Below are 144,179 nucleotides of genomic sequence, written 5' to 3' on the forward strand. Positions count from 1 at the left end.
TAAAAGATTCTAATTGGAAATGGCATCAACCAAAATTAAAAGAAACATTTTCGACAATTGCTACTACAAATACAAATAATAGAGGAAATTATTTTAATAAATATGAACCAAATTATTGGAATAGAGATTATTCAGAAAAGTTTAAGAAACCTTATATGAATCATTATAATAATATTTCATATTTATATGAAAATAAATATGCAGACAAGGTGAGTATTTTATTATAAAACAAAAATACTTAAAGTCGAATCTTACTATTGTGTATTAAACAAAGATTTTGCAATTGTGTAGAAGGGCAGTTTGTTATAATTTTGAATGTGATTCTAATGGCTTTTAAAATATAACTAAGCGTTAAGTAAGCGTTTTCTCTGTAAGTGTTGAAATTATTATACGAAGATATAAAAACAAAGCTGTGTTGATTTTGTCACGCTTTGTTAGAAATTAGCGTATATTGGTTAACTTTCATAAAAAAAAAAATATTTGAAACTGTGCCTTTGAAACCGAAAATGGTTTGTTAACCTATACTGTTTTTTCCCTGTGAAACTCCAACTGTTTATAACTTAAGCGAAAAAGGTAGTCGCAGCAAATAATTCATTCCTTTCCCAAATTTTGGAAATTATGAAACATTTTTTCGTTATTATTAATTATTGACTGCAAAAGGAACGCCAATGTAAGTGGCTCTCTTTCGGGAAATCTACATTCGTGCACAAAATATTATGGAAACTGCATTACACACACTGGTGTCGCAGATAGAAACCTTGCTCCAATATAAAGAATATATGTGGACAGCCTTTGTAGATATAGAGGGCACTTTCAACAATGTCGTCATGAGGGGTCGCACGAGCGACCAGATGTATTTCGGACTGAGGTGCTCTACTGAGCTTTTCGAGGAACTTACGCGGATTTCAACTAAATTCAATCGTACTCACATCCTGAAATTTCCTTGTATACTTCAATTAACTCTTGTTTCTCATTAATATAAAATATTCGCCAGTTTTCATGGACTGCCAATAAATTTTCAATCCAAATTTAAGAGTAAAAATTTTTTAAAAGGATAAAATTATTGGTTGGTTACATGAAATATTTAAGGCAATTTAATTATGGTATATGAAATTGAAAATAAATTAGAAATACAACTTTCATCAATCATTAATGTAACGTATAGTTGTAATGTTCGTTTTCTTTATAAAATATTACTTACTGAATGGTAAGTAATAAATTATTGAAGTAATTAAAAAAAACAATTTTTAAAGCTTTTCATTAATTGAAAGGGTGTATAACATGTATAGTAAATAATTCTGAAATAGTTAAGTTAAAATGCCATACCAATAAAGTGAAACATTAAATTAAGTAAGAAAATTTTTGGTCTATAAATTAATTCGTTTACAAAAATCTATAAATTTAATTCAATATCAGATATAAACGTTGAAAATTACAATTTGTCTGGGAAAACAATTTCAAAAGTAATGTTTTCGTTTAGATAACACAATAAATCATATAAGAAAATAAAACTCAATTACATACACGTACATATAATAATTTTTTAGAAAAAAAAATCGCCATTTCTCATTTTGATTTTCAATTTTTTTACTATTTTTTTATCAAATTTATTTTCATATTTTTTTTTTGCAGCATTATTTGGATCGATATAAAAATTATAAAAACCAATGGAATATCAATTCGAATAAAAGAAAATATAACAGAAATTATAATCATTACAACAACGATAATAATAGGCGACAAAATTGGTCATTATATGAAGAATCATTTAAAAATAATGAGAATACAATGACCTCTACATTCTCACCTTTAACAATACAAAAACGAGAAGTAAAATCATCAAAATTCTATTCATTTTCATCTATATTACAAAAATCAACATTTTTTTCAACATTGCTATCAAAAAAATCATCATCATCACTATTATTATTGAATCCAGTGCCAACACTATCACCATCATCATTACTATTATCGACAGTAGAAGAAACATCAAATACCACAGCAGCAACTAAAGTATCATCATTATCAAGATTATCAATAACATCGTCTAAACCAATATATAAAATTTCTGATTCTTTCGATGATGATGTTCCTACTACTATTGCTTCTAATATTAAACCATATTCTGAAGTTGAAGCAAACTTATATAATAAAAACAAAACCGAAATAAAACAAAATCAATATCAAAAATATAAAAACTTAAATAAAAATTGGTGGCAATGGTTGCTGTTAGTGAATGAACAATATAATGAAAAAAATAAAAATAATATTGTACAACAAGAGCATTATCAAACAAAAAAACTACAGTTAAAACAGCAGCTAAAAAAACAAAAAAAAATTCAACAAGAGAAACAAGAATTTAATCAAAAAATTATACGAAAATCACAATATAAAAATAGTAGACCACCTTCAGTTTTGTGGTCAAAATTTGACAATTTAAATAGTAGTAAAAGGAATAGAATCAACAAGGGTGAAATATATTTCTTTCCTTCTATAATACCGAATACAGAATTTCAGATTATAAACAATGCCTCCAATTTAATACAATCATCTCATACTAACTATTCAATTGATAATGATGATGATGATGATGATGTTTACAAAAACAATATTAAATTTAAAAATGATGATGTTAATACCATTTGTAATAGTATTGGTATTAATAATTCTTGTAACAGTAATAGTAATAGTAGTAGTAGTAGTAGTAGTAGTAGTAGCAGTAGCAATAAGAATAATAACGATGGTATTAGTAATAATATTGGTCTATCGGCAAATTTATATAAAAAAAGTCATAGTAGAAAGGATTTCAATACAAATAAAAATAATTATTATAAAAATCAAAATTCAACTAATATTGATTATCATAATATTAATATTGATAGCGATTATGATTATAATATTGATATTGATAATAATATTAATGATAACAATATAAATATAAATAAATATAAAAATGAAAATGTGCACAGTAATAACAAAAATTATAATAATAACAATAATAATTGGAACAAAGATTTTTATGAAAAAGAAATGAATGAGTATTATGACAATAACAAATACAACAACGAGTACGATGACGATGATTATTTCAATGAAATTTATAGGCCCACACCAAAACACCATACTGATTTGGTACAACATGAAAATTGGAAACATTATCGTGGACACAAAGATCGACGAGATATTTATAGCCATTTGGAAGGACTAAGCTCATTGTACGTATGTTCTTCTATATATATATATACATATAATTATACACAAATGTAAATATTTTGTAAATATACACACAAACACAAATAAATAAATACCTTAACGCTATTTTATGTTACTGTTGCAAACATATCTATATATACAATAAGTTTTGTGTAAACTAAGCAATATAAGAAAAAAAAATTATATTGAAAATAACAATATATGAAATCAAGGATAAAAATTAAGCAAAAAACCAAAATGAACAAAAACGGCAACAAAAAAGAAATTATTGTTTAGGGTTTTGCGGATATCATGTTATTCTTGTATGTCGTTGTCATACTAAAGTGTTTTTGTTGGTGTTCTTTTATTTTTTGTTTTATTTGTAGTTTTTTTTTTGTTTTGGGTTTTTTGTTATGAGTTTAAATGGTTATTCGATTTCGAATTTTAAAGGTTTGACTGAACTTTCTTTTTCTTTTTTTAAGGTAATAGATTTAATTTTATTTTTATTGTTTATTTTCTTATTCACTATTGAACATTTTGAAAATATTTCGTTTGAAGGATTTTATATTATTATCCTTGAAATAAACAAAAAAAAATATAATTTTTTTCTTTTATTACACCAAGAAGCTAATTTAGTACATTAAAGAAGTTAATTTAACAAAAATTTAGAGAACAGAGATTTTAAAACAGAATAATAGCAGCTATAATATTATTAAACGAATTATTTTAAATGCCCCTAAAAGTATGCAATTTTTTCATATTAATTAAAATCATTGTATTATAAAACAAACATTGCAAAAGAATTTATTTTAGGATTTTTTAAACTAAAATTTAGAATTTTCATAACAGTAATTTATAAAAATGTTAAAAATTTCAACATAAGCATAGCTGTCTGATTAAGTAATATACTCGTATTGTACAAACTAGAGTATATGGAGTTTCGTTAACACTATGCAGCGATTCATAAATGACAATGACTTCGTTTATAAATTCAAAAATTTTTTCTACGCATTTTCATTATTATAAAACTTAAATTTTTGTTCAATTAAGATGCTTTCTAATTAATTTATTGAAACATTTCAAATTTGAACTATAAAAATCCAGATTGAATTTAAGTAGTTTTTATTACTCAAAAGAACACATATCAGGTATTTTGAAAAATTTCAAAAAATTACTTTTACTTTTATGAGAAATATATTAATTTTAAAAAATTTATTACAAATATAAAAAAATTCTCTATTCAAACTGTTGATTTTAAAATCACTTCAATTGATTTTCTTTAAAAATTTAATAAGTAATTTTGGTAAAAAAAAAGTTTCTTTTTCAAAAATTTTCAATATTTCTTGAAACCATTTTACTTATAATTTAAGAAAACTTTTAATAGCAATTTCGTAATATTGAATAAATATTTATATTTCGTATACAGTAACAATGAAAACCCAAAATTTTTGGTCCATATGTCCGATTTATATATGTATATATATAGAAATCTATTAATATCAAAGATTTACAATCTATTTTAATTTGATACTCGTATAAGTTGAATAGTCTACATTTATTCTATAGTTTTACAATAAAATTGATCTTACTTTGCTAAAAAATTTAAAAATTTCTATGTTTTAAGTGATACTTTAAAAATTTCTTTAAGAATACTTAAATAAAAATTATAAAACAAAGCAAGAAAAAAAACTTTTTCTATCAACTTAAATTAAATTATACTTTCTTTAAAAAAAAAATGAAAAAAAAAAAGAATTTAATTTTTTATGGAAATAATTTTTAAAATTTGTTTTCTTTAACTTCAAAATTGCAAAAAGAAAATTTCTAAATTTGTATTGTCAAATACAATGATTTTTATTATTATATTTGGAATTGTTCACCAAGATAATATTTTCAAATACAATATTGAAGTTCTTCAACAAATATAAGCAAAAAAAAATTGAAAAATATTATAGATTTTAAAACGAAAATTTAGATGTCGTAATGCATTTTTATATTTGATTTTGTTTTCCATTTAACATTCACATATATTTAAAATTATATGTTGTATATAAAGGGTATAAATTGGTTAAAACTAGTCTTTACAAATCTAACATTTTTCATTAATTTTGTTTAAAATAAGATGAAAATCTGATGAAATTTTGATGTCTTAATCCCTATCATTTATACGTCCAACTCTCATCAAATAAAAATTCATTAACAAAATGTTTGCTTTTTGAACCCTACCTATAAAATTTTTATAAAAATTGAAAGGAAAATAATTAATGAAAGTTGAAATCAAGACCACAATAATAAAAAATTGAAAATAAGCAAGGGCAATCTGAAGAGATCGAAATTTCTCTTCTCAATTTCTAATAGTTTAAATATATCGAAGTTCTTTTCTGTATCACATACTTTTTCACTTGCACAAAGAGAATTGAATGGCTTTCATGTATTCTTGTAATATAAATACAATTCAAACATTAACACAATGGAAATTTCTTTATACGAGTACAACTCCAGAACAAATGGATAACGTAAATTAAAAGCAGCAAAATTAAAAAAAAATTTTTCTTCGAACTGAGCGAATCAGTAACCTACCGCTTAAATTAAACAACTACACGTTGTATTATATTAGTAATTCAGTAATGACAATTCAAACACATTTCAAAATGTTCGACAAAATAAAATTAAAATTCTAATTGGAAAAGTCACAAATAAAATGCTTAAATTTAACAAGTGACTGACAGAAGTGATTTAAAGAATAAGATGAATGAGATAAATATCAAATTTTCTCGTAAAATAATAAAATTCAATAATTTCTCTGATTTTCGGCTTCAGTTTTCAATAGAAATGCAATCTTATTGAAATTAAGTTCTGTAATCGGAAATTCTGTCCAATGTAATAAAAAAAACTCTGTATAGTGGGTTAGAATTAAATTCTAGTTAATATTTATACATATACATAAATATTTATTTTAACATGTTACAATTTCACTTATAATATACTTAAGATCTTTCCAACAGTTGCCTATGTTTCAACACATTTTTATTAAATCTATCTCTTATTATTCATGGACCGACAAATTTTTCAATTGAAAATCAAATTGAAAATTTTAAAAATTTTTATTTTTTTAAGTAAAAGCTACTTGGGTTCTCTTGTATTCAATAATTTATTATATTATATAAACCTTTAATAAAACAAATCTCAAACATTAAATCTTTCAGTTCACTATAATATTTTTTTTTTTTGTTGTTTTTCTTTTCCCCAAAAAACACATCATACATGTTAGTATGGTAGGATTTACAAAAAAAAAAAGAAAATTTTATTATCTGTTCAAATTCACTATATATACAATTTCTTCTTACTTCTGTTATTATTATTATTTTTTCTTACACTTTCCCTATTTCTAATTTCTCTCTATACTCATATAGTTATATAAAATTATTTTTTTCAGTGACTATAACTTGTTTCTCATCTTATTATTTTTTATTGTGTTATATTTTAAAAGTGCCTATATGTACCTTAAAAGATTTCTTGTATAGATGTCGTGTATATAGTGTAACTAGCATTTTGCCACCATTGTAAAAATATATACATATATATATATATTGTACATAAAATTATTTGATTCGCTACTATAGTTATAAATTTTCCTGTTTAACTTTCATAAAAAATTTATTCACTTACCTTGTTATTTAAGTTAAGAGCAAAATGAAATAATAAAAAAAGAAAAATACAAAGAAAAAACAGAAATTTATTTTGTTTTTGATCTTATTGTACTCTCTATGTCCTTTTAGGATTCCAATGAAATTATTGTTGTTACTTTTAGCCAAAAAATGTCATAATATTTATTTCTTACTTTGTTATTGTATTCTCATTGTTTTTATTATGATATTTATTTTTTTTTGTTTTTTTGCTTTTTAAGGCTTTCAATCTCCATGAAGTCATGCATCTTAAGGTCAATTTGTGAAGCTAAAAGATATCTATTGCCACCAGGATATTCATTGATACAGGATATATTAAGGATTTTATTCTCGTAAGTTTTTATTTTATTTTTGTTTTGTTTGTTTTTTTTCTCTCTCTCGCTTCTCTTTTTATTATTTTCTTATATTTTTGTTTAATTTTTTTCCCCCTTGGTTTTTTTATGGTTTTACTATAGAGAATGTTTAGTATGAGACACCGTGTTGTTTTTTTTATTGTTTTTTATTATTGTTGTGTTTTTTTTTTTAATTTTAGTATATAGATATCTTAAAAATAATAGCAAGAAGCAATGGTAGTCATGTTTGAGGCCGTTAGTTTGGAGTGTTACTTGTTTTTATTTTTCTTTTGTTTTGTTTTCTTTGTGTATTTTATTGTAAAGAAAAATATTTTGTCAAAACTTGTAAAATTTTATGATTTCACGTTTTTGTTTTACATTTGTTTCTTTTATTATTATTGTTATTTTTTTTTAATGTAATTTTCCTTGTTTGTACTTTTGTAGTGGTCTACCATTTTCATAAAACAAAAGTTCTAAATCAAAAAACTTTATATTTGAAGAAAACAAAAATTTTTTTCTCAAATTTCAAAGTTGTTTAGAAGATCTGAACCAAAATTATTGAAATTATTGCAAAGATTTATTTAATGCAAATATGTAGGATAAAATAAATTATCAAATATAAATTATTTTAAAATTCCATTAACAATTCGGAATTGGAACAAATTTTTGTGTGTGTCTTATAAACAATAAAACTAGTAAATTTTATAAAAGACATAATTATATTTAGATAATTTAGATCAGCCCGTTGGCAAAGTGCGGCCCATGGGCAACATCTGGCCTATTAAATTTTAAAATGCTACCCATTATTTTGCATGTTATTTGTCGAAACAAAATAATCAATAAAGTCAACTTTAAATGTCATTTCTTCTTTTAAGTAGGTAATGTAAGAAACTCGAAGCTCATAGTACATATATATTATATATATTGCCCATGACCGACAAAAATTTGCCGACAGTTGATCTAGATCAGGCATGGGGAACCTGCGGCCTTAAGGCCGCATGCGGCCTTTTAACTGTTTTTTAGTGGCCTTTGTCCTTAAAAAAATTTATTTCTTATATTTCTTAAAAATTAAAATTTTGCTGCCAAATTTTCGAAAACAAATCAAACATTTAGAAAAATAAACCGTGCACATTAACTTTCAAATTTGAAAACTAAAAATTGGAAAATTCAAAGCCATGAAATTTCTAACAACGTTTGAATTCAAAATTTACATACATATTTGTTTGAAAACAAACCCATATTAATATTTGAATCCTATGTCCGGGCTTCTTTCAGAATAATTGTATGCCATGCTAGTAAACTTTTTCAATAATTTTAAAAAAAATGCTTTCACACATTTGTTTGAGTTCAAAATTTATTTATTGTTTGAAAACAAACACATATTGATATTTGAATCCTATCAAAATCAAAAATTTAAAAGAAGCTCAAACTTAAAATTATTATAAAAAACAAAAAAAAAAATTATTCTCATTTTTTAAATTGTTTTATGTTATTTTTTATATTCTGACATAATTTTGTTTTCATCAACCTACACAAAGCAAAAATTTATAACCTTTGGACTTTTTTTAAACTTTGCGGCCTGATTGACTTTGCATTGACTAAAATTTGGCCTTATATAGAGAAAAGGTTCCCCATCCCTGATCTAGATACATCTAAATAATCTAGAAACAATATTTTTTATAAACAAGTTTAGAAAGTATAACAATTGATACAGTCACTAAGCTATTTAATCTGTTATCTATATTAAAAAATTTCCAACAAAATGCAATCTTTTGAGATTTATTCAATTTTTCAAAATCCAATTTAATTGTAAATTTTAATTTAAATTTATAAAATCTAACATTAGAAAAATAAAAGACTGCAGAACCATTTTAAAAATTACAAAACAACAGAAGAGAAGGTGTTAAAAGTAAAATTCATTACAAAGTATACAAGTCTCAAATTTCATAACATTATTTAAGTGGTTTACAACTTTTTTAATACTAGGTCATGTTAAAGAATCAAACTTACAGTTTCATAAACTTTAAGCAAACATTTTTCAAAATTAAACCCACAACATTCTTCATTTTTAACTAACAAAATTTATGCACAAAAGCATACTACATATATAAATTTCAATATTATTGAATATTTAACAAGAAAATTGTTAACATAAAAACTTTTTCAATCAAAAATTTTAATTGTATATGACATTAAAATGAATTTCATTTTAAAATTAATTCATACAAAATGTATGAATGCATTTTGTTATACTTAAGATTTTTATAATTTTTATACAGAAATTAAATTTAACACGAGTAATTAAATTCAATAAGCTTGAAGAAGAAAAAATTATATAATTTTCTAAATTGAAATTTTTGTAAATTAAATTCTTTTAGTTCTAAACGTTTTTCCTCTCATATTTTATTAAATAATTTTTTTTTCTAAAGAAAATTCTGAATACTTCAGTTTTATGAGTATATTTTTATTTTTTGTTTTTTTTTTATTTAGAATACCTACTAAAGATGAATTGGAGGATGATTACAGTAAAGCAATGAAAGCTGATGTATATGATTGTGAGTTAAAATTTATAAAGGCATGTCCGATTAGTTTTTTAGATATATTGATGCATCCAGATTTGGGATAATAATTTTTTCACTTCTAGTAAATATAAAACGTATATAAATATAAAAATCTTATATAAGATTATTTTTTCTTAACTTCCCTAAGGTTTTATTTAATATGAACAAAAAAAAAAAAATAAAAAACAAATTGTAGTTAGATTTTTTTTTTTCGTTTTAATTTTTTATTCTGCACGAATATTTAAAATAAATTATTTATTTACTTTTATGTGTTAAACAATAAAAAAACAATGTACATATATATATATAAATATATACAGGGTGTCCGAAATTCAGTAGTTCTTCAGAAGCAGAATGATAGAATGGGTCCAGAATAACAAAAACTATGAAATGAAATATTGCTTTTTAGGCTCTCTCTCTCCTGAATTATGAGATAACGGAGTTAATCTTTCTGAAAATCGTCCAATTTTTCATTTACCCAATTTTCAAATCAAAATTTATTAAAGTGCAAATTTAAAATTTTAAAGAATTTTTTCCAATAACCTATTGACTTTACATTAGGAGAAGTGACTTTTGGTATTCTGGCCCTCAATATTATGTGCCAGAAATCTCAGGAATAATGTGTCTGTCAAGTGAAAATTTGAGTCAAAATTGAAAAAATTTACCAAAATAAAGTATTAAAAAAAAGCATTTCTTAAATAACTAAAAATAAAATAAAATTATTCAACCTAGGTTTGCAGCAGCATCAAATCTCTGGTACCCTGCATATATATATATATATATACATATAAACATTTACATTATGTTTACTTAACTGTGTAGTTTTATTTGCTCCTTTTCCTCCTATTTTGTTTTTGCTTTTTGTTTTTTTCTTTTGCTGTGATTCTTATTTTTTATGATTATAGTTTCCTTTAATTTAAAACATTTTAATGGTACATAAAAATTAAGTATACATGGATCCTTGTTATACTACTCAATATATACATATAAAAAAAAAATAAATATAACAATAGAAATAAATTAATAAACATGTCCGATGTTTATTGTTATTTAAAAATAAGTATATATAAAATATATTTGAGAATATAAAATAAATAACAATTAAGATGTAATGACAATTTTAAGAATTAATTAGAAATTTTTTATATGTACATAATTATATAATAATATTTAAACATATTTTAAAACAATATGTTTTAATTTTTTAATAGGTTGAACATTCATACGAGATATGTGTGAAAATAATAATAAAAGTAGTACTCGTTAAACTTGTTTTAGTAATCATTAAAAAATAAATGCATTAAAAGAATGTGCGTCTAAATATAATACGTTTTCAGTTTCTTCATATTGGACCCAATATTAAGTATAAACAATCTAGTGTAAGAAACACATTTTAATCACAGTTCAAGTTGATTTCTATATGGATGTATGAATTTTAAAAGTTAGTTTGTAATTTTTGCTATAGTACAATAATAGTAGGCAAATTTTTATAACTACTTGGTTGTTATAGCAAAACAGCATCAAGACCACTTAAGCTTCGAGATTTGTATGTTCTAATTTTAATAAGCTGATTAGCAGTTCTCTGATATTGTAATGTTGTACAGCAGAATTTGTAATTAATTCGACGTTACTCTTTATTTCATTCGTTTGAATCTCATAGATGTGCATAATTTGAATTTGTGTTTTAAGAATATTGCCGTAAGTATTACTCCAAATTCTTATACTATAACTAATTTTGCTATGTAGAAAACTATGTAGTAAATAGTATGCTTGAGGCTATCTGGTACTCTGATAATTTTTCTTAAAACACTAGCAGTTCTACTAATTGTCTGTAAGTAAATTATTTATATGTAAATTCTAATTCAAATAGTCGTGTATTAAAAAAATAATTATGATACTTAGGTGTTTGGAACTGGTCTCCAATTTCAATTTTTGGTTATTGTATTTTATTGTAATGTTATATTTACTTTCAATAAGATGTAATTCGTTTTATCTTAACAGCTTGGTCCGAATAATTTTTTTATTTATTTTTAAAAATGGAAAATTAATGTATACTGACTGTGTACTTTTAACGATTTAAAAGGAAACTATACTGTAAAGTATTTAGCAATTTTAATATATCAAGATAGTATTACAAGAAATTCCATTTTCAAAACCGTTTTTATCTTTGTGTTTTATTTAATATTATAACCTAATTACATTTGTTATATAATTTCAAATTAGTAACATTATATTTTTATTATACAATCGCAAGCTTTATAAATAAATGGAAAATTTTTCTAATAAATTAAAATTAATGCATTTATAAAAGCAACTTGAACAATTGGCCCATTGTAGTCCAGCTCTTTTCGCTTCCAGGTAATCATCATCAATTGAACCATTTAATGGACTAAAATTAAAATACAAAATTATTTTTTTTTATAAAATAATTTTAATAATTTTAACAATCACAAAAATGTTAAAATTCAAGTTGATTTTTAATTCTTGAACAAGTTGAACCCTTTTAAATGTATTACTTAGAAAAATATAGGAACAAAGAAAGAAATTTTTTTATCAATTTACAAATACAAGCATATTACAAGAATATTCAAATCAATTGGACCGACAATCTGAAAAGAATACGAATAATTTAATTTCTCTGAAAGTTTCTTGCTAAACAAAAAATCTCATATAAAAGCTAATAATTTTCCCATTGATTTGATATAAAAATCACATATACATAACATAGGGTTAGTATCCTTGGAGTTATCAATAATAAATGAAAACTCATATATAACAATGTACGAGTAACAATTCAAAATAGGTTTCAGTTTTTGCGTTAAAATATTTTTTTTCCCTAATCTAATCAAATTGTTTTTGCATTTATACATGCAATTACGTTTAACTTGAATTTGTTTCCAGGTTAAATTTCAAAAATCAAATTTAATCAAATTTTAAAATATTTTCATACATATGTACATACATATTATAAACAAAAAATTTATTTTTTAATTACCTCAGTATTGTATTTAAAATTTGATAAATCATTGAATTTCCATGAATAGGTTCTCTAGCAATTTCACATATCAATTTTAATAAACAATTTTTACCATCATACCCCATTCTAAAAATATAAAAATAATATAGTTCACAATTAATAATTGGAAAAAAAAAATATAAATCAATTATTATTCAAGCTATTCAAAGTTAAAATTTATTTTTGAAATCGTATAAACCTTAATGTAATTAAGAAAAAATATTTACGTATAGCTAGGAAAAATTAAATTAAATCAAAATCAAATCATATAGAAAGCATACGCTTTGTTCATGACAACAAAAAAAATTTGAAAAAATTTTTACTAAATTTAAATTTTTTCTAGCTAAACAACTTGGAAATTTTCTCATTTTTTGTAAATATTTCAATTAACAAATATTTATACAAATTGTTATTTAGTTTGAGACAAACAGAACAATATTCAATTTAATTTACAGGACAATTTTTAATTTGTTATTGTGAAAAATAGAAATTTATTCATTTTCTTGGCGTTTCTAACCACAAAATAATACTTTCAAAAAATATACAAATAAATTTGTTTCATATTATATAAGTATTTTTTACAGATAACCATTATTTTGTAATAAAAAAATTGCATATGTTTAGGATCACTATTTATTTTATTATATAAATTATACTATTCGTATAACAAATAATACACAAAAATATATTTGTAAATAATAAGGAACCTTAAGAATTTCTAAAACTTTTACAGTATATAATTAGCCAATTTTTTTATTAGGTCAGTTTTTTGCTGTCTGAACAATTAAAGATCTTATCTATACACCAAATGGGGATCTCTATACAAAAGCTCCTATAACATAATTAGTCAATTTTAAAATAAACCTTAGATTAGAAATCCGAACTAGAATGACTGTGGTTTCCAAAATATATTGAAATCATCAGTATATAACGAAACGACTAATTATAATCTATTTAAATTTAGAGACACAGCAAGGAAAATGTATAAATTTAATATGACTATTAAGTATGTAATTAATTACTTACTTGTCCAATATAACTTCAATAATTTTATAAATATATTTTCGGCTTATATCATATGTTAAAGATCTTTTCTTCTTCTCTTCATTAGAATACCAAAATATTAATTTATATAATTGTACAATGTCAAATGATTGTGTTGGTAAACGATATTGCATTTGAAAATTCCACAACGAATTTAATTGTTGGTAAGGATTTTTATAACCAAAATCAATTGGTTGTGAAAAACCAAAAACCAGCTGATGGAAAAAAAAATATTTAAAATATAGGTTAAAACGTTATTACATATAACATATGTAGATATATATACAATTATCCAATATGTACGAGTATATATATGCATGTATGTATCTATATATATATGTATGTATAATAAACACATATTTCTTTATTGTAGCAATTAAATTGAACTATAAAATATTTAAATAATAAATTTATGTAAATATATATTTAATTTTTTTCTTAAATAAATAATGTTATACTATTTACAAATAATAATGAGGTAGCACGCCTTACATAGGATAATAGCCATTATACGGTATATATACGGTATATATATATATATATATATATATATTGACAATTACACAAGAAAAAACTGTATGCAAACATTTTATTTAATGGAAAATATAGTATTTTTAATATATGTGAAAATTTTGTGCAAAAACTTAGTATCAGTAAATCACACTAAACTAGTAGTTACTTATTATACAATACTTATAAATATTTATTAGTAAAACTCTATATTATATTAGTAAAATATTGTGTAATAATGTTTTGTTTATATTGGCCCATCTTATTGGTCATTTCTTATAAATTAAGGTTATATATGTATAATAATTTTTACTACGTATAACATTATAATTTATGAGACCACCTATATTCAACAAGTCTTATTATTATTCCTTAAAATTAAATTTTAATAGTCATGATTATAAATGTAGAAAAGTTATATGAATATCAAAGATTATATATATATATATTGTGTATGTAGTACATATAATGCCGATTTGAGAGGAAATATTTTTATAAATACACAAATAATTTTCAAGGTTCTCTTTATTAATATTTAATTTATTATATAAACTATATAGGGTAACATCGTTTTTTAATTATATACGCGATTTCAAATAAAAAATTTTATCTTTTTTATCTTTATGAATAATGGATGTGTTCATTTATGTGTATTGTAATTGTCTATGTAACATATTTATATATACGATTCAGCAAAACATATTTACGTTTATTTTTAACACTTTAAAAAAAAAAATTTGAAAAAAGAACTAATTATTACTCTCAAAAACCTAAAAATGCAATTTTTCGACTATTTATTTTAAGGAAATTTTAAACATTTTTCAAATTTTACAAACACAGAAAAGTTACAACTCTCTTCCTCTACATCGGCACAGCATAATTAAATATATAAAAGATAAAATTACTGTTATCTAAAACCCGTTCTAAATTAGTTGTAGTAGTCTGAAATTTTAGCAAACCTTATAGATATTATTAAATAGTTTATTTTCGTTAGAAGAAAATGTTTTTCCATCTTCACCTCCTCTTGAGGTATCACCGAAATTTTTAAAATTCTAATTTTCGGCTCCCTATATTTCTGAAACTAACGCAATTAACACTTGAATTCGGGCATTATATTACCATTTCTTTCATTGCCCCATCCTACATGTATGCAATTTTTTAAATATTTTGTTATATGAATGAAAATAATTTAAATACTTAATTTAATGTTAATTTCAGTATAGATTGTTTTTAAAGAAACGTTTTAACTTGTTGAAGAGAAAAGTGCTTCTTTATAAACCATTAGTTTGATCCAACATTATTACATATTTCAAATGATCAAATTGTGGCGAAATAATTGATTAAATAAAAAAATTTAGTTTAAATTCAACAAAGCTATCACATAAAATTATTTTTTATAGTTTAATTCGTTTATAAAAAAATATTTTTATTAAACCAAATAGGCTTCTCTTTATATACTAGTCGCTTATATAAAATAATACTTTGGTAATTGTTGAAAATTATTTCAAAGAAATGAGCAAAATTAAAACAATATTTGTATTTTCCTCATATCCATTCACTTGAATTTACTTGATAGCTGATAACATTGATGGCAGTCACAGTAGTTTTATGCTATTAAACTTGACTTCTTCTTGATAATAAAGCTACCCACAAGAATTTGAAATAAACAAAATATTTCATTACATTTCATTACATATGATTTAAAACCATATTAATATTTAAGATATTTAATTATATAGAAAAATTAGATTTAAAATCACAACTTAAGCTACAACTATTTAGCATGTATATAAAATATTTGCATATAATTTTTTATATATATATACACGTTATAATTCTTCAAATTTAAAAGTATATACATACATGTATGTATGTCTATTAATCAAAATGTAACACCACTGTTAGTTTATTCAATATTTTACCTTAAAACTATAGGATTGCCAGTTGAACTTAAAAAATCGCATTCAAAATCTATGGAATAATTGGAACTGATAAAGTTGGAGTCGAGGAGTGGAACTTATCAGGCTTGTCAACGGTTAGAATTCAAAGTTAAAAAATAAAACGAAATTACCGAAGAAGACTTCGAAACTAAAGTCATGTCGGAAATGAATTTATTATTTTAAATATATTGTTATACAGAATAGAGACTCGATTGACCGTTCAAAAAAAAAAAAACAAATTGCGTTATTTAAATATTTTCATCTGTGATAATTATTACAAATTCATACATACATACATACATATTTGTAACAATAATAATATTATGTATTATATTTCTTAAAAATTTATAAAAAAGCTATTTTACAATTATTTTTTTATTATTTACCATAATCTTATAATTAAAATAATTGTAAAATATTTTCTAATTGTGTCTTTCATTAGCCACAAAACATTATATGTATGTATACACATATTATATAATTATATGTTATTGATTCATAATAGTATTGTGGCATAACCAATAACAGTAAAATAATAGTACATATGTGCCTCATAGATTCAATAATATTTAAAATTCCAAATTTCTAAATTTAAAATATTTTTTGTTTTGTTTCATAGAATGTCAATTATATATGTACTTTACATTTTATATTATATACATACGTATACTTCTATATAGAACAATAATTTTGCAAAATTTTATTTTTTTTTTTTTAAATAAAATTTTCATATACATACCTTAATAGTACCGGCTGTATTAAAAATTAAAAATCTTTTTTTACGTAATTTTCTTTTCTTTTTAATTTTTTCCTTTTGATATTTTTGTAATATAAATTGATGTTCTTTATTTATTTCATTGTTAAATTTATTATTATTTATTGTCAACAATTGGAAAATCTCGAGGGTTTTTTTTAAAATATTATTATTATTATATAAAGGATAATATAATACAATAAAATTTCTATTTGAATATTTATAATAATTTTTCAGATTATTAAGTTGATATACTATTACTACTGGTACTACTACTGCTATTGAATTATTAAATTCATTTTTTATTGGTATACCACTATTATTGTTATTATTGTAATAATAATAACAGTAATAATTGTTAAAAATAACGTGACAAACATTCAAATTGTAACATAATGGTAATAATGTTGAATATATTAATTTTGATGAGAATGTTGTTGGTAATGATATTGATGATAATAATGGTTGCAACGATGGTTGCAATAATAATGATGATGATGATGTTGATAATGTTAATGTTGAAAATTTTAATGGCAAGGCCACTTTTGACGTCAATATAATAATTGCACATTTAATTGTGATTATTATAAGAACACAAACTTTTATGGTGTAACGCATAATTTCTTGTTTCAGTTTTTATTTTAAATATATTTTATTTTTATTTTTAATGTTTTTAATATTATTTATTAATATTATTTTATTTATATACATTTATTTATATGTTAAATTCAACTTGTATTTTTTTGGATATTGTGTTTTAATTTTTTTTATAAAAAGGCAAATATAAAAAAAATTGTTTACTTTTTTTTATATTTCTTTTTAATAATTAATATTATTTCTGTGCTCTTTTATTTGTTTTTAATTTTTAATGCTTTTATTTAAATTAAATAAACCGTTTATCATATTTAAAAAAGATTTGAACACTTTTGTGTTTCATAAAATTGCAATGGCACTTGTAATGCTTCGGTACAGTGTGCGAATTAAATTTCGAGTTAAAAATAAGCAATAGAACTTTTTTGTTTTATTTGTATAACAGTGTAAATTTTGCATTTTAATGCAATTATTTTCTGCATGTTTCGTACACACTTCATGCCTCAATAGGTAAAGTAAACATTGCATTGTATGTTTTCTACGAGAGCAAGCTATTAAGATGCAAATAATATTGTATAAATTATTCAGTGATAATAAATTAATAAAATAAAATGTCGCTTGACCTTTATTCATAGGTACTTATTTAATGTTTAAGTTGCACACATGATTTTATTTTTGAGGTTGGTTCTCTTGTAAATTTAATTTTAATTGATTTTTATTTTAAAAGGCTAAGGTAATCATTGTATACTTATAATTTTCGCATATTTCTTATATTTTCCATAATATCTGAGTGAAATATATTATTTTTGTACATTTTAGAATTAAAATAATTACTTACGAATGATTTCAGAACAGGCAGACATGAAATTCTTATTATAATTTTTAATTTTTAAAATAAATAAAAAACAATTCGATTTATTATATGCTAAAAACAAAAAAAAAAATAAAAACAAAAATATAAAAGATTAAATATAATTTATTTAAATTATTAATTTTTTTACTTTGACATTTTATTTAATATAAAATCAAAATAAAAATGAAATGTATCTGAATTTTCTTCCTCATTTATTCAACTTTAGGATATCAGAATACAAACGCGATGCTTCGCGGTATAATAAATTTCTAGATGATTTTGTAGACATTATTTTTTTAATCATAGTACGTAAATTTAAATGGTTTTTACCACGTTCCCGAAATGAATAAACTTAAAAATTTTAGAACGAAACGCTTCACCACATTTTGTATACGGTTACTTGTTAAAAATTTGTGTTCGAAATTAGCAAACCATTTCGAAGTATGAACTGATTACACTATTTTAAGCTGACATTGAATTGTGTTTCTGTTATATTCTCTGTAGAGGTAAGTAAAGTTCGTCCTTTGTTCTAAATTGTATAAATTTTTTATTGCCTTCTTTTGCAAAGTTTGAAGATTTCTCATGTCTTGTAGTAAACTTACTCCCCAGATCCGAAATAATATATTCAACTGAATCAACCTAAAATAAATAAATCTTTTTATCTTATTCTAGATTTCATATAACCTTCTGAATATCCCTATTATACTCTACACTTTTACATGATAATTCAACTGATGCAACTCCATTTACATGATGATTCCAATTTAAATCTTTGTCAATTAAAAGTCCCAAATAATTGTAATGGTGCTAATGAATTACACGGCTAATTCTAATATTATTGAATTTTATATGTAGTTTTTCTTTATCTTGTGTTCTTAATTAAATATCTATTAATTTTCGAAACATTAATAGTCAATTAGTCAATCTTCTTCAATATTTTCACATATTCTACATTAATCTTATTTTCTATATTAATATAATTTATGTCGCTATAAATTATCTCTAACTCATCCGCATACATATATGTTTGTTCATTTATATTCAATTATTCAAATTGACTATTTAGTTAACGATTTAAATAAAGAATAATGGTCATAGGGAGCTGCCTTATATCTCGCCGTATTTAACCAATTTTGTATTGCTCCTAGTTTTTTCTAGTTCAAAATGCAAATTACCGTAAAATTTCTCAATAGATCTAGTAAATCATTTAGAATATACATAAAAATAGTGCATATTCGAATATATCCGAAAATCACTATGGTCATAATTATAAATTTTTAATAAAATTTCTTCTACTTCTCACAATCGCTTCACGTAAAAGGGGAACAAACGAAATTATAAATTTATAATACACCGGGGTATTTGAACATCTCTTGTACTGCAGATATTATATATACGTATTTAATTGGAAATATGTAACCAAAAAATGTATAGTAATATTATTCACAAATATTGAAAATAAATAAAAATATATTCTTGTAGGATATTATATAGTATGTGAAATTGTGATGCATATATGTAAAAAATTTATGTACACAATTCTTTAAAACAATTAATTTTATAATAATATTTAACAGTTTAATATTTCATGTCACCTTTTCATAAAAATCGTTTTAACATTGTTTCCTCTTCTATAAGTTGATGAGTAAATTATATAGTAATAATTATATTAAAATCAGCTGAATATAATTATTTTAATTAATTTAATTTCCATTCTCCTATATTTTGTAATTTTTAATAATCTTAGTTTTTTAAAGAATTTAATTTAAACATAAAAAGCTTATATATAATTAAAACCAGAATATCCCAACCGAAATTAATAATATTCAGATTCTTGTATAGTATGTCTTTTAGCCTAGACTTAGAAATTTATTAAAAATCCAGTTAATTTGTAAATGTTAAAAGTCTCCAATGTGCTTTTGTTTGACTTGATTCAAAAATAAATTCATTTGCACCTATAAATTAAATAAAATCGAAAAACTTATGTAAATTGGATTATAAAAAGAAAAAATAAATTTTTATTTTCAAAACGAATTTTTTTTTTTATTTTCATTACTTTTATTCCATAAATTTAACCGTTGATATTAAATCTAAAATAGTTTTTTCACAATCCGGATATAATTTATCACAATTATTTCCGTTCAGACCATTTTTTTCAGCTTCCTCATAAATATATTTATAATCGCTTTCATCTTCCGCAAAACCATTATGAACTGAAGGACTGAAAACAAAATAAATTTAAAAATATAAATTTATTTTAAATAAAATACGATTTATTATTTAATTAAAGTCGAATAGATAGTCATTATAATACATTACAATAAAAATTTTCAAAAATATTTACAAAATCAGTATTAGATTTTAGCATAGTAATAAATATGATTACACATCTAGATACAAATAAATTATATAATTAAAAAAAAAAACAACAATTTGAAATCCACAATGTTAATTTTAATTTTTTAAATAGTTCTATTCTGTTTAAATTAAACATTGTATATGGAACCAATATTTAATTCGATATTAGATAAAATTTTATAATAAAATTTTTAAAATTAAATAGGAAAGTTTTAAGACATTTTGCTATAGAAGTATTTGGTAAAAGCACTGCCAACATAATGTATTTTTTTAGCAACCCATGTGTAGCACTCTTTTATGAAACATTAATTACATGCGAATACATTTGAACTGCAACACTTAGCTATATTTTCTTTAAATGCTTAAAAATAAATTGAATGAGATCAGCACAAAACCGACCACTAATTTAGCAGTGTGTATTTTGAAATACCTTTAAACACTTCTTTCCAATTATACGAAACTTGGTAAGCTTTTAATCAACATATCTAGGAAAATGTAAATTTCGCTCTGAGTTAAGCTTTAATCTGGGCCATCCGAATTCTCTGAATTGTTCACCAGTTGGCTTCAGCAACAACCAGAACTCAAATACCAACAATAGTTTATTTACGATTTTGTACTATGGTGTACTCCTACCGATAACTCGACATCTGAAATTTTATGCCATCACATAACCTCCCTTATTATATGCAATACGGTTTAGTAAAAATAGTGATCATAATAAAATTATTGTCTGAGAACTTTTCTAGCTTTATAGGTAAATTATTCAATAACATTAGTTTACATAATTATTATTTTCTCTTACAATTCTCTTAAAACTAATAAGAATTAATTAAATAATAATGATTTTAATATTACTTCCAATAAAATATACGCAACAATAAACAAGATTATGCTGGAAGCCAATATTATTACGAGTACACATTATAAAATTACCCTGTACCCTTAAATATGTGAAATCCCTGCCTGTCTATTTATGTCTATTTATTTTTCATATTATACTATAAATAATATTATTTTAAAATTTAATATAATTGTTGGAGAAGGTTAATAAATTCAAAAAATAAGTACCTAAATTATAATTTATGTTAAATTATAATTATTAAGAAAATATTACTAAAAAAATGAGAAATCTTCCTATAATTTTACTATAAAAGTACAAAAATATAATGGACTATTTAATAATTATGTTAAAATTATTAAAATATAATATATTCTCGTAAAATAACAACATAGAGCACAACATTTATGTAATTTTCTTTGTTTCTTCTACTATATTGCTAATACTCACAAAAATACAGACATAATAATTATGTATTTTGAATTGAGAACTAAACGTGAAATTTGAAAATATTGGTTCGTGTCCAAAATAAGAAATTAAAATTGCATTCAAATTTCATTCGACTAATTCATATTTATTGAAACTAAATTTTAAATTGATATTAAATCATTATTTGAAGGTTAACATACATCTAAGCTATATACTATTAAAAATTCGGATTAATAAATTTCATTGGCAAATGTTTTTTCTTTAAATTTATAATTTAGTCATACACACAGTTTGTAGGAAAATATAATTTACACCTTTTATAACCAGCATATAGTAAATAATTTTACACATACACAAAAATATTGTTACACACACACTATTTTCTAATAATAATAATAAAAAAATAAATAATAATGTTAATAAAAAAGCTTTTATATTCAAATATTAAATAAATAATTGTGATAATTTTAAAATATTTAATAATATAGCAAAAAAAAAATAATTTAAAATTAAAAATGACTAAGCATTTATACACCAATTTCTGTTATTTTTCTAATTTTGGAAAAAAATTTTATTATACACTTATTATCGGATTTTTGACTTAAAATTCAATAACGAAAAAAACTAAATTATTTTTCTATCTTTTTTTACATTTGATTTTAATTTATGATGTTAAAGAATCTATAAATCTGTACAAATCACCGAATTTAAATTATTAAAATAAAAATTTTAAGTTCGGCAATTTAATACAAACTTAAAAGATTCATACTATTTTTAAATTCTTAAAACAGTTATAATTTTAAAATTAAATATTTTCTTAATTAATTATTAATTACCTTAATATTAAACTTATAATTTCTTCAATAATATTTTCATTTTCAATATCATTATTATTAATATTATTTTTAAATGGATGTTTAGAATGTTCACAAATTGTTTTTAATAAACATGTTTCATCGAAACCAAAATCTTTTAAATATTCTTCTATAATACCATAAAATTCACCAGCTGTAAAATCACTTGGATGTATTTTATTAAAATTCGAAATTGAATCATCATCATTTTCTATTTTTGATTTCTTCAATTTAATCTCTTCTTTAATTAAATTACTTTGATTATTATTATTATAATTATTATTATATTGATTATAATTTAATAAATTATTTAATATTGTATCAGTATCATTATTATATGATGAATTATTATAATATGATTCGATAATATCTGATAATGAAGGCGATAATGTTTCAAATAATTTAATATTATTAAAATTTAAATGATTATTATTATTATCATTATATTCATAGCCATTATTAAGTAAAATAGAATTATTCTTAATATTATCATTATATAAAATTGTTCTCCTTTTACGTCGTACTCTTGGCCATATTGGTACATTATAGAATTCTTTTAAACTATATGGCATATTGTAATTCATTTGAACACCATAATCAAAAAATGATTTTCTTTTATGTGTTAATACTAATGGTATTGAACCAGCTGCTGTTACCTATATATCATATTTTAATTATTATTATAATATATTTATAATAATTAAATTAAAATATTTTTATAATTAATTATATAAAATATCAACCGAATATATAATATTGAAATTATTTTGATTTTTTAATAATTATAATATTATTTTCTACTTTCTCACCTGCAATACTGAGTGTCTCGGCCATAAAAGGCAATCAATTATGTTGGGTAAAATAAAAAATATTGTAATAAAAAATAATTTTTTTCTAGATATGCCCACCATGACGAAATAAATTTCTTTAAAATCATTTCAATAATTTTAATTTAATTTTTGTTTTTTTTTTGAAACTTTAAAATACTGAAAAACATTCAGTAATTTTACGCAATACTTAAAAAATAATTCAATTATACTAGTATATACCTGTATATAATTTATTATAGAAATTATTTAAATTTATAATTATTATTGTAATTTAAATAATATATATTAGTAAAATATATGTATGTTTGTATATGTATAAATTTGTTTAAAGTTATTTATGCACAAGAATAAATTATAAAGAAACTAAAATCTTAAAACTGTTAACTACTTATTAAGAGTATTACGATGACTGTTAGTTATGAATTTTAATTTTAAATCGATGACATAGATTCCTAATAGATTTTCTCTTTTTCTTTTTAATTTTATTTTTAGATTCTCTTAATAACTAGAGACGAAATATTATTAAGAAAATTTGAAAATTTTAAGAGTATGTGAACAAAGTTCAAAATAGCAATTCATATATAGAAAAATGGAATCAAGTTTTTATTCGTCAAGAAAATTATTATTGAAAAGTAACGAAAGCTATAATGTAGTAGTTTAATTAAATCTTTTATTTGCCATTTTAAATGGCAACTAATATTCTCAGCTGAAATAAATAGATCCGAAACTTAAAATCGCCATCATGCTTATATTAAATATTATGGTTATGTAACGAAGGAGTGGTCTTGAAAAACTATCCATTATTACCGATTCTTTAACAAAAATTATGAAAACGATAAGTCTCGGTAAGTCTGAATGATTTATTAAATCACATTTTCTAATATTCTGATTTATTTCAAACCCATTCAGATTCAGATGTCTAGTAAATTATAATTATATTACAATGTGAAATAATTTCATTTGTAATATTATAATTTCATTGATTCTGCTCTATTTAAGCCAATGATCAATTTAATTGCAATAAAATTTATTTAATTGTATAATAATGTCAGAAACTAGTACACTAACAATATAGTTCATTTGTTTACAATTATAGTATTTTAAGAAAATCTATCAAATTAATTTACACCAACTCTCAAAAGTGTTATACACTTTTTTTTTCACAAAAAAAAATAAAAAATAAGCATTCATTTTTGTTTGTACATTTATTCATAAGGTTTTTTTTTAAGGTGTTAATTAACAAAAATCAGTTCAGTAAGTTAGAAAATATTTACATCCAGAAATTTCTTATACACACACTACATCTTTTACGTATAAGTTTTAACACACATATACAAATAAAATTGAAAATCCATGAAAAAAAAAAATTTTTCAATGCAGAATGGAATTTAATACATTATTGTTAAAAAATATTTGTAAGTACATATTTAGGTACCTAATTGTATATATGTATGTGTGTATATTATAATTTAAAAATCATGTTTAAATAGCTTTTATCATAATTTTTCCATTTAATTTGAATCGTATGTATATTTTCTTGTTAAAATATTTATTTAATCATAGTTTAATTTTAAATTTATACTTGTTTTTATTAACTATGAAAATATTTCGAAAAAAAAAATTATTTTATTATTGATCTAATTTCAAATTATTATTAAATTATTTTATAAATAAAAAATTTATATAGGAAGTATAAGATTTTATTTAATTTAATATTTTGTATTTTGAAATTGAATGAGAATTTGTATATGGGCAAAAAAGCTTAACCCTTTCCACTCCGAGGCTGTTTTTGTTTTTATTCCACCAGCTCCACGCTAACAGATGAAACACAGAGATAAGTTGTTTACGACGCGAACATATAACGGTGCGACAACAACTAATTTTATTATGTAGTATCGATTAAATTTTTACATTTGACAGGTATTATACCATGTCGATTATCACTCCACAGTGGATAGTGGAATAAAATCAGTGTCGATTGACACTCGACATTGGAATGGAAAGGGTTAAAGGCATAATTTAACGCCAAAAATTTTTCATAGAAACACTGCTTTTCTTTGAAGATCGATTTAGAATCTGAATCCAATTTTCACACATATTTTCACTTACATTTAAATTGAAATCGGATACATTTTTTTTTTCTTAAATATAGGGAAAAATCACCATATACCGATATACACCACCAATATGGTTCAACAATAACCAAAAAAAATTTTTGTTATTTACACTTTAAGAATTTTTAATATTCCACTTAATCCTTATTACGTTCCAATGAAATTCAATAATTCCAATGAAATACGATATTATAAAGAAACTATATGTCTTACCTTAATACAAAATGCACAATTTCACTTAAAATATTCTCATTTAAATTATTTTTATGATAATCATCATTTTTCTTAAAATCATCTGCAGTATTACTAACATTAATATCATGTAAACTATTGACCAATGGATAACGAGATATTTCACAAATACTTTTTAATAAACAACTATCATGATAACCATATTGTAATAATAAATCCTCAAAATATGAATAAAATTTTCCAGCTGTAAAATCACCTGAATAAATCATATTATTCCTTTTTTTTCTATTTTTATTACTTTCAGTAATATTTTCATTATTATTTTCATCAGAATAACTACTATCATCATAATATTTAAGTTTATTATGAATATTTTTATTTATATCGATTAGGTTATTATTATTATTGCAACTAATATTTTTACTATTAAATGACGATGACAATAAAGTTGGAATTGTTGAATTTATTGTAGATTCTTCTGTTGAATTTGATCGTTCTATTAATTTTTCTTCATTATTAAAATGATTATCTATATTATGTTCGGGAATCTCATTAAAATTTTTAATTTCAGAATTATTAAATGCTTTTGGTAACAAATAACTATTATCAATTAATAAAGAACGTCTTTCAAATGGAAAACTTGGTATATTTGTTAATGACATAACATTAAATGGAAGATTATAACTCATTTGAAATCCCCAATTAATGAATATTTTCTGTTTAACTTCTATTGGAGCTGAAACGAAAAAAGCTACCTAATATTATATTTTATTTTATTCGTATATATTATAAAATTTTTAAAAGAGAAATATAGTAATTATTTTTATATACATATATAAGAAGTTGAAAGGAAAACTATCTTGAATTAAAATTTGAGCTCTTTATTTTATTACAAATTGAAAATAATTTATATATTCTGTCAAAATTGAATTATTATGGGTCACTTGGTGTCGAGGTAATGAACAAGAATTTTAAGATAATTTTTTTTAATTAAATTATTTTTTGAATCGTTTATTAACTTTGAGCTCAATTTATTTTTAAAACAAATTTTTTTGACTCAATCAAATTTAATCTTAAAAACCATAGATATAATCTTACAGTTACTTATATTTATATACTATTATACATGTATATGTATATAAATATTATAAAATTATAAAATATAATTTTTTATTATACTTACTTGAAATACAGAAAATTGTGGAAATATTAATAAACATTGAATATGATGCTTTAATAAAATAATATTGAAGGAAACAAAAGCTAATAACAAATTTATTTTTTTTATAAATTTATTCATCCTTTTTAATTCAGATTTCAATTTTTAAATAAATATATACGATGATGATGAGAAAATAATAATAATAATAAAATTTTTAAAAAATGTTAAAAATATTTTTATAAGAATAATAATATAGACTTATTTATGAAATGAACTAATTTGAATGAATCGTTTCTATATTAAATTAAAATTTGAAAAAATTTGTGAAAGTTGTTAATCCGTGTAAGGTACACAGCTAGAAATTAAATAAACGATATTTAATTATAATGTTATACATTTTAAAATTAATTAATTAAAACTACACGCGCTTTCTCTTAGAAAAGAAATTTTGTGATATTATAATTAGAACTATATATATGTGTATAACATTTATATATTATTATTGAAGAATAGAAATGGGTAATATACGATAAAATATGCATGCATTTGTATTCGTGCGGTGCTGCACGTAAAACTTTCATACAAGAATGGATTTATTGTCCATATCAAAAAATTCTATTCAATTAAGTCAACAAAACAAGGTTTTCAAAATCAAGAATGTTTTAAAATGGCACATTTTCTTTAAAAATTTAAAGTCTAGATTTTTATTTATACCCACAAATCGACGACATATTTGGAAAAAAACACACTTTTGAAAATTTGGAATAATTTCGAAAAGTTCCAAAATAAAACTTCACAACAATTTATTACAAATATATAGATTATAAATTTAAAAGCAGACACTTAATTTTCTAAAATATTCCAATATTTTCAATAATAAAAATAATCAATAATAAAAATTTTGCATAAATTTAGGATAAATCTTAAACTATACTGATTTTTCAAAAAATTCAACATTAGAATTAAGATTGAATATTAATAATTTAAATAGTTCATAAGAGAAGGTACATATCTCTTTTATTGAAGGGACTATTACTGTAACATATTTCCTACTATAGACAAATTTAATTGAGCTTTAAATTTGTGGGAAAAAGAGATCAATGTAGAAAAGAATATTTTCGTCTCGAGAGAGATCTTTAAAAACTCGGTTAAGAGAGACAAAAAATTTTGTGACAGTAAAATAAAATTTACAAGCAAACATTTGGAACTGATTCAAGTTGCCATTTAAAAAAATATTAACGAGACCTGATTCGAAATCATAATTAAATTATCTTTGAATTGGGCGCAGTACCTTACCTTTGGATTGTACAGAATATAAAGAAATATTGTTTCCGATAACATATACTTACTTAAAAAGATTTATTTCTGTAGAATTTTAAAGAATTACTGAAAAAATGCTAGTTAATTTCTTTATATAGACATAGAATATTTTTTAATACAAAACAAATAAATTCGAACGAGTTAAAGTAAAAATTTTTTTCCAAATACGATCATAAATTTTAATTACATTTACACAAATTTTTTTTTTTGAACTTATACTATTACAAAATATCTACATATTTATAAGATCCTATATAAATTCTATGTACATTCTTTTATATACAAAATAAGTTTTTACTGTAAATTTATAAATTTTGAAAAAAAAATTTTATAACAATATAGGCTCATAAACACTATTCCGACAATTAAAAAATATGTTTAAAAAATAAATTGTAGAATACAAAAACAAAAAAAGGAAAAACAAGCAAAAAAAAATTCCCAAATTTAAACTTGTACGGTAAATTATTACGGTTCTTAACGTCAAATTATTTTATCGTCAAACCTTTATGTTAAAAAATTGTCTGTATAAAAAAAAACAACAAAAACAAGACGAACAAAAACTCTAAGAGAAGATTTTTTCTTTTTTTTCTCTCTCTTCCTTTTTCTCCTTTATAAATTTAAATTTTCATTTCCGGGATTTCATTGTGTTTTTCTAAAAAATTTCAAAAAGCTTTTTGACTTTTTTTTTTCTGTTTATTTTAGTTTTTGTTTTAGAATTTTTTTTGTTTTGTTGGCCCCAAAGACCCAAAGTATGTTTAAAATTAACACATAATTTTTTTTTTCTCTTTTGTTTTTGGTTGATTTTGGATGCGAGAAGAGAGTCAACTTTCTTTTCTTATTCCTCTTATTTTATTTTTTTAGTCGTTAATTAAATTCATATAGAAAATCGTGTGAATGATAATATTTTTTATGTATGTATGCATGTGCGCAAGTTTATTTAATTCTAATACCGTTATTATTAAATTTTTAACACTTTTTAAATAATGTGGTTCAGTCATCAAACCCCAATACTGTTACAACACTATCATACTAAGAAGTAAAAATAATGATATTAGAACGTGGAGGTAAGTTGCTACATTTTGTACAAAAAGAATATTGTAAAATATGACGTGTAATTTAGCTTGTCTGTTTATCATGAATGTTATTTATGAAAAATTTTTTTTATTCTATATTTTAAATTGGATTGAAAAAAGGCACCAGGAACAAAGTTTATTCATAAACCTTGAGTTTTAATATTTGAATTCTGATTGTTACCGAAACTAACTACTTTTCAGAGAATTCGGATGGCACAAAGCGAAATTCTAATAAGAGCCAAATTTTTCTACATTTATTAGCTGTAAGCTTACTAGAGTCCTTCAAATTTGAATGGCATTTTAATAACCTGCTACATATCAGATTAAATCTAAGATTAAATGAAAATCTGATTAGAATCTGATGTGTAATCGAAATTTGGAATGAAATAAAATTTTGACGAAAAAAATAGAAAAATATTCCATTTCTGTCAGATTTTTAAAAATAACATTGCTGAAAATAAATTTTAAAGAAAGTTTTGCCACGGTCAGCTGATTTTGGTTTTTTTTTGGCATTTTTGTAAAAAATCTCACATTAAAATGAATCACATTAAAATGAATTTAAATAAATCGTATATTTAGCCTCATAAGTAACTGGCACCTAACAATTTTTACTAAACTAGGCAATAAACATTGCAGTCGTATATGTACTGACAACATCAGATTTGTTGCAGTGAGAGGAGTCCCATATACTACGTCATGAATATAACACTTGCTATGTTCCTTTAATCAGGTTCATAATGATATATCCAATTAAGATATCGCTTGAAAACCAAGAATTTTTTTACATTTCCAAATGTTTTGATTCTACAATAAATTATAGGTGAATATTTTAATTTCGGAAATCAATTTAAAAAATACTAATACATGTTTCCATTTTGCAAACTAATTTTTAAAATAATTCTGACAAATTTTTTTTTTCCTTTTCTAATTTCTTACTGAATTCTTATTGAATATTTTTCGTTTTTAGTTTTTGATACATACAAAATGACTGCTATAATAAAATATTTAATGGTGTTTATTGTGACCTAAATATTTTAGAATAAACTGGACAATTTTCAATTTTAATTTTTTTTTATTTCTTTTCTACTCTCCTCTTCTCTTTTATTCCCATATAAGATATAATCAATTTATCACTGCGTTTATAACTCTAAGAAATAGATGTGTGACGTGTATTATTTATGAATATATGTGCTGTTACGCCGCCATCTTGTTTTGCCGTTCAAAAAACATTTACTATTGCATTTGCATAATATACTTATATGCACAAAGTCGATTAACTCACGTATTCTTATCTACCACCCGTTTCAGTGGTGCTCGAAAACTTTTCCCGATTGCTTATTCATACGGGACCCAAATTTTTTCAAATTACTTAGAGCTTATTTTAGTTTGGTTCAATAGAATTATAACATGCAGACTACCATGGAATTCTGAAAATAATTCTCATATAAAATTAAGAAGTTAGTATGCAAATATTGGCGCCAATAAGTTTAAGTAAAATTAAGTAAAATTTAAAATAATTTAATCATAAATCCTAAAACCCATTCAAAATGTCCATATTCACACAAGCACTGTTTATGAATAATTACTTTTGTCTTCTTTTGATTGGAAACATACGAAGAGTTATACACAGTGTTGACATGGTCAACTCTATTTTTCTCGTTTAATATAGAACTGAAATATTTGTATATGTTTGTATGTATTTATATTAACAAAACGACGATAAACTTTAAATTCTTTTTTAATTGAATTTTCACGTTGCTTTTCCTTTTCTTTACAGTTATTATAAAAATTCACACATACATTTATACGTACACGTATTTTAAATATTGTGAATTCGTTTATAGTTATTTTCTGCTCTTTAACTGACTTTTTTGTTTTTAGTACTAAAAAAAACTACACAAAGGAAACATAAATTAATACAAAAAAAAAACTAAAAAAAAAAATAAATAGAGAAAAATTTTCTTAAACTGACAAAATATTCCCTGTATAGCTACATAAAAATAAAAAAGAAAAAAAAAAAATAAATTAAATTTCAAGGAAAAATGAAATTGCATTTTCAACTAAAATTTTACTGCATTACTATTTTTTTACAAATATTTCTTATAAAACCCAGTTTAGAATTAATCGATAATTTAAATTTTAATTCAACCGATACAATAAATTTAAATAATAATTTAAAATTTTTAAATAATAATTGTACAAAATTAAATTTAAAAAGAAATTTTCATAATGTCATTTTAAAAAGACGTAAACGTTTTTTAATTTTTCCACAAGATACCGCTTTTAAAGTAACTGTAGTATTATCAAATAATTTAATTAATAGAACACCAAGAGGTATGGCACTTTTTGTAGAATTTGATGCTTATTATCCAATGCCAGATACATTAGAAAAATTTTATCCAACAAAAGCATCAAAACATAATAATGTTGGTACAATTCATAATATGATTGATAAAGATCCAATTCCACCTGATATATCAAAAATACCAGATGATGATAATAAAACTGATAATGATAAATTAAAATCATCTGAATTACCATCTAATGAACTATTTAATTCAACAAATCATAATTATTATGATACACATCATGATGTTCATCATTATCACAATGAAATGGATATGAATTCAATGAATAATATGAATGGATTTAACAATATGAATTCAATGGACATGAGTTCTATGGACATGAACTCGAATTCTATGGATATGAATTCTATGGACATGAATTCGAATCCTATGGATATGAATTCTATGAATATGAATTCAATGATGGATATGAATTCTATGGATACAAATGGAAAAGATGTGAATGGTAATGGTATGATAAACCCCAATAATGATCACAAAATTCTCGATCATCATAATTTTTATAGTAACCCATGGAATGGTATGTTGAAAAGTCAATATTTTTTATATTATTTATATAATATTTTTAATAATTTTATATTATTATAATTATTGAAAATTATGTGTAAAATACTTAGGAAAAAAAATATTTAATTGTTTAATAATCTCTAGGGCATAATCGAGGTAAAATTAATTAAAATATAATGTTAATTATTGATATTGCGCATATAATAACTGAATTTTCCGTTAGGAAAGAAAAAAAAAATAATATTATGTCGAAAACACAAGTTTAAAAATAAAAGTTTAAAATTTTGGAAGAACAAGTACAAGAGAATAAACTAAATTCTATGAAACTACTTATGTACCTTATTTGGTTAATAAATAATGCATCTTCTTGTACACATGTTTATTGTATCTTTGAATGCTAAATAAAATTTAAAATCTAAAATTTAAACTAATAATCAGAAATTTAATATTTGAATTTCTAATATTCAATTTTCAATCAATTCAATAATTCACAAGAGCTGTAAAAGTAAAAGTAAAAATAGAAAAAATGCAAGGAGCTAAACCAGAAAATTTCGTTAAACTTGTTAAAAATGTAAAATATTAAAAAAAATTTTAATTTGAATCAATTCATAAAATAATATGAGGAATAAATATAGTAAATTTCTGATCATTCAGTTCTTACTTAGATCTAGAATATAAAGCGCGATCAATAAATAAATCTGCCATATCTGCAAAATTAGTATGTTCGATTATTCTTTACTTCAAAAAAGAGCATATTCGAAAATTGTAGCATTACTTAAGGTTTTCTGAATCAAATTTTAATTTTCTTTTTATAAATTCTGTAAAATTATTTTAAAACTAGAAAAAAGTAATTTAAAAAAAACGTAGAATGTTAAGAACTTCAAAAATCTGCAACAAGTAAACCGAGTATTAAATTGTTGCAGATTCGTAATTATACACAAAATTTATCTTTATTATTCAAGTTAGAATTTGAGTTCAAGTGCAAATCTTTTTAATTAATAATTTTCAAAGTTCCAATAAAAGAAATACAATTGAATGTTTTGGAACATTTAAACAAATTTAAGGGGCTCTTATCTTTAAAATCATAAATTAAAATTTATATAAAATTTACAATAATTTAATTCAGCTTTAAAAATAAAGTCGAAAAATTCTAATTCTAAAAATTTTGTATTTCTAATGTAATTAATTTAAATTTAAATATAAATTTAATTTTTTTATCTTATATATAAACAGAGTGTATACCCAAATATATAAATATCGAATTTATATTAAATTTCATATATATAGTTATAGACAATATGCTCATTTAAATAATAAATAATAATTAAGTATTTAAAAGAATTTATTTATAATCTCTCTGTATTTTAATTAGTTAATAACAAATTATAATATATAAGTATGTATATGTGCATATAACATTAACCTTAAACTGAATTCATTAAAAAATTATTAAAATAACAAAGCAATTCTATTAAATATGTATATATACACGTATATTTATACATATACTTTTATATAATTTTATTATTTACATATATTAAAATTATTTTATTTGACAAAAGAAAATACTTATTAAAGTATACAACTTTCTAACCATATGGTTTTTTTCTATTCACTTTTTGCATTAAAATAAAAATAAATTCTTAATTTCAAATGCATATATACATACATACATACTTAAATGCATATCCACAAACGTCCAAACATATATTCTTTAAAGCTTTTATTTTAAACTCACAATTACAAAAAAAATTGTAATAAATATATAAAAGAAACAAAAAAAAAATATTTTGTTCCCTTTGTATATAAAATATATTTTATTCCTTTTTTTTTTGTTTCTAGATCCATTTTCATTAACCAACTATAACAATTACTGGAATCCTTCAAATATACTAGAATCAGAAAAATTATATAAAACTCCACCACCAAATTGGATGGGTAATGATGATTATGAAAATAATAAAACATCAAATACTCCATCAGATTCACTAGAATCATTACAACCTCCACCATTATCAGATACATCATCATCATTATCAGCAGCTGATATGGATGATAGTTCATCTGATGATAGTAAAAATTTCAATAAAAATAATAGAAATTTTAAAAATTACAATAGAATTGCATTTATCAAGAAGAAAACTGATACATGGAAGAATTGGGTTAGAAAAATTAATATGTTATATTTTTTATTGTTATACATTTTGTTTTTTTGTATATTACATGTATAATATATGGGTAAAAAGGGATATGATATTTATAAAAATCAATTTTACAAAAATATTTTTTAGACTGATTATCGTAAATTTAGAAATTTTTAAATAACTTTAAAAACTACATACGGTAAAAAAAAAATTATTTGAACAATACAAATTTTTTTAAAAAATTTTTAATATTTGAAGCATCATTGGAATTTTTTTACTATACATACATGCATACATATATGTATTCAAATTATATAATGGTATACTCAACAATATTGTAAAAGAAATTAAAAAAAATAATAATAATGACCATAATCAACTAAAGTATTATGCTTTAAATTAGAATAATTCACTATTAAAGTAGTCATTATTTCTTTAAAAATTAAAGTAATTCAAAAATCAGAATCAGAAATATAGAGCATCCTTTTGAGTTACATAATTTCAAATTTATTATATGAAAAACTCATTATTAAGATATTTTCTTTCGTTAATGAACTATAAACTCAGGAAAGTACATATTGTATGTAATTCTCTATATAAATACATTATTGCTTATATCAAATCTTCCAGCATTATTCAAGTTACCATAAACACTTAAAATATTTACAAAAACCACATTTGACCACAAAAATTAACTTTGAATTAATTAAAATCAACGAAATAATCTCAAATATTATAAAATTTAATGAATAATATTATTTACATTTAATAAAAAATTTAAATAATTTTTGAAACGCTAGTCTAATCTGCTTCTTAATTGTAGTAAATATCGCAAAAATATAATTGAAATTTTATAGCTTCCTCAATAATTAATTTTTTTTTTCTTAAAGGACAAATACAACAACAACAATTATATACCAATGAAAACTTATAATCGGCAACAAAATTATTATTCAAATTTTAAAATTCGACAACCAATAAATCAATACAATAATAATTATGATTATAATAAATTTAAATATAAATTCCCATCGAATTGGAATTCATTAATTTCATCTAAATTCAAAAATTTTCGTATGAAGAGAAATGAAAATTTTAATAATGAAAAAGAGAGGCAATCAAAAAAAAATAATATGGAAAATATGCAATCATCAAAAAATAATAAAAATAAAAATTATCATACAAAAGAATGGTATTATCATCGTGGTCATAGAGAACGTCGTGCTATTTATGATGAAATTGAAAACTATGCATCAAAGTAAGTAACTCGTTTTTTTTTTGTTCTAATTTAAATTGAAATGCAATTTTATAAAAAAAAAAAATTAATTTTTTTTCAGTTTTGGTTTTGATAATATGAAATATTGCATTTTTAGAACAATATGCGAAGTTAGAAATTTTTTATTACCAAGAGGAATGTCCTTACTTCACGATATATTACGAATTGTATTCACGTAAGTATATTCGTTATATTATTGTGTTTTAAGTATGTAGGTGGAGTATAACAATTTCAATACAATATAAAAATTGTAAGGAATTGAAATATGGAGAAAATGAGAAAAATATTTGTTTAAAATTTGATGCCGACAATTATCGAAATATACGGTTTGAAAGAATTTACAAAATTGCTGCTTGTTAGAGCTTTATGGTGTTGAATCCCTCTAGCATTAGAGTTAAAGGTTGAACTCGCCTTTAATTTAAAAAAAAAATTTATTTCCGATTAGTTTTTTTCTGGGGTTGTAGCGTTTACAATTTTAAAATATCAGTATGAAACAATGCATTCTCCCTATAAATTTTTTGAAACTAATTAAAAATTAGATTAACTAAGAATTAGACTAACTAAGAATTTAGTTTAATAATATTTGAAGAAATAATACTAGTTTTATTTTCTTTTTCAGCTTACCACACAAAGAACATTGGTCTGATGATTATATTGATGAAGCTCGCTCAAATAAAACTGATTGTAAATCTACTTTTGAAACAAAATGTCCAATTAGTATTTTAGAAGTTTTATTATATTCTGATAGAAATAATTTAAAATATAATTTTGGTGTTGCATAAAACAAAAAGTTGGTTTTTTTACCTCTTTGCGAAAATATTTGTTTATATTTAGATGTATGTATGTATAATAGAGGTTTTTCATATGAAAGTGTTCGAGATTTGGATTGCATTTCCAAATCAATTGTATCGTAACCCAAATCCAAAGCGAGAAGACACATATTAACATAATATGATTGTATTTTATATTCAACATCAGAAACTCCAGAATTGATTCAAATAGCAATCTCTTCAACATTCACTCCAAAATCTAATTTAAATACAAAAATATTATGTAGAAAAACAAGCTTCATCACAATGTATTAATTTTACAAATGCAATTTTTTCTTAAATCTACAAATTTTTTGAATAACAAATAAAAAAAAATTTTGAACTATCTTATAATAAATTTTATTCTGGTAACAAAAGTTTTTAATCAAGTTATTGTCGTGAAAAACCTGTTTTTGTTTTTCTATTTAAAAATTTATACAAATATGTTATACGTTTTTTCAAATCATTCCATTTGGTTGGTCTAGCATATTTATACAAAGTATGTTGCATCATACGTCGTTTTCTCAATAAAACTTGATATTCATTTCCAGATACACCTCTTAGCCAAGATGGTACAGAATATAAAACTTTGGTTGGATGAAGCTTATCATTTCCTAAAATGTCTATGTAATCATTTTGCCCAAAATGTGCTCGCTTTTCTGTATACGGATTTTTTGGCTTGTATTCTGGCATTGGTAATTTTCGTCCATTATCTTTATGTGGTAGAAGACCTTCTTGAAGAATTTTGTCTTCATAACCATACCTTCTTATCAATGGACCTACAAAAACATTATATTTTTATTTAAAGTGCATAAAAAAGCCGTTAAAATACACACCTCTTGCAATTTTCTCTGCATGATATCTATATCGAACTGCTGTTACCAGAGGATTAAATGACGGTTTCAAAGAATTTAATAAAAATTTTGAACCTTTTAATAGTGACATTTTCTTATCCTATATGTTGATCCTTTTAATTGTGACACAAGTTATATAGAGAAATATTTTCCTGTAGCTCACAAAGTTTTCTACACAAGTTATATAGAGAAATATTTCCCTGTAGCTTTAGCAAAGTTTTCTATTTTCTTTTCTAAATCTTACATCTATCCTAAACCAACCCACAAACTAACGAGTAACAACTGTCAACAATCCTGTCAATTTGCTTTCTTTTTCTTTACAGCATAACTCACCATAGCATGCCAAGATGTGTAAGAGTTACCATTAATAAGTGCATAAAGTAAACCAGCTACTTTATTTCAAAAAAGTGAAAAATATACATTGATACTGATTTAGTATACTATTTTTTTATAAATTTTAATTACAGAAAATATGAGCACAGTTTTTCTTTAAAACCACAGCATTTTAAAGAACGGAATTGGAATTGACAAAAACAAAGTACAAAAAAACACTACAACCATTGTGACAGTGTATTGATGGTAAGCCTAACAGTAAATGACAACTGAAACACAACACATTTCCCCAATTTGTTCTTTTATTTATTTCTAATAAAAAGCTGTCATTACCTTAAATCAGCTGCTTTGTAAAAACATTAGTTGACTAGGCTCAAATCAAATGAAGTTATCTTTTAGGTTACATACTTGAATTCTGATGTTATTCTAAAAGAAAACATGTTTTTCCATTTAAGCTACATCAAAATTACTTTTTCATAACAAAAGTATTATTTTTTTTCACATTTGGAATAAAAAAGGCTAGCTTGCCTATTGCAATGGAAAATTTTGAAGTGTGGGAAGATCTAACAGGAATTGAAGCAGATCCACCGGAAAAGCGAGAAAAATGTGAGCATTGCAAGTATGATTCGTATATTAAAAAGCTTTTTTTTTTCAATATTCATTGCTGAATTTATTGTAGACGCCCAAAAATTGTTTGTTGGTGTTGTTCTTTACCATCACCGCCTTTGTCTCCAAAATCTCAAATAATAATTTTACAACATCCAGCAGAAGAAAAACGTTGCTTGAGAACATCTACAATGCTACAATTGGGTCTCATCGAAGGGAAATGCTTAATTTTCAAAGGGAAAAAGTTTCCCCAACCACCTTTATCACAGCATTTTGACGGCGACATTGAAAAATATCTTATTTCGCCTAAATCTTTGTTACTCTACCCTAGTAAATATTCAGTACCCTTAGAAGAAATAAATCCTGATGATGGACCATTTAATTTAATATTAATTGACGGAACATGGCCACAAGCGAAAGCAATTTATTCAAGTAGTCCACATTTGCACAAGATGAAGCAAGTAAAACTAATTTCTTGCGATATAAGTAGATACATAATAAGAACTCAACCTACCGAAGGTTGCCTCAGTACTCTTGAAACTGCTGCTGGTAGTTGAATTTGTTAAATTAACTTTTATTAAAATAATTTATGATTATGCGATATTTCAGAATCACTCTCAATCTTAGAAAGGGATAATATATATAAGGATAAATTGGTCGAACCTTTAAACAAATTATGCCAATATCAAATACAAAATGGAGCTGTGGAACATCAATCTAAAGAATTTCTTTTGAAAAATAATAAATATCCGAAACTAATTGGTAAACGATTAAATAAATTACTAAAAACGGCAGAGATTATTAGAAATGGAGACATGAATTCGAATGAGAATCCAAATTTTTATACAAATAAAAGTGATAACAAAATTTAAAAACGTGTGTTGATAATTCAATTAGCTATAAATGGTAAACGATCACTCACTCCAATTAAATTGCCAATATTCCAAAATTAACAAGAGAAAGTAAGATTTATTTCAGTTTTTTCATTTTAAATGAAATAAGAAAAACAAATAAAAAATTTTGTCATTTACTTTCAATTGATAAGTTTAAAATAAAGAATGTCAATTTTTTCTTAGATAATGGAAATTTCCCTGAAATTAAAAGATTTACATAAATAATATAGCTTAATCATACTTATATCTTTAACTCATATTTTTACATCAGAGCAATTTACAAAATTGTTACAGATATGAAAGCGTTACAAAGTTTATGAAGAAAGAAAATTGTATATTTTGTTATTTTGACATAAATAAAAATTTTACAAGAATCCAATAGTTTATAAACGAAGGTTGAATCACAAAATTTTACTTAAATAGAAAAATATCTAAAATAAAGCTAAGTCAAAGTAGTTCACATACAAAACACGACTTCGTATGCATTACTACATTTTTTGTAATACATGTGCTTTCTTAATAAGGCGATATTTATATATTATGCGGTAAGCATATCTATAGACGGTAGGCATATCTATGCGGTAGACTGGAATAGCCAGTTTCGCTGCACAAACTACCAAACTTTGTAGCTAAAATTTTAGATAAATATGTAAAGAAAAATTTTTAGATACAACCAAAGAATAACAATATGTAATTCAAAGATTTGGTCGTTTTCTTAAGTATATAACAAAAAACTATAAATCAACATATATCATATAACATGGCTAGAATAAAAAAATATATATATTATATGTATGTATATATATCTTAAGTGATAACTTTAAAAACAAATAGAATATTAATAGGAAGTATATAAAAAGAAAATCATCGTCCAAGGGACGATTTCCTTAAATATCAGTGATACTGATTGTGAACATTATTACTATTTGGATTTTCTAATTCTTCAAAATGTTTTCTTGCATTTCTAATGTTTACCAGTGTTGCTTCAGATGGCATATTTGCATCTGACATAACAACCATCACATAAGTGTTACTAGTAAATGTATCAATGAATGCCGCGAAAGCACTATTACGAACCTCCATTGATTGAAATTTTGCTCCTAATTTTGAACATGATAATTTAAACTGTTTTATAATGTTTGACACTTTTTCAAAACGATGGCTGTCACGATATTGTTTCGTTTGACAATGTGATATAACTAAAAACGTAGCTTTTTCAAATAATAAAACCTCATCAGCATCAATTATATTCGAAAAATAAGACAAAGAATGTTCTAGTACGCTAACATTTGGTATCAGCATAGTAACAATACATGACCAAGCCCTTCAAAAAAACTTTCTTTATCTTTTAACACACATTTTTAAAAATTATATCATTACCTGTATAATGTTTCATCCCATATACTTGTTCTAAAACAAGTACATTCCAAAGGTTTCGATAATCTAATTAAATCTTCTTCGCGCTCTTTAAAAATTACATCCCGTTGTTCTTCAGCAACCAAATCCATTTTATGAATTAAGCAAAATATTTTCGCTTTAGGAGAATTCTTAAATTGAAATCATATCGTTAGTAAAGCTTTTAACAAAATATTGTTTTAGAAATCTACGTAATTTAAAATAAACATTACATTTAAAATAGCTTCCAAACAAGACTGATAATAATGAACATCTTTATCCAATTCTCGACTTTCTACATCAAAAACATATATTAGTACCTCAACATTTCGAAAAATATTATCTCTCTGGGACGCAAAATATTGTTGCATGAAAGATTCCTGACCACCACAATCCCATAAATTTAAAACCAAATTTCCTAAAAATCTGACATGAGAATGTTCAACATCAACTGCAAGAAAATAAAATTTAGTATTTGGAAAAGTTCATAGCACAACTTGTGTTTTACTCGTAGCTCCTAATCGGGTAGTATCCCTAGCTATATAATTTGCAAAAATAATTGATCTCATACTGAAAATATAAAAATATTTTGTTATTTTGTTTTGAGCAATGTTAAACTATATTATAAATATGTATTAAACAATTATTTATCCTAAAATAAAATTAAAACGTTTTTACAAAATTTAATAAGGCGTAAAATTATCTCACCTAGTCTTTCCAGAACCACTTTTGCCCATTAGTAGTACCTAAAAATATTTATTATAAGAAAATTATTCAGCCATTTTAAAATACTAACTTACTTTTTTCTTCATTTTTCCAACTGATTTAGCAAATTCTTCTTATTTAACTTGTATTCAAAAAAACAGACAGACTTTATCTTCAAGATTATTTCTATAAAAATTATCAAAAGTTACATCTCAAATAATAAAAATAAATGATTTAATTCGCTGCGAATACAATGAATTCGCCCTTAAAAGTCAAATGCCAATAAGAAACGTCAACAATTATTGTAAAAAAAAAAGAAAAAAGGCTGAAATCACAATGTGAAGCAACAACGACGTTAACCTAGTGAAGGCGATAGAATTAACTAAATTATCAGAGAAGAAAAATTTTTCCATTTTGACAGAAAAGAAATAAAATGTTCTCTCTGTTTATACTTAAATATAAAATTATATTTAAAAAATAGCACAATGGAATAAAATCATAGCAAATACCTACTCCCATTTTAATGAATAGTTATTATTAAAACAAATACAGGTAACAAAAAATATAAGTTCGAGAGTAAGTAATCCGCTAATTATAATTTTGACCTCCCTCATTTTATTGATACTCTTATATTTTTGCTTCAATAAATCAGATATATGTATATCCACTATAAATTAAATTACATAGAACAAAAGGTTGTTTGTGGACCCTGAAACATAAAGTGTTCATTTATATTAAAATTGCAATTTTATAATGGAGTCAAGAGTAAAACCTAAAATAAATTTAATACTCATAAATTTGATATTTATACTAATTTCACAAACATACAAAAAAATATTAAATTTTACCGTTACAAATTTTCGTAACTCTTAGCACAGTTAGAATTGGTAGTAATAGTTTTAATATCCTTTAATAAATATTATTCTATAGCTAGTAATAGCTTTATTAGCTATAAAATACTTTGCAATAAGTTAGACGAAGTATAATATTAAGTAAATTGTAAAGTTAAGTATACTATCTGTTTGTCTGATTATAAATTACATATCTATAATACAATTAAAATACACAAAACTCACAGATTAATTTGTAAAGAAACTAATGAACTCTTCTATACGTCATTAGAACATTTACTTCATATACAAAACAATTATGTTTTAAATTTACTATGTATGTACATATGTATAAGTTTACACACTAGGTGTGTTCATAAATATATAATATAAGTATGTGTGTCTGTTTGCACCGGCTAAAAAAAAATAAAAACAAAAGAAGTTTGAAGAAAGCGATTGTTCCTAAAAGCGAAAAGAAATTTAAAAGAAAAAACCGAAATTTTTATTTACAAATCATTAGTTTTTTAGCAGACTTCGAAAAATTAAAAAAAACCTTTTAGTTTAATTTTATTCACACGTCTGTTCATATATAAGTTTCTTTATAAATTTTATGCTCTTTGAAATTGTAACATTAATAGGCTTTGATTAAATTAAATAAAATTATTATTTAATTTCCGCGAAAGTAGCTCAAGCCGTAGTCTATTTCCGCTAGACTGTAAAAGTTTTGCAAATTCTGGAACCTTTTTTTCATATACATACATTTTTTTACGGACTATAAAATATCATAAAGAATTGTATAAATTCCGTTATCTTGCCGAAAATCAAAAAATATAATTTCCTCCATTATTCTAGAGACGATATTGTTAGAGAGCTTAAACTCTCAATTTATAGCGATCAAAAAAATTCATATCAAAGTGAAATGTGTTGTTTTTAAAACCATTGATTTTGCGACAGAATGTTTATTAACTTTAGAAAGTAAATTATAAACATATTTACATATTATACCTCACCACAATATTGGCATAATAAATGTTTGTATCCACAAGAGTATATCGTACAAATTTATAACTTTTGCAATTATAAATACTCGCGCTGAACAAATAGTTGCATATGTTGTATGTGTATGTACTTTACATATATCGTTTATTTATTTGTTTTTATTTCTAAAAAATAAATTATGTTGTGAAATTCATAAGCTTCATTAAAAAAAAAAATATCGGAAAGCAAAATGCAAATCTCTTACAAATCACAAATCATAAATTTTTATCGTAAATATGTATACATAACTATAGCAACATAAAATACTTGCTATATGCAAATGCAATTTATATGTTAGTAAGTATATGGTATGTTAGTAAGTGCGTAGCTATGTTACATTATACAAAATAATTTTAATGTGTTTTTGCCAGCATATTATAACCTCTCTGATATCTGCACTAATTTCAATATTTTTTTTTATCGTATTAACGATCATGTGAAGAGAGGAAATCATTAAGAATTTCCCTCATTGTAATTGTTTTAATCAATTGTACGTTTAATAGCTAAAGAATGGTTTTTAATAATAAACGGTCAAAAAAAGCTTCTAAAAAAAACAAAAGTCTTTTATCTTCAAATTGCAGTTATCGTTCTTTTTTTAATAGTCGCGTTTATATTCTTTTTTTTTGCCTTCAAATTATAAAAGAAATCTCTCTTATCTCAAGAGTACAAAAAGCTAACCGGTTTATTAAATGTCGGTATATAGACTGCAAACAAAGTTATTAAAACGAAATAAAAACATATTTAATGTTTAATTTTTTTCTTTTAATCTTCAGTTCAGTTTTGAACGTAAGTAGAGAAACTTGGTTTTAAAAATTTATTAAACTGAGAAATATTTTACATACATATGTGATCTTAGTCAATTAGTATTATCGAATATAAATTTGTTACAAATCCAGTTGAATTAAATTTTTTCATAATAATGATTTTATTTTTTCTTGTACTTTTAACATTTTCGGCTATCAATGGACAAACACCATATGGCGAAAAACCGGTAAGTGTAAATTAAAAAAAAAAAAAGAAACAACGATTTAAAATGTTACAAAATTATATAACATTATTAAGGAAAAATAAAAAATAAAAAAGAGTTCAAAAAGGAATTTTGCTAGTTTGTAAATTATAGTGAACGTTGACAAAAGTAGTTATAATTATAGTGGCTTATAATTTACCTCACATGCATAGTATCGTATAATGTATATGTACACAATGCAGTGTTTACTGTCTAAGTATCAGACATAGGTATATAATAAATATTTAATAGACAAAAGACACAATGTCATTTAAAATTACAGGTATATGTAAAAATATTTTGCAAAAAATGCCAAGGTTTATTTTAAAAAATAAAACAACACTTTTTTTTCGCTTACATTTTCGTAACTGAAACAATGATATACGAGTATTATTAGTTTTTTATTATATATTCACATCAACTCTAATTTAAATGGTACTTTATATTAGTTTAAAAATTTAATATGGTGATACTGTGATTATAATTTTGTATAATGACTATTATAGAATTAAAATATTATTGCTAAAATAGAGTCATAAACACAATGCTGCAAAACAATAACTACGAAGACATTACTGCAAAAACCAAATGCGATGAATATGCAATAAAAGTGGATTTTCAATAATTTAATTCTTATAACTTTGGTCTTAATATAAATCTCGTTCGATATATCCAACTGCAAAATCTGCAAAAATGGCATATTCGAAATTGACAGTTGTAGTTAAAGTTCAATTTTTAAGTTTTTTCTTATTACTGCAAAAATATTGTAAATTATAAGAGAATATTTTAAAATTATTCTATAAAATCAAACCAGTTCGTATTATGATTTAAATGCGCTACTGTTTATTTTATATCGCTTTATATTGCGATATACTGCATTTACGAAAAGGCTTAATGTTTCTTCTCATCAATTGTCCTACATAATTATATAAAATATTTACAATATCAATTACAATTATATATAAAATTGTACTAAATGAAAACTTTATATCAAAATCAATATTTTACAATATATTTTGATTTAAATTTAATATAATAATTTGAGCAATTTATAAGAGATAAATTAATAAACACAATTAATGAATGTGCTATCACAAATTTTAATCGAAATTTCTTAATAACGTTAAATTAAAACGTATATTTTGATAATTATACACGTACATGCTGCTTTATCTATGATATTATATTATACATTTTATCACGTATATACATACATATATATGTAAAAGACTTATACGAGTAGATTACTGATAATCAACTTCTAAATCTTAATAAAAAAAATTTTGCAAAAATATTTTAAAAAATAATTTATTGAATTATAAAAAGTAACTAATATTCTTATTAAGTGTATAACAAATTTTGCATAATTGTAGAAATAAATTGTATATTAGCTGAATTGTATATCAATACAGTATAATAACTGAAATTTTCAAGTCACGGTAATTCAAAATTCGAATATGTATTTAAAGTGCAATGGCCCTATACACAAATACAAATTATTATGTAGCTCTATATACATAATATGTACTCGTATATTCAAAAATATCAAAAACACTCTTTGAATTATTAGACACAGTTGCAAAAACTCAAAGCTTTCTTTTACTACAATCTTACTATAAAGAAAAAAACTATTAAACGTTTTGAAAATATAAAATAATATATGTATGTATATATTGTTAATAATCATGTTCATTTAGTTGTAGTAAAATAGTTATTATATTAAAACTTTAATTATTTTATTTATAAATAACTCCTTTAATACCTACTTCCATATGCATTTCCACATATAATTATGTACTTCCATATTATTTACGTTTTTCCATATACATACTCGTACTAGTATGCTTACATATGTATGTATGTAAGAAATTAATTTTAATTGTTTTGACAATCTTTTGAATTAAGCCCATATGTTTATAATTATTGTTATCTTAATTAGTGCTAGACCGCTTGGACTTAGATAATAAAACAAAAAAAAAAATTTTTCTTTTAAAGAAAAGAGAAAATTTTACAATTAACCGTTATTCTAAGATATAAATTTGTATTAAAACTGTTACCAAAAATAAATTAAAAGTTTAAAAAAAATGTTTTAATTACAGTTGAAGATCACAGTTCTTTATGAAACACTATGCGGTGATAGTAGAGCATTTTTTAGAAATCAATTACCTGATGCATATCCAGCTCTTAAAAATTATATAGACATACAATTTGTTCCATTTGGAAAAGCAAACAGTTTTCATAATGGTGTTGATTATCAATTTGCTTGTCATTTTGGACCTGTAGAATGTTATGGAAATAAATTACAATCATGTATGATTAATACATTTGATCGAAATGCAGATATTCATTATGAGTTTACAAAATGTTATATGACTTCAAAATCACCTCGCAGTGAGGGAGAAGCCCATGATTTGGCATACGAGGTATGTAAAATGATTTTAAATTTTAATATACGAGATTAATAGATGAATTGCAATTGTTATATTTAATAGATTGAATAGAAGAATTTTTTTGCATAATTTATTTCATTTTTTTTTTATTTTTATATTTTAGTGTGCCAGGGCAATTGGTCTACCAAAAGAACGAATGGATAGTTGCATGAATTCTAGAGAAGGTATATTGTTGCAATTAAGAGACGAACAAGCTACAAAATCTTTGCAGAATCCTCTTCAATTTGTTCCAACAATCGTGTATGATGGTGTAAGTAAAAAACAGATATGGTTAATTTTTTTTTCAAGTTTTATGTTTTATTGTGATTATTTAGCAAGGATACAAACCTAGATAGTACGGTTTGTAATAGAAATACAAAATTTTTATAATTTTGCCTATATATTTTAGTAATTCAAGATTATAATTTATATTTTGATTTCAGGTATATGACAAAGCCTTACAGGATCAATCGCTCACGAATTTCAGGGGTGTTATTTGTCAATTATTACTTGCGAAAGGTGTCAATGATAATTTTATACAACGTATTTGCTAAAATAAACTCACTTGTTTTTGGTTGTAATATTTGGAAAATAAATACATAGTAAATTCAATAAATGCATCTATTCTTAAAAAAATTACATAACTTTTCGAAAATATGTGTGGATTTGCAAAAAAGACGCGAAAGATTTTGCAAAAATTTGCGAAGTTTATTGACGTTTATTTCCTGTTGTTTTTTTTCTTTTGTTGCCGTTTTTGTAGCATTGCACGTCTTAATACATAGACTGGATTATTAAAATCTTCTTAAAATACCAAAACTATATAATTCAAAATCCTTGATAACAAAGAAAAACCTATTTCAAAATTTTTATTCTCTGACACGACACTGATTTGAAATACGTCAATTTCAAATAAGTGTCAAAATCTGTTAAGCTCGCAACACTGTACTGAACTGAATGAAAATTAAGAATAAAAAGCTAATGTGATTTTTATTCTTAATTCTTAAAAAATTTTTTTTAAACAAAAAAAATGGTAAAATTTTTTAAGAACCTCGTAATGGCTAACTTTTATCTTTTAGAATACAGAAAATTAATTTGATACTTTATTACAGAGTTGCAGCAGCGACGAGAATGATTGTCGACGACGTCTGAATGTCAAAATGCCTTTGTCAAATTACTTTTTTTATTTATACTTTAATGAACTTAAGAAATTTTTGACTTTAAATAAATTAAAAAAAAAAATTGAATTTTGAAAAACCAAAAGTTCAAATAAAAAGTTTAAGATAATATTGGAATTTTGTCATAATATCTTTAACAAATAAATACCTGTACATTTTGCGTAAGAAAATAATTTTTCAACGTGGCTACTGCCATCTGTTGGTGAATTCAATAATATTGATTGTTTATTTTAGACTAAATACGTACTACTTTTAGAAAAGCATTCATTAAATGTCTCACATTGTTAGCATAGATTTTATATATAACGAAAAATTCCTTTTCAGCTGGATACTATGGTTCCTTTAAGAAAACAAATAAGAATTAAAATATTTTTTTGAATTTATCAAGTTTTAATATGTACTAACCTGATGAAAGTTACATTAATGTCATTGATAGTATGTGTGGCCAAAATATATTTTTTTTATTAGTAATATGTACCTTTTTGCATGGATTTTCAATTTCCTTTTCGAGTTTTCAATGACGAAGAAGGTATTTGATTCTTAAATAAAATTATAAAGATATTTATCAAAAAAATTGCTAATTCACAATTGTATTCACAGTTATGTTCTTCAATTCATTTGACTCTTTTCAAAGAGCGTCGCATGACAGACATTTTTGAATTCTGAAATATGAATTGTCAATAAAAGCGTCTTGAGCAACCATATTTGATTGACGCGCATGTCTGTCAGTCACAGTCGTCGACTTGTAAAAAGCAGGAAAGTCGGATCGGGTTTATTTTATTTTTTTTTCCTTTTATTTTAATTTAAAAAAAAAAGAAGAATTTGTAAAATTAATTGTTCAATTATAAAAAGTAAAAAATGTGCATTCAATAGAGAATAATATTTTAGCGAGCATAAAATTTTTAATTTTAATTTTAGTTTTATTTTGCTTGAAGTGAGTTGAAATAAAAAGTACCGAGTCTGTTTCATAAATTTTTTTTTTGATATGCAATTTATAAGTATTTAAATATCATTTGGAAAAATGAAGTAAAATGAGAATGGAAAAGAAAAAGATTTGTTGAAGGGAAACCATTTGCGAGAATAAAAGGAAAAAATAATTAATTTTTACTGTCATTTTATTAAGAAAAATTTAATTTTGTGTGTTTTTTTTTATCTATTATGTATTCTATAATCAATTGAAATTGTTTAAATTAAAAAAAAAATTAGTTTTTTTTCGCGAAACGACCCTGTGTTATATTTGGTTATGCTGCCCACGAATAAGATTTTTTTTCTAATTCCAAAAGAAGAAAAGAAATAAAAATATTAAATTCAAGAAGTGGCTCTGACTATTATAATTATAATTCTATATTAAATTTTCTTGGTTAAAAATAATATTTAAAACACTAAACTAAAATTCGTAAAATTAGAATAAAAAGTAAAAAAAAAAATATAAAAAAACAAGAATTTATGAATGTTTTTAATAAGCCGGAATAATTTTCATTTCACTTGGATATTACCAAATAAAATTCATGAAAATAAATACGTAACGTACACAATTGGAGTAAAAAAAAGAAAAAGTTTTCGCAACAACTAAACAGCAACAGCAGCAGAAGAATTGACTTCAGTGAAGGTACTTTATTAGAAAAAAGGACAAAAAAAAAATGAAAATAAGAAAATTGATTTTTCACCGAACCGCATTAATCTTCCTTCCCATTTTATTTTTATGTGACAGATGATAGGATGAATTTGGTTGTAACGAATGCATGCTATTATGATTAATAAATAGTGCAATAGCTGTATCACATTTTTTTTAATGCATAACAAGAAACCATAATACTTGATGGTTTTGTTTTTGGTTAATTTTATTTTTTTCTTAAATTACTTACACTCGTTTTAGGAATATCAAACACCGCAGACCAACAAAATGATTTTTAGAGAACAATTTTTCTAAGAAAAATGAAAGAATTATTAAGTGTATATAGATTCTACTCAGTTTACCATGTTTTTGCAAGAAAGTTAAGAAATCATTTAAATATCGAGTTGTACTTACTATAACTATACATTGATGTGTTTTATCAACTTTTGTTTGATTCATATATTAAGAAGAATACCTACCTACTCCACAATAATCTTTCTAGTGACATTTCAGCAGAATATTGAAAAAGTTTCTTTATTTTTACATCATATCATGCAGATTAAAATTTTATCTGGATCAAAATTATACTTATTTACCTAAATATAAAATTTATATAAGATAATATCGACTGTAATTTTTGAAGTAATTTTTAACAATGCCTTTATTTGAGCAGTAATGTGAATTACAAATATGTATACAGAAATTTAATTCGAGAATTATTATATAAGCTGTAGTTACTGGGATTAAGTTTCACTTTCCAAGAATTAGATACATAAAGTATTAAAATTTTATTTAAATTTAATTAACTCAAAATTATATATGTAGAAAGATTTAAAATATTCGTTTCTTAATAATTTGAATTTCGTGTTCACTTGATTGGAAATGTGAAAAAATAGTTATTAAAAAAGAAACTATAACTTGGTGCCTTCCTATCTAGTTATACATCAAATTGTGATGTGTTAAAGAGAAAAAAAAGCAAACAAAAAAATAAACTAAAACGAGGAATTTAAGTGTGTAGTTATATTTTTCATAAAATGGTTTTTGTGATGACTAAGCGAATGATTTTGATTCTTATTAAAGTAGAAGTTCTTATTAGAAGAAAAACAAAATTGTTAAAATAGGATAATATTCCATAATACTCAAGTAGAATTTTCAAAATACAAGCTTATTTTAGATAGAAAATTTTTAACATGATTTTAGAATTACGGTTAGTAGTAGGTACCTTGTATATAGATAGGTAGTTTTAATAAAAAGCTATAAGTAGTTAATTACGAATTTTTACCTTTGTTAATAGAACAACCTTTTTCTTAAAACATCATAAAATTATCAAATTTTTATTTATTTACGTATTCAAGAATAGAAATAGTCCAATAGCTAATGGTTAATTTGATACGATCGATATTATGTAAAATATGTTATTTAATATATTTAAATCAAGTATATATATAAAAATTCTAAAGGCAATTAAATAAATAAGCAATACACAGAGAGATAAGTGACTTTTTAATGTAAGTTAGCTGAGCTACTTATCAATTATATTTTAATAACCCGAAAACTAACGATAATCAATCTTCTTGAATTTTGTACTAATCAAAATGAAAAGCAATAACGAAATTTATTTTAATAAATTCAAAATTTTATGTTACGTTTATTAGGCGTATGTTGACTTACTTAATTTTCTATCTCAGTTTGTATGCGTAGGTGGATTTGCAAATTTATTAACACAAAAGATAAGAATACTTTTATGTCCACCTATATGGTTACCTATGCCTTCTTAATAATATAAAAATAAAACTAATATTTTTTAAACATTGTATATATAATTATAGAACAACTAAATATATATATATAAGTATCTTTATTAAATATAATTATATAAAAACAATTCAATTCATAATTATTATTATATTTTTTTTATTTTCATTTTAGATTTTATTATTTTCTTAATAATTTTTAAAAGAAAACACACACATTTTTGGCACACAAATAGTTTTATTTTTTCTTTTAAATTTTAGTTAAAATAAAAAGAAAAAACAGAAAGGAAAACAAATTAAAATAAAAAGCAAGATTTTGAAAAACCAATCCATCACCATACACAACACTATTTTATAGGCACTTATTTTGATCTGATAAAAAATAAAAAAGCATGACCGGCAAAACGATCCACATAGAAATTTAAAAATAAAAAATAAAATAAAACTAAAATAAAAAAAAAAACAACAAAAAAACGTATGAGTGGCGCTCGTTGTTGCTTTTACACCCTCGCGTTTTATTTCCATCCCATTTCGAATTTCTAAGGACATATGAAAAAAAACATAATTTCTTTTCATTTATTTCAATTTCAATTATATTTTAATGTTAATGTAGAATCTGTAAGTAAATAAGAAAGTAAGTTGTAAGTAGATAAGTCTATAGGTACATGTAATTATGTGTTGAAGAAAGAATAACGAAAAAGATTTGTTGCATTGTCTGCAAAAAATATATTTAAAATTTTTGTAATTTTTATTTGAATCAAATTGGCATTAAAATTTAATAAAATTTAATAAAATAAATTGTACTTGCTTAAATTTAATTATTGAGATCTTATTTTTGATCTAATTGATTAGCTAAGCGCCTACCTATCCACTTACTTTATTTGTTCTTCTCTTTTATATTCACGCTCAATAATCAATTAAATTATCAAGTCGATAAAAAAAACAAAATAAATACTTACTTATTTATTTTCATTCTAATTGTGGCCCAAGATAAATAAAAATGAGCAATTTCTGTGATATCCAAAGTGCAGTGAAAAAAGTTTTGCTTCTAATTTAACTGCAGTATAAATACTGTAGTAAAACTTTAGAAATGATTATATTGTAAAAAAAAAAATGTAAATAAGGTTAAACATTATTATAAAACAATATTACTATAAAAATTTAGTTACTATAAAACAAATGAATATCAAATGAACCAAGCAAAGCTATAAAAATGTTAAATTTATCACGAATAACCTTAGCAACATTGTTTTAACATATTTAAGTACTCATATTCTCCATTTTTGTCATCATGCTCTTTACTTTCTTACTACGTAATTAACTTTGCTAAACTACATGAACTTTTTTATTCTACAATATGGATCAAAGATACAATATCATACTACATTAATACTGTATTTTGGATGTCAGGGTTTATATGAGGCATAATAGAATTTTTCAAAAAAATTTTCTATTCCATGTGAGTACTTATAATTTTTTCCCCCCTATTTTCATTATTTTCCTTCTTTAGTCTATATAATCGTCTTTTTCGATTCAGTTTTATTAATTATTCTATTTTTGAATTTAAAAATATTAAAGAAAATGTAAAAAAAAAAGAAAGTATGCAGCAAATAAAGTTAATAATTAAGTGAATGACAGAGAAAAAATCTGAATCATTAAACAATTACTTATAGTATAGGGTTTAATATTGTACAATATGTTTAAAACATATTGTTGATTTCCCTAGGTCTTTTAGATATAAAATGACCTTTGGAAAACTAACGCATTTCGGATTGAAAATTTCAAACAAATTTCATTTGAATAGAAATTTTTATAACATTGTAAAGTAAATTCATAAGATTAGTAAAAAAAAAAGTATATATTTTTTTTTAATTTTGTTAAGATTCAGTGTATTTTAAACTATTAACAGTAAATATTAAATAAACTATCGTTTGTTAAGAATGAAATTTCATTGAACTTATTAACGAGGGAAAAATGGAAAAATTTATATTTTGTAATTTATTTGTCAAAATAAAAATTAAATATTATTTTTATGTTTTCTAAATAATTAGTTGATTTAGTAATTTTAAAGCATTTTGAAAATTTTAAATTTTATTAAAATTTACATATGTATTTATATTGAAAAATCAATTAATTTTTAAGTATAATTACAAAGTATGTGCTGAAAAATAATATTTTAAATAATATTTTTTTTAACTAAATGAATTTTGATTAATTTCAAACATCTTACTTGGGAAAGTTCGATTTTATTGACTAAATTAGCAGGAGTCCAAACTACTACTTAATTAACACTTAGTTGTTTTACATTCTGAAGGAAATTTTAATTAAAAAGTACTTCTGAATTTTAAAAATTGTAAATACTAAAATTTGAATTCAATCGAGTTTAATTGAAATTTGTTAAAATTTGACAAATTTTACAATTTCATTAAATAAATAAGTAGCCGTGCACTCAAAAAACAAAATAATTTGAATAATTCAAATATATTTTTTAATTACAAAATTAAATTCAATAATGTATTTTTTAAAAATCATAAAATCATACTTTAATTTCTTGAGTATTTGAACCAAAATCTGGCACCAGTCTCAGAATTATTAATTATACTTTATATTAGTTATAAAATCGAAAAGGCTAGCATTAACTATATAGTTATTATTCATCAGGCTTATCAGCGTTAATAAATATAATAAATATTAAATTACTGATAAAGATTTGTTGTATAAGATGATATTGTGGTCAAATTAGAAATAATTGTAATCGAAATTTGAATTTTATTATACTGACGAACACATAATTAAATTCGATTTTATGCTGTTTTAAAAACACGAAGCATAAAATTTAAGAGCAAAAAAATAAAATAAATATAAAAATAAAACTAAATCAAATAGATTTATATACGTACTTATATGCATATATACTTATATATACATATTTATGTTTTATATATGTAACTAAATGTACATATACTTATGTATATCTATATATTAAGAAAAGATAAGATGTGTAAGAATTATAAGTAGATATATGTATATTACATTATATTCCAAATTTTATTTTTGGAATTCTATGGACTCACTGAGGAAAGGAAAATTAAAAAAAAACAAAAAAATTTTTTTTCAATTTTTTCCCCGTGAATTACATAAATGCCTAATATTATAAATTTTTTATGAGAAGCGACATATTATAAGCATATAAGAATAATTGAACAAGGTGTTGTCCAAATGCTGTGAAACAATAAGATCGTTAGCAAGATCAAAATTTAATTAAAAAATGAAAAATATGTTTATTAAAAGTTGCGATATTGTCAACCACAACCCTACTGTTTTCATTTTTGTGCACTTTTCGGAAAATTTTTGCATCCGTTTTCTATTTACTTATATCGAATTTACCGAATTCGATAACACCTAAGAAACTTAGGTGTTATCGAATTTACCGAGTCAAATTTTAATGTTTTAAAAAAAGCGGAAATTAAGCTTGTTTTTGGCAAACGAATTGACCCAAACCCTTTTTATGAAAATTTTGTTTACCATAAGTATTTAAAAGGGTTATTCTTAAAAATCGAAAATTTTTTTATTTTTAAATACATTTCGATCTGGTTTTCAAAGTTCGGGATTTGGAAAAAGTTTGGATACAATTCATGATTCATATACATTTTTTTATCATCTTAATAAATCCACTTATAATTTCAGGGTATATTTAGGGTATATCTGCTACTGATTTCAGTTCTACTTGGATCTGCTACTGATTTCAGTTCAAGTTAAATTGAATTTTCGAAAAAATATCGAGAGATTTTATTTTGAAAATTGTTGAATTTGTAATATGAAATCCATTATAATTAGAACCAGGTTGTTTAAGTAGAAATATAAATTGTAAGACCCGGAGGTGTGGTAGTGGGGGTCACACTTCTGCAATAAATTAAATAATATAAGTATGTACTTATGTATCATTGTGTAACCCTTAAAGTTTTGACTGAAATTTTTAATTTTATTAAATTTCACTCATTATTGCAGGCAAAGGTGAAACATCTTGTGTGAACATTCTGATAATTTATTGAAATAAAAACACCTATATATATGTTTTCTTAATACATACTTGCATATATATATATATATACGTATGTGTTTTTTTATAAATATATATTTATTATAAACTTATGCATTAACTATAAATTTAATGAAAGAATTTTTTTATTTTTTACATATTTTTACCGAACAGACTTATAGTTGTGTTGTTGGTATAAGTAGAGTTTCAAATATCCATGATATTTAAGTATTTTTTCTTTGCGACAATATTCATATAGAAATTTGATTTAACACAACAAATAAATCTCTTTCTAATCCCTTTGAAGAATAATAAGAAGAAAATGACAACGCCGTAGTCATAAACATAGGAAATAGGAATAAAACTATAATATTTTATTTTTAAATATTTTTCATGTTTTTTTTCTATTTTCTACCTATGGATGCACATACATATATGTATATATATATAAGAAGTAACAGAAGTTTTGTATTGTTTTGAATGAAAAGATAGATCCTCCATGGATTATTTACTTACATACATATAAATAGCAAATAAATATGAGAATAATAAAATAAGTATTTAAGTAAGTATGTAAATATATTTATGATTAAAAATTGCATTTTCTTGAATGAAAAGTAGTATTTTTTTTTTTGGTTATTCCCATGCAAGTGAGTTCATATAAGTATGTATAAATATATGCAAATTAAAATACCTCTATAATTGATATAAATTTTATATTATACGTGGCCTATTACAGGGGTGACACCCTAGTAAAATTTCGATTTAATATTCAATTCGTTAAATTTTAGTTATGGGTTCTAACCTAGAATAAAAACTATGGAATTTGACAGCAATTTAATGTTGTCACAAAAAGATTTCCTTATTCAGATCAGTTGTGTTTGTTATTAAGTATTGGACATTAATTTTTATACACTTCTATATTAACAATATCATATCTGTCCGTTTGTGCAGTGTTTATGAGTGATTATGGCACCGGTCCTTTAACCGAAGGGTCTTGGGTTCAAACCCCGGTCAGGTCAATATATTATATCCAATAAACTTAATATACAATACAGATAAATATTATAAAGTAATATATAAAATATTATATAAGTAATTATTAATAAACTTAAGTATTTAATATAAAAGAAAACTCTTAGCCTCCTAGGAGTGAACAAACCTTATGCTCCTCCTAGGAGTGAACAAACGAAAAAAATATATTAACAATAATTGAAGCTACTCACTTAGAATTAGAATTATAAAATATGTACTTTTTCCATTTACTTAATCAATTATCTGTTATGAGTTCCGCATTTAATTAAGTTGACAGTGAAAAACCAACTAAAATCAAATATATTTAATTGTGTATTAAAATACTTATAATATTTTGACAGTTCTTTAATAATAGATTACTTGTAAAATTTAGAATTTTCAGTTTACAAGTTAGTATAACTGTTATATACATAGCATAATCTATTACGTATCTATTAAATATTTACATATGCTTGTATGCATACTCATAGCTATTTAGTTATGACATTTGATATAGAAAAAAATGTTTTATTATGTTTAATACCTTTCTTTCTTTTCTTTTGCATTTTTAGTTTTTTTTTTTACACAAAATTTTTATTAATAAGTAGTTATGTTACATGTCTGTTAATAGTATATTCATCAATATAAATAATATGTAATTATATTTACATACACAAGTATTTAAGTATATGTATTTACTTTTACCGGCAATAGTTAACCTTTTATATTTTACCACTTATATACTTATTGGTTTTATATTTTTTCTTCCCTAGAACTTATATTAAGTAGTTAGTTAGTAAAAGAAATGAACGTATTTGAAGAAAACAAAATATAAGTAGGTATTTGTAAATTTTATTTGATTATTTATATATCTTGTTAGTTATAATTTATTTATGCATAAATATATTTATTGTTATTCATCGTATTCTTTAATATATAAACACATTTATATTTATATATAATTATAGCTTAGCGTACATATATTATATAACTAATTAAGTATATAAAATTCTAACAAGAAGTTTTGATGTATAAGATACTTAAGTATTACGACTTATAGTTGAATGTCTACATAATCTGAAAGTTAGATATTAAATAATAATTCAGAAGTTTTAAGTTTTTTTGTTATTGTTTACAATTATTCATTATACTTATTGTAATTATAAAAATTATGAATTTTTTTTTAACATCTTAAAAAAGCAGTCTTTTTACAAGTACAAACTTATTCTTTAAAAATTTTTATTGAAGTTTAAAACTTCATGAAAAACATACTTAAAATTTTATATATACTCGTATGTACATATGAGGTATATGAATATAATGTTTCGTTCATAAGTTCTTAAGTACTTAATAATATAATTAAGTATTATATAGAATATTTGAAATACTAATATCAATATAACACAAGAATTTTAAAACAATTTAAACATACTTGTTACTTAGTTAGTTAATTGTAAATTGTAGATTTGTACAATCGAGGCAACAGTGAACCACGACGACGTCTAAGGATGTATTGTTCCCCCCTCCCCCTCTGAGTGCGGCGCTAGAGACTGGAAGAACATAATTCCACCACCGTTTTAGTTAGCAAGTTAGTTTAGTTAGCTACTGATTGCTTTTAATAAATTTTTACATTATTGTTACTCTTATAACCAAATTCTTGTTTTGTAAGCAACAATATTCCAAGTGCTTCAATTGGAATTCTGATTAATTGCCATTATTCTACATCATATGTGTAAATAAGCTATATAAGCAATGAAATGAGTAAATATAGTGAACACGAACTAGTTTTATACCTACCAGTTATTTTATAATTTTTTTTTGACCCCAAAAATTAAATTTCATTAAGTTGCAAATTTTATTTTTTTTTTATATAAGAATTTCACTAATTATAGGTGCACTTATTACTCATTCATTAATTTTAAGAATGTGTGTACTTTTTTTTTTATAAGTAGGTATTAGAATTGCATATGTGTACTTGGTTATCTATAAAAAAGATATCTTATCAATTGTATTAAGTATTTTAGATAAAAGAGACGGAAATTCGATTATTTTACTTAGGCAAAAAAAAATTTTTTTTAATTTAATCATAGTAAATTAAAATAAGTGTTTATCTAACAAAGTATAGCTGAGTGTACATTTTGAATTTAATTCAAATTTTTGTCTATAAATTATTTTTTATAAAGAATTTTTATTATTATTTATAGAAATTACTTATTTTTACTCTTATAATTTTATGAAAAAAAGGAGAATATTTTTGCTGGGATTATTTGAGAAAGTTTAGATCCAATTAATAGCAATAAGTACTTTTGAGAAACACTTATATAGTCCAAATTGGTTTCCGTTTGTGTTCCAATTGGTTTCTCTACTTATATGAGTAGAGTTTTAACATTTCTTTGAATTGGATCTCAAGATTTCTGTTTATTTTAAGCAATTATTATATAATTTTCTACTATTGAACTTACTTGCATTTTTATAAAAATTTGACAAATTAAAAAGTGAAATTTCCGTATAAAACGTAAAATAGTCAGGGTATTTTGAATTTTTATAATCATATAGGAAATTTGTTTAAAAGATTTACTTGTAAACTTGTATGCGACAATATGTTGTTTATTGTTCGAAGCATCCTTATTGAAATACATAGTTGTATGACTTTTGAATTTATATAAGTATTTATTATAATTGTGTTATACACATTATAAAAATTTGAATTAACTTATATTTTAATTTTCTTTAAAAATTTTTTTGATAATTAAATCTATTTTTAACACTATCCAATTAACTGCAATATGTAATTGAAAAAATTTACTCTTGAACTTTTGTTTTGGTTTACAAGAGACTATCAAACATGTTTGTATTAAAAAATAAAATACTTTTGGTATAAAAAATGTAAAAAAATAAAATTAAATTAATAAAATTTAATTTTTTCTCTTGTGCAATTCTAAAATCGTATACATGCACATATACTTATACATATTGTGTGCAGTTAAAAAAAATCTATTGTATGAAAATTTACAAAGAGGGTCTTAAAAGTTGTACAATTTAAGGGTTTTGTTTTTTTCTTTTATTTATGCTCAACCGAATTCATTGTTTTCTTTTTCTTTGAGCACAACACCTATGCAAGCTCCTATCTTATTTACTAGATTTCTTGTTTGTACATTTTTCTATTTTTAATCTAATGCACTTTGTTAAGAATAAGTGCTCATCACCAAGTTATTCTTGTGTGCAACATCAACTTAAAAATATGTATTAAGTTGTGTGATGTAAAGGATAATAAAAGGTGAACATATTTTATTCTAAAAAATAAATTTTTTTATCTAATTTTAAAAGTAATATAATCCTCAACTTTTCACCTTACATGAAAAACCACAAATTAAATACTTAACCTAATAGTTGGCTATTTCTGTGAACTTTCGAAATATTGAAAAAAAAAATCAGAAAATTTTTCACCTCGAACTTTGTGCTAGTTTTGAATATTAATGGGTTAGAGTCATCTATTGGGAGAAATTTATCTCAATTATTTTTTATATATATTTTTATTTCTGCTATTATAATTTAGAATCAAGTAATATTTTTATTAAAATATTACATGTGTAAAATTAATCTCATTGTTAATTTACTTAAATATGTTCATTTAATGTTTCTAGGTATGATTTCGAACACGTTTGAAAAATATTCAAACATGTTCGAACACACATATAATTTTTAGTTTCAAAATATGTATTCAATTTTCAATAATAACAATATTCAATTTTAAAGATTCTACTTTATTGAAAGTGAAGTGAATTATTTCTTAAAAAATATTCATGTAATTTCGTTGAACTTGGAACTTTTTGTTTGCATTTCAAGTTCAATGTGTGAATTATAAATTTATTATGGAAATTTAGCATATTCATATTTTAAAATTTAATTTTCCTCGTTTTTTTTTTTTTGAATTAAAAATCATTTTAGTGTATCTATGGTTTTTCACTTCTTCCTGATGAATAATATATTTATATATAAAAAAAATAGATGAAATCATCACGGACATTCGTTTACTTTTATATAAAAAGTCAAAAAGGTATTGATTTTTTTTAGTGATTTTTCATTTTATTAAAACGAAAATGAAAAGATTTTGCTTTGTGTACTTACATAAATGTGAATGTATTATACATATATACTCGTATGTAGTTATAACAAAGAAGGATAGTAAGAATAAAACAAAAATAATGCAAGTTAAAAAATTGTTTTAGAAAAGAAAATTTCTTTTCTATTCTTTTTTTTTGTTGAATGTGTACATCAAAACGTAGTATAAAATCAGACCGTGAAGTCAGTCAACTGTGGGATTTTTGCCGATTGAATAAAAATTTAAGTATTTTCATAACTATTTTTCGGAATGTGTTCGAATGTAAACTGAAACTGATGTGTATTTGGTTTAAGCAAAAACTACGTAAAATTTGCTGTGATTTTCAAATATCACTTGGGCTTAACATAATAGTTCTTATCTGTTTGTGTCTCCTCGTTAATGTTAGAAGAAAATTTTCCCGTTTAGCACTTTTTGCGTTCCGAAGTACAACTACACACCAAATTTAATTTTTGCCAACCTTTTGCGTGGAATTTATTTCATAATTTAAAATCTTTCTAAAAGAAATGAATATTTTTGAAAATTAAAAGATAGTTAAAGTATCTGAATCAGATGTTTGTTTCGTGTATGTAATCAGTTCCGTGTACGTAAATCAATTTGATAGATTATTTATTTTCATATTTATTTTCATATGACTAAATAATCTTTTTTGAATTCGCATCTATTCATGCATAATACCATATAAATTAATTTTATGAATGTGTACTAACTATTGTAAGAGAAATAAACAAAAGGATCAAATCTATTGAATAGACAAAAAAAAAAGAAAAACTAAAAATCGATACTAAAATTGCGAAGGCCATCATGAAAAGTAAGTACCCAGCAACAACAAACACTGAAACTTAACAAAGAAGATGTAGTCATGTAGAAGAATAATGTTCGCACACATTACGGTATATACTATATAATGACAAAGTATAGTTATAATTTAGGGATAAAAAAAAGAGATTTTTGTGATTGTTGTGAATGGTTATATCAACATTTCCTTGCTTGATTTTTCAACTTTTTTTTTTGTGAAAAATTTTGTAAATATTCCATTAAGTGAATGCAATGCCAACCGGTGGTTTTTAAAATATGTAGACATACATTTCACATTACACTTTTATAATTATTAGTAACCCTGAGTTTTTTTTTAAAATATGGTATTTTTTATAAGACCGACAGAATTTTAAATTATAAAAATCAACAAAAATCAAATTTCTTAGTTCTTTAAAGCCTTAGTCAAAGTATTTATATATAACGGTCAAGGTATAACGTTAACATTTGAAAATAGTTTCAAGAGTTTGGCTTCGACATTCTTTGACGAGGCACCGTTCTTATATGTAATAATATGCATAGCACACCCAAACTAGCGATGCGCTTTTCGACATGTCTCTTGTAGAGTGCTTCAGTTTTGTTATAAATTAACGGGTCAGATTTCAAATATTCCAGAACATCGAATAAACCAGGTCAACCCGGTGAACGAACGGAGTATAACACGGTTCCGTATTTCTAATAAATCATAATTCAATGCTCTAAATAAATATTTTATTAAATTCAAATAATTTTGCATTAATTCGTGTAGTTTATTCAATAAAATGGAAAAAAGATGAAAAACGAAGAAAAATGGAAAAAGTATCGTCACATTCTTGTATAAAAGATTAAAAAAATCATTAATTTACGTTATAAGTACACTTATAAAATGAAATTTATTCATTTCCATATATTAATCTTAAATAATTGATCAAGTTTATCCAGACTAATTAATTATCCTTGACGTGTATATAATGTGATTCCCTTTGTAATTTAATGTGAGAAAATGTCCTTAACAATTATTGTCATTGAGGTTGATATTTTTGACAAATCAAGCAAAAAAAAAAGAAAAAACAAATTAAAAATATCAAAAATAAATTAATTTAAAATATCTTTTATTTAATAAAATGTCCATTTATCAGTAGCCCTTTGTATGAAAGTTATTGTTTTCAACGGCAAATGAATTAAAAAGGTATAATTATGCGTGTGTGTATATATAAGTATGTGGAGTATTCGCATGCAATTTCTCTTATTTTATTATATAACAATTGTTATAGCAAGTGCTATACTTAATCGATTATAATTTGTGATATCTTTTGTCGCTTCTGAATCAACGTTTCAATCATTTAAAGTTTTCATTTGGGAAACCCAATTTTTGTGTAAAATTCTAGATACTTAAATATTAAAATTGTACTTAGGTAATAATTAAATATGTGTTCAAACCAAACACCTACAAATTTCAGCTGAGAAGTTCGATGAATGTAAATTATTTAACTCATACATGAAATTAATGAAAATAGATTTTACAATAAGGGAGGCGATGTGATTGCACCAAATTCTACATATGGAGTTTTTAGGAAAAATACACTTCTATATGATATGTACTTTTAAAGAGATGTGGATCTGTCGAAAAACTTTTCGGAAACTGAAAATTCGGATGGCTGAAATTGATCTCCTTAGAGCTAAATTTCAATTTTTCTGGTTAAATAAAAGTTTACTGACGTTCTTAAAATTAGAAAGAAGTGTGTAAAGGACATTTTTGCAATCTTTCAGCAGTTTAAAGTTGCGTTTAGGTAAAAATAGTTTTTTTTTTCTAATTTTACCACTCAAATTTGTGATAGAACAATGTCTCAAGTTCTTATTGTTAAAACTTTTCTAGAATACTCTCATTATTTTTACTTTAATGCGATGCTATAAATAATTCTTATAAATATTTCTTAATATGTCACTTTTTTTGATTGACGCACCCTACATACATATGTATAAGCATTGTGTAATGCTAGTATGTATTTCACTGTACCCATAAGTAAAAATGTACTTTATTTTAGTCATAAACTACGTACTTACTTATGTGTATGCATATGTGAATTTGATTACTTTTACTTTGTTTTTATAAATTTTCCGATATTTAACGACTTTCAATATATTTGCTGTTTTACAACTCTAATTCGCATTAAATATATTCCATTCATGGATTTTTATTTAAAAGTTCACCTGCAACCCAACCATTTCCTATAAAACTGTTTTTTAAGGATACAAAAAAAAAATAAAATTAAATTTAAATTAAGAGAAATTGCTATTTATTATGTTATGCATATAAGTAACATTAATAAATATAAAATTTTAAAAGTATTATATAGACTTATAACGCTATTTATTCTATACCCCAATTAAGTACATTCTGATTCTATTATAAATAAAATTAATGGCTTGTGGTAATTAGTATACCTAATATTTTAAAAATTTCAATATGGTTTGTTGTAAGTATAGCTATTTAATTATTTGCTATTGAATTATTTGGATAAAAATGTGAATGAAAATTATTTAAAACCATACACAAGAGTGTATTTATTATAATATTATTTAGTTAAGTGTATTTTGTATTTAAAAGCATTCAAATTAAAAATATTGAAAATGTACATTAGATGTACCAGCATTTTAGAAAATATGTTCAATAAAAGGTGAATATATAGTGGTCAGAGTTTGGAAATAGTTATTAATATAGGAATATTAAATCTTTTTATATAATTTTTATAAAATTATAAATAAATTAAATAATAATTTTTCGTTTATAAAATTGTATTAAGTACTTTTCTATACTTACATGAGTACATATTTGCATATCGTGTATTGGAAAAAGGAACGATATAACTCAAAAAACCTAATTTTTTACTATGTAGAGAAAGGTAGTGTAATTTTACACACTTAAAGGGAATTGTCAATACTTGCTTTCCTGGAAAACATTTTCGGCCAGTTAATGTTGATTGTGGTAGTTAAATATTTAATCTGGCATTCTGTATTTATGTAATGTGAATAAATTTAATTAAAACGAAAATAAAAACGTTTTATAAAAGTTTTCGTCTTCGCTTAATTACCCATACTCATGGTTAATTGTGCGCATACCATTGAGTAATTGAGCGCACATCATTGGGTAATTGCACATCTTGCGCACAATTGTGCGCAAAAAGTTAAAAATGTGTTTAATTTTAATAGGAAATCTTTATTAATTCACGTTCAGAATATAAGATAATTATAATATACTTACCACAAAATTGCATTTAATTCATTTGGCAGTATAATATTAATTTAAATTAAGGCAATTATGCGCAGCGCACAATCAAATAAAATTGTGATATTGTTTTACGGGAATAAATAATTTTTTATTGCTAGAGCTCCTGTTTCAATTTTTGTCTGTACTCAAAAATTGACAAATTTTTGTCTGTACTCAAACAAAACCAAACCATATATGTATGATAAATCTTTTGCTTTGCTATTTTTGCAGGGAGTATAATCAAAAATTGTGGGTAACATGGACGACGTTTTCTCATTCGTATAGTAAATTTAATTGTAATATTTAAAATTTTTTACTTATTGGGCGATTTTGTGATAATTTATGGAAAATTGTTTTATATTAGATAGTTAAATATTATTTGCTTAAAAAATAATTTAATTTGAAAACAATTTTATTTTGGAGCACTCATATTTATCTAAAGTTGTATTGTTTTAACTGAAAAATGGGACAAAATGACCATTACATGGACGTACGTTGCACATTATATTATAGTTATATGTAATATCGTTGCGAAGTAGAAATTAGCTTTTAATTGTTATTAATTACTTTGTAATATATGTAAATAGTTATTCCAAGTCCATGTATATCTTCGACGAATATTAACAATTTATGTTGTATAAATATAACTATATGTATGTATATATATATTTGTTAAACATAATATTGCATACTATAATTATTTTTTACAGATCATTTATGAAGTTTTGTAAAACTAATTAATGAGATTATGAAAATTCTCACCTAGTATTGATAATATTTTTAATGTAAATTCAAGTTGCACAATCGAAAAAAATTAATACGAGTAAATATATGTATGTACATATTGTTGTATATAATGCATGTATGTACATATTGTTGAGTACTTAATAATGGAAAAGTTGACTCTATGTACAATAAAATTAATTTAGTGCCCTCTTTTTTAATTTAGATGTTAAAATAATTAGAAATTTTCTAATTGAAATGAAAACAAAGATTTGTCACATTGAACGATTTGAATTGCTACTTTAAATCTTAATCCATTGTATTATAAGTTGTGAATGTATAATATCGAGACAAAACTTTCTTTAAGACCTTATAATAATGGTAAGTTGTGTAATTATGTAAATTTTATTTACATAATTAATTATTATTAAAATTATGTAGTATTTTTGTTTCGTGCTCAACGCTTCAAACCAATTTTATCACTACTTATTCTGTGTGTTTGACATCGTTGTTAAATCCTGTAAATTTCAGTATATTTTTCTAAACTAATATAAATTTAAGGTAGTAAGTTTCAATAACTTTACACAAAAACTCTTAACTGGTACCGATAAAAAATTATCAATGTCATAATTTTTTTAACATAAAATAATTTTGTTATTTTGAACAGAAACAATTCATACACCTATTGTTTACATTAACTTTATGGGTATGCAAATAAACTATGAACATATCATTATTAAGTCAAACTAGTCCTCACTCTATAAAAAATCTGACAGAATTCCATAAGGAAATCTTTGGTATACACCGATGACGACATTAATGTACACGTAATAGGCACATTTTTATTTTGTATGACAGTTAAAAAATTTTGTCCCTTGTTAGTTTTTTCTTTCGTCTTTCTTTATTCTTTTTATCACTTTTATATTTTAAACAATTTTGTTTCTATTTAATATTTTTTTTTCTATTTATTTTAACCGAGTTGTGTATTTACGATGTATAAGAATTTGTTTTATTTAAATAAAAAATGTTCTTTTCTTTTAGTTTCAGTTAAAAATTAAAAATTATTAAATAAAAAACAAAAAAAAAACAAGAGATTGAAAGAGAACTGAGAAAAAAATAAAAATATATAAAATAATATATGTGCAGTCAGTCAGTCGGCTGTCTGATACTTAGTGTAGGATGACTAATGCAATGTTTTCAATGTATCATTCCTTCTGAAGTCATTCTAAATCATACATACATATTTACATATGTAATACATTTAATATAATATGTATGTACTTAATTTTTATTATAGATGTATGGATGTGTGTATGTGTGTATTTCGATATATGATGTATGAACGTATATGTATATCCAAACATACATTTAAGTATAATATCTGTGGTTTTAAGGAAAAACTTGCTAGGTTAATAATAAACTATTGTATTCATCGTGTAAATTAAGGGTTTACGTATCTGTAAATGAACATTAAATGTCGTATAATATTATCGTAAATTTCGTATTGCCACTCCGTTGCTCCGAAAGGACCTTGAAATAATGTCATCTCCTTTATCAATGTTTGTCAGTTCCCATCAGTTCCAAAAATATATAATATCTTGAATGGGATTGGAATTTTGGATACGTTTTGTTTACCATATCAAAACTTTTTTTTCCATGACAGTTTTAAAACATTATGAGCGGGCGGCCTAGCATGGGCAACAATGTTGCGTAGCGGGCGAATATACAGTGTATATATCCGGATACATAAAAAATTTGAGGGCCTTATTACTCAAAAAATAACAAGTTTTTGAAAAAAACATAAGAATAAAAAAATTTCTAGAATAAGTTTCTACATCCATATTGCCTGTAATAGGATTAAGTGACATAATCCACACAAGCGGGTACTAGTATCCGACCCGCTCATAAAGTTTTAATTAAATCGGTAGTTAATTGTTCTGGGTAGCTGCCATAAAATTCTAAAAGTTAATTTATAAATGTTTCACAAATTAATTTTTATAGTTAGGTATAAAAGATGTATTCAGTCGGCTAAGATCGACTTAAAAGTTTCTATTAAACGTTTTGAACTGTAAACATTTTTTTTAGGAAAAACTCGTAGAAAATTACATTTGAAATTTAAATAAATTTTTTCTAATTAAACTTATATTGTTATTTATAGCTTTAGAACTATTTAAGACATGTTAATCAAATCTGATAGAATAGAGAAATCGAATTTGAAATAATTTTAAGAACGGAGCAAATTGGTAGTATTTTTTTGTAGCCACAGATCTATTAAACTAAGTTTTTTATTTGTATTTATATGAAATTAATGTGCAGAACCGATTTTTTAATATAATGTACGTGTGTATTTACATAACTTTATTTTCTCCTCGTTTTATTGCATGTACCCTTATAATATATTGTAAATGGATTTTTATATGTAAAAGTAGTTATAGGTACATATATATATGAATATATGTGTTATCCAGTTAAATGTATTACATACATAATACAAATATGTGGAAGTCATAGAGCATAGAAGATAGAACTATGATTTCTTTTTTTATATTTTCGTCGGTTGTTCCTTTATTACTTCGAAGTTGTTAAGTACTTATACATATGTATACATAAATACATATGTAAGTGATGGGAAATAATATTAGAAGAAAATTTTTTAATTATTTGAATTTTATTAAAAAGAACATACATGTTGTTATGTACAAAAAGATTTCTTCAATGCTTGGGAATTTTTAACTTTAACTTTAACAGAAGGTATCAACCTAGTAATGCAAAATGACGTTTAATTAAAGTAATTTTATAAATTTTGTGCATATGTTTAGGAGGAATTTTAAAGCAATAATTTAAAAAAGTGAAAAAGCCGACGAGATATTGCAAAAGATGAAGTTGATAAGCACATTTCCGTCAAATTTTGATTTTAAAATGTGTGTATTTCATTGTAATTATACATAAATAGATCAAACTTAATTCAAATTCAATTAACTTTTCAAAAGAAAACATGTTCCTAATTCGTTCTCGAATAATTATGTTCCAAATTCAAATAAAAAAAATTTGACTAAATACATATATTTAATTATAGAAATCTTTGCTTTTTGAAATATTACAATTTCATTTAAATTTACAATATTATTTATAAATTTCGTTTTCCAAAAAATATCATAATTAAGTATATAAAAATTTGGCAAAGAAATATATTTCAGTATACCCTACCTACACATTAGAAAAGGGCATGTTTTAACTTTGGTATAAAGTACGTAACCACTTATGGAAAGGGTATTCAAGAATTTTGAGATTGAGTACGCACTTATTCGGTTCCAGAAACCGACGTTCCTGCAGAATATGACATATTGATTCCTAAAAGAAAGAATTGGAAGAGGGCTTTTCTATTTATGCTGATGGTTCTAAGACATCCAGTGAAACTAGGGTAGGAGTATCCTGTGAAGAGGTGGGACTATAGTTATCTGTTAGGCTGCTGAACTACAGTAGCGTAAATAGTAATGGCCTCATCAAGGCGCCTTTTGGGGCGCTAGGTCACTGCATTGTCAAAACTGGATTGATACGTATCTGGACCAGAAATTTTTTCTTTTCTGCCAAAGACGGCTGCTATTGTGGGCGAAACCATTCGAGCAATAACTTCGAGTAGCTGCCTTATTCAATTCAAAAAGATTATTTTAATGATATCAAAAATTAATAAAGTTAGCTGATTGAAATTTGGCAGCGATGTTTTCAATTTCAGCTTGGCTATATCCTAAATGTTTCAGTGGAATGGGCTAATTTTAGTGGAATGGGTTAACCAAAAATTTGGTTAACTAGTTCTTTTGGTTTTTTCATGGTGTAGGGTATAACTTGGCTGTGGTTGACTGAAATTTATACTACACAACTATGATGAATAATGGGAAATCGGCAGTTTATTATTCTAAATATATATACTCGTAAATACTTATTATATACATTTATTAAAAATAATTATAGCAATCTCAACAATAGGAAACTATGTACTATATGCATTTAATTAAATTATGAAAATTTTTTCTCTAAAATGTATCTATAGGAATGTAGAATATATTATGTATGTATGTATGTACTTATATGCATTTCCAAGTGTATGAAATACATTACTTATAACATATCAAAGATGATGTGAATTATTATGTATAGCAATTGTGCATTTTTTCAAATTTAAATTAGTACACAAAATTTTTTATCGCAAATAAGCTTAATAATAAATTTTCTGACGGAAATTTCTGAGTGAAGAAACTCTTTCATTCTACACAAAAATCGTAAATCACCTTATTTAAATTCTACGATGCGCGGGAGGGGACATCATTTCATCAATTTTTGTGGATTTTGGAGATACTTTTCTACACCTTGGATGCGATTATTACAAATTACTGTGCAATATCTACAGGATCTTAATGAAACGGGGACAACATAGAACTTATGTCTATCAGGATGTCGAACTTGTGAACTTTTGTATAATAGGTCAAACCTTTCACAGTTATATAGTAACTAGATACCATAAGGCAAACAACAACCAATATTTAAATATCAATCTTAGGAAATCTAGGAACGTCCTTTATAATTCTTATACAAAATTAAGATCATGATGAATTTTCGCCCAAATTTTGAAAGGCGTTCTCTTTCCGTGATTTTCAACACTTTTACGCCCCGATTATTTTTTTTAAAGGCATAATTTCTTTCTTTTTTCCGGATTGTACTTAATTACATACATTTTTGCAAAATTAATGAGACACCAACAAACATATTTTGTCATTTTTTTTACATTAAAACTGAGTAATAATTTAAATGAGCAATAATTTTTTACACAAAAAGGATTCAAAAAAATATCAAAAGCCGGAAAGACGCGAGTTCATAGACGTTAATTATGTAAAACATACAGGTTTTATAGCAACACACTATTACTTCCATTTAAAATATTTAGTTACATGTTGAGAGTTACATGATGTTGACATTAACTTCTTAAATATAATTTTATATAAATGTTACTATTTTACGATGTTATGTTTTTAGTGATTCATTGGAACTGCTCAATTTTAAATAAATTTTTTTTACAAATTTTACCACTTATTAGGTACACGTTTAATTTTATTTTCAATCGATGTGGAATAATCGATATAAATAAGAGATTTTATATATGTACATATGTACCTCTAATAAAAATTTCGATTAATAATGGGAAGGTTCGAAATATGAAGCTAATGGCTAATCGAACATTCAGTAATTTGAGGGCGTTTACTTTGTTATCTTGCGGATATTAGTATGTAAGCGATTGTAAAATTTTCAATGTTGAAATGGCAACACAAACTAAGGCGACTTGACAATGTCAACTGCAAACTATGAGTGAAATATCAAGAAAAAATCATATAAAAAATTGAAATGTAAAATAAATCACCCTTTATGTAAGAATTAAAGTTTCTATTTAAGAATGTAGATAAGTACAATTGAATTATTTTAAATTTTCATGATTGAAATTAGATTTAGAAAAATATCTGAAATTTTAATTTAAAAGTATTCATTTTGCCATTTTATTTCGTAAAGAATTTGTTATGTATACAGTAAACGTGAAATAAAAAATTTTGCTCTAAAATATGTGTCAAATGTGCTCTCATAATAAATTTAATACATGTGCACCATATTGTTTTTTAACGTACTTCCTTATGTAAGAATAAAAATATGATTTCCATTCATAAATAGTATAATGAATAAGCGAGGAAGGAATATGTGTTATATGTACATGTGTATATGCACATGTTTTAATATACAGTACACATATATTTGTACACATAAATTATAAATTAAGTCGTTAGTGTTTTTTTTTTCATTAAAATTGTGTGGGTGTTAAAAAGACTCATTTATAGATTTTTTTTACCGTTCACAGCTACATTTATTTATTATTGTATTTCTTTCAAAAAAAATTTTTTTTTGCTTTAATTCTTAAAACAAGAAAACAAGAAAAACGAAGTGGGAAAAAAGCTGAGTGACACTTTTATTTAGAAAAGAAAAAATACTAAACTTAATTAATTTTTTATCTAGTTATAAATAAACTTCTGAATTCCGCTCTCGAATTTTGACATATAAACAAAAATAAAAAAATAGAAACCTAAATAAAGTAGAAAAGAAATAGAAATATTCACGTACAATAACGGGCACATTTTTTCCGTTTTAGGATATTTTTTACCTTTTATTGTAATTTTTGTTCTCGTTTTTGTTTTCGATATGTGGTCAATGCTCACATAAAAATTGTGTAGAATACCGATTTATTTATAAGTTATTAACATTTTGTTAATAGTTGGATATAGTCTCCCAATTTCTTAAAGGTATGAGTAATTTGAAAATTTGAAAATACATACATGTAAAGTGTACGTACATACTTAAATTTGGAAATCTAATTATTGTTATTATTACGTGTATGTGAGTGTCTGTCTGCTTTTTTTTTTGCAAAATATTTAACATTTAAGGAATGAAATTATAATGTGGTTTGAGAGAATAGAAGAGTGAAGAATAAAATTTTGAGATGGTTCCCTCTCTTCTTTTCTGTTTATAAAACTCAATAATTTTATTGTTTTGCTTGATTGTAAAGAATATTCTAAAGAGCCCGATTGCTGAACAAATCAGAAACAAAGAGTAAACTTCAAATTTTTTTTTTTCAAATAATTAATTAAACGAATAAAATTTTAAAATTATGGGAGTCAGCCAGCCATCCTCCTTTTTGTTTATGCTCATTTTTTCCCTTTTTTAGTTCCTTTTTAGCAAAAGAAAAATTTTGTTAAGAAGTTGCCACATATCGTTTATTCACCTCATTTTTTATTAAAAATCAAGAACAGGCGTTAAATAATCGATATTATTCAACAAATTGAAGTAATAAAGAACACATAATAATTGAATAAAGCTTAGTTAAATCTTAGGAAGTTGATTCATTTTATAATTGTTATACACACACATTAGCCGGGATTAAAGAATACATTTATAAGATTTTCTCTACAACTTATTCCCTCCCACTTTCGATTTTATATTGATCTAATTCAAATGTTTAAATTTTTTACATTAAACTTTTAATTTTTAGAATATATAGGTAATATTAATTCAAGTTGTTGGGATTTAAATACTGGGCATTTAAATTTTTATTGAGTATATACTTTATATCCATAATTTTTAAGACGGTAAAGGTACGGATAGAATAATATGTTTACGATTAAAAAATCAAGTCAAGTGATAAGTAGAAAATTATCAGCTTCATATTCCATAAACAAATATATACATATACATATATAATCTACAATATGCATACAAATTAAATATAATATCAAAGATATAAAGTAGGATTTCTTGTTCTAATAATATTTACTGAAAAGAAGGTTAAAATAAAGTAAGGGATGAGATCACGTTTAATAAATTTCTCTTAGTAAATGATATGATATGATTTAAAAAATTTTTTTTTTTTATTTTTTATTCCTTTTTTATATCCTTGTATAAATTCTATTATACGATATTTGATATGGCACGAAATCTCTAAGAAATATGTATACGTGTATGTATGTATATGATAATATGACTATGCATTTATGTTTAATGGTATTTAAGATGTTTGCTATAAATGCGGTTATTTATGTTAGTAAAATTTAAAACAAAAAATACTATGTGAGCAAATATGTATTATATGCTTATATACTACTTGTGTATGCTATTTAATCATATTAGGGTCAATAGAAATACAAATGAAAGTAAAAATTGAACTTTTAATTTTCAATATGTACTCAATTAAAAGTAAACATTCTGGAATTCGAAATGTTTCTTCAGTAATTAAAGGCATACATTTATTGAATTAGAGAATTTTAAGTTTTTAGAGACATTTTTTCCCTATAATGTTACACGTCAAATCCTTAGATTGCTGGAAATTAGAATAGAACATTTCGATTAGGTATATTATTTACTGATCATGTACCAAAATATTCTTTAATATGCTAATGATATTTTAAAAGTTGTAGTTTAGTTCACATATTCTCATTTTCACATAAGTAAGTGCACATGCAAAACCTTTGCAAATACTCAAATTTGGAAGAATAAAAAACTAAAAGTGCCTATATCAATTATAGTTAGATCATTAATTTCACTAAAATAACTAAATAATAAAGGGTGCATTATAAAAAGGTAAAACTTAAAATATGTAAAACCTTGAATTACTTGGATGAAATTTTCCATAATTTTGTTTAGTATATTTTATAAATATTATAGTGATTTTATTAAAATTTTATTTAGAACTGGGTCAGTCAACAGCATTCGGTGTAAATAATTTGTTTTTGATAGAAAATAAAAAAAAATAATATTATGTAATTAAGGTTATAAAAAAAGTTTATTTAAATAGTTCTATTTTATATATTAATAATTTATTTAAATAATTTTGCAGAAAATTTTCTATAATTTTAGAAATATTTCAAATTAATTACCTTGTATGGTTCTATATACTTTAAAGAAATAAAACCAAAGCAATAGATTTAAATTGGATAAAAATGGTAAATTTAAAATGAAATTATAAATTAATAAATAACTACCTATAAATTTATTTATATCCCGTAAATTTTTGTAGGCTGGTGACTTGGACACTTTAATACGCTTAGAGTTTTGCTCGTTTGGATTGTTATAAGTACTCTTAAATGCAATGCCAACAATAATATTAAGGAATTTTAATTTTTTAAGAAATACTTAATTTCTTAAGCAATTTCATTTAGATTTTAGTATTCAGTGCAATTTTATAAAATTAGGTTTTAAAATAAGTATATGTGTAATAATCTTTTAATATCATTATTAAATTCTAATTGATTCCAAATTCTTAGTATACAAAAAGTTTATTGTATAAACCTTGTATACGATATGTTATCAATTCTTAATACCTTTAATATGTAACTCATATGCTTAATATTGCAAGTTATACTTTTATTGAGTAGTTACTTATCTGTTTAAATACACTTTTACATATACATATATACTTTAATATTTTTTTCCATCAGTTTTATTTTATAATTTATGTTCACATTTAAAAAAATTATTATAATCGAGGAAGTAATAGTTCCAGTTTGAATATTTAATTAATCTGAGTCTGAGTACTTAGTTTTTTTATTATTTTGTTTCCGCTATAAAATTTTTTTTTTTATTAAATTGTAAATTGAGTAGTTAATGCGAAGCCACTAGTTTAAATTTAATTACTTTCTGCTACTTACATCTTTTGTGTATTAAAAAAAAAAAATTTTTTAATTATGATTAATAATTTTAGAAAATTCCTTTTGAAAGTTGAATGAACGGTTTGTATTTTGTGCCAGAATTAATTTTCACTTTTGAAGTAATTTTATTTTAATATAATTGGCACTATTAAAAAGTGTTGTAGTTTTAGGCAGTAATTAGAAAACATAATTTTACATACTTTAAATTACGGTATTGCTCTTACTTTTTAGTACTTTCTTCATTCAAATACTTATAAATAAGGTTTAATTTTCATTTTAAGATTAATTGCGACAGTTCCGTTGGCATTATGTAATTTTCCTAACGTATGACAATGTCGAATTTAAGTTTAACCTTCCATAAACAAATTGGTTCACTTTTTGGCAATAAATTTATAGCAAAATTTTTTTCTTTGTAGACTAATATTGTTAATTTTTTTTTTATTTTTTAAAAGTAATAAGGGTTTAAAGTTTCTTTTTTAATTATTTTATTATTATTATTATTAATTCGATATACTTAAGTTGAGTTGCTTAATTCACTACTAATTTGTCATATTAAAAATTTTATAAAAATAATTTGTCTAAAATGAGTAATTAATAATTTTATCAAAGGAAATAAAGAAAACACCTTGTGAAAAAGAATATTTATTTTTGCGATAAGTTTAATTCAAGGGAATAAATTACGAATTAGTTTGAAGGAATCATAATGTTTTTTTTTTTGAAATTCAATAACCTGATAATTTTGTTTCATTTAAGTATTTTCAATAAGTCAGTATAATTATGTTATAAAAATTATTCTTGCAAAAAATTATTTAGTGTTTCAGTGAATATTGTGTAGTGTAATTTAAATAATGTTATAAGGGTTTAATAATAAGATCGCTGTCTTATATTTAATTTTAAAAATAGTAAAAATTATTTTAAAATTTTGAAGTAATAATTAAATATTATATAAGTATGTTAAAACTATTGTATTAATATAAATTAATAATTTTAATTACTAATGACATATGATAATTTTTGCAAATATTAAAGGCAAGTTTGTATATTGAAATTAGCATTTGTTTAATAAAACATCTAAAATTTATTTATTTTATAAAGCAAATTAAATTATATAAAATAAATTCGAATTAATCCAATTTATGATTTCATATTCCAAGTTAAGAAATTTCAAGAAAGTAATCTTTAAAATGCTGGAAACTGCGTGGAAAAAAAAAGTATTTAGTACATATGATTTAATAGTATTAAACTTACAAGAATTTTTAAGAAAAGTAAAGTTATAAAAATAACGTAAGTAATAATATAGAAAAATTATGAGATCGAGTTTTAAATGGAATATGATTTTCATTTTAAGGAGCTGAATTTCAATATTATTACTAAAATAATCTCATCCTTTTTAAAAATCTTTGTGTAATATCGAAATTTTCTAAAAACATATTTAAAAATTTTCAGTATTTTTTCAGACGATATCATTTTCTTAATTTTTTTCATAATGGTTGTATATTAATTTTTGTGCCAAATAATATTTATTTTTAAAATATAAAATATAAAATAATAAAATTTCAATTTTAAATTTTAACCCTTTCATTTGTATACTTATGAATTGAAGTAAGTTAATATATTCTCTATATTAAAATAATTAAATAATGTCTTACACATCTAGAGTTAAAAGTAATATACCAAACGATTCAGTTGAGCCCGAATGCTTGATAACGTCTAGAATTGTAGAAGTCAAATTGTGATACCAGTTATATTACAAACGATATTATACTGTGGGGGAGAAAGTGTTAAAATATTTGTATACTTAAATTTTAGATTTTTTTTTTTATCTTGACAAGCTTGTGTTTTATATACATACATATTATGTGTGTGTTCTTTTAAAAAAAAAAAACAAAATGTTTAAATTTATAAATCAATATTCTTTTAACTTGAGAATGATTGATAGGCACTTATTTCTATGGTTATATAAAAAAAAATTTTAGAAGAAAAAAGTGCTTATTGATTTTGTTTTTTTTTTTGCAAAAAGCATTTTCTTCCACTTCACTTGTTTTCCACAACAATAACTAACGATAATACTCTTGTATTACGTGGAAATTTTTAATAAAATATACGCAATATTATTTTTTTTCCAATATAATTTTAAATATTCTAAAAACATATATGTAAGTATAGCAGGGATAAATCACTTTTATTATATTTCTTAGATTTTCCAATTTAATTATTTAAAAAAAAAAAAACATTTTATTATATATGTGATTATTTGAAGAGATTTAAAAAAATGTCTTTTTATTTGAAATCCTTTCAAATTTTTTTAGTATTTTTTATTTTGTTATGTTTTTCTATTCAAATATTTTACATATATTTAAAATATTTTCTATGGCAGTATAATTTTGCTAATTTTTTTAAATCAGTTTATTTTTTCGTTTTTGTATTATTTTTTCAATTGATCGGAGTTGATAGACTTGTTTTGCAAAAGATTTTTTTAAATTTTCTGACTAACGTTCTTCATTTTTCATAATTTTTTGATTTTGTTATATAAGTAGGGTCCTCCAAAAGTCTCTCATAAATGTTGTTTTGAGTTAGAACATAAAAAAACTCAGATAAGTATTATAATCTTTCATTATTTTTAGTAAAAATATTACAATTACATAGATGTCAAAAATAATACAATTTAAATGTACAACACAACCGACTGTTATACGAAAATTAAAATTTTTATGGAGTCGTTCACATATTATCATATGGGGTGCAATAACCTCGTTCTGAATGTTGTGTTTCAACTCTAGATTTGTTCTAACTCCATTAGATTAATTTTTGTGGGGTTTTTTGAATAGTAAAGTCTTATCGTATTTCAGTCATTATTTAACAATAAGAGTTATTTTAATTTTAAATTAAATATGATAAAAATATTACAGTCCCTGTTGCAATCAATTGAACTTCTACTGTCAATGAAAATATGATTCGATGATTGTAAATGTGATGTTTAAACGTTTTGTAAATAAACATAAATCGTTCTTATGTATTACGTAAGATTTTCTATGAAAGTATGACGTGTTTTAAACTTCATAACTAATTCATGTTAAATTTCAACAATTATTTAATTTTTTTTTTTTGCGATTGTACTCACATACTATAAAAAATAATAAAATAGCGACAAAATTTGTCACGTTCTTGCAAATTTTTTTTTAATTTTTTAATTGTGATAATATAACAAAGACTGGAAGTTTAATGATTGAATATCTTAAAATAATTACAAGAAAAAAAAACAAATTACAAATAATTGAAATGTTAGAAATATTCTTACTTTACTGCACTATTCCTGTTATTTTAAAATTACATTAGCGATCATAAAAATTATAACAATCTCTATGCATAACTAGACATCGCACTTATTTAAAATATGTTGTTAGTTTAAAAAATTTCCAAGTAAGTGTTAAAAAAGAAATTTTTTTTTTCATTTTTATTATTGTAAATTCAAGAAATAAACGCTTGACTTATTCCATTTCTTTTGCTTTGATGGGTGGGGACTACTTACATATTATATTAAGTACTTAATGCAATCATATAGAAGTAGACATTTTAAAACTTTAAATAAAAATTGAATTATAAAGCATTTACCTATATACGAATGCTTATATATAGGTACATTTATACATTACAACCAAATTATATGTAAACTACTTAAATGTATTTAAGTATTATTAGTAAAGTTTTGTATTTAATCGAGTTGAACTAATTTTTTTCAATATAATAATGGTTTTAAAATATTAGAAAATATGAAATGTGAAAAATTGGTAACAAATATAAATATAGAGTGTAAGTATTTAATTTTATATGCACTATTCTGTTCTATTATTACGCTATGTAATGTTCTGGCAAAGATGCATATATAAGTTCTAATTGGATAAGTAGGAAATAAAAAAAAATATGTACAGTTGCATATGTAATAGTAAAATGAAAGCAAAACAGATAGTACGCATAAAACGCAATTTCCATTAAAATAGTTTATTATTATGAATAAGTATTCTTCTTTTGTAAAGAAGTTAAAAAGTTTAGCTTCTTAAGAAAATCAAATTTTGAAAAATTAAACTATATTTACGTTAACATTATTTATTATATCACTTCATCCCGAACCTAACGATATGAACTCTTTGAGATCCTGTAGGACATCAATGTGCTTTTATGTACCAGTGTAAATAAGACTGTGTCTATTCTTCGCTAAAACTGGACAGAAGCCAATGAGATGTATCATCGTCTTTTCCTTTGCTGCAGATGATATTTCGTATCGGTTTGCTAAAACTCTTAAGTATATATACTCTTATCATAGTACACTATTTGTTCGCTTGCCCTTTTCCATACAGTTTCATTGATTGAATACTGTCCCACCATTTCATTAAGAAAATATTTTACGAAAATAAACATGTCTAATTTCGATAATTAGTTATAACTATTAGAATAGACCAATTTTCATTTAAAGATATTTAAATAGTCTAGAAGATAGAAAAAGGGCTATTCGCTAATTTACTACGGGAAGTACAACCCTCAAACTGATTAATCAGTGTGAATTCATTCGCTTGACCTCACATATTATCTTTGCTTCATAATTTTGGTGCATATTCTATCTATTCCGGATGACTTTTTGATACTAATAAAATGCAGTAGTTGTCTTCACTCCTTCGTTAATGTTAAATTTACGGTTCAGCTTAGCTTTTAGAGTTAGGCATACAAACTAAGTCTGTCCAGAAAAATAAAACTTCGTTTCATCAGATGTTGACCATGTTTGTTGTTAATTTATATTTCCACTCCAAAGTTAAAATGATTAGCTTGCTGTATTAGAAGCACATTATTGTCGGAAAGCGCTTTTTTTAGGCCACCAAGTCACCACCAGTCATGTAGTAAAACAAGTATACTAGATGTTTTTTAATTTAAAATAAGTATGTAATAAATGTAATTCTTGCAACATGGTTAAATACTTAAATAAGTACTAAAATTAAGATGATTTCATTTTATGCAATATAAAAAAAAATTTATATGTTAAAGCATGTAAATTTTGCAAGTACATTACTGTATTGTATTACCAACATTCAATGCACTCGTAATAAAAGCAAAAGTAAATACAATATCAAAATGATTCTGAATTGAAGTTTAGAATAAAGTAAAATCATATGTTCAAGAAATTTGACACAATTTCCCTACATTCAATACTATTATATTTATTTTGCCTACATATGTACATACTTAGCAATTACTTATGCAACTTTACGTTATATTAACCCACATGCAAATGCACTCAAGAAAACAACAAATTTGTATGTACATGACTAAGTAGATAAATTTATATGTGTGCATGTACATTGATAAACGTTTTTTTACTGTCACGATTTTATTATTTTTCTGTTTTTTTAAAGTTTAAGGTTGATATCATATAAAGATATTAAGTAAAATATAAAAATTTTCTAAATATCAAAACCGCCCACGATATATTTGTGTAAGTCAAAGTATTATTTATTGTTATGGTTTTGATTTTAAAAATTATATAATAACAGAAAAATAAAAACGAATGGGCAATTTGTTTAAAGAATTAAATTTCATATTTATTTAATTCGCGAATAATTGAGGTTTGAGAATAAAAAATAATCAGAACTACTTATTTTTATACATAAGTACATCATATCATAATATTATGTTACACACATTTCTACAGCTTGATTTAATTTTTGTGTACACCCTTAAAGTGTGCAGCAATAATCAGTTCAAGGACAAATAATTTAAATTTTTCAAAAATATTTGCTTGTTAATGTAAAAACAATGATCAGGAATTAAAATATTTTTTAATTTATAAAGTATTACGTTGGCTGCGGCAAGTCAAGGCGCTTTTGGGAGATTATAATTTAAGAAACTATACGGTTGGGCAAGAATCAGACTTAAGGGATATCTCATGTTAGCGGGGTCTGGAAAATGAAGACATTTACAGATTCTATGGGGTATATTAGGATACCTCCGTTTACCTTCTGGGAGAACGTGATGTTCTCTCTTATAGAAGAAGGGAATATTGGTGGACTTTGCTCTGAAGTCGGCGATGTTGCAGCCTTTCGATCATACAAAGTGCCCGACTTCATCAGTAGGGTGGATTTCAAGCGGTTGCTTTATGGGTATGCCCTGCACGCAGAGGGGAGTCGCAATACAACTTCTATTTAAAATTTAGCCGAGTATAACTTCTATTTAAAATTTTTTATGTAAGACACCGAAAATGCTAAGGGTTTAACGGGAAATGGGTTCGTAAGGATTACGAACCCATACTTACGGATACAGCCACTTCATTCGTTCTTAATTCGAGGGCATTTTTTCTATATTTTCAATCAATTTCTTTTCAAAACTGTAGGACACCGATAGAAATCGAATTCGTGCTGTTGTTCGTGCAGATTTATTTTAAAAAAAAATTATTTTTAATTGTCTCTTTTGTTCTTCAATAGTTATTTTAAATTTTATTTAAACCATTTTATTGTAATCAAAATCGTTTTACGTATGTATATATGTATAGTTTTTGTGTGCAACCACAGATATGTATATACATACATATATACATATTATGCATATTTATACTTAAGTATCTAAATTATTGATTAAAATTGTTGGGCCTTTAGTTATATTTAACAGAATTTTGAATGATAGATAACTGTTTATGTTTGAAAATGATAAGGAAAAGCAAAAATTAACATATCCATCACAATCTTTTATATATATATATAAGTATAACATTATGCATAATATGATTTTCAAAATAAAATCCTTCGAAGGATTAAATGTCAACTACTTATATGTATAATATGTGTATACATATATACAGATTATTGTATTTATGAAAATGTACATATTTACATGTATTAGTGAAATTTTTCTTTTATTGTTATTATATATTTATTATATGTTCAAAAAAGTCTACATAAACATTTATACAATATGAAAACGTGCAAAGAATATTTCTTTTTTATTGCAATATTAAGATAAATTATATGTATATATTTATATATATATATTTGTATCCACGCGTACATATAGGCAAGAAGATAAATATAGATGAGTGTACTTTTAGATTTCAAATATTTTGTTTTGTATTATATTTCGGTACTTTATGAAATTTAAAAACAAAATTACTTTAAAAACTTAAAAAAAAATTATGCAATATAATTTGAATAATAGTTCCCAAAACTTGAAAAGATCAAAAGACATAATAAAAGTATGAACCAAAAGTAAAGTCTCCACATTTTGATGAACTGAACAATTTGTATATTCTTTAGAAAAAATATCACGAGATATTGACGCTCCTAAAATATAAAGTATAAAAAGTCTGCTCTATTAATTTCTTTTTTACAAAAAGCTTGTATCTCTCATTAAACAAGACATTGCTCTTTCAAATAAAAAATAATTTACACAATCCTTTTATAGAAAAGTATACATAATTTTCATAATTAATGTTAATATTAATTTTTTTTTAAGAATTTATTTTGTAAAAAAATTTTTAAAGGCACTTAATTAATTTTTTTGTTTTTCTCTTTTTTGTTTCGTTTCAGTTGGCTACCGTTTATTTATTAAAATTTAAAAGAAAAAAAAAATAAATTAGCATTTAATATTAAATTATTTAAGAGTAAAGAAAAATTTAATTAAAAAAGAAAAAGAGAAAAAAAACTAAGAACAGAAACATCCGTTAAGATGTCAAGTGAAGAGGATAAACCGCCAGCGCCTCCTGTACGATTGACAAGTAATCGGGGTGGTTGTGATCGTGTCGGAGATGGAGGACCACCAGTTGATATGAGACCTCTTCCGAAAGGTATAATTAATAATATAAATTATTAAATTTTATTAAAATTTTTGTTATTATTTTTAAAATATTGAAATTCTTGAAATTATTACTTTTAAATGGGTGTCATAATGCAGTTTAACAAATTGTTGTTTTCATTTTATAGTACTAGAATTTAATGTAGGGACAATTCTTATTAATTAAAATTATTCATGCACAAAAAGTTTTTACGTTTAAGACTATTTAAATTACAATTTCTATCAGGTATTTTGTATGACGCCCATTATTAGGATGTAGAATCTTTAATATTTTAAATTTTTCGCCATTTTTATTTCTTCTTTATACATTTTATAATATATTAAAGTTTTTTATTATAATTTTAGAACCAGATGATCCGGACCGTAAAAAGAAAACATTAAAAAATAAAATAAAAGGTTCAAAACCATCACATAATGATTCTAAACCAAATATATCATATCCAACAAATTTCGAGCATACAGTACATGTCGGTTTTGATGCTGTAACAGGTGAATTTACGGTAAGTTTAAAAATATCTTTATAATAATTTTTTAATTATAAATTAATTATTATAATTGTATAATATAATATAAGTTAATTTTTAAAAACTATAAAATATTAAAATCAATGTTTTGAATGAATAATTTTTTTTTTTTTTTTTTTGAATTCTATATTTACATATTTACTCTTATTTAATTAAAAATATATTTAATTAATTTTCGCTTGTAATTTCTTGTTTTTAAAACTTGTATACTTATTGAATTGAAAAAAAAAATATTTTGTTTTCTCTATTTAAATTTATTTTTGTATGCAATTAAATTTTTAAGCATTTATTATAAATTTTAAACGTATTTATTATATAAAATTTATGTAAATTTATTTTATTAATTTATAAAGGACAATATTTAAATTAATTTTTAACAATTTAACGCAGTAAGAAAAGTATGTTTGCAGCAAAAATTTAAAGTATTTTTTTTTTTAAGTTTTCTTAATTGTTTTCAACTTATAAATTTTTAAATTTTAATTTTTGTTTTTAAATTTCTTTAATTAAGTATAAGTACTAATATAATTTTCGAATTTCCTTTATTTTATGAAAAAAGAAAAGAACAAGTTCCTACAGTTAGGTCACTTCACATTCTTCCTTAATTTTTTATTTTTAAATTTTTGAATATTTAAAATTTTAGAAATGGATTTCTTCTTATTAAATTAGTTGCCTAAATAGGTTTAAATTGCAATAATTTTTAACAATTCCGAATTAACGTCAAATTATTAATTAAATATAAATTTAAGGAAATTTCTCTTCTTCTAATAGAAACTTTAACTTGTATAAAATTTATAGATCTATTGCTCCTGAAATGACCTCTTTGAGTGTAATTTCATTTGCCTTTACGAATGTGAAAAATTCTAGTTTTATTCTAGCCACAATTTTTTCGTATCATTTCCAATTAAAGTCTATAATTTAGATTGAAAATTTTGAAGTCGTTAATACCAAATTAATTTTCTAGTGTTTCATTCAATAAAAATTTTATTGAATTTTTTTGTAGTATTTTATTCTAATTGTCAGTATGAAATGTATAACAAATTTCTATTTTATTCCATTTATTTTATTTTATTACGAATTTTTTCATTGATATCAAATAAATTTGGTATATACAATGGGAATTAGATTTTATTAATAAAATTCATTTTTAGTGCGGGTATAAAAATTCACAAATATTTCAAATCTCTATTGGTACTCAGTTTTTAATTGATTAAAGCTACCATTTTATTTATTTTATATTTGGTTGTAAATGAATATTCTTGTTCTGATTTTCTATATAAAACAAAAAAGATTTGATTTTAAATCTATTTTCCAAAATTTGAATAAAGTTTAAAAACTGTTGATATTGATTTTATTACTAAATTCTATACTTAGAAAAGATTCTCCATGAAGTAAATAATATGAAATATTAAATATTTTCTGTTTTGGTTAACGTCTTTTATAAATTATTTGTTATTAATATAATTAATTAGTGTGTTTTGCACTATTTGGTTTCAAATCAAGTAATATGATCGTCTTATTTTGATTTTATTTTGATTTAATTTATTAAAAGTATTTAATTTTTAATAAAATAAAGAAAATTTTATTTATACCTTATTATAAATATTTAAATAATGGCCCAGCAATCTCATTGTCACTTATAGGCAAAAATTCTTTAATTAAAAATATTAAAATATTAACCATATAAAACTACCAAAATGTATTTTATAAAAATTTTAACCTAATTTAAAAAACTAGTCATAATAGTTTATAGAAAATAATATTGAATTGGAAAATTTAGTGCAGTGTTTTTAATTTTTGTCTTTTTGTTGCTAATAGGAAATTCCCTTAGGAAAAATAAATTTTCAAAGGATTTTTAATGAATGGAAACGGAAGTCTTTTTTTTTTTTGGTTTTGTTTTGTTGTTAATTAAAAAATTGTTTGTTTTATTCTTTCACTTCAAAATAATGCAATTTTTATTGATAAATAGCACAGGTCTACCTCCTATTCTATTTCTTTTATTTTAATTATAATAATAAAGCACACATAATGAAGTATATTGTCATAAAAATGAGAGTGACCGCTGTTTTATTAGACTCTGAATAATATTTACATATTATGTACATACATTACAGTAGATAATATTTACTTACAGACTTGATAACTGCACATGACTGCAAAAATTTTCAAGTCTAACATTCGTTTGAGTTTAAATAAGAATTTTTGTAATGAATTCTATGATAGCTTTCGTCGCACTTAGCGATCCTTATAGTTGTTATTAATTGATTTCCGTTTTTCTTCTTTTTGTTTCGATTTTGTTTTTTGATTCCTTTTGTTTCATTTTGCTATTTGATTTATTTTGCATTTAGGCAGATTTCATTTTATTTGCCGCAATTGCAACTTTTAACTACAAATTTCCGCATAATATAATTCAATTTTAAATTTCAGTGTTTTATTGATTGAATATAGGCTGTCGTTGTTTTGTTTTGTTTTTTTTAGGTGTTGTTAAAAAGAATAAAGGTTTTCATTTCTTTTGAATAATTTTTCATATACGATAAAATGTTTTGAAAAATATTTTTAAAATTTTACCAATGTTATGGTTTTCTTTTTTGATTGTACATATGAAATTTTGCTGAAAGTTTAGTTAAAAGTTAAATTTAAGGTTTTTAAAAAATTTTTTTTTAATATTTATTAAGTGTAATATTCATCGTTTATTTTTTATTATAAATTTTGAAAAAAATATTGAATGTTTGTTTACTGGGTATTTTTTTAACTGTTATTAAGCTGTTGTTAAACACAAATTTTATTTTTCTTGGTAAAGAATTAACAAATGACAAAAAAAAAATTAAAATACAAGTAAAATCTACTCGAACACTTCTTCGTTCCTTTACTCTTTCCATTTATTTTTTGTTAATTGTCGAGTTATAATCTCTATCTGAGTGACTTTTGATTTCTTGTTATTTATTTTTAATTTTTCCATTAAATTTATTATTCAAACTATTCTCTTTGAGTTTCTTTATTATTCAGACTATTCAAACTGTTTTCTTTGCTTATTTTTTGACCACATTTTGTCTTAAAATATTTTGAATTCAGTTGGTTCAAATCTTGTTCACCATTATTTTAATTTCTTTTCAAGGCGTATTAATTTTTGTTTTATTTTGTTTTTGTTTTGTACAAGCACATAAATTATAATAACTTTTCTACACTATTACTATTCTAAGTACTTATTTAAAATTTTTTTTTTTATAAATAATTTCAATTTTCCCACATTTTTTAATTTTTCATTGCTATGCACTATATTAAAAAGTTTATTAAAATGAAACATGTCTAATCAATAAAGTGAAATGAGTAACTTTTTTACAACAGTTATTAATTTGGGCTGATTTTATTACAATTTTATTTTGTAAAATATTTATAGTGTAAGAATAATTTCACGAAACTTGACTTAAAAAACAGAATCATTCATTTTAGGTAATTCTGTTATACAAATAAAATCTTGCATAAACAATACAAATATAAATTTTATTTTGAATTCATATAGTATTAATAATTTCTTTAAATAATATATCTCATGTATAAACATTTTGACAACTATTTTTTGACATTCTGTTGACATTATCAAATCTGTTAAAGCATTTTTACTGTTCTCTTAAAATATTTCATTTTAATACATTGTTTAAATTTTATTGTCATAATAACATTCATACGAACAACATACGAGTTGAGAATTGTTTTAGTCAAATATTTTTATTATCGAATAGTTTCACTTTTTATTATACAAATTATGATGTTTAAGGTTCATTCAAATTTAAAAATTTTCAAAATACTTAAAGTAATTTTATATGCTTTGCAATAATAAAATACCTAGTATTAAATTAATAGAAAATTAAATAATTCAAGCTGTTATTTTGCCAAAACCAAAAAAGTGAATAAATAGAAAACAACTACTATTCTCTAAAGACTACTCCCTTTTGTAACGAAAATTGTTGCAACTTGTTGAATGCAATTTCTATTCATTTTTAGATTTCTTTATTTTTTTTTAACTGAGAATACCCCTAGTGTATTTAAGGAAGATATAAGAGAGAAAAAAAAAGAAATAGGAAGCACTGAAAGTTTTATTAACATCCTAGCATCACTTTTCTTTATTTTCGTTTTCTTTTTTTTTTCATTTTTGTTTTTCGTTCCTTTATTGGAATTCATTTTGTTTTCGTTCGTTTTCATTCACTTAAAAACGCTTTTTGCTCTTTACTTGTTATTATTCATGTCTGTCTTTTCATACAAATACTTATTATGTTTTTTTTTTCAAAGAAAAATCTCTATTTTTTCATTTGAAAAATATTGTGTATAGGAAAAATAAAAGGACTTTTGAATATTATGTTTAGTTTCTCTTTTTTTTTTTTGCTATAAAATATTTTAAACATGTCGTTTTATTTTAAACGTATGTGATTTTCTATTGTCTTATTTCAAAATAAAAAAAAATATATATATATATATATAAATATAGCAGATAAGTTCTATTTTATTTATAATATTTTCTTAAACAATTTTTTCTGTTTTGTATACAATTGTAAAAAATGAAAAAAATTTAAATAAATCAACGATGACAACGATTCTATTTACTTAATTGACTATTTCTCTATATGTGACTTTAACATAAAAAAGTTAAAACTTACTCGCACGAAATAAATGTATATAATATTATGGAAATACTTTTGGGTAAACTTAATAGATAAATTGGCTTATTAATAAGAATAATTAGTCCTTCTGTTCTGCTATTATGTTTATTTAATTTTTGATTTGACTACACATAATAAGTATAGTAAGATGGGTTGAAATATGTTCTACCTTTGTATTTTACTAATTTATATAAAGGAATATCAAATTGTAACACTTGTAAAACATTGTAACACTTTAATTTTGATAAATTTTAAATGATATTTCAAATCAAATTTTGTGAATTCAATAGAATCCCTTTACAACAGGTATATTGCAATTTTTATAATACATGACCATTTGTATCAATAAATATCGTATACTTTAGAAATTTGTATCGTGAGCAGCCTCTTACCCCTTTTCTCATTCAGTTAATGTAGTAAAAAGATTTAATTTTTAAAGTGACCGGGCCGTAGTCTATGACAAGTTTATCCTTAAAAAATTGTTAATTTTATAAATTATGTCTTTGATAAATTTTTCTGGAAATTTTTACGATATAAATAATTTTTTACGATATATTATGTATGTTTATAAATTTATTGAAGTTATAAATGAACTTCTCAGAACAATACCAAGTCCAATGTGTATATTACTATGAATAAACAACTTTTTTTTATACTACAGAATCACTGAACCATAATACAAGAGTGACAATTGTAATAATCGAAAATCCGATTTCATTAAATAATTCACTGTTAACATTAAATCGTTTGTTCTTTAAGAAACAGTTTGAATTTAAGAACGTATCTTAAACTAAAATGCCTGTATTTTTATTTAACTAACATTAAAATTCATATTAAATATTACGAATTTTCCTAAGAATATTGAACTTCATATATACAGAATTTAAATATTGAAAAAATTTTTGATTTATTATTTTTATTCATATATAAAATACACTAGTATTACTAGGTATATTTATATATATATATACGGTAAAGCGTAGCCATGTATAATATATTCATTAAAAATAATGCAAAGTTTATTAAATTAAAGGCAACTATATTGTAGAGTCACTTATGTGTTTTATTTCGTGCGAGTATCCTTAATATATTGTATAAAACATTGACTACCAATAAATTATATTTCCTGAAGCCTTGTATTTTATTTTTACCTTTTTTATGTTTTATAAATTTTTTTATGTTTTCCTTTTTGTTTTTCAATTAATTTATTTTGCAATAATACCAAAAACAAAAAAGAAAAACGAAAATTGTTTTTTTCTTTGTTTCAAGCTGCCATTAAAAGTAAGTATTTTAAAATTAAATAAAAAAAAAAAAATTATTTTTTATTTCTTATAATTTTTCTAACCCATTCATTAAACCTTTAATACTTACAATATAAGTACCATATACTTACATTTTATGATTTTATAATTTTTTGTTTAAGAAAATTATGTTGGAAAATCAAATATCAGCGGAATCATATAAATCAGACAATATTCGCTTTAGTAGTGCAATTTAGTATCTAGTGTGATCATAGTTAGAAAAAAATTCATTAAATAGTCAAATTTAAACAAAGTTTCTAAGAAAATTTCAATCAATCTTAGACTTAATCACTTAATATTAAATAAAATTTTAAAACGCTATAAAGCGATAAAATTAATACTAGGGGGCGGTACTGTTTTTATGAAAACATGAATCTTTATTCTGACAATGATTTGGAGTATGATTAAGATTTAGAAAATTCAAAAGAAAACCATTAATTTCATTAAAAGTTTTTGAGTTTGAAAGTGGAACAAATGAAAATTTTGGGAAACTGAGAAAAATGGTTGTATACTATTTATTTTATACTGTGAGACCTATTCTCGTAAAACAACATTTTATTGAATAATTAATTTAATATAAAGAGGCATGAACTCATTCATTGGAGCCATTTTCTTTTGTTGAATTATAACAATAAATTGCACCCACCTTCCATTTCCTATAAAATATTTTCTATTTCTTCAATTCAATTTCTTCAATAATATCCTATGAAAATAGTCATATTCTTACATTTGTAAATATTTTTTATGTATAAAAACACAATGTACTTTATATACTAATCGCATCTTTTATTCAGTTGAACTTAAAGAAAATTTTTATGGATAATATAATATTGCTACTATTTCATACTAAAATTCTTTTACACACTTTATTCTTATATTTCAATGGCCTTTTATGAAATTGTATTTAAACCCTTAGGTGATGTATTGATTCTTTTTGGAAATTCCTAATATGGTTATTAGTAATTTCTTATATTTGAGTTATGCGCATTCACTTGAACTCACCATAATCATAAACCCTTGTTCTTATTAAAATATTTCACGTACATATACATATATATATTATATTAATAAGGAAAATTTTATGTTTTATTTTCAATATGAAGAGTAAATAAAGGAAAATTATTCTAATAACAAAATAAGGATTTATAGGAAATTTTAATAAGATGTCATAAAGGTCATAAAAATGTATGAATTTATATAGAAATATTTTATATGTATGAAGGAATTGACTCTTAATGTATTAATATTCGACTTTCAGTGAAAGAAATATATGCAATTATTGTTATTCTGATTTTCATTTTTTTTTTATAATAAAGCAAAATTTGTAAAAATTGTATATTTGTCGGAAATAATATTTTTCTATGACACTAAAATAGTAAATTCGGTGAAAGTGTGAAAAATATTAAGAATTGAAAATTTCATATTATGAAAGAAAATTAGTACTACTCGTATTTATTGCAGTGTTGAGTGAACTAATTTTGAACAGCTTGAAAGCGGCAATTAATTTTTTATAAAAATGCTGTCCGTAACCATATATAGAATCATACTCCCGACATTTCCCTGTACTGGTTTTTTATTCTCGTATAATACGTTAATGTCACATGTGACAGCTATGACAATTTAAAAATTAGAAATATTTTTTTTTTTATATTTTAAATAATTATTATCTGCACATTTTATAGGCATAATAAACTACATTTAATTTTAGACTTTTCTGTTTATAAAATATTGAATTTTAAATTTTGTAAAGTACAATCTGTACAATTAAAGTTTGGGATACTTTGAATTTCATTATTAAAACCACACTCTTGACATAAACTTTAAATTTTGAAAAACAAATTAAAAAAAATTTATTTAAAGTTTATTATTTTTTTTTTTTCTTTAGGGAGTTGTTATATTGTAATTGTCATTTAAATGACAAGATTTGGGTGTTGTAAAATAAATAAATGTGTTTAGTATAATAAAAAAAATGGATATTTTTGTTTATATACATACATAGGTATACAACACTAATATGTATGTATCACATGTTCTTGTTGTGCACATGAACGTATTTAGGTTATTAATATTACTTGAAAATATTACTCAAAAATTGAAAACTTTAAAACAACAAAAAATTTTCTCATAATATTTATTTGTATATTTTCCATTTTAATTTTTACTTTTACATTCTGTATATGTACATATTATATAGAAAGATGTACACTAATACGAATTCACATAATACAGTGCTTAAATTATTGCTACTCTATACATCGCAAAAGATAAACCAATTTACAAGGCAAATTTTTAGTAAAATATGGTAAATAAAATAAGGTATTATAATTTAAACTTTTAAAAACATTAATTATTATAATAGAATTTTAAAATTTAGAATATTCAGACTCGTATGCAGACGCTTTAATAATTGAATATTCAAATGTACAATGTGTACAAAAAATTATGTCAAAAGTATTTCAGGAGTCAATCGCCAGTTATGACCCAATAACGAAATTACTTAATCACATTTTAATACCGCATAAATTTTCAATAAGTTTTAACTTTATACTTTTAGTACAACAATGACTTATTCTTTCTAGTTTTATATTTGGATGAGAACCGATTGTTATAAATTAGATATTTCAACACTGGAGTTTTGGATATACTCACCTTTACTCCTTTTGTTTTTTCAAATAAAAGGGGACTTTATGGAACGATAATTTCCTTTTTATTACTTTTAACATCGCATTTGTCTTTGATTCTAAAACATTTTGGAAATGCATTTCATTTCGCAATTTATCTAAAAATAAAATACAATATTATATTTTAAATATGATTGTATACACTCATACGTGCTCATGTAAAATTTATATGTATACATTACAATATAGTCTCTCAACGCAACATCATTTAATTTTTAAATTGAAATTTTAGTATTTCTTTTTAAGGGTTCCTAACATTAAAATACACATATTGGTATATATTATAATTATGTATAACATTAATTTTTGTTTTTTTTGCTATTGTTATTCTGTCTAATAAAAAATTAATTTAAATTTGTATTTCGGCTAACAAAAAAAAAACAAAATGCATTTATATGTAGCTACATATATGATCACAATAATTATTAATTGGAAATGTGACAAGGTGGATTTAAGAACAGGAAAAAAAATTCCAAAACGAAAAACATTCTATAAGAATGAATGTACTTTAAAAAACAAGAAAAAAAATATAAATGTGGCTTCTAAATTTTTTACAAGATCATAAATTAAATTGCAATTTTGTAATCATCAATGTTACCGACGCACAATATATAAACTTATACACACCATATAATAGTATTGTAAAGTTTTATATCAAATTCCTTAAATTTATATATTGCTGTGGAGACATGATTATTTTCCATTAATATATGTTTGTATATAGCGTTTTCTTTGTTGTAGAAAGTCATAGATCTTTCAGATATACTTTGAGAGAAATTCAAAGAAACTAATATTTCTTTTAATATTTTTGTAATTTGCTATCACTTTCAGTATCCATACAAACATGCATATACATATATATATTGATTTCTATGTTTAATGGTACATACTAGCTATAAACCATAAAATCTTCTGCCGTTCAAAATTAATTAGTCAAGATCTATAATAAAAAAAAACATAGATCACGTATATACTTATAATTTAACAATATTCGTAATACATACATATGTACATATACATAATATTTATGGTCTTTTGTAATACTAAATACAAAATACAATCTTAAAAATTCAGATTCAAATAAAAATTTGATAATAAAAATTAATAGAATCTTATAGAATTAATTTTCATTTTATTTTATTTATTGATTGTAGTTTTGGTATCATATTTTATTAGAACAGTGTTCAAATTTTTTTTTCAAATAGAATTACTACATAATATAGCCATTTGTTATAGCTACTATAGGAATTTTGTTTAATTTTAGTATTATGGAAAAAACTTCAATTTTTCAATGGTCTATATTTTTTTTAGTTTTTTACTTAATAATGATCTCATATATTTTCTTAATTAAATATGGAAAAACTGAGATTTGTGTGATTAAAAATTACAATTAACTATAATTTTGGAAATAATATGTACTTTGTTCATAATTTATAATGTCCGAGACTTTATGAATTTTCAAAGCAAAAGATAAAATAAAGAAATAACTTGGAATGGTGTAATAGATCTAGATTCTAGACGAATAAAAAATGATAGAAAACATTCAATCTTTTCTTCATTTTTCTTAAGTTAAATACACTATTGTTTTTTAAATTCTTCTAATTTTCACATTTATTCCAAATAACTGAGGTAATATTGTGCATATAACTATAACATTGTGCTGATATGGTAAACCCTTGGAAATTAACCTCAAAACTTGTGAAATATATTACATAAAATTTGTTATACATATTAAAATATAATTTGTTTATTCGTTTGAGAATGAATTAGAACTTTTTTAAAATAGTTTGTTTTCAATATTTAAATTGCAACTAGATTTAAACATTTACTAATTTTAATTAGAATTTCAATTTTCAAAGTACTTTAATTTTCAAATTTTACTAATTTAACTGTAATAAATACACACATACTTTACATTTTATGTAAATATCTGTATAATTTTATCAGAAGATTAGGTTTTCACATTCTTAATGTATAATAAATTTAATCACCTTTTGATATATTTAAGTTTAATTAGTAACTCATTTCTTTCTCAACAATAAGTATACCGTCATTAATATTAACAAAAATTATATATAATGTTACAATTATTGAAAAAATTAAAAATTTCTAAATAAATTTGGGCGAATGAATAATAAAATTAATTAAATAATTTCTTAATATTTTTCTTTTCTAGTTTTAATAATAATAATGAAATCATAAGTATTTTCTCAGAATTAATTTCACCACGATTACTTATTATGAATACCGAGAAATTAATTTTCTAAGTAATTTTATTATTTATAGGATTTATGACAATAAATTGAATTTCCGAAGGATATTATGATTATAAAAATAATATAGGTATTGATTTTGTTTTCCAAACACTATAAGATGTTTTCTATTTAATATGCCCTTAATATAATCTTTTAATTACTACAATTTTATAAACGGCTAAAGTACCAAATATTTTTTAGCACATTTCCAGCAAAAATGTGGAAAAGGTGTATATTAAATATATATATTGCTTATATAGGCATTTACATACACTTTACAATTCTGTTCTTTTGAATTCACACAAAAAAAAATTTTTTTTTTCAACTATACATAAGTACATGCATATACACAAAAGTTTCAAAGAATTCATTTTTCCTAAAAAAAAATTTTTTTTGTCATCAACACTATATTTAACCGATGTCGATTGGTTGAATTCCTCTATTTTCCAAAATAAATATTTTAAATTATACCGCTGAAAAAATACTGAAAATAAAAAATGACATCCGACCAAATTTTCAATAATTTCTGTATATCTCAGTTCTTTTGAATTATTTACTTAAATATATTAAAATAATATATTAATATAATATATTTATACATATATTTTTATGTATATATACTAATAAAATACATATGTTATTTTAATTTGAATTTATTTAATAATTTTCATGATTTTATCAAATAATTTTTTATATAAAAAAAAATAATCAAGGATTTTTCTACTCATCTTTATATTTAAATTAAATTAAGAATAGTCAAACTATCGCAAAATATTATATTAGTTAGAATTTCTTGTTTATGAATATTTATATTAAATATGTTTATTATATTAGATTTATTATTCTTTTGATTATAGAAAATTGAAAATAAAAAAAAAAAATTTAACCCTATAATTTTGCTATTCTGCAATTGGGTTTAAAAGCATACAAATCTTTGGTCAATATTATGTAAATAATTTCGAATAAAATAATATTAGTAGATAATTTTAATAAAGAAAATATTATCTGTAGGAGTTAATAAATGGAGGATAAGTTAACTTTTTTTGCCAATAATCGAAATTTTGTTAAATCGACCCATATTAAAAGATTTACATATCTTATGTAGAACTTTGTTTTTTTAGAGTTGAAATATGTATTTTATTAAAATCTAGAATTTGAATTTCGAGTACATAATGTAAATTAGAAGAAAGTTCAAGATTTTTAAAAAATATTATGCAACAATTGCCCTAATCAACTAATTTCTCTACAATACTCAACTGCATTTTGTAGAATTTTGAATAATTTCGAAATTGTTAAAGAAAATATTTGAAAAAATTTCATTTAAGATTATTACATTCTAGAATATTATTATTTATAAAAAGTCAAATAAAATTTCTTTAACATTTAAATAAAAGTTTAAAAGGAGCACAATAAATAGCTTTAATAATGACATTTTTTTTTGATCTTTTATATAGGGTATGATTTTATATTAATTTCTGTTGTAATTTTTTACAGAGCTTCATCAAAATAGAGATGAAAATAGTTTATTTTATGTGATGCAGCATTGGTTAAAAAAAAATTGTGTTCTCTAAATATTTTTTCGGTTGCAATCTTAATATTGTAAAAAACAAAACGAAAATGATTAATTTATTAAAATAATAATCCATGTGTATTAATTATTAAACATTAGTGTCGCTCATGGGTTAATTATTTTATTACTCATTTGACAAAAAAGTATAAATTATTAACAGAAAAAAAGTTTTTTTTTTTATTTAGAGAGAATTTTTTCTTTTCATTTAATTTTTGTCAATTTATATACTAACATATAATTTTTTATTAGTTTTTCATGCATACCTATATGTATTTATATCGATCACGTACCTATACGCACTCAAATATACAAATTAATTAAATATATAAATAAATATATAAAACACATATGCACTTAAACATATATGTATATATATATATGCGTATATGCAAGTATGTATATACATAAATGGTTTTATAAGAATAATATGTTTCTTACACCTTTGCAATTTGAAAAAAAAAAACAATTTCTTCTCCAATGAAGTGTGGAGAATTTTTATTTTTAAAAACTTTATTATTATTATTTTTTTGTTTTTTTTTTCTTATTCAATTTTATTTTTGAGAAAATTCAACGCATTTCTCATTTTCATTTAAAATTTTTGGCAGAAAAGACGAATATTGTTTTTCTATATTCTTTAAAATTTGTTCTTAATACATAATTGATTTTTTATTTAAATTTTGACATTTTTTTTTTGTTAAGTTTATTGTTTGTATTATTAAATTTACTTTAAAAAAATTGTTTTTTTTTTTTTTGTTTTAAAAACAATAAATATGAATACCGACATTTTATCTATTTATGTGGTAATTTTCTAAAAAAAAAATTGAATATTATTAATAATATAAAAGAATTATAATTATTATTTAAAATTCTTAAATAAATATGTACAAAATATTTAGTTAGATTTTGATCACGATTGAATGATTGCTTAAGTGCAGTAAGGCTAATTTGAGTGCAACGCAAAACAAAGAACAAACATATTGAAAATATTTAAAATAAATAAAATTAGTGTATAGACGTTCAAATATTAAATATAAGAATATATACCTATGCTGTAAATTTAAGATTGTTAATTTTTGTGATATTTATCTGGTAAACCGCTTATCTATAAACAGATATTGATTTATTTTAATTAATCCCTGTTCGAACAAACATCATCACTGAAAAAGCGTTCAATTTAATAATATTATAAAAATAATATTGTAAATGGAAAACATTTTCTTTTATATTGTGTTTTAAAATTAAATATATTCTATATACGTGCTTAAATAATTTAAAATCAACTTAAATATTGATATAGCACAGTAACTCGTAAATTGCTACTTACAGAAAGTAATTTTTAAAAGTATATGTAAATGGTTGATGCTGAAAGATGCAATTTGAAAAGATAAAAGTCCAAATCGTGCTAATACATAATGAAATATATTTAATATAATAGTAAAATTTTAATATTCGCAATGTCTTCTGTATTTTCGATAAGGTTAAAAAAAATGAAACGCGTGACTGCGTTATTTATATATGCAACTATGTGCGTTTTGTTCGATTGATTGATTATAAAATTATATGGTAGAAAATATTTAAAATTAAGATATGAAAATAAATGAAGAGAATATTTTTAGAAATATTTATAAAATAAGTTTATAGATTATACGAAAGAAAAAAATTATAAAAGTATATAAAAATTTTCCAATATTGTAAAGGGCAACAATGTTGTTTATCATTTAGATATTAGTTTACACTGTACTTTGATTTGTACAATTAAAATTCTACTAAAAATACTCTTATTATTTTTATTATACTTAAAATAAACACTTAATTAACACTTAATTAAAAAAAAAATATTTATTTTGAGATTGATGCATATAAGTAATATATATTTAATTCATCAAATTAAATGCTATATATTTTAATAATATTTTGTCATTTTGCTGCTTTAAGCTTTTTAGTTTTTCATTTAAAATTTAGAAACAAAAAGTATTGCTTTCAATATTATCATATACATTTTACTAATGATTTATTATATATTATATACAAACCATGAATATTGTATTACTATATAACATATATAAAATATATATAAATATACTCGTATATATCTATTATATACATTTTATATATACATATATATACATATATATGAACATACTACATATGATTTTTTTGAGTCATATGAATGGCATATGTTCATTTTTGTTCATACATGTAGATAAAATAGATTATTAGATTTTCTTAAATAAGTAAAAAGAATAAAAAAAATTTTAGAATTAATATTTAAATAACATACGTATTTTAAATATTTTAGGGTATGCCAGAAGCATGGGCTAGGTTGCTTATGAATTCAAATATTAGTAAACAGGAACAAAAGAAAAATCCTCAAGCTGTATTAGATGTACTAAAATGGTTTGACAATAGTAAACAGAGGCCTAATTCAAAATATATGACAAATGCTACAACGCATTCTGGTAAGTTATTTTAATAGTTTCTATTACTGTTTTATTTCTATAACCGATTTTTACGATTCTGTAACAATATATTTTATATTAATATTTTTAGCTGGATCATCATTAAGTCGTGTTAGTAGCAGTAGTCCAAGTAGTACACCAACTGATTCTGAATCACATGTGGCCCCTGCAACCTTAAATAATATAATTGGTGGTGTGGGTGCATTACAAATTGGTATAACAAATCAGCATCATCAATCGCATTTGCATCATTTACATGTACATCAGCAACTTCAAAATCAGCAACAACAATTGCAACAACAGCAGCAACTCTTACAACAACAACAAAATCAACACCAACATTTAAATAATCAAATACATTCACCGCATAATTATGTGCCACATTCTCAATCACAATCTACTCAATCCTCACAACATAGCTCAACAAATGAAGATGATTTTTCATTAAGTGGAGGTGGTGGCATACAGCCTATACCACCTCCTATCGCTAGTCGGCCTGAACGAACAAAATCGATATATACAAGGCCTATTGAAGATCAATTACCTCCACCACCACCGCCACCATCGTCAATCATTATATCATCAACTAATACATCTCCTATTATAACTAATAATCAAATGGCTCAACCTCAGATTCATCATCAATTGAATAATCATCAACAGCAGCAGTCTATTTTGCCAATGATCCCTCAACATGCTATAACGAATCAACAACAGCTTCAACAACAACAGCAGCAACAACAGCAACAGATACAGCATCAGCAACAGACGACAATAAAGAGTCCAACACTTGACAAGAATAAAAATAACGCAAGTAATAATCAAAATTCTTCTACTTCTACTACTCCTACTACTACTAGTACTACTACTAATAGTGATACTACCATAATAAAAGAATTAGTTACTAGTACTACGACTGCAGCGACAACTGCATTCAGTGATACTAATTTAATTAATATAACTAACAATTTACTAACCAATAATAAAAATACTAATTCAATAATTAATAATTCTGAAATTGATATAATAACTAATTTATCTAATAATTCTTCCATATCTTCATCGGATATTACTTCGACGACAACTACAACAACAACCACAACTATCATTATAATCCCGACGTCAACCTTTAACACGATACCATCAACAATTAATAATGAAATTATTACAAATACCCCTGTTGCGTCATCACCTTCATCATTTGTCTCGACGAATTCTGATATGCTTCCACAAACTGTTTCAATTTACTCGGTAATCGATACACCTGTAACTAATGCATTGAAAACTACTGTAACAACACCTATAATGACTAAACCTTTATCACAACAACAAACAATTTCGCTCGTTGAACACACCTTGCCAACAACAATACCAACATTAACGACTACCACAACTTCAACAACAACCGATATCACCACAATAGCAACAACACCACAAACAACACCAGCGACAACTACAAATGAAACAACTACAACTACAACTACATCGCGTACTGGTGTAGTGAAAAAGAAGAAAATGACTGATGAAGAAATTTTAGAGAAATTAAGGACGATTGTTAGTGTCGGCGATCCAAATCGTAAATATACAAAGATGGAAAAAATTGGACAAGGTGCATCTGGAACAGTTTATACAGCAATCGAGTCATCCACTGGAATGGAAGTTGCTATCAAACAAATGAATTTAAGCCAACAGCCAAAGAAAGAATTAATTATTAATGAAATATTAGTTATGAGAGAAAATAAACATCCAAATGTTGTTAATTATTTGGATAGTTATTTAGTTACTGAAGAATTATGGGTTGTTATGGAATATTTACCTGGTGGTTCATTAACAGATGTTGTTACAGAAACATGTATGGATGAAGGCCAAATAGCAGCGGTATGCCGTGAAGTATTACAAGCACTTGAATTTTTACATAGTAATCAAGTGATACATCGAGATATTAAGAGTGACAATATATTGTTGGGTTTAGATGGTAGTGTTAAATTAACAGATTTTGGTTTTTGTGCACAAATATCACCAGAACAATCAAAACGCACAACTATGGTCGGTACACCATATTGGATGGCACCAGAAGTTGTGACGAAAAAGCAATACGGACCAAAGGTAAAATAAATTTTGTATCTAAAGTTATCTTGTAAGCTTTTAACTATTACAATATAATTAGTTAAATTCACCTAGAATTGAATGTATTTAATTTTAATTTTACTTACAAAAAATCATATTTTAATTTCATTTTCTGTTTTTAACAAAAATATATGATTAACTATTATATTTATTTACAGTTTATTGATAACATCTAAAAAATATAATTGTTTCATGAACATAACATAATTTACACTCTTTTTTAAATATATTTTCTTTGTAGGTTGTATAAGCGCACCAATTTATAATTCACAAAACATTATTTATGTATACATATATACATATAATAATATTATATACATTATATTGCCATAAGAAATGAGATCAGTTCCAAATTTGAAATATGAATACCAGTTCGAAAAAATATTTGCGGTAGATGAAAAAAACGTGGAAATTTTGATTATCTATACATATATGTATGCTAACTTATTATTATGCACTACTATTATGCATGTAGTGCACGGTATTACGAGGAAATTGGAAATAAATTAAAGTTAAATTAAACACCGCATCTGTATTTTTATGCATTTTTTAACAACGCCTTTTCCTTCTTTTCACTTATTTTTTTTTAATTGATTTAATTTCGACTTCTTTTCAAACGTACTTCTTATTAATTAAAAGTAGTAACAATTCATTGATGTTCAACCAATTTTATTAAATAAAATCAATATTTCAAATTTTTGATTGATCTTTACTAAGCCGCTAACTTTCAATTTACACGCTGCTGTTAAATATTTCTATTTTAGTGTTCTTATCATTGTTTCGAAATTATTTATTTAGTATTCTGTATTAATCGATTTCTTTTTTCTTTTTAAATATTTAATTTTATATTTTAGGTTGATTTATGGTCGTTAGGTATTATGGCTATAGAAATGGTGGAAGGAGAACCGCCTTATTTAAATGAAAATCCATTGAAAGCATTGTACCTTATAGCAACAAATGGTAAACCAGAAATAAAAGAAAAGGAAAAATTATCGCCAATTTTTCAAGATTTTCTAGATCAATGTTTAGAAGTAGATGTTGATCGAAGAGCAAGTGCTTTAGAATTATTAAAAGTAAGTTTATTTTATTTTGCGTTATATGCACTAATGTGAGAGAATGATGTTAAAGTCTGATTCTTTTTTAAATGCTTTTATTTAAAAAAATCTAAATTTTCATCTATTGAACCTCTTTTGAGTTTACTCGTATTATTTTTTTTAAAGAGGTTAAGTTTAAAAGGAACAGGCACACACAATTTTGTCGGTCATTCGTGATCGTAAATTTTCTATTTAATCACACAATATTTTTTTCGCTATAATATCTTTTAAGTAGTTCTAAACAAAATAATTCAAAAATATTTTAAACCTTAACTAGAAATAATTTCAGTGTTGCATATCAACTTCAATTGTTACATTGAACATTGTTGCGCAACAAAAAAATATTCTGCAATATTTTTTATAAAACGAAATTTAATTTTAATTGTTAAAAAATAATATCTTACTTTTAGTCGCAAAAATATAAAAAATACATATATATAGTAATATAATTTTTAATGAAATTTTATATGTTTGGTTAAATAATGTAAGATTTAAATAAGCATTATTTTATTTTTCAATTTCAGCATCCTTTCTTAAAACTAGCGCGTCCATTAGCTAGTCTGACACCATTGATAATGGCTGCCAAAGAGGCAACAAAAGGCAATTAATATATAAAAATACATAAATATTTATACATATAATTTAATATACATAAATATATACATAAATATTTACATATTCATATAAATATAACAGTTGTAAACGTATTGCATACATAGTTATATATTTGAATATATATACAAATATATTTATATTAACTAATAAAATACAAAACAAAACACGTAATAAATGCAACAAAGTATATATATATATATATATTTAAAAAAAAAACAAATGATTTAATTATGTAACTAAAAAGCAAATAAAAGAGTTTATATATAACATAAAAAACAGCAAACAAAAACAATAGAATTTCTGGAAAGTTCTTATGTTATTTAAAAAAAATAATTAACAATTAATTTAATTAATTGCAAAATTACAATAAAAACACAAATTTTGGTACGCTGCTAAAATTCAGAAAATAAAAATAAAATTGAATATGTTGAAGTAATATTAAAAAAAAAATAATAATTTAGTAATTCTGCAAAAAAAAAATTAATTATATTATAAATTATATATTATAAATTATAGTCGATCAAATTAGTTATTATCTCGTCGTATTTGTATAACAAATTAAAAAAAAAGCAAATAAATAAAAAATAAAATAACAAAAAAAAAAACAAAAAAAAAAAAAACATGAAACAGGAAAGAAAAGAACATTTATTAACAATATAATAATTTTTTTATTTAAGTTTTTAATTTTTAATTATTATTATTAATTATTATAATATTAATTAGATAAACAATTATAAAACATACTATATTTCCTTATTATATGTATAAAAGATGCTCTGTTTTTAATTTAAATAAATAATAAACAAAATACTAAATTTTACACAAATTTTATAATTTTGTTTTTGCATTATTTTTCCTTTTAGTTTACAAAAATTTAAATTAGTTCCTATATATCTTTTAACATTGATACAAAAAAAAAAGTAGTATATAATTCATAATATCGTTATTCTCGTGTTGTGGAAATTATTAGTATCGATCGGGGGCGCTCATTAATCTAATTTAAATATAATTTTAAAATAATTTAGGGTACTTTAGAAGTTTTAATGTTTCATTATTTTGTTATGTAATTACATTATAATTATGTAATTAAATTTTACTTCAAAAACAAAAATTTTAGAAATTTAACTATTGATGAGGAATAGTTTTATCTATATTGAGAGTAAATTAAAATTTGAAAAAAAAAATTTTTCATACACTTATTTTTTAAAATTATTTTCTGTGGAAGTGTATTTATTATGTAATGCCGGGTTTCTTAAAGTAAAATAAATATATTTGAATTTGTATTTTAAAATAATTTTATTTCTTTTTCAAATAATAATACGAGTTTTGCTTTACTGTATGCCTCATATTTTGAAATAATTTATTTAATATAAATTTGTTGTGTGAATTAAAAACTATTTCTATTTTGTTTAAAACAAAAACTTTCATCATTTTTTAATATGTGTGAAATATTTTTTAAATTCCTCTTAAACTGAATACTTGGACTTTTCTGATATTAAACAAAATAATTTGCTACAATTTATCGGTATTAAGTCTACAGGAAAATCAAAAATTTTTTCTGAAAATTTTGTGCATAAAAAATGAAAAAAAAACTAGCTTTGTTTTTTTGTTTTAAGAAAAGAAAAATTTAATGAAAAATTTAAATTGAATTTTTGTTTTAATATTTTGAGAAAGATTCACCATTCTGTACTAATATGATTAAGGTTGTTAAATATCAATGTAAAAAGATATAATATTCAATCTTCTATTAAATAATTTATTTATAAATAATTTATTTTTTTTATTGTTATAAAAAAGATTTTGCTATAATTTTCTATAATTTAAGTTTTTTTTTTTCAAATATACTTAACACTAAATTAATTTAAAAACATTAACTATTTTAAAGACTTCATTTTCAACTTGAAATCGAACCTTTGCTCTTCATATAATTATTTTTTTTCTTTTGCAAAAATTAGTATGTATTTATTTTTTTAATAATTTTAATTTATGTTTTAATGAAAAACAGAAAATTCTTTTATACATGTAAATTTTGTTTAAGTTATCATATTTAATATAAAATAAAAATAATTATTGAACGAAACAGAAAATTTAAAATTTTACATATATTCTTGTTTTAGAAGCATTAATATACATTTAAAGAATTATCATAATTAATTTACTTAATTTTTTTTTACATTGATAATACATACGTACATAATGTTATTTTAAATAAAAGTATTTTAAATGACTTTGACAAACATTATTTAAATAATGCTAAAATAATTTAGTTATGAATTTTTTATTGTAATTGAAACAAATATAATATAAAAACATGTTTATGTATACTTATTTTATAACAGATATAGATTCAAGTGATTAAAATTTCAATTGAAAAAATTATTTTAGTAAAAGGGATCAAATTATTATGTGGTGCGTTTGAAGATCCGATTAAATTGAACCCTTCTTTAAGAAGTTTTTAAGCGTTTTGAAAAACCCATTAATCTCTAAAACTGTTATCATTAGATATTTTCAATTCTTTTTTTTTACAATTACTTATCTGAAATTTTGCATTCTTCAGGTTAAAAGCAATTTTGCTTAAATAAACAACTTCTAGTAGTATTACTATTAATTTAATACTAATAAATTTATGAACGATTTTTATTTTAAATGATTTTCAGTTAATCTATGAATGTGTATAAGGGATACCTTAATAAATGTTAAATTAAATGAAAAAATTAAGTCTCCCTGTCGTGTTAAAATGGTATTAACAATTACTTTATTTGATTCCTTTCTAAAATAATTTTTTATTGATTTTTGTTTAAGTTTTATTTACAAAATTACAAAATTTCTAATAATTTACTTAAAATTTCAATTATTATATATTTATTTGATATTGTTTATACATTGCTGCTATTACTTAACTAATTTTGAAATTTTCTATAAGTTAGAAATATTATTACATAAATCATTCTGATAATATTTAATTTTAATTTAATAAAATGCAATAAAAATGTGAATTGAAAGTAAATATTTTATATTATTAATATTTACCATAATAATATTTTATCTAAGACAACATTATGACATAAATATTCACAAATGTATTGTTAAATTTATAATCAAAAATTAAAAAAAAAAAATATGTAGATTAAAAATATTTTAAATTTAATTATTTATACCTGTCATGGCGGATGAATTACCTTCAAATTACGACTTGAGGTCCTCGTTCTTATAAGTTGAATAAAGCGTTAAAATTAAATTTTTATCATAAAAATAAAAAAAAGTGGTAAAACTTTAGCTTATTTTAAACATGTATATTTTGTTTTTAATTCTTATGTTCAATTTTATTTATTGCATATCTGTCTTATTAATGATTATGAAATATTTTTGATTTTAAAATTTTAAAAGACCCACAATTGCATTTTAATTATTTTATGGCTAAAGAAAAATTTAAACAAAAATCAGGTCATATATAAAATATTATTAAAAAATAGGCGAAAAACTAAAATAATACTTATGTTTTCTATAGATTTCATTTTTGAAAGCAACACATTTTTTTTTATTATTATTATTATTATTATTATTTTTATTTTAAGATTTATTAAGCGAAGTAAAAGAAAATAAAATTTATTTTTGTAATTATTTTAAATTATGCTTTTATGTATTTTAAAATATTAATTTTTTTTTTATTAAATTCATACATTTTATTTTATATTCTTATATAATATACCACATATTCCTATATAATTTTTACTTTTAAAGACATTATATGCGAAAAGAAAAATTTAAAATACTGATATAAATTAAAATACATTAAAATAATTATTGATTTTATGTAATTCGATTGTTCTTTTCAACAAAAAACAAAAAATTGTATTTTATTTTTGAGAAAAAAAAGAAGAGGAGAAAACATAAAGAAAACTTGAAAAGATATGATATTTTATCTTTTGTAAATAAATACTTATATTATAAATTGAAAATTATGTATTATTAATTTATTTATTGCAGTTACTTTAGTTATTGCAGTTACTTGACATTCAGAAATAATTTGTTAATGGTTAAATGCAAACATAATTTTTAGAATTTTTGATATATTTTAAAAATGTAGGTACGTAAAACAAATTAGAACTGAGTTGCAACTTTTTCAACAAGAGCAGTTTGAATTATTAATAATTGGAAACTGGAACTTTTGATGACTTGATAAAATCGAAAATTGTAACTAAAACTGGAATTTAGTATAACACAATAAAGGCTTATGATTTCTAATGGCAATTGTACCTAGTGTTGTTTGCACTCTTTTGTTTTGCTTACATTCGTGTATTGAATTAGATGTTGAGGCGTAAAATTCTTAGATAGGGATTATTTTCCTTTAATCAGATTATCATGATGACTAAAAGTATTAAAATGAATTAAAGAGATAAGTTGAAGATCTTTCAAGGTAAGTAGAAAAATTTTATAACAGAAAATAATAAACGACTTTAAATGAAATTCGATATTTAAAAAAAAAAAAATTGTAGTAAGATAAGTTATGAAAATGTAAAAAAGTATAGTTATATTTGTTTACAAATTTAGGTGGTTTGACATTATTTGATTTTCATACTGTTATATACTCATACATTACTCATACTGTTTCATACTTTTCAACTTTTGATAATTTTAAAACGATATCTTTTACTTTTAATGTTAATCGCCTGTACATCTACTATTGACATGTACTCTATCAAATGTATTCATATACAATGTGGTTCTATTCAAACGCTCATAACTTAAAGCTCTAAGAATTTACGAATACGCACTTTTATATATTTGTATATAAAAATATATACTTATTCTTCAATGACCTAATATTCTGTTCAAACGTTACGAAAAAGCTTTTTTAAAATTTCATAGTAGTGAGTCTAGTGTTGTTACTATAAGATACTTCATATGTATCACTTAAATATAGCAAAGACCTTTAATGGTGCCAAATAATACGGGTGTTTTTGAAAATGCAGCTCTTCAAGTTTAAACTGCAAAGATTTATTTACAAATTAAATGTAGAGTTTTAAAAGTTTTGCAATTCTAACTTTAAGAACTGTAGGGTAAAAATTGAAGTTTCATAACTTAATTTATATTTAAGTAATGCTACGAAATGAACTATTGATTTATAAAAATTTCATAGCTCATTTATTATTTTATATAACGTGGAAAATTTTGCTAAAATTCAATTACATAATTGAAAAAAGTATAATATTTTACATGTTCATAAAATTGAAAATATCATATAACTGTGCAGTTGTACATTTATGTTTTATTACTATTCAACTGTCAAACTACTTTTCAACAAAATTTTTGTATCAAAATGTGATACATTTTTGTTTACATAACTTAGAATCACTGTTTAAATTTTTTAAGCTTTTGTTTTTAAATTTTTCTTTTATGTTATGAATTTATATTTTGCTTCTTTTAATTTCGAAATAATGTGATACGAATTAAGAAATCGGCAGTATGACTTTGTTTTTAGAACGAACACGTTGTATTTAAAATATTCGGTAAAATTTTAGTCGAAATTGACTATAAATTTTATTATTTCCATTTTATTTATTTTGCTGTATTAGTTATATTTTTTTTTTATTCACCGAATTTAATTTTGTTATTTACGAATTAGTTATGTAAATTTATGTCAATGGTAGTGAATGTTTTTTTAATTCTATACATATTGAATTATTGTACATTAAGCGAACATATTAGTGTGTTTATATACAAACAGAAATAATGTTTTTTAATACGTTTTAATTTCTAATAAAATAATATCGTTAAAATCTTTTATAAAACATTTATGTAAATAAATAAATTAATAGCGAAAATTTATACATACTCGTACAATATAATTTTTATATTTTAATGAAAAGTGAATGTTTTAATATAGAAACAATATTGCATTATCATGTATAAATCCTTACATACCCATGTATATATATATATGATGTGTAAACTTGTATAGGAATTAGGAACATTTATTTAATCAATACTAAGTAGAAATTTGATTTAAAATTATTCTATTTAATCTATTGTTAATGAATAATTTTTGCGTAAGAATAATGACAGTATTTTAATTGAAAATTTATAAAAGTACAATTTTGAAAGCTCAAAACCCACCTACATAATAATAATAATATGCATTTATAGCATTTCTAATCTTAGAATGCATGTATAAAAAAAAGAAACACTTTGTTTTAATCAAATATAATTTCCATTGCCAATAAATATATAAATATATTTATACACATATAAATACTTTGTTATTACAAATATTACATCACAACTGGTTAAACATGAATAAAATATTAAGAGGGATAATGACATACCGCAAAACAACACGTGAACACATGGTAGCCGAATTTAAACAAGTCAAAAATAATCCAGAGGTTTGTTTATATTTAATTTTTCAATATTATAATATTAGTATATTATACATATATATATATATATATATATATATATATATATATATATATATAAATATTATATATATATTATATACATATATAAATATTATATATATATATATATACATATAAATATTATATATATATTATATACATATATAAATATTATATATATATATTCATAAAAGGAGTAGTAATTGTTATGTATAATAAAAATAATCTCGTAAATGTGTAATTCAAAAAAGAAGAAACAAGCTCTAGTCTAGCTGATACAAAGTGAATTTTTTCGCTCTTTTTTTTGCTTATTTATAAGTTTTCGAATTATAACAATTATTCATAAAATAATCGTTATGAATAAAGCATCATTAATAACATGAGTGCATACCGCAGGATGATATAAAAATTTTATAATAAGTAATGATTATAAAAAATTTGTTATAATTTTAGCATTCTTTATTTTGTATTCTAGCTTTAGTATTATTTACTTAAACTTTAATATGGAAAGGCTACTAATTTAGTAGAGAGGGTACATAGATCATACAATTATGCAATATACTTACTTACAACTAATATTAAATGTTCTATTTTTATTTTGTGAAATCAAAAATTTTCCCACTTTTATTTTAGATTTATCAAATATTTTTAAAATTAAAATTTATATTGACGACTTTATACATATTACACTGAAAATATATTTTATCCAAAATAAATCGATTGGAACTTACATACGAGGTAAATTTTAGTAACCGGTCTAGTATATCTATTCAATTTATTATTTTTATTGCTTACGAAATTACAAAATATGCGTCTATTTGAGATTACAAGAAAAATTTTGGAACTTGATAAAATCAGAGTGATTTCTTTATCAAAATCATATATGTAATTAACTATAAAATAGATGTATGTTTTAACAAAGAAGCTACATAATTAAAATGTTATCAATAGCTGATAAAAAATAGAAATAGTTATTAAAATATATAAAAATAGGTATGTACATGCATAAATATATATTTATTATGACGGTAATTATTCTGAAGCATAAAAAAAAGCTATTTCATTTTTCAATATGCTTGCCAAAATGCTATACGTACTCTTCTCTAAAATATTTTAATTAGAAAGTCATAGGTTAACGTAAATAAAAACAACTGATAAAAACTTTAATATATTTTTATAATTAGAATATAAAAATGTTCACAGTTAGTGTAAAAAAAAATTTATTATCAAAACTTTATATGTGTGAGGTTGCGTTTTGTAGTTGATAATGAACTTTATACTTTTAATGTCAATAACTTTCAATGAATTGAGCATAAAAGAGGGCATAACATAACAATGTGAGTTTTTTTTTCGCAGTTTGTTTTTGTGTCAAAAAAAAAAGTTTTTATCTCAAATGTTACCTTATTGAATTTTGTGTACACAAATGAAAACATAAATATAATTTATATCTTTTGAAAAACTGAGTTTTTGCAAATGATATGCACATAAACGTGTTTTATATTTTTATTTTATCAAATAGAATAGTCATTATTTATTTATAAAATTTGATACATTCATTTTTGAGAAATAAATAAAAATTTTAAATATATTTTGTGTATGTAGCCATATATACCATATGTATAGACATACACAATTGAATGAATTAATTAATTATACCTAAATTTAACTCAAATATAAAATATTAATGATGATATAAAAATTATGATTTGTATATTATTCTGACTGCAATAACAAGAAATTTGAGTATTACATGGTAGCTAAAACCGAGCTGTTTTAACAACTTTTATGTTTTACTCGTAAAGATTTACGTTATGTGGTTTAGTACTTGACGGGCGAAACTGGTATATGCATTTTATACACATAATACATATCACATTTCATAAATTTTTGTTTATTGTAAAAATATGATTGATATTTGTTTACAAAATCTTGAATATCAAAGTATAGAAAAATTAAAATGAATCAGAATATTATTTTTCTGTTTGTAATAGAAATTTTCCATCTTTTAAAAATAATAAAAAATTTAATAACTTTTAAGAGCTGATAATCAAATCTTTGAGTTTTAATTTAATCAAATTTGGAAAATAAATTAGAGTTTTATATTTAAATAAACAAAAAATTTTTGTTATACATACTTAATCAGTTAATGGTTAATTATTTACATAAAAATTATCACATATCAAATATATGTACTTGTAAATAGGATGCAAATAATCAAATACATATATGTAAATAGGAAATTATTTGATGTGAAAATCGAATTTCGATTTTAATTTAATAAATAAATATTATTTTTGCTGATAATTTAAAATTAGAATATTTTTTATCTAATTAGTAGATAGTTTATACTATACTATTATACGGCAACCGCAGCGTATTCAAATTTCGAACTTCAAACGGACGGCGTTAAAATATTAATATTAAAAAAATATTGAATATTATTTCAATAGTTTTAAAGTTTCATGCAAACATCAAACATATTTATATACCAATGAATATACGAGTGAGTAGCCGCTCCACATAATTTCAGTTTGCCGAACATTTAATTAACGCATACCGCAAACCTTTTCTAGTTAGATTAATTAAAAAATTATAGGATAATATTAAATTATCATTAAAATAAATTTTCACTGTCAATATACCAATTTTTTTGGGTTTTTGTGCCAATTTATTTAAATAATCTATTCATAATGATTTCATACACTTTAAGTATACTTAATTGGGTAGAGTATTTGTAATAAATGCGAGAATAAAAATAGGGAAACCTTAAAAGTAGTAGTATTTAGTGGAGCGAAAATAATTAGTAATTAAAATTGAATAAAAAATTAATTATAATTTGTATACTTATTTATGTATATGTATTTCTTAAAACGTTGCCATATCAAAAATAACCTCCTTTAAAGGCCTGTTTACATATTATGTGATGCGTTTCTTTTTGGAGCCAGAGTTTGAAAATAAAAAATATCACCTCAATTTTTAATCTAGTAAACAAAATATTTAATTTCCGAATGTAAATCTTAAATTTTTCGATTAATAATTATTCAATTAAAATATTTTAATTTTAATAATTTTTAGCCAAAAGCTGTGTTTTTCACATGCATGGACTCTAGGATGATACCCACGAGATTTACTGATACAGCTGTTGGTGATATGTTTGTTGGTTAGAAAGCATGTACAATACAATTTTTTCAAAGCAGTCTAATGTTTGTTTTTATTTAATTTCAGTGAGAAACGCTGGTAATTTAATTCCAAATTCCCACCATTTTCAAGATGAATATTTTAGTTGTGAACCGGCTGCATTAGAATTAGGTTGTATAATTAATGATATCCGACATATTATAGTTTGCGGTCACAGTGATTGTAAAGCAATGAATTTACTTTATCAACTTCGAGATCCAGAACTATCATCTTTGGTACTTTTACATTTTTTTAATACATCTTTTGAAATAAATTTAAAATTTTTCTTCTTTTTTTTGTAAATTTTAGAATAATAGACGTATTTCACCATTAAGATCATGGCTTTGTACACACGCAAATTCAAGTTTAGAAAGATTCTTAGATTGGAAAGAAGCTGGTATGAAAGATCCATTAGTATTTTCTTCAGAAACCCCATTAAGAAAATTTGTTGCATATATTGATCCAGAAGATAAATTTGCAATTGAAGATAAATTATCTCAAGTTAATACATTACAACAATTATCAAATATCGCATCATATGGACTTTTAAAAGAACGCTTAGAAAATTTTAATTGTCATATACATGCTTTATGGTTTGATATTTATACTGGTGACATTTATTATTTTAGTCGTGGTGCAAAACGTTTCGTTGAAATTAATGAAAATAGTATAGAAAAATTATTAGAAGAAGTGGAAAAATATTATTCCTAACTTAATTCCAAAATATTTATATGTATATTTCTAAAAAAGAAATAAATATGTAGCTGTGATAAAGGATCACTTTTGGGGTATAGTTAGATTATGTATTTGAAGAATCCAAAATGTTCTTTAAATAGTAAATACAAAATGTAAAGAAAGTCTTTTCAAAATGAAAAAATTTTAAAAAATTTACTTTCAGTCTTTAATAAGTTGCATGGCATGCATTGATTTTGATTTTTTTTTGTAAATGTCAGTTTATTAATCCTTTATAGAACCTAATTGCGTTAAAATAATTTTCTAATGGAGAAACCACAAAAGAAAAGGGACAAAAACGAAGAAGTTCGACATATCACAATGTAAATAAAGTCTTTTCAAAATTAGTTTTTTTAATTTAATATTAGGAAAAAAAATAAAATGCAGCTACAATTGTTAAATTTAATACTTTACGTGGTAGCCCGTAGATTTGGAACAGCCCAAAGTCATCGTTTTATAGAAGAAGTCAATTTTTCCATATCAATTTAATCCGAAATTTTGGACAATTCTTCTATAATATGTTTTATAAGGTCACTTTTGGATTTTAGTATACTTTTCGCCAAACTTTACTTCAAGTGGGCCCAAAAATTCTCAATTGGATTGAGGTCTGGACTTTAGGGGAGTGTTTCGAACACTTTTGGGCAGTCATGAAGCAAACAGCTTCTTACCAAATAAGATTTATAATGCAAGCGGTTATACCTATAGAATTTATAATAACCAACAAGACCAAATTTTTCGACTTTGTTTACCAGGTTCGTTTTTAAAATGTCTAGATATTGTTGCTTATCTACATGACCATCTTTAAAAAACAAGTTTAACACCCCGCGACAACATATACAACTCCAAAACATTACAGATAATTTTCCAAATTTAACGATTGGTATAATATTTTTGTTGTTTGGAGCCTATAACGGATTTCCTCACACTAGTTGATCCTTGCTTGTTATATAGCATAATTTTAAATTCATCACAGAATATAACATCGTTGCAATAACGTTCTGATTCATCCTTATAAGTTTCGGCAAAACAAATATTATACCAATCATTAAATTTGGAAAATTATTTGTAATGTTTTGGAGTTGTATATGTTGTCGCGGGGTGTTAAACTTGTTTTTTAAAGATGGTCATGTAGATAAGCAACAATATCTAGACATTTTAAAAACGAACCTGGTAAACAAAGTCGAAAAATTTGGTCTTGTTGGTTATTATAAATTCTATTGGTATAACCGCTTGCAGTATAAATCTTATTTGGTAAGAAGCTGTTTGCTTCATGACTGCCCAAAAGTGTTCGAAACACTCCCCTAAAGTCCAGACCTCAATCCAATTGAGAATTTTTGGGCCCACTTGAAGTAAAGTTTGGCGAAAAGTATACTAAAATCCAAAAGTGACCGTATAAAACATATTATAGAAGAATTGTCCAAAATTTCGGATTAAATTGATATGGAAAAATTGACTTCTTCTATAAAACGATGACTTTGGGCTGTTCCAAATCTACGGGCTACCACGTAAAGTATTAAATTTAACAATTGTAGCTGCATTTTATTTTTTTTCCTAATATTAAATTAAAAAAAATAATTTTGAAAAGACTTTATTTACATTGTGATATGTCGAACTTCTTCGTTTTTGTCCCTTTTTTTTTGTGGTTTCTCCATTAGAAAATTATTTTAACGCAATTAGGTTCTATAAAGGATTAATAAACTGACATTTACAAAAAAAATCAAAATCAATGCATGCCATGCAACTTATTAAAGACTGAAAGTAAATTTTTTAAAATTTTTTCATTTTGAAAAGACTTTCTTTACATTTTGTAAATGAATTTTCGTCTATCATATTATTAAATTCTATAATAAAAATAAGAAATATTATATATTGAACTATTTAAATATGGAAAAGTAAATACTTTATTATCAGGTTGTCGTTAAATAATTAATTTGGAAAGTTATGTTTTTAAAGCAGCATACCCTACTGCCAAATATAGTTAAATTTTATCAAAAATACCGAGATCAGTAAGTTCAAAGTAAATAACAATATAGTCGTAGCCACAATAGAATTTTTGCTCTACATTACTACCTCTATATACTTATAAAAAGTTCAAAATTCGGATTTGAAAGTGATTCAAAATGAGTTTACCTATAATTTGTAAAATGCGATTCTACCATTAATCAAATTATATAAACGAAGACCCCATTATGTACATGCAGGATGAATTGTAAAACTGAATTATGTTTTTATTTTAGAAATGAATATATTTTATAAATGTTAAAATGTAAAAAATAAATACTGCTCAATGGATTGCTTGTCATTGCAATGTATTGTATGTATTTGCTTACAGTAAAAAGAAAAGATTGTATAATTATTTTAAAAATTATTAAAATAAATGTGTATATTCTGACAATATTTTTAAAAAAGTTAAATATTTTAATAATATAATTATAGTAAACTTATTGCAAATAAATAAAATAATTGTTACAATTTTATAAGAAAACTTATTTAGTTATACATAAAATTCTGAAAATTTTAAAAGACTTTTTTGAAACAATGTTTAAATATATTTAATATGTATATTCAATATTCGTATATTTATATTAATTTTCATTGAATAAACAATGTATTAGACTTGAATATTTATTATCGGTTTTAGTGACAATTATTTTGTTATTACTACCGACAGCATTTCAATTCGAACCTCAATTTGAGGTTTAAGGTTTTGTTATTTTATTAAAAGCAAATTTCTTTTTGTTTATTCTTCTATTTTTTTCTGTCAATTCAAAAATATAATTCATTTTATAAAAGCATGTAAATTTCCGGAATTATATAATCTAAAAATTATTAATTTTAATCTTATGTTTTAAGCTAACATTTTTTTTTACAAAATACAAAATAATATGTCAAGTAGAAAAGGTAAGAGTTATTTGTTAATACTGTATAGAAAAAAAACAAGCCTCCTAAATATATGCAAAAATATATATTTCAACAGGTAAGGTGGCATATAATATTCACCACACTATTTTCTTCGGTACATTAAAAATTTTACAACATGTTGCGCCTTACCATATGTTTCGTTTCTGTTTATATTCAATACGAGCAACAAATAATAGTAGTGGATAGAGTAAGTGCGTATGTATGTTCGTATTATAATGTTATTTAATAACCATAGAAATTTTCTGTACATACATGTACATACATTTATTTCTTTTTTTTGAATTTTGAAAAAAAAATCAACTTCATTACTAGTGTGATTGTGACAAGAATTATGTTACGATTGATTACAAAAACCCATCCATGCTTTAATGAAAAAAAAAAAACAAACAAAAAATTTAAAACGTTATAAAGTAGATATTGGATATTATACCGTAGAATATTAAAGTAGAATAAAATAAAAGAGGTATGTATTATGTATATAGAAGTACCTACATATACACATAAACAGAAAATATTATGCTTATTTTAATATCTTATTATTATGTATTCTTTCTATGAGATGCCTAAGTGGGTCACTTGCGATTTCGTGGCCGAGTTAAAAAATAGGAATAAAAAAGAAATTGAATAAAAAAAAATTTTATGAAATATAAAGTACAGGTATAACATACAAAATAAAAGAAAAATTTAAATATGTATATGCTAATATGAAATGCTAACAGAATATTTTACTCTTACAAACATATGCACGTAAGTATATTGTATTCTTACTTGTATATCCATTGTATACGTGTAAAATGAAGTTAACATAGAAGTAGTATTGATGAGGAATATTTTTGGAAGTTAAATTTAGACATAAAAGTATTAAAAATATGTCTATATATTATATTGCCTGTAGGGACAAGAGTCAATTACGATATATAAGATTAAAAATGAATTAACGTGCCTACAAGAGTGAATAATTATTAATATTTTCTAAACATATTATATATTAAACAGTATACCAAGTGTGTGTACAAATGTTTAATATTGTTTGAAAAATTATAAGCACCTACATATAAACTTAAATGAATAGTTATATCTTTTTTGAAAATTCTTTAACATAACGCAGGGGCTTTCCCTCTAACGCAAATTTTCAATATAACGCAGGCATAAACGGAATTCTGCAAAAACATTATGTGAAGAATATGCAATATATTTTTAACTATTTTATAAAATCAAAACAGTTATCATATGACGTAATTACGTTACTCATATACTAATTTCGCTATAATGCGAAAAATTTTCCATTTTTATGAATACAATATTTCCAAAATATTTTTTTTTTAATTTTTATTTGTTCCTATTTATTTAATTAATTTAATTTTACCCTTATAGACTTCAAAACTAATACGAGATCAATTCGTCTAAATGATTGTTCTGTCAGCATTACTGCAATTTCAAATTCAAGGGTATACCTATTTCACACTATAACGTGTTGAAATTTACTGAACGAATTAATAATCCATATAATTAGAATTTCAATATTAACATAAAACAAAACATGTATAAGTTAAAACGGAACTATGAAAAATTTTCAAAAGATTAGCCTTATTAAAAAACAAGTGCACTTTTAGCTTATACACATTTATTGTGTTTATATAATTATCTTTATAGTTCGATTATAAGTAGGTATATCTTTGAAAAACAGAGATGGAATTAAATATTAAAACTTGCTATATAAAAATTATTATTGTCATCTTATATTTTACTTAATAAAGTTTATCCTGCTGCAACATGATCACATAATATGTATATGTTGTTAAAATTTAATTAGATCACTTGTTATATCGGAATGACTTGTACATGTTTTTAAAATTAGATGACCATATTTGAAGTTGTTCGAATTTATTTTATAATGAAAGCAAACATTAAAGTAAGTAAAATGTTATAGTCGATTTTAATGAATTATTTAAAACTTTACTAAAGATTTACTGACTCTATAATACCTGCAATAAAAGATTATAGAAAAATAAAACAAAATTTTGTAGGGAAAAGTTTGGAATTATGTTCGTATATAACAATTTGGAGTATATTCGAAAATTTAGGAGTAATTAATTTAATTCCTTAAAAATTTTCAAATTTTGGAATTCAATTTTAGATTTAAAATCTGAACAATCCGTTTCATATACAATTAATATGGCCATAATCGGAATTTGCGTAAAATATTTAACTAAAATGATTATACCCGGACAGTTTTATGCATAATATCAAAAAAAAAGGTCAGTTTAAAATATGTAAAATCATTGCTTATATGTAATGTACATAAAATGTATAGCAAATATAAATGATGGCTTGAGGAATTATTTTAGGTATCTAGTTCTATACTTTAATAAATTTATAGTAAATATAGTAAAAGCCGGGAAAACTAGTTTTAATTGAAAATAAAATGATAAAATTAAAAAGTAAATAAATAAGATGTGATTACTAGCTTTTTTTAAAATGTGCATAGGCTATAGTTGAAGTTGAATAATGATGATCATGTAGTTTTTTATAACATCATAATATATTTACATATATATACATAGATCTATTATATTTGAAGAAATTTATTAATATTTCGATTAATTTTTAGGTTATGTTCTTTTAAATATTTTTAATATGATAAAATTGACACTTTAGTTGAGTTTTTTTTCTGCACATATTCATACATAGATGTACTCGTGTGTTATTTATTAATCTTATTATTTATTAAACCATATTTTAATTTGCTCTGCATACATGTTAGAGTAAAATATAAGAGTTAGGAAACTGGAACATTATTTGAAATTATAAAGTATATGTATATATAAATAAATATTTTACTCAAGATGAGAATATTTAATAATTTGAATTCAAGTTTAGAAACATTTCATAGTAATTTAAAATAAATAACATGCATATAGAAATTCCGTGGCCACCATATGTAAGAGCAATTATAATACATTCTCATGTGGCTACTATGAGGCATTCTCATGTATCAACCCTCAATCATTAAGCCCAATATATTCTTAGAAAAATAAACTTAATTTTCTCCTTCACATTTCAGAAATTTGATATTTTATTGCATTTCATACATTTAAATTTTGTCGCAATATCAATTAGTCAAAGCTATAGGTTTGATTTTGTTTCACTTTGCAAATTAAAATTTAATATAACAATATAATACAAAATTGTTATAATATAACGTTTTCTTTACAATAAAACATGTTTTAATAGCCTTTGTTTTAAATTCATGTAGATGCAAACACATATAAATTTTTCATTATATAGTTTAGTTTAGTGAATATTTAATTAAGATCAAAACAAAAAATTAAAAATTAATATACTTGAATTGGATAATTTCAGGCATGTTTCTATAATAAGAAATTATTGGCAATAGACCATAATAACGTGAATAAGAAGTAGACTGAAAGAAAAAAGTTTTTCTTGGAAAAGAAAAGGAAAATTATTATATAAACCTGTTTGACACAATAAAAATAACAAAACATTTAAATATACAGATTATTTTGATAAAATACGCGAGCTTCATATAAATTAGTATAGCAAAATATCGTAATCTATTTAATTGAAAATAAATGGAAATTTTATATTCTAATATTACACATAATATAATATTTGTATTTCATAAGCTTATGTTAAAAATTTATAAAACGAAATTCACTTTCAATTTTTAAATTGAATTGAAATTGAAGACTTGTATGAATTGAGAATCTGCAATCGAAGGTTCATTTAATAACAAAATTTTACATATATTTAAAGGAGACTAAAATTGTGTTCCGCTGAATAGTATTTAAAAGACATATCTTAAACTTTTTGTTCTTGATGCTTCTCTTCGAGATTTTGAGCCAAAATAAAAGCTGTATAAAGGACAAAACAAGCTTCTTCAATGATTTGTTTACTGAAAATTTTTGTTAAGCATTGAACAGAGAATTATTTCTCCATATTCATGTATTGAAAGTGTAGCGAAACACACTGACTTACTTAGCGCATTTTGAACTGCAAATTAACTATTTTTAAAATTTCGGAATAAATAAACTTATAATAGTTGTCGAAACTACTTGTATTATAAAGAAAACATATGCCTAAATTTCTATTTCTAAAATATATTAAAAAAATTTAAGGCAAATTTTGGAAATTCAGTAATTAAGGCAAGCACACAATAAATATATTTTTTTTATTACCTAAATCTCTTAATTTTTTCGGCCTTTTCAAAATTTGTTCTATATATACATATTTGAATACAATCTATTAAATTAAATTTTAAGATATTTATTAACAACATAATAACGATTCTATGTGGTTAACATTGTATTGTCTACTATAAAAAGATTTTTACAACATTTTATGTACTTACACATTGATTAGAAATACAAACAAAAAAAAAAAGAAAGTTTTTCACCTGTTTTTCATGTGTAAATTATTTACTAAAATCATATGTGTATGTACATATAATAATATTATAACATATCTATACGATATAGAGTATGCATACATATATGAGCTTATATTATCTAGTATTAGATTTTGTACACATATGTATGTATATGTGAGAATATACTTTAATGTCGATATAATGATGAATCTTGATTGAGTGATTTGTGGCTTTTCAATTTAGTTTTAAAAAATTTTCAAGTTTTTCAGCTCACAGCTTGAATGTTACTATAAATACATATGTATGTATGTACATAATATAATTATATTGTATTAAAATACTTGAGAGCTTTAAAATAATTAACCACGTTTTTTTCTATTTCTCAAATAGATTTATATAAAAATTTGTGTCAGTTGTATACATATATGTGATATATGGTGTAGAAATATTTATTTATAAATATGTATGTGCTCCGCAGCATAGATATAGCCATAATGTACAAAAGAAAATTATAAGTACTTACGAGTATTATTCACATAATTTTATTATCAAACATTTCTAATTACGTTTCATATGAAATAGCTTTTGTGTTTTATGTGGTTTTCTATGTTTTTTGCAAAAATTTAAAAATAAATAAAGCATTTGCTAGTACATCAATCGAAAACAATGTGCTTATTATAGTTTCATTCCGTATACCATCTGGCCGTTCATCCAAACATCTGTTTGTTTACAAAATATATGTAAACCCCTTAAATATCACTCGCTAAAACAGATAAATGCATTTAAGTGACAAAGTTACTTTGCACTTAAAGAAAATGTATACCTAGCTCTTTATGATAATAAATAAATTATTTTTTTCTACCTTCTTTTCTATCCATGGAAATTTCAGTTTTCGGCAACCTATGTTTTTGAAAATGTAAGCTTGCTTTTTCTCCTCGAGGAATTGGGAATGAACTCATCAATTCCGAGAAAACGTTCTGAAATTCAGAGTACGGAAATCTTCACGTTGTTTTTGCAGAATTTACGTAGTAAGGACTTGAAGGGAGTTACCTCCTTTATATAGTTTAGTTCATATTTTACCCGACAACGTCCAATGATGAAGTCAGTAACTACAGGCATCCAACTTTTATTCAACCTATTCAAAAACTTTGAGGAAAATTTTTTTGAGTAAGATAGAAGAAATAATTCCCCATTTTGGAATTCTTCTATAGCCCTTCAGCGAAGGTTCGATCATTCCCCAAGCAGAACACTGAGTCTGCCCTTAATGGTAGACTTGCATATTCCATTTATTTTTTGCCAGCTTGTCTAGTGATTTCGTTTTCTGACTTAGTATTCTAATGAGTATCAAACTGTTTGTGGGTGGTAGTTTAACCAGCAGGAGCACATCATAGTTCCACAACAGCTTGAATAATAATGCTACCTAGCTTTCTGAGAGCACGAAATAGATGGTGGATTTCTAAATTTACAGTTCAGACAGATCTGTTTAAAGATTGTCGTATTGTATATGTATACGTAAGTCACAAGATTGAAATCATCATTTTATTTTTCCATTTTTATGAACGTCATAGACAAAGATACATACATATTTATATTTGCACTTATATTTTATATTGAAAAAGTAACAAATATTAAAAATATTATTTTTATTAAAATAAAAAAATGTTGGTAGTTTAAAATGACAAGTTTCACCTGTGTGGTTTTTATTTTATTTTTATATTTAAAAATGTAATTTAATCCCGCTATACAAATTATAACACAAATAATATTTTCAAAATTTTATATTTACAATTTTATAATTTCTGACATACATAAATACACTTAATTTATTTAATTTGTAATTTTGTTAAGTTTTAAATAAAATTTTAATTTAATTATAAAACATTTATGCACGTATTGTATAAACATATATACATACATATGTAATATACTAAAATTTATACTTGTGTATGTGAATATATAACATTTATGCATGTGTGTATATTTATTAATGTGATCACTTATTCATTTACAATGCGCTTAATAACAATTTTATTAAAAACGTGTTTTTTTTTTCATTTGACTTACTAAACAATTATATTTTGCCGTGACTTTGACCAATGAATATAAAGTGTTGAAGGCAATTATAGTCTATATGTGCACACATATGTATGTATGTAGGTATGCAATCATTATTATAGTAAACCGAAGTAAAAAAAAAAAATTTGTTGCATATTTTGGCACCTTTATTTATTTTGAATGAAAGCTTTTTCATGCTTTCATTATTTTTTTAAATTTTTTTCATTTTTATTTTTTTTAACAAGTTCTTTAGTTTTGATTATATTAGAAATGTAGCTGTAATAAAATTTTGTATATAGTTATGAATATTGGGACATGGTTTTCAACTGTTTTTAAGTACTTGATAAAATTTAAAATTGCAATTTTTTATTTGTATTTTTAATGTGGAATTTACAGTTGCAAAAATTTCTTCACGTGCTTAGATTTTATTGCGCATAGAGTTTCAATTCATTTAACAAATTTTCATAAATGGGCGGCAGAAAGAATAAAAAGCTCTTTACTAAAATAAGTTTTGTATTGATAGTAAAAGAGATAATTTGTATTTTAGAATTTTATTGTTAAATACAAAGACAAGTGACTGCCTAACCACTCCGCTATGTAAACTAGAAGATTCAAGACAATAATCCAAGCAAAATCGGTAAGTTTTAAGGCCTGATCGTATATCTCGCTATTTTATTCGAAAAGTGAGAGGAAAGTGAATAACTATCATATACTTGTATAATGTAATTTTCGAGTGAGAAGGATTTTGTATTGCGTATCTCGTTTTCTTTCTAAAATGCATACAAAATTTATTCACTTTGTTTTTGAAAGTGAGACATTCATCTTATTGGAAAAGTGAAACATCTATTAGAAAATACTGAGAATTCTAATTTGAAAGTGAATAAAAAGTGAGTAAAAAATCGAGATACACGATCAGGCTGTTAATCTTAATGGAACTCGTTCTACAAGTATTAATATTGAAATCAGTTAAACTCCTTCAAGAATGTCAATAATTTTGTAAAAGAAGGAAGACCGAAAACTACCCAAAGGAAGATTTCTCCATTATACGTTTTCTTTTCCATATAATTAGAAATGAGCTTCATTAGGTATTTAAAGATCCGACAATGATGCTCTTTCCGTCTCATTCTATCTCACTAATTCTCATACAACAAGGCTTACAAGCATTTTATATTTTGTAATATTTTTGCTTTTAATATAAGAAATTGCAATTTATCAATAATTGCTTAAAGACAAAATTTTCTTTTTATAAAATCAAAAATAAGTGGGTATACAAACATAATAATTAAATGAAAATTTATTGTACAACAAATTTTAAATTTCAATTGTACATGTAAAACATTAAAATACAAATTTATATATATATATTATGCATCTATATGAATACATATTATGTACATATAATTTACAACATCCAAGCATGTTTCTCTTTATTGACGTATCAATTAAATAATAATCCTTAAAAAAAAATTTGTATGTATTTTTTCTTTAAACATTGCAAGGCAAATATCAAACGCTTGTTTTTTCTCGTCTCAGTGTTTTTTTTTTTTTTTTGAATTTTTATTTTATTTTGCTTTAACGCGTTCTTTAAATATTTATCATTCGTTAAATTTTTAAATTAAAAAACATATATCATTGCATTACAAACACCTTAATATATTTATTGTAAAATACCGTTACTTGCACTACAAAATTCTTTACAAAAAAACAAGCAAAATAGAAAATCAAGTAAAGTAAAAAAAATATTCTTCAATCGATCTTCAAACAAATTTGGTGGATAAAAAAAAACATTGTGTTTTTCAGTGTACACAAGAAAAAGAGCTTTTAATGTTCTTGAAGATGAAAAATAAAAAAAATTCAAAGTAAATATAATCTCTTTATGGCGAGCAATGTTAGTTCCATTTTCATCCATTAAAAATTGTTGGTTCCAAAAAAAAATATTTACAAAAAAAAATAACAAAACCAAAAAGGAAAGAGTAAAACATCAAAGTTCAACTAAAAAGAAAAATAAGTCTTGTTACGTAGAATTTTGCGTTTTTTAAAAAGGTTGCCGCATCTATTTTCTTTTCGGGTAGAGTTACTATTGTATCTTGGGAATAATTGAATTTGCTTATGACTTAATTAATTAAATGTAGAACTTAAAAATTTATCATACTGAGTTTCTATTATTCTCGATTAATTTCAGAGACGGCTGGTTTTTTTTTGGCGAAGGGTGAATGAATTAAGCAGGTAGCTGAAACGGATTATTTCGTACTGGAAACCGGGTACGTTAACACATATTTTAAAAGAAAATAATAGGACAAACATATCCGTTCTGGGATTGGAGTTCTTTTATGAGACTGGATAACAAGAGATATGGGAGGATCTCAAAAAAGATATTAAAGTACAAGAGGTATAAGAGGAGGGTGATGACACTTTCAGGTTATGTAAGTAGTTGAACGCGACTTTAATATGGGGAATGATAATCCGTACGAGAAAGAAATCTTAGTTACATTTTCGCTGTTAAGGAATTTTGAATATTGAATTCCCGATACTCGAATTATTTAGGAGGTTTGGTTACGAGTGAGCGCTCTAGACTTTAAATGGTTGGCGAACAAAAAAGATCCACAACTTGGGTCGTGGTGCACAGTTACTCTTGAAAAAATCTATAATCTACAAATATTATTAGTAATTAAATACTATAATAAAAGACTTTATGTGCTTATCGCTGCTTTAAGGAATGACCAACAAAAACAGTATATTTACAAATATAGATGTGGAAATCAACCTTGCACAAAATAATTACAATTTCGGCCATGATATTTAGAAAACTTTCGTGTATATTTAAATATAATTTGATCTTGAATTATTTTTGAAGGATTCAGTATGTAAATAAGATAATTTATTCCTAAACAGTTCTAAATATATCTAATTACTAATATTCATTTTAAAAATTGTAGCGCATAACATACGAAAAGGCTTATGAACAATAATTGAAAATTAAATTTAAATCAAATTTTAATCGAGTGAGTTAACATCTTTATTTTTTCTCAATTCCCATGCGTCCGTTTATATTTTAAAATATTTAGCAAACAATTATATATAAAATATATTCGTATAGAATGTCATATATGTATAGATATGTTACATGAATACCAAGCATTCACAATGCACATTTATTATGTAAATTTATTTAATCGATTTAACAGTTCCTTATTTATATCACTATGTGCAACAAGTTAATATTCACATAATTTTTATGCCCTCTGATCCTTTTCTTATATTTGTATGTTTTTTTTTTATTGTTTTTGATTTTTTTTGCTGTACAATATGGTCAATTAACATAATGTTAAAGCAGAGAAATGTAAAAATAAATTTTTGTATTGAATTTTTTATAAAAGTAAAGTTTTATATGGGGAATATAGGAATGCAAAAAAATATATTGATTTTGACTTTTTAGCACTTTTCCAAAAATTTTTTGAAAAAAGTGCTTATTAGTTTCAATCTGTCCGTCCGTCCGTCCGTCCGTCCGACCGTCCGTCCGTCCGTCCGTCCGTCCGTCCGTCCGTCCGTCCGTGTGTCTGTTTACAAAACTTCTACATTCTTAAAGATAGAAAGCTGAAATTTAATACGTACATAGATCTTTACTAGAAACTTATTTTCGTAGAACAAAATTTTTACCTATCTCCCCCCCTCTAGAAGTTATACCCCCCCAAAGCACTAAAAATAGCCTATTTTAACTATTTGTTGCAATGAAACCATAAGCATTTTTGAAATTTTGCAAACGCAGAAAGGCAGTAGCTTCCTTCCCCTAGCGCAGTATACTATAGCTAAACTTTAGAAAAACAAAATGGCCGTTCAAATTTACCGTTATCTAAAGTCCTTTTTTTCCAAATTTTTGATCTCGTTTTTCTTCTAAACCCCATAATGTAGAACTTTGAAATTTTAGCAGCTTTTAGACATTAATAAATAATTCATTTCGTTAGAAGAAAATTTTTTTCCATCTCCACCCCCTCTCAAGTTATGGCCTCTTGAAATTTGTAAAATTTGCATTTTCGCCGCCTTATATTTCTGAAACCGCAAGCTTTTTCAAATTTCTACAAACGCAAAAAGTTAACGGTAAATTCCATGATATTAAAAAATATAATTATTTTTCTTACCTCATACAATTAAACCTTAAAATCGAGCATTACGTTAACCCCTGCTTATATTAATTTTTGCTTTATTTCAAAGACTGCATAAATCGTTCATCCTAAACATATGCAATCCTAGAAATAGTTTTGTATATGAATGAAAATAATTTTAATAGTGTGATAGGTATACATACTCGTAGACTGTATTTAAAAGCAGAATTTTCACTTGTTGAAGGGAAAAGTGCTACAATACAAACCATTGGTTTGACCCAACTTTATTAATAAATGTTTCTTAAATGTTTTGCATTTCCACTGGAATATTTAATGAAAGCTAACAAGAAAATTCTAACCACATTTAATAAGGTTTATTGTATAATTATTGGATTATATGAGAATATTGTAAATGAAAAATTAATATTGCAAATTGAAAGTGTTTATACTACCAACTTCAGGGTTTTATTAATTGTAAGATTATGATTTAACATTAAGAAATTTTAAATGTCAATTTCAAAACAGAGTCAACATAGGACACTTTCAATTATAACGAAGTTTCTCTTTGCGGTGGGTGAAATATTCGATGGGTGAAATATTGCAGCTTATTCAACTAAGAATAAAGAAATCAAATCGACCGGATTAAAGAGTGTCATATGATGATTAATTTTTTATATTTCAATTGAACTGAAAATCAATATTTTGATAAAAAGATCCCCAAAACACAATTTCCATATACAAAAATTGTGCACCCGTATTTTTCCATATAAATTTATAATTTTATTTCATACATAATTTCATATAGAATTTTTTTTAATTATTGTGTAAGAACATACCCATTAAAGTCAGTTAGGTCCACAAAAATTTTTTTATGTTATAAAATAAGTAACAAGGTCATCATGTTGAAGTCGTAACCTAATTGCATATTATCGTCACTCACATTAAATATGCTGTGTTACTGTACGCAATATTTAAAACAAAAAAAAAATAACACTATTTCGTATATTTATAATTAAATTTCAGTATACATGGATATGAAAAATTGTACCAAAAAGTCGTTGAAATTCGCCAAACCTAACATTATTGTTGTACATATACTAATTTGCCATTTTTTTTTTTTGTATCATTTCGGTTTTTAAAATTCATATTACGTGCAGAAAAATTCAATTGAATTCAATTTTGGCTCTTGTCTTTTTTTTTTAGTTTTTGTTATTGTAAACTAGTTCCCTTAAAGTTCTTTCTGTACACTTTCAATGTAATTCAATTAAAAATTAAAAGCAATAATTTCAAGCGGCTTCATATACATACTTGTATACCTTGCCTTTGAATTTTTAAAACAAAAAAATTCTTATTTAAAAAACAGAAAAAAAAAATAAAATGAAAAAAAAAAATACCTGTCTATATGCCTTTTTTTTTGAATATTTAGCTTACAGCCAGTAAATTCGAAACCCAAAAATTTATTTTTTGGATATACTTAAGTATGTAATATTTGCCCACGTCGTATAAGAGATTTGAATCGTACGTTGTAGACATTTTCTTTTACTTGGACTTTTTTTTTTGGCAGTTATTTTTGGCAATGTATTTGTAACTGGTTTTTTTTTTCATATATTCAATATTCTATTCGGCTTAAGTTTTTTTTTTTGTTTTTATATTTTCGGTATTCTTACTTTGTATTTTTCAATGATCTAAAAAAGGAATGAAAAGATTCAATGCGTGTACGCATATGTAAGTATGTATTATAAAAGTCGGTAGAAAATACAAGACGAAAAGAGTTTAAAAAAAAGCAAAAACAGAAATAGAGAAGAAAGGAAAAAAAAAATTTAAAACTTGATTGGATTTAGGTCACTAAATTAATTCGAACAGAATAACCAAGTCAAGCTGTATGTATGTACATATGTGTGTGTATAGTTATGGCATATTTGGTTTATTTTGATTACTACTTAAATAATTTCTGATTTTATTGTTCTTGTACTTTGAAAAAATGTACACGTATAAACAGTATTTTGTATTTTTTGTTCGGACAACAAAGAAACTTTGTTATTCTGTCAGCTTTATTCCACCAAAATTTGAGAGTAGTAATGTGCGCTCGTCATTAACCATCATTCTCTAATAATTTTTGGTTATTTATGATGAATAGGCTCAAAGTTGAACAGAGCTCAACAAAGCTCAACTTTGAGCCTATTCACCATAGGCTCAAATTGTTTAATTTTCCACTTCTCATACAAATCCATTGATGCATAAATTTTTTGAACATAACAGCGTCAACACATCCATATAAAAATGCACCATTTCAAATGGAGTTCATTACTGATGACGGCAATTTTTCCAAACAACGGAACTCAGGTTTTGATTAATCAAACAAACTTTTTTAAACGCCTTAGTATAGTTGAAATTTGTTAAAAAACTTGCACATTATTTGCTTTTTGATGAAAAATTTCATTTTTGTAGTAGTTTCAAATCCATTATTTTTAAAGCGGTACTGGTTGTATGATTAATAGCTCTCAAATAAAAATGAATTATAAAGAAATATTTTTTATAAAATTTCAAATAGTTTAGGTTTTATTAGAACATAAATTTCTTTTAAAATTTAAACATAAACTAGTGGTATACAACTTTGACTTGTAAGAACATATGAACATATGAATGTACAAACTTTTTCCTCCAAAATCTTGTCGGTATAAATACTTGTATGTATTTTAAATCAACATCGTACATAGACTTCTGTAAACATAAAAAATCTGAAGCCGTACCTATACACACATAAATTTAAAGAAGTAATTGGAAATGTTTAACAAGTTTCAATTTCAATCTTGTTTTTATGAATAATTAATGAATTCAGACCATGACAGATATCGATTGGAATATTTCCTTGAGAGTTTTTATTAAAAAAACAATTTAAAGGTTGCAACATTAAATAGGATGTCGGTATATTTGTAGTATAGTACTACTTAAATTAAAAATAAATAATTTAATAATAAAAATATTCTTTCATAATTATTACAAATTAAATTTAAGATCGCTAATTAGTCTAACATATTTAAGCATAATAATAACTGTTGTAACACTGTTGTAATCAATAAAATTAAATGTCCGTTGGTTCTGAGAAAATTGGAGCAAAGAAAAGAAAAAGATAAACTTTCTATTTCGAAATGCAAATCACCTAGTTTGCTAACATAGTTATTCAATCGCTTATATTTACACACTCTAGCAAGTCTATTAGAAATTGAAAAATATGTAAAAAATTCATAATAAATTTAATATTTACGCAGTAAAACAAAAAATTTGTATTAGATTGACTCTTGTGAAATCGAACAAAATAAGGCGTTTTTCTTTCAAATGTCTGTTAGTATAACTGATTTTGTAAAGTCTGACGAAAACGAATGCAATCGAATAAGTGTCATATAAATTGAAATTCAATAATTAGATGACGAGGTGGCAGTGATCAGGCTACATATTCAATCAACGACGAAAAATACATAAATAAAAATTTTGAATTGTAAAACAAAGTAAAAGTAGTAAAAATGGGAACATCAGAATCTCTTGAGCCTGGAAGTGGCTCTATTAGCGCTTTATTAAAATAATTGATTTTACATTCAACGGTAACTAAAACGTGAGAAGATATCTAAAGCCGCACCTTGCTTCCGAATGGTATTAATATTAAGAAGAAAAAAAAATAAATTGTAAGTATATAAAATGCGTTTAAACCCTATATTAATACAATTAAAACCCATTTTAGATTTAAAACATAAATCTAGAAAGGTGGACACAAGAAAAAGTATTGAAATGTCATACTTAGCAAAATAAACAGGCTAGACAGTATAGGGACGGCTAGATTCAATGAATAAATATAAGAAAACAAAAAAAAGTAGTAAGAGCATCGTAATTTTCCATCTGGAGGTGATGGAATAAAGTATGCTAATTATGATATACAAATTCTCAGAAAGTCTAGAAAACTCTATAGAATACAAATATTTCCTGAAATATTCCAAACACCACAATTTTTGGTAATCAATTCAAAAAAACAATTATTTGGCAACAGAATTAAATCGAGAGGTAATTTTTGTACAAATAATTTTCGTTCCCAAATCTCCTACATAATACAGGTACGATTTTAACTTTACGTGTTGGATAGCCAAGTGGGAAATCTAGGAAGGAATGGCAACAAAAACGCAGTCCGAATAATAACACAACCCTTATTATTAAAAATTGCAGAAAATAAATGACTGTATTAAAAACTATAAAAAGTATTCGACTGCCATTTACATTCAGATTGGACAGCGGATTAGACAACTAAATATCATCTTTGGGTGTCAGGAAATAATGTAGCAATTTTTTAAGCATCTTGGAAGTGGTATGCATAGTTAAAAACATAACATAAATGTAATATTTTGGAAATATTTTGCAGGAAACGTTTACATACATAAATATTATTTTAAATTATGCCTACCACAATTTTAATATTCATATTCGTAATTTCTTAAAAAAATACACACGGTGTGCGTTTATTGAATAACAAATTTTTTAACGTTTCCTGGTACTGTTTTTCTTATATCACATTTTTGTTTTTTTTTATTAATAACATTATCATCACTCCTTTATTCTTATTTTTATTCATGTTTAAAATGACATTTTTCTATTATTTCTCTTATGTATATACAAATGTATATGTAATGTTCTTATATAATTTTTCATTTAAATTTTTTCCACCTTTCAGTCTATCTAAATTAACAACTAAAAATCATGAATTAACAAAATAAAATACATATATGTACATATAAAATGTATTGTTCATATACATATATAAATTTATAGGGAAATACTGACGACTGCCTTCACAGAAAATTTTCTTTCTTCCTACATATTGCTTGTAATAATAAAAAAAAAAATATTCCAATATTATAAAATAGCGCCATAAAGTTCTTATATTATACACAATAAATATACAATTATATAATTTATATAAAAGAGTCTAAAACTAATCTATGATTCAATCCAATTAGAACATCTGCAACACATTTACATGATACACTAGTTTGATTGCTTTACTTTGCACATATTATAATGGTATGATTGCCATATATACGCGATCATTAGTTATGAAAGTATTTTTATATGGTCTTTTCTCATTTCTAAATTTCTTATTTTGTTTTTCTATTTTTTTTTCTTCTTTTTAATATCCACCCTCACTTTGTTAATATGCCCACCATTCTTTCTTTAAAACTAATTGCAATTGCACTAAATGTCATGCATTAATCATTTTTCTTCTCACACAAGTTTTCAATGTTTTCAAGAGTGTTTCATTTTAGATTTTCATTTTGTTTTTATTTACCGGGTTGTTTTAGTTTTTTTTTTTTGTTATTGTACCCGTTATTATCTATTGTTAAGTATTATTTTTGTTTTTTAGATTTTTAGTGTTCAATTGCTTGTTTTTTTCATAGAGAACAAAAAAAAAACAAAATGAGCACTTTCAAGAGACATTTCGCACATTTACGGGAACAATACCGTAGGTCGAAATGCAGAGTCATAAACTTACTCTTACTACTATTATATTTTAATATTTAAAGCTTTTCTATAACAAAATAATACAGAAAATTTGTTCATATACTTGTAGAATAGCTCTAGAGCAACGTTTTTTAACTTTCGATAGTAATTTAAACTCGGCTAGTAATTTAAACTTTAAATTCCGGAACTCGAATTTTTAAGTTGTGTAGTTATTCTTTCCAATGTGCGATTTATGTATTTTTATATAAGTATGTATCTATAATATGTTTTAGTTTTACTTTTATACTACTAAAAAATATGTTATGTATATGTACATATATACAGAAATAATAATAATATAATAATAATTTTCTATATAAACAAAATGCAGAGCTAAATAAATTATAAAATAGATTGCACATCTATAAATACGTAGGTTATTTAAAAAATCTTTATTTATATTTAGGATAATTGAAATGAAAAGTTGTTAAATAACAATGACAAAATAATTAAGAATAACTGTTGAATAATAGAATTTCTAGTTCAATTGGTTAGTACATGGTCCGATCTAAGACGAATATAAAGTGTTATAACCCTGGAAATATCAAACTAAGATAAGCCAAGCTGTTATTCACAGTCACAAAAAGTGTGGTCTATTCTCATCTTATCCTATACATTAGACAGAGCTGATCGATAATAGTCTCTTCCTGAAGTATGGGTACAACCCGTAGCGAGTATCTGTAATCATATTCTAAAATGGCCATCAAAATGAAAAAAACTTTAGACTCATCACTCTTTGTAAAGTCTAAAATTAACTGAAGTATGACCTATAGAGCGTGTATCTGTAATCAGGTTAAAAAATGGTCATTAAAATGAAAAAAATTTTAGACTAATTACTCTTTCTAAAGTTCAAAATGAACTTAAAACATGCTTCTCTGTAATAAAAATCCACAAATTTTTCTAACATCCTTTTTCTTGGACCATTTATTAAACCATCATAGCAATTAATCCATAAAAAAAAGTATTATTTTACAATAACAATATAAAATAAAAATAAATACAAATTTTTTTTTGCAACTCAACTCAGTTGCAATAATACAATTACAATATGCTTACTCATATTTTAATAGTTACTTTTCTATACTTACTTAAACTATATAATCAGCTCAAATGTTAATGGTAAAAGAAAAAAAAAAACACAAACAAAAAAAAACCAGGCAATATTTTTTTTAACCGTGATCTTGGTTTTTATTCATTGCTATAAAAATGCAAGTTCATATTGTATAAGATCAGACTAAATGTAATGTCACAGTCAGGGTTTCTCTCTTGATCTTGACTGGAATTTATTTTAATATTAAATTTTGTTTTTTCTTTATATTTTGCTCCAACATTTTTTATACACTCTTTTGATTTTTTATTTTGTTTTTCTTTCATTTTTCTTGTTTTTTTTTTTTTTTGTTACAAAAATTTTTACAACATATAAAACATTGCAATATGTTGAAGAAAAATATGAGCAACGAAAAAAAAAAATACAAACCCAGACTCTTAAATTTAATATTAAAAATAAGAACATATTATAAGAGTATAATATAAGAGAGAGAGAGAGAGGGAGATAAAATATATTGTAAGAAAGAAATAAAATAAAAAATAAAAAAAAACAATCGATAAATCTGATCATGTAAGTTGAAGCCCCACAACATCGCTGGTGGTTGTAATACTATTTATAATGAAATAATATGATGAAGATGATGCTGATTATTATTATGATGTTGATAATGATGAAGACGGCGGCGACACTGATGGCTTATATGTAATATATGTAACTATGATGACTGTGAATATTTGAATCATTATAATAAAAGGGAGAAATATATTGTAGTTATTTTGTAAAAGAGAAAGAAAAACATGTTTTTCTTTTATGATGATTTTACTGAACCATAATTCATTTGATAGCTCTCTGCAGGCTCCCCATTCTTATACTTATATATAAATATGTATGTATAATATATTTTTTTTATTTTATCACACATTTTATTTATACATGTACACATACATACTTATATTTTCATAAAATACATATTTCATTTAAGGATGTATGTATATGTCATGTATGTATATCGAAACATGAAATATATTTAGATAGATATTTTATTTATCCGCAAATCTATCGTGAATACATGAAATTTTTTTTTCTTAATATTTATGATGCTAAAATATTAAAAGAGTGTTCAGAAAAATGTTGATATTAATATACTGTGGAAGTGTTGTATAGGTACATATATATGTATCAGTATAGAACGTTCACATTCCAATAAGAAATATGAAACCTACGTTATGAACAAATGTATTATGATATCAATTAATTTTTCATTGTATTTAATTAATCAAATGACATTGCTGATAGCATATGAATATGACTTTAGTATGTATTAATTTTGTAATCATTAATATTTGTCAAAATCTATGTAAGTGAAATTTCGTATTTAAAAATTAAATATTTAAGGACAAAATTTGTGTAACCGAGAAAATTTTTGCAAACATCAAAGCTGACATAAAGTAGCATTCATCTTAAAAAATAAAAAATGTTTTTTCTTTCCTCGGATCTCTTGGAGTGATGCCTATGTAAAAGTTCCCTATCTCCATAGAATTTTTAAATTTTGGAGATCCGGTACTATCCATACCGCTGGCACTAGATCACCATAGAATTTCGAATGAAAATTTCGTTTCAAGTCATTTTTCGTTTTAAGTGCTTACTCGTATAACAGATTACAATTGGTTTCGTGAAAATTCGCCAGACTTTTTAAACACTACCGGACCTTCAGTTATCCGTATGTCTAAGATATTCTGAATAGTTTACTTGAATGCCAGAAATAAGATTTTGAAAATCATATCCTCACTTAATTGCGAATTATATATACATAACGTATACAGCGTCTTCTACAAACAACGACCATATTCATGGTTAATAAAAGGGAGACTATAAATACAGTTACATTAAACTTACAACAATACTAATTGGAATATATTAATAAGCAAATTTTCGAAAATTGCAAATTAATTTATTTATAAATTTATTTATGTAAGTACAATATTAAAACACTCTGTAATATTTTCTTTATAATATTATTGTTATATTGGTTGCTTGTTTGTCAACAAACTAAAAAACATACCATAAAATTGAAAATTCCAGGGTTTTACTGGTTTTAGAAATGTATATAAGTATAATATAGAGAAAAAAAATAAAATAAAAATAAAAATCAGCAAACATACTAAACTTACTTCGATTTTTATGCAGCAGAATAATATAAGTGGAATCTGAATATGTAGGTCAAATTATAATATGAATAGTAACTATGTATATGTATATAATAATAAGGTATAGTCATGTAAAAGTATATAGATGTGACATGTAATCGTTTTATATGTATGAGAATATTCAAAACTATAATATATATATTAGTATTTTAAAAACATATGAATAAATTAAGCAAATATAAATATTTTGTTGCTTTGTACTATGTATATGCATGTATAAATTTATATGCTTGTATAATATATATAAACTAAATATGTTGATAATTTTATGTTTGTATAAATAATTTTTTTTTTTAAAAAATTTAAAAGTTTGAGAAGAAAAATGAAAAAGAATAAGCAATAATTTTAAAATAAATAAAACTATAAATTAATTTTATTAAAATTTATGGCATATAGATGAAAATTTTCATAGTATATATATATATATACATACTATACTTATACTTTGTAACATTTTTGAAATTTTTTTTTAAATATTTTTAATTCTGATAAAAATTTTAAAGTTTTATTGAAGTTATGAATATTTTTAAACAAAAGATTGAAGCGGCGAACTCGAATTTTCTGTCTTTTCATATGCAACACACATACATTTTATATAAAATTATTTTGTATAAAATTTGTTTAATAGTTTGTTTCATTTATTAATTGAAAATTATTTAGAATTTAAACAAAATAATTACAAGATAGCACTTAATTACTGTACCATTGATTCTGAAATTCTGAATAATGTTGCTTTAAATTATCTGTGTTACCAATTTAAAGTTTACGTTTATTGAATATATTTGTATTCAAATTAAAATATTATTGTCAAAAGTATTTAATACTTGTCGAAACTACAATGGGATTCATTTAGACAATATTTTTGCTGATATGGAATCTTCCGACTTTCATTATTTATATAATGTTACAGACGTTCAAAATAAAATAGTATTTCTGAATAATATTTTGTTGGATTTAGTGGTGGCCGGCATATTCACGTCGTTACGAGGACTGTAGCAGATTTTAGTTGTTCCTGATTTTTATATTATATTATGGTATTAATACCGGAGCCAAAAAGGGCTTGTGATTATTAAAAACGTTACAGAAATGATTTTCGCTACGCTTTGTGTAATTATTTGCGTAATCGCAAATTTTAGACAATTGTAGACTCTTATATTCCAAAAGTTCTTAAATGTGATATTTTGACTTATCTTGATTTTCGAACGTTGATTTTTTTGGTAAAGATAATGAAAATTCACGGTTCCAGCTACTTATACAACAACTTAAGATATTTTTAGATTAAGAAGAATGAACCTTGTTTTCGCCAATTTTAAGCATTCAGTAACATTTTTTGCTGGTTCCAATCCATGGTTTACTGGATTGAACATCTGTTAGCGAAATGTCTAGTGTTTTGTTTAGGTATATCCGGTCAACATAATCTAATCGGTTTCTTTATATTTCCTTATTATTACTTGCTGATTAATTGTGATTAATATTAATGGGGCAGGTTTGAGTGTGATAAGCAGGTAATTAGTATTATGAACTGCAGATGAAGTTGAGCTGTTAAAATTAAATACAACATTATTTGGAATATTTTTATTACTGTTATATTGAAAAACCTAAAATACGCAAATTTATTCTCATGTGTCACTGCCCATTAAGCTTTATTTCTACAATACAAGTCAACTATCAATTTCTCTTGAATATTAAAAATTATAAGCAGATCACATTTTTATAGAAGAAAGTTCTAGCGGAGCCATTGATCTTATACACTTTGTTTCATTTTCTAAAATTATTTTTTATCTTATATGTAACAGACACGCGTTATGTTTATTTATTTTTTCTTAATTAATATTTTCAAATTGTACAGTAAATCACAAGTCAAATTATTATTCATCAAATTTAACGGTATATTAAAATAATTATCTAATTTTACATTTACAGGCATACACACACGCATTTGTATACATATATGTGTGTACTAATTACCGTAACGAATATGTCAATTACGTTAAGCATTTTTCTGTAACATTAAATAAAAATTTGTTTTAAAAAAAAAGGAACAGTATTTTTTTGATATTATTGAAATAGAAAAAAAAATTAGAATTTTTTTAGGGAAATTATCAAAAATTTATTATAAAAAAGAAATAAGAATTTTTGTATGTGGTTTCAAATAAATACACTGATGGGTGGTAATTAGTTATTATCTGATGATGAGTATGAAAAATTTCCATTTTTGAAAGGTAGACGAAAAAAATTGGGTCATAAAGTTAAATTATAATTATTTTTATGGTTCTTTATCGTTTTCTATTTTCGACTAGATTATTGTTCAAATAACTTTTTTTTAAAATAGAATTAGATATTTAAAAATTGAAATATAAATTTAAAAAATCTGCAAATCTCTGGCAATTATAAAGCAAAAAAGTAGAAAAAATATTCGTTTTAGAAGTTGCCTATAATTTAAAAGATTTTTAAAAAAAAATCTACGATATCTTTAAAGTCATACTGGTTTTTCACTGTTTACTGCTATTTGTGGACCAATTCTTTTCTTCAACAAATAAAAAATTATTCTAGTAAAATGTAATACAAAAACTAATTTTCCTTTTTTTAAATCTGTACACTGAGTTACCAAAGATTAAATCGAAATATTCGACTTTATCAAAGAAAATGTTTTTCAATTTGTTTATTTCAATTTTCCAAATTTCGGAAGTCTTTTTATTCAAAAAAATTTTTTTCCTAATAATAGACAATTTCTAAGACAGCTGGCTATGAATCCATTAAATAGAATATTTTTATTAATGTTAAAATAAAGCTATAACATCAAACTAACAATTAAATTGATTGTGTGGCATAAAAACTTCAATAAATTTTATGGTTTTTTATTCTCTTATCTGTTAAAAATTTGCCGAAATATTTTAAAAATAGGCAAAAAAAAAGTATTAAAAGTAGAATTAAAAAAAATTTTTTATTAAAGTTTTTATAAAATTTCTGGAGTAATTAGTAATATTTGTGGGTTGGCATACCAAACCGTAAAATTGTGCCCAGAGAAATAGGTTTAAGTATTTTTTATTCGCGTGATATGGGAACTAGAAAATATATCATGATTTATTGGAATTTAATGATTTTTTTTTAAATAAAAAGCCTGTTCTATATTTTAAATACAATGAAATTTATAATTTTGTGTACAGTGTAAATATAGGAACACATACGAAAATAGGCACACATATGTAATTCATTATTAAACGCGCGTAAAATAATGTCTATTAATGATAATAACAGCACAAGACAAATAGTTCAGTTAAAAATTTTAATAATACCCTAAATACAATGTTAGATATATCTTAATTATGTCCGATATGTCAGATGGCCGGGCTTTGATCGGAACGCTGAACTCGTTTTCAGTATTCTCCGCGGCAGGATGGGGCTGTCTTGAGAAGCTCAATGAGTTGGGCCGGCGCAACTGGGTTACACTGTGTGCCGGGCCATGTGGGCGTGGAAAAAAATGAGGCAGCTGATAAGCGCTTGCAAGGAGGAAGGCAAACACACCTCTTCTTGGGCCGGAGCCCTTCTGCGGAGTCGAACCACATACTATCCATTGGGAATTAAGGAAGGGATAAAAAAAAAGGCGGTGTGGAGAAGTTTTCCGAGGCTGCGGCAAGCCAAGGAGCTCCTGTTAGATTATGAGCAGAAGCGATTTAAGAAAGTTATAGGGATGGGCAAGAATGAGGTGAGAATCCTCACCGGCATTTTGACGGGTCACGGTAGACTTAGGGGACACCTCAGTCGGCTGGGCCTGGAAAATGAGGATACTTGCAGATTCTGTGGGGAGTATGGGGATACCTCGGTGCATCTCCTGGGGGAGTGTGAAGCTGTTGCTCATAGGAGCGGAGAGATACTGGAGGCTTTGCTCTAACAGCTGCGTAGTTACGGTCTTTACAAGTTTCTTGAGTTCATCAGGAGTGTGGGTCTCGAGCGTGTGTTGTAGGGCATGCTCCGCACTCGGAGGGAGCGCGTAATAGATCGTGGTCGCGACCACGTATGAGGATCTATTACGCGCTGACCACGTATGAGGAAAACATACAAACGAAAAATATTTAATATTATGAATAAGGCTGCGGTGTGTTGACGACTTTATGGTGGACAAGAATGTATTAGAAAATCGCATTACAGAATAAAATCCAGTTGACTTACGAAATGGAGGGGAATAGTCACATCAGCGATAAGTATAGATTGCAATTTTTCGTTTTCGTGAATAAAATTTCTTCAGCGAATTGAAAATATTATAACTATTACATACTGTTTAAGTTTAATAATAAGATATGATTTACTCAGTTTAAAATATTATCTATAAAAAAAAAATAATGTCATTAAATAATTATTTAATAATAATTTGCAATATTATTGTTTATTATTTTTATGCTACAGAAAATGCTATGAAAATTAATTGTATTCTTGTTGATTTAATGCGTATAACAAGAAGTAATTATAAAGTATAACTCACACAGCTGTACTCGTTCCATTATCGGCTATAAAGGAGACACAAATATTTTTTATTTGATTTTATACCAGCCTTATATTGTGTATCGCCTAAAGGTCTAATTTAAATACTTCTTCATATTTAATTCTTCATATTAAAATAAAAATTTTCAAAATAACAATTTTAGTTTTCTTACAATTTTTCTATACTTTCCGAGAGCATTTTCGATAATCATTAAAAACTATATAATTTTTTTTTATTATTTTAAAAAATTTATTTTTTTTCACTCGTCGTCTTGTTATTCGTTTTTTAATTTTTCTTCGTCTTCTTTATCGTTATTTTTCAAAATCTCTTTTTTTTTTTGTTTGTATTTATTTTCTTTTATTATTTTCATTTTGTTTAGATCCGGTTCTGGTTGACCTACTTCCGGTTGTTTTATATTTTTCTTTCTATTTCTCTCTCTTTCATTTCTCTCTTATTATTCTGTTAAATTTTTATTTTTCATTTTTGTATGCACGCAATGCAGGTAGCTTATGTTATTGCTGATATTTTTGTAAACAGTGTTGGATCAACAGAATATAATTATATTATGTACATATGTTCGTATATATATACATACATATTAACATGTATTATATATAGAAATTGAAATAATGATGTTAATATACGCTAAGTTGAGCTGTTTAAATTATTCATTGGCGCGATTTGGTACTAACATGAGAAAAATAACATAAAATATATATTATTATAATATATAACATAATAGAATAATAATATGTACATATCTACAAATTTATTTATGTAAATTCATTGTATTTTTGTTGAATACCATGTGTTATTATAGTACTTTACATATAATGATAATATGTATATATACATATGTCAAAAAAATATATGTATATTTGTAAATGTTATTTATGTAGTTTATTCCAATTTACAGCATAGATTATTTTATGTTTGCTTTTGACACGAATCGATTTCGTGTAAAGAATTAAGTACGTATGTATATATAACTCGATATTTTTTGTTGTAGTATCTTTGATTTTATATTTTAAAATTAATGCCTCTAAGTAATATCATTGTGATTTACAATGCAGTTTGCAATTTAGTATTTTGGAGGGCCGTCTAATACAATATTATTGTTATATGAATGATTATACATATATTACTTTGTAATGCATAATTTCTTGTTTAATTTAAATCAGTTTAATCTTAACTAATATGAATAAAATTTTGATGCTAATATCATAAAAATATATTTGATTTATTTTACACTTTAGGTGAGAGATTAATGATACATGAGCTTTTAGGTATTATATTATAGGAATTATAGGAAGACGGACAGAATATTATTTACTTTTCTTAAATTCAAATATTGCGTCAATTATTCAAATAAATTAATTAAGCCTATTTAACTTAATTGTATATTGAAGCTGCAATACCGAAAAATTAAATTCACAATAACATTATTAAACAAACATTTTTAAGACCTTATCACAAAAATTGCAGTAATTTTTTTTTATACAAAAATAAAATTTTTAATAAAACAATAATTTAGATGATTTATGAATTTTTCTGAGAAAGTCTAAAATTAGTAAAACAAAAATTTCATGAATTTAAAAAATTGGATAATATTACGAATTGCAGTTGGAAATAAATTACGTCTATTTGACCTTCTTATACCACTACAACAAAATTTCTCCTTATGACTAACAATATTTAAAATTATACGAATCCTTATTACATTTACAAACATTAAAGCGTGATATTAAAAGAGGAACTCCTTTCTTACCTTTTTTCAATAAGGTCCATTGTAAAATTTTGTATAGCAAAGAATTTTATTTCTGTATCCTTTTTTTTTATTGCTCATATAAAACTTCATATATTAAAAGTATAAAAAAGGAACCATACCGTAAATTTCTTTTAAAAGTATTTGAAAAAATTATTATTTTTCTTTTTATCTATATACATATATATTGTAGAATTATGTAATTTGAATATCTAATTATGTAAATTTGTCCTGCAATAATTTACGTCACGCCGACTCATTTAAAGTATTTTAAAATTCGTAATTATTTTTAAGGACTCATTTGCATTTTGCGTACATACTATTGTTTTGTATTTTGAACAAAAAAATTTTATGGAATTTAAAATTTTGAATTGTATTTTATGTATAAAATTATACATATTAAAATGAAATTAGAAAAAAAAGGATTCATTTAAAGAGAAAACTTATAACGCATAATGTTTGTTTAGAAAAAGGTTTAAACATTAAAATTATTTTTAATGTTAATTATATGCAAATAATCATTTAACTTAAATATTTATTTTGAAACCTGTTCTTAATAAACATACATACATATTTCAATGGAAAATCTCTTACTGCTATTGCTTAAAATTTATGAACCCTTTTACTTAAATTATTTGAAAATATTTAAAAAATATTTATTAAAATTGGTTTAAATTATTTTCAAAAATTTTAACAAAAACTTAATATGATTGTTAGCTTGCAATTCATGTGAAACTAATTGAATATCGTATAATTATGTCACCAATTTAATACGACATTTATAGATTGTAGAATTTTTTTTATAATTCTTAAAATTTTTAGAAAATTTTATTTTTTTTGAGTTATTATTGTTTGAAAATATGGAAAAAATTTCGTGGTGTATGTAGGTTAAAATTTTCAAAATATTAATGAACGAAGGATACTGACTGGCAAATTTTTTTATGTAAACAATTCGAGAAAGTTCACTTTTCTAGTATGAATATTAAATTTTACGTTTTATATATTTAATACAAAAGGTACTTATTTGAATACACAACTTGTATACCGTTAGAATAATTTCTATTGTTAAATTAAAATTTATAGGTCTATGTATACATACATACAGCCCCGGATTTATCATACATGCAAAGTATGCATTTGCAATGGGCGATAAAAAATAGGGGCGCCATTGAAAACTTAAAAAACCCCTAAATTTAAAAAAAAAAAATTTTCACCCAAAAAAAAGGATTCCAAGTTTTTTTTTATACATCAATTTATAGCGAAATTAACTTAATAAAATCTACCTACATGCAAACATAATATTTTGTTCCTACACATATTTTCTATTTGCACCATATAACAAAAAATGTTCATAGAATTAAAATTACTCATACATTTCTTTACTCTACACTACTCTTTCATTCTTATTTTTTATGTACTGTATATGCCTATAAACACAGAATATTATTTCACACAGCTGTATACATTCAAACGTTCATTTATATAAGTGAAATCGTCTCATATAATATACATACATATATAGAAGCAATGTACGCAACAAATAAAAATATTCAAAAATACACATGTACACATAATTTATATTGTCTAATATGAATAAGATCAACACTCATGCGTACACATATAATTATCTCATAAAGCAAAATTTTTATTTTGCTGAGATTGCTCCCTATCAACACTCGCTCGTACACATATAATTATATCACAAAGCAATGTTTTTATTATGCTTAGTGGCTACACTCGTTCGCACACATTATATTTAAATTGTTTCATACATGCAAAATTTTATTTTTGCTTAGTTGGCGCCCACTCACCAAACAAACAAACACATTATTATAATGTATTACTTTTCTGTATACTATTGCATTAGTAAACAACAAGAACAAAACAAAAAAATCACAAATTAAGAATGAGAATAGAAAGAAATTAGAAAAAGAGAATGAGAGCAATATTCTTAAATAATGGAATGCATAGCTTGATATTGAGATTGTGTATACCAATATTTTATTTTTGTTTAACAACAAAAAATTTTGAATGAATTTTAAAATTACATGATCGTTATGAATTTCTACTACTATGTTCTGCTTTCGTTTTTGAAAAAACTGTTATCAATCACAGAATTAAATTTTAATTGATAAAATCTACTACTTATATTGAATTGAAAAAATGTTGTTTAATAATCAAGTGAATGTTAAGAATTTTTATGCTGAATTGATGTAGTGTAAGTCATCCAAAAAATAAGAGTAAAATGAAATGGCGCATAATTTGCTTCACACATTTATCTCCAAAATTAAAACAGTTAAGCAAAACGACATTCTGAAATTTCAAAACCACGAGCCTATAAATACCAGTAAATGCATTTATTTTAATAAAATCTAAAAAATATAATGAACAGTATAAAAGCTTATAGCTATGTACATGAAAAGCTTAGTTTTTAAGTCACAAATTTTAGAACGAAACTTTGATTTTCCTTAAATTTTTGAATGCAAGTCGAAACTTTTTTTATACGCTGCTTCATTTCTCAGGCGATTTGTGAAATAAAAAGCCAAATTTTACGAATAAAAATAAAAATAATTATAAAAATAAAAATAAAATTACGAATAAAAATAAAAATAATTTTTTACTTTTTTTCATATTCAAATAAGCTGTGAAAAAGTTCATTTGATATAATTTTCATAGAACCTTTTACAATAAGTTTCACTTACTTCAAAAAGTAAAGTTTTTGGTTGTTAAAATCAAAAAATCAAGTTTAAGTGATTGATATAAATCTGATCATAACTTCATAAAAAAACGTACAGTTAAATAAATTACCTTGTTTTTGAATTTATAAAACAAAAAATTGAAAGTTTAGTTCCAGACTTTAAAGGGGGGGGGGGCGCACTTTTTAGGAACCGCTTAGGGCGACGAATACATCAGAACCGCGCCTGCATACATACATACATAATATATAATAGAACATTTCCGTTTATATTTTATTCTTTTCATCATTTTTTATTCTATTTATTTTATTATCACATATAGCTAAATTCTACACATACACATATACACAATATACACATACACATATAGCTAAATTCTAGATTAGCTTTGGATAAGTTGATGAAATTCATATAGGTCTATATTAATTCTTTGAACGTATATTTATTAATATATATTACTAATAGAGTAATAGTTCAAAGTAAAAATTTTTACTAGAACAATTACCAAAAAATCAACATGAAGAAATTCACTAAAAAAAAATCACTTGAAAAATCACTTAAAAAATGCCTTTAAAGAAACTTCAGCTAAAATAGACCAAACCCCAGCTTTTTACCATGAGAACATTACCAAAAAATCATCCTCAAGAAAATCACTCAAAACAGTCACTCAAAAAATCACTTGAAAAAGTCACTCAAAATGTTACTTCAAAAATCCCTTAAAAAAAGCAATCAAAAATCACTAAAAAAAATCACTCAAAAAATCACTCTAAAAATGACTCAAACCTTCTCAACGAAGATTTGGGTTCTAAAGGTCCAGACCCCAACTCTCTGCGTTAAGTAGTTTCGATGTTAGAGCCATTCAAAAATATCATCAAGAGTGTGGCCGACCGACAAACAAACTAACATTGTGCTATTATAATAATAGATACTATTAATAAACATAAATAAATATATATATATATACAAATGTTGATAGCAGAA

The 144,179-nt window shown here is 23.4% G+C and overlaps 8 protein-coding genes across 12 annotated transcripts; 4 read left to right on the forward strand and 4 right to left on the reverse strand.

Annotated features, from left to right (window-relative positions):
• Positions 1-12,001: 12,001 nt before the first annotated feature.
• On the reverse strand, positions 12,002-17,082 carry LOC129615691 (uncharacterized). The gene is made up of 4 exons (XM_055531043.1): positions 17,018-17,082; positions 13,811-14,043; positions 12,764-12,871; positions 12,002-12,157 (listed from the first exon to the last, which is right to left on the reverse strand). The coding sequence occupies exons 2-4, from the start codon at positions 13,960-13,962 to the stop codon at positions 12,025-12,027; spliced, it is 393 nt and encodes a 130-aa protein (XP_055387018.1). The 5' UTR covers positions 13,963-14,043; positions 17,018-17,082; the 3' UTR covers positions 12,002-12,024.
• Positions 17,083-20,534: 3,452 nt separating this feature from the next.
• LOC129615684 (CAR1 transcription factor-like) lies at positions 20,535-23,884 on the reverse strand. Its single transcript, XM_055531035.1, has 4 exons — positions 23,765-23,884; positions 23,340-23,611; positions 22,938-23,120; positions 20,535-20,697 (listed from the first exon to the last, which is right to left on the reverse strand). Exons 1-4 carry the CDS (start codon positions 23,864-23,866, stop codon positions 20,535-20,537), a joined length of 720 nt encoding a protein of 239 aa, XP_055387010.1. The 5' UTR covers positions 23,867-23,884.
• A 13,187-nt stretch (positions 23,885-37,071) lies between these two features.
• Positions 37,072-37,879, reverse strand: LOC129615689 (39S ribosomal protein L51, mitochondrial). The gene is made up of 2 exons (XM_055531041.1): positions 37,588-37,879; positions 37,072-37,530 (listed from the first exon to the last, which is right to left on the reverse strand). The coding sequence occupies exons 1-2, from the start codon at positions 37,694-37,696 to the stop codon at positions 37,142-37,144; spliced, it is 498 nt and encodes a 165-aa protein (XP_055387016.1). The 5' UTR covers positions 37,697-37,879; the 3' UTR covers positions 37,072-37,141.
• A 410-nt stretch (positions 37,880-38,289) lies between these two features.
• LOC129615688 (tRNA-uridine aminocarboxypropyltransferase 2) lies at positions 38,290-39,468 on the forward strand. Its single transcript, XM_055531039.1, has 3 exons — positions 38,290-38,557; positions 38,618-39,093; positions 39,154-39,468. The coding sequence occupies exons 1-3, from the start codon at positions 38,475-38,477 to the stop codon at positions 39,414-39,416; spliced, it is 822 nt and encodes a 273-aa protein (XP_055387014.1). The 5' UTR covers positions 38,290-38,474; the 3' UTR covers positions 39,417-39,468.
• Positions 39,469-39,668: 200 nt separating this feature from the next.
• On the reverse strand, positions 39,669-41,768 carry LOC129615678 (ras-related GTP-binding protein A). The gene is made up of 6 exons (XM_055531010.1): positions 41,633-41,768; positions 41,541-41,578; positions 41,341-41,402; positions 41,066-41,283; positions 40,818-40,984; positions 39,669-40,761 (listed from the first exon to the last, which is right to left on the reverse strand). The coding sequence occupies exons 1-6, from the start codon at positions 41,642-41,644 to the stop codon at positions 40,332-40,334; spliced, it is 927 nt and encodes a 308-aa protein (XP_055386985.1). The 5' UTR covers positions 41,645-41,768; the 3' UTR covers positions 39,669-40,331.
• A 2,369-nt stretch (positions 41,769-44,137) lies between these two features.
• Positions 44,138-47,414, forward strand: LOC129615687 (GILT-like protein 1). 2 transcript variants are annotated; one of them, XM_055531038.1, is made up of 4 exons: positions 44,138-44,191; positions 46,517-46,834; positions 46,965-47,111; positions 47,284-47,414. In XM_055531038.1, the coding sequence occupies exons 1-4, from the start codon at positions 44,150-44,152 to the stop codon at positions 47,392-47,394; spliced, it is 618 nt and encodes a 205-aa protein (XP_055387013.1). In that variant the 5' UTR covers positions 44,138-44,149; the 3' UTR covers positions 47,395-47,414. The 2 variants fall into 2 exon arrangements, with proteins under 2 accessions (XP_055387013.1, XP_055387012.1); XM_055531037.1 differs by lacking the exon at positions 44,138-44,191 and adding an exon at positions 44,198-44,396 and having other exon boundaries at positions 46,511-46,834.
• A 1,349-nt stretch (positions 47,415-48,763) lies between these two features.
• On the forward strand, positions 48,764-102,499 carry LOC129615677 (serine/threonine-protein kinase Pak). 3 transcript variants are annotated; one of them, XM_055531009.1, is made up of 8 exons: positions 48,764-49,624; positions 82,142-82,398; positions 82,752-82,906; positions 97,689-97,848; positions 97,940-98,662; positions 99,272-99,954; positions 100,830-101,048; positions 101,594-102,499. In XM_055531009.1, exons 2-8 carry the CDS (start codon positions 82,281-82,283, stop codon positions 101,675-101,677), a joined length of 2,142 nt encoding a protein of 713 aa, XP_055386984.1. In that variant the 5' UTR covers positions 48,764-49,624; positions 82,142-82,280; the 3' UTR covers positions 101,678-102,499. The 3 variants fall into 3 exon arrangements, with proteins under 3 accessions (XP_055386984.1, XP_055386982.1, XP_055386983.1); XM_055531007.1 differs by having other exon boundaries at positions 97,940-99,954; XM_055531008.1 differs by lacking the exons at positions 48,764-49,624; positions 82,142-82,398; positions 82,752-82,906 and adding an exon at positions 88,830-88,863 and having other exon boundaries at positions 97,940-99,954.
• Positions 102,500-107,729: 5,230 nt separating this feature from the next.
• Positions 107,730-112,098, forward strand: LOC129615682 (beta carbonic anhydrase 1). Of its 2 annotated transcripts, none has more exons than XM_055531032.1 (4): positions 107,730-108,070; positions 111,161-111,245; positions 111,311-111,498; positions 111,572-112,098. In XM_055531032.1, exons 1-4 carry the CDS (start codon positions 107,978-107,980, stop codon positions 111,971-111,973), a joined length of 768 nt encoding a protein of 255 aa, XP_055387007.1. In that variant the 5' UTR covers positions 107,730-107,977; the 3' UTR covers positions 111,974-112,098. The 2 variants fall into 2 exon arrangements, with proteins under 2 accessions (XP_055387007.1, XP_055387008.1); XM_055531033.1 differs by lacking the exon at positions 107,730-108,070 and adding an exon at positions 110,887-111,095.
• The last annotated feature ends 32,081 nt before the right edge of the window (positions 112,099-144,179 follow it).

Source organism: Condylostylus longicornis, unplaced genomic scaffold (genome assembly GCF_029603195.1).
Source record: "Condylostylus longicornis isolate FDR11 unplaced genomic scaffold, ASM2960319v2 ptg000144l, whole genome shotgun sequence".
Lineage (NCBI taxonomy): Eukaryota > Metazoa > Arthropoda > Insecta > Diptera > Dolichopodidae > Condylostylus > Condylostylus longicornis.

What these genes read in the sequence shown, in the direction of transcription:
- LOC129615691 (XM_055531043.1), bottom strand. Translation starts at nt 13,962, where the DNA reads ATGCAATATCGTTTACCAACACAATCATTTGACATTGTACAATTATAT. An exon ending in ATTGAAGTTATATTGGACAA is followed by an intron (nt 12,872 to 13,810) that starts GTAAGTAATTAA and finishes TTATATTTTTAG; the next exon opens with AATGGGGTATGATGGTAAAA. An exon ending in ATTTTAAATACAATACTGAG is followed by an intron (nt 12,158 to 12,763) that starts GTAATTAAAAAA and finishes TTTTAATTTTAG; the next exon opens with TCCATTAAATGGTTCAATTG.
- LOC129615684 (XM_055531035.1), bottom strand. Translation starts at nt 23,866, where the DNA reads ATGGTGGGCATATCTAGAAAAAAATTATTTTTTATTACAATATTTTTT. An exon ending in CGAGACACTCAGTATTGCAG is followed by an intron (nt 23,612 to 23,764) that starts GTGAGAAAGTAG and finishes TATGATATATAG; the next exon opens with GTAACAGCAGCTGGTTCAAT. An exon ending in AAATTATTTGAAACATTATC is followed by an intron (nt 23,121 to 23,339) that starts GCCTTCATTATC and finishes AATACATCCAAG; the next exon opens with TGATTTTACAGCTGGTGAAT.
- LOC129615689 (XM_055531041.1), bottom strand. Translation starts at nt 37,696, where the DNA reads ATGTCACTATTAAAAGGTTCAAAATTTTTATTAAATTCTTTGAAACCG. An exon ending in TGCAGAGAAAATTGCAAGAG is followed by an intron (nt 37,531 to 37,587) that starts GTGTGTATTTTA and finishes ATGTTTTTGTAG; the next exon opens with GTCCATTGATAAGAAGGTAT.
- LOC129615688 (XM_055531039.1), top strand. Translation starts at nt 38,475, where the DNA reads ATGGAAAATTTTGAAGTGTGGGAAGATCTAACAGGAATTGAAGCAGAT. An exon ending in GAAAAATGTGAGCATTGCAA is followed by an intron (nt 38,558 to 38,617) that starts GTATGATTCGTA and finishes AATTTATTGTAG; the next exon opens with ACGCCCAAAAATTGTTTGTT. An exon ending in TACTCTTGAAACTGCTGCTG is followed by an intron (nt 39,094 to 39,153) that starts GTAGTTGAATTT and finishes GCGATATTTCAG; the next exon opens with AATCACTCTCAATCTTAGAA.
- LOC129615678 (XM_055531010.1), bottom strand. An exon ending in GTTTGGAAGCTATTTTAAAT is followed by an intron (nt 40,985 to 41,065) that starts GTAATGTTTATT and finishes TTTCAATTTAAG; the next exon opens with AATTCTCCTAAAGCGAAAAT. An exon ending in TGGGATGAAACATTATACAG is followed by an intron (nt 40,762 to 40,817) that starts GTAATGATATAA and finishes GTTTTTTTGAAG; the next exon opens with GGCTTGGTCATGTATTGTTA.
- LOC129615687 (XM_055531037.1), top strand. Translation starts at nt 44,325, where the DNA reads ATGATTTTATTTTTTCTTGTACTTTTAACATTTTCGGCTATCAATGGA. An exon ending in CCCATGATTTGGCATACGAG is followed by an intron (nt 46,835 to 46,964) that starts GTATGTAAAATG and finishes TTTATATTTTAG; the next exon opens with TGTGCCAGGGCAATTGGTCT. An exon ending in CAACAATCGTGTATGATGGT is followed by an intron (nt 47,112 to 47,283) that starts GTAAGTAAAAAA and finishes TTTTGATTTCAG; the next exon opens with GTATATGACAAAGCCTTACA.
- LOC129615677 (XM_055531007.1), top strand. Translation starts at nt 82,281, where the DNA reads ATGTCAAGTGAAGAGGATAAACCGCCAGCGCCTCCTGTACGATTGACA. An exon ending in AAATGCTACAACGCATTCTG is followed by an intron (nt 97,849 to 97,939) that starts GTAAGTTATTTT and finishes TAATATTTTTAG; the next exon opens with CTGGATCATCATTAAGTCGT. An exon ending in GTGCTTTAGAATTATTAAAA is followed by an intron (nt 101,049 to 101,593) that starts GTAAGTTTATTT and finishes TTTCAATTTCAG; the next exon opens with CATCCTTTCTTAAAACTAGC.
- LOC129615682 (XM_055531032.1), top strand. Translation starts at nt 107,978, where the DNA reads ATGAATAAAATATTAAGAGGGATAATGACATACCGCAAAACAACACGT. An exon ending in AAGTCAAAAATAATCCAGAG is followed by an intron (nt 108,071 to 111,160) that starts GTTTGTTTATAT and finishes AATAATTTTTAG; the next exon opens with CCAAAAGCTGTGTTTTTCAC. An exon ending in ATCCAGAACTATCATCTTTG is followed by an intron (nt 111,499 to 111,571) that starts GTACTTTTACAT and finishes TGTAAATTTTAG; the next exon opens with AATAATAGACGTATTTCACC.